This window comes from Raphanus sativus, chromosome 2, assembly GCF_000801105.2.
Source record: "Raphanus sativus cultivar WK10039 chromosome 2, ASM80110v3, whole genome shotgun sequence".
NCBI classification, from domain to species: domain Eukaryota; kingdom Viridiplantae; phylum Streptophyta; class Magnoliopsida; order Brassicales; family Brassicaceae; genus Raphanus; species Raphanus sativus.
The window spans coordinates 24,409,920-24,522,761 of record NC_079512.1 but is presented as its reverse complement, the minus strand read 5'-3'; the positions used below and the strand labels follow the sequence as shown (position 1 = coordinate 24,522,761).

General features: G+C 33.2%; 18 protein-coding genes, 1 long non-coding RNA gene and 2 pseudogenes across 25 annotated transcripts; 12 read left to right on the top strand and 9 right to left on the bottom strand.

Moving 5' to 3' along the window:
• Window positions 1–15,390: 15,390 nt before the first annotated feature.
• On the bottom strand, window positions 15,391–18,866 carry LOC130499206 (uncharacterized). 4 transcript variants are annotated; one of them, XR_008938085.1, is made up of 4 exons: window positions 18,516–18,866; window positions 18,221–18,411; window positions 18,034–18,079; window positions 16,340–16,493 (listed from the first exon to the last, which is right to left on the bottom strand). It is a non-coding gene; the product is annotated as an uncharacterized LOC130499206 (long non-coding RNA). The 4 variants fall into 4 exon arrangements; XR_008938089.1 differs by lacking the exons at window positions 16,340–16,493; window positions 18,034–18,079 and adding an exon at window positions 15,391–15,685 and having other exon boundaries at window positions 18,516–18,847; XR_008938090.1 differs by lacking the exons at window positions 16,340–16,493; window positions 18,034–18,079 and adding an exon at window positions 16,154–16,302 and having other exon boundaries at window positions 18,516–18,847.
• A 5,170-nt stretch (window positions 18,867–24,036) lies between these two features.
• On the top strand, window positions 24,037–27,052 carry LOC108840942 (cytokinin hydroxylase). The gene is given in 4 exon segments (XM_056995675.1): window positions 24,037–24,367; window positions 24,595–24,824; window positions 25,251–25,877; window positions 26,448–27,052. Coding segments are annotated over 4 exon segments (1,590 nt in total). The 5' UTR covers window positions 24,037–24,060; the 3' UTR covers window positions 26,874–27,052.
• A 738-nt stretch (window positions 27,053–27,790) lies between these two features.
• LOC108843356 (uncharacterized) lies at window positions 27,791–30,999 on the top strand. The gene is made up of 10 exons (XM_018616538.2): window positions 27,791–28,156; window positions 28,229–28,312; window positions 28,399–28,491; window positions 28,605–28,855; window positions 28,933–29,021; window positions 29,099–29,202; window positions 29,307–29,403; window positions 29,473–29,548; window positions 29,635–29,749; window positions 29,826–30,999. The coding sequence occupies exons 1-10, from the start codon at window positions 27,889–27,891 to the stop codon at window positions 30,845–30,847; spliced, it is 2,199 nt and encodes a 732-aa protein (XP_018472040.1). The 5' UTR covers window positions 27,791–27,888; the 3' UTR covers window positions 30,848–30,999.
• A 2,056-nt stretch (window positions 31,000–33,055) lies between these two features.
• On the top strand, window positions 33,056–34,279 carry LOC108839699 (uncharacterized). Its single transcript, XM_018612478.2, has one exon. The coding sequence runs from the start codon at window positions 33,246–33,248 to the stop codon at window positions 33,978–33,980; it is 735 nt and encodes a 244-aa protein (XP_018467980.2). The 5' UTR covers window positions 33,056–33,245; the 3' UTR covers window positions 33,981–34,279.
• Window positions 34,280–39,547: 5,268 nt separating this feature from the next.
• On the top strand, window positions 39,548–41,062 carry LOC108828298 (sec-independent protein translocase protein TATB, chloroplastic). Of its 2 annotated transcripts, none has more exons than XM_018601950.2 (6): window positions 39,548–39,895; window positions 39,972–40,096; window positions 40,227–40,286; window positions 40,355–40,520; window positions 40,645–40,782; window positions 40,850–41,062. In XM_018601950.2, the coding sequence occupies exons 1-6, from the start codon at window positions 39,712–39,714 to the stop codon at window positions 40,885–40,887; spliced, it is 711 nt and encodes a 236-aa protein (XP_018457452.1). In that variant the 5' UTR covers window positions 39,548–39,711; the 3' UTR covers window positions 40,888–41,062. The 2 variants fall into 2 exon arrangements, with proteins under 2 accessions (XP_018457452.1, XP_018457445.1); XM_018601943.2 differs by having other exon boundaries at window positions 39,550–39,895; window positions 39,972–40,100; window positions 40,231–40,286.
• Window positions 41,063–42,028: 966 nt separating this feature from the next.
• On the bottom strand, window positions 42,029–45,440 carry LOC108827848 (protein DETOXIFICATION 16). The gene is made up of 8 exons (XM_018601352.2): window positions 45,084–45,440; window positions 43,478–44,022; window positions 43,248–43,334; window positions 43,090–43,146; window positions 42,771–43,009; window positions 42,560–42,678; window positions 42,363–42,449; window positions 42,029–42,284 (listed from the first exon to the last, which is right to left on the bottom strand). Exons 1-8 carry the CDS (start codon window positions 45,324–45,326, stop codon window positions 42,201–42,203), a joined length of 1,461 nt encoding a protein of 486 aa, XP_018456854.1. The 5' UTR covers window positions 45,327–45,440; the 3' UTR covers window positions 42,029–42,200.
• A 10,336-nt stretch (window positions 45,441–55,776) lies between these two features.
• LOC130500332 (rRNA 2'-O-methyltransferase fibrillarin 2) lies at window positions 55,777–56,853 on the top strand. Its single transcript, XM_056995271.1, has 4 exons — window positions 55,777–55,872; window positions 55,959–56,135; window positions 56,353–56,421; window positions 56,536–56,853. Exons 2-4 carry the CDS (start codon window positions 56,016–56,018, stop codon window positions 56,716–56,718), a joined length of 372 nt encoding a protein of 123 aa, XP_056851251.1. The 5' UTR covers window positions 55,777–55,872; window positions 55,959–56,015; the 3' UTR covers window positions 56,719–56,853.
• Window positions 56,854–57,385: 532 nt separating this feature from the next.
• LOC108842214 (proline--tRNA ligase, chloroplastic/mitochondrial) lies at window positions 57,386–60,445 on the top strand. The gene is made up of 10 exons (XM_018615056.2): window positions 57,386–57,755; window positions 57,825–57,881; window positions 58,285–58,395; window positions 58,476–58,562; window positions 58,652–58,765; window positions 58,873–59,079; window positions 59,264–59,401; window positions 59,487–59,648; window positions 59,725–59,924; window positions 60,003–60,445. Exons 1-10 carry the CDS (start codon window positions 57,438–57,440, stop codon window positions 60,226–60,228), a joined length of 1,620 nt encoding a protein of 539 aa, XP_018470558.2. The 5' UTR covers window positions 57,386–57,437; the 3' UTR covers window positions 60,229–60,445.
• On the bottom strand, window positions 60,406–62,527 carry LOC108843424 (uncharacterized). The gene is made up of 6 exons (XM_018616614.2): window positions 62,166–62,527; window positions 61,764–61,990; window positions 61,563–61,673; window positions 61,324–61,482; window positions 60,961–61,202; window positions 60,406–60,874 (listed from the first exon to the last, which is right to left on the bottom strand). Exons 1-6 carry the CDS (start codon window positions 62,438–62,440, stop codon window positions 60,551–60,553), a joined length of 1,338 nt encoding a protein of 445 aa, XP_018472116.1. The 5' UTR covers window positions 62,441–62,527; the 3' UTR covers window positions 60,406–60,550.
• Window positions 62,528–62,792: 265 nt separating this feature from the next.
• Window positions 62,793–64,388, top strand: LOC108842219 (uncharacterized). Of its 3 annotated transcripts, none has more exons than XM_057004418.1 (5): window positions 62,793–62,892; window positions 63,397–63,447; window positions 63,558–63,634; window positions 63,715–63,841; window positions 63,974–64,388. In XM_057004418.1, exons 2-5 carry the CDS (start codon window positions 63,445–63,447, stop codon window positions 64,241–64,243), a joined length of 477 nt encoding a protein of 158 aa, XP_056860398.1. In that variant the 5' UTR covers window positions 62,793–62,892; window positions 63,397–63,444; the 3' UTR covers window positions 64,244–64,388. The 3 variants fall into 3 exon arrangements, with proteins under 3 accessions (XP_056860398.1, XP_018470565.2, XP_018470567.2); XM_018615063.2 differs by lacking the exon at window positions 62,793–62,892 and adding an exon at window positions 62,911–63,032; XM_018615065.2 differs by lacking the exons at window positions 62,793–62,892; window positions 63,397–63,447 and having other exon boundaries at window positions 63,620–63,634; window positions 63,963–64,388.
• Window positions 64,389–66,048: 1,660 nt separating this feature from the next.
• On the bottom strand, window positions 66,049–67,893 carry LOC108842217 (stress response protein NST1). The gene is made up of 2 exons (XM_018615060.2): window positions 67,714–67,893; window positions 66,049–67,292 (listed from the first exon to the last, which is right to left on the bottom strand). The coding sequence occupies exon 2, from the start codon at window positions 66,958–66,960 to the stop codon at window positions 66,205–66,207; it is 756 nt and encodes a 251-aa protein (XP_018470562.2). The 5' UTR covers window positions 66,961–67,292; window positions 67,714–67,893; the 3' UTR covers window positions 66,049–66,204.
• Window positions 67,894–68,862: 969 nt separating this feature from the next.
• Window positions 68,863–69,883, bottom strand: LOC108842218 (transcription factor MYB82-like). Its single transcript, XM_018615061.2, has 3 exons — window positions 69,679–69,883; window positions 69,445–69,574; window positions 68,863–69,373 (listed from the first exon to the last, which is right to left on the bottom strand). Exons 1-3 carry the CDS (start codon window positions 69,818–69,820, stop codon window positions 69,031–69,033), a joined length of 615 nt encoding a protein of 204 aa, XP_018470563.1. The 5' UTR covers window positions 69,821–69,883; the 3' UTR covers window positions 68,863–69,030.
• Window positions 69,884–71,239: 1,356 nt separating this feature from the next.
• On the bottom strand, window positions 71,240–73,043 carry LOC108826657 (40S ribosomal protein S10-3). Its single transcript, XM_057002710.1, has 6 exons — window positions 72,952–73,043; window positions 72,825–72,873; window positions 72,570–72,757; window positions 71,997–72,094; window positions 71,769–71,898; window positions 71,240–71,509 (listed from the first exon to the last, which is right to left on the bottom strand). The coding sequence occupies exons 1-6, from the start codon at window positions 72,952–72,954 to the stop codon at window positions 71,429–71,431; spliced, it is 549 nt and encodes a 182-aa protein (XP_056858690.1). The 5' UTR covers window positions 72,955–73,043; the 3' UTR covers window positions 71,240–71,428.
• Window positions 73,044–73,989: 946 nt separating this feature from the next.
• LOC108840378 (non-specific lipid-transfer protein 4) lies at window positions 73,990–74,776 on the bottom strand. Its single transcript, XM_018613211.2, has 2 exons — window positions 74,360–74,776; window positions 73,990–74,212 (listed from the first exon to the last, which is right to left on the bottom strand). Exons 1-2 carry the CDS (start codon window positions 74,686–74,688, stop codon window positions 74,203–74,205), a joined length of 339 nt encoding a protein of 112 aa, XP_018468713.1. The 5' UTR covers window positions 74,689–74,776; the 3' UTR covers window positions 73,990–74,202.
• A 6,686-nt stretch (window positions 74,777–81,462) lies between these two features.
• LOC108840994 (heavy metal-associated isoprenylated plant protein 12) lies at window positions 81,463–82,463 on the top strand. The gene is made up of 3 exons (XM_018613788.2): window positions 81,463–81,502; window positions 81,678–81,753; window positions 81,896–82,463. The coding sequence occupies exons 1-3, from the start codon at window positions 81,497–81,499 to the stop codon at window positions 82,135–82,137; spliced, it is 324 nt and encodes a 107-aa protein (XP_018469290.1). The 5' UTR covers window positions 81,463–81,496; the 3' UTR covers window positions 82,138–82,463.
• Window positions 82,464–84,900: 2,437 nt separating this feature from the next.
• LOC108838636 (non-functional pseudokinase ZED1-like) lies at window positions 84,901–85,861 on the bottom strand (annotated as a pseudogene).
• Window positions 85,862–88,727: 2,866 nt separating this feature from the next.
• Window positions 88,728–89,571, top strand: LOC108840991 (heavy metal-associated isoprenylated plant protein 13). The gene is made up of 3 exons (XM_018613783.2): window positions 88,728–88,837; window positions 88,988–89,063; window positions 89,139–89,571. The coding sequence occupies exons 1-3, from the start codon at window positions 88,826–88,828 to the stop codon at window positions 89,453–89,455; spliced, it is 405 nt and encodes a 134-aa protein (XP_018469285.1). The 5' UTR covers window positions 88,728–88,825; the 3' UTR covers window positions 89,456–89,571.
• Window positions 89,572–91,514: 1,943 nt separating this feature from the next.
• Window positions 91,515–92,372, top strand: LOC108840992 (heavy metal-associated isoprenylated plant protein 13). Its single transcript, XM_018613786.2, has 3 exons — window positions 91,515–91,651; window positions 91,799–91,874; window positions 91,951–92,372. The coding sequence occupies exons 1-3, from the start codon at window positions 91,640–91,642 to the stop codon at window positions 92,184–92,186; spliced, it is 324 nt and encodes a 107-aa protein (XP_018469288.1). The 5' UTR covers window positions 91,515–91,639; the 3' UTR covers window positions 92,187–92,372.
• A 5,296-nt stretch (window positions 92,373–97,668) lies between these two features.
• LOC130508644 (uncharacterized) lies at window positions 97,669–99,704 on the bottom strand. The gene is made up of 3 exons (XM_057004244.1): window positions 99,578–99,704; window positions 99,034–99,458; window positions 97,669–98,601 (listed from the first exon to the last, which is right to left on the bottom strand). The coding sequence occupies exons 1-3, from the start codon at window positions 99,702–99,704 to the stop codon at window positions 97,669–97,671; spliced, it is 1,485 nt and encodes a 494-aa protein (XP_056860224.1).
• Window positions 99,705–100,403: 699 nt separating this feature from the next.
• On the top strand, window positions 100,404–109,910 carry LOC130507915 (heavy metal-associated isoprenylated plant protein 13-like; annotated as a pseudogene).
• Window positions 100,424–101,198, top strand: LOC108840354 (heavy metal-associated isoprenylated plant protein 13). The gene is made up of 3 exons (XM_018613187.2): window positions 100,424–100,504; window positions 100,672–100,730; window positions 100,823–101,198. The coding sequence occupies exon 3, from the start codon at window positions 100,840–100,842 to the stop codon at window positions 101,113–101,115; it is 276 nt and encodes a 91-aa protein (XP_018468689.2). The 5' UTR covers window positions 100,424–100,504; window positions 100,672–100,730; window positions 100,823–100,839; the 3' UTR covers window positions 101,116–101,198.
• Window positions 109,911–112,842: the final 2,932 nt, after the last annotated feature.

The following is a 112,842-nucleotide window of genomic DNA, read 5'->3' as shown; positions in this document are numbered from 1 at the left end:
TCCAAGCTTGGCCAGTAGAGAATCATTGTAATCCTCAATGTTTTTGAAACCCAATCCTCCCACGTATTTTGGTTGAGCCATAGTACTCCACGCAACCCATGCTATCTTGTGAACATCCGGTGAACTGTCCCACCAGAATCTAGTCAAAATAGATTGAATCCTTTTGCACAAAGAGACAGGGATCTTGAAGCAGGACATGGAATATGTGGGGAGTGCCGTTAGCACAGACTGTAACATAACATGTTTCCCAGCGCCTGAGAGGAATCTTGTAGTCCACGATTGAGACCGTTGTCTAATCTTGTCAACCAGACCGGTGAAAACATCCTTCTTTCTTCTGCCAAAGGTTTCCGGTAGTCCTAGATACTTCCCCATACCTCCCTCTTTCGCGATGCCGAGTGTCTCCTTCACCCTTTCCTTAATACTTTCTGGGGTCTTCGATGAGAAGGTGATAGTGGACTTGCTTTGATTGATGCACTGTCCTGAGCTTTGTTCGTAGCGGCGCAATATCTCTCCCAGCTCTCGACAGTTTCTTTCATTAGTTTTGCAGAAGATCATTGTGTCATCAGCGAACAGAAGATGGTTCACATAAATACTTCTCTGCGACACTTGTAGTCCTAAGAGCCTGCCATTGTCCTGAGAGTTCTTGCATAGACCCGACAACACTTCGGTGCATAATATGAAGAGATAAGGTGAGAGTGGGTCGCCTTGCCTAAGACCTCTTGAGGGTACTGTCTGGCCTTGCGGAGCTCCATTAATCAGAAAGGAATAGGTGACCGAGGTAACACATTCCATGATCCAACCGATGCATACATCTCTGAAACCTAGCTTGCTGAGAACCTTTTCCAGAAATCCCCACTCGATACGGTCATACGCCTTGCTCATGTCCGTCTTGATGACCATTGAGCATCTCTTTACTGCTTCTGAATTCTTCAAGTAATGCAGAGTTTCATGTGTGATCAGGATGTTGTCAGTGATGGCTCTCCCCGGGACAAAGGCCGTCTGGTGCTTGGATATCAACAAGGGCAGGAACTGTTGTAGCCGATGGGTGAGAATCTTTGCTATGATCTTGTACCGGACTGTGCAAAGCGCTATCGGTCTATATTCCGCTGCTGTCTTTGGCGCTTCTGTCTTCGGGATCAGGCACACCTGCGTCTCATTGATTCGCGGTATCATTTTCCCCAAGTTGAAAAAGCTCCGAATTTCTCGGTAAATGTCTGTACCCAGTAGACTCCAGAAAGACTGGTAGAAACTAGCTGAGAAACCGTCTACTCCTGGTGCCTTATCTCCATTTATTGAGAAGAGGGCATTGCGGACTTCTGATAGATCAGGCAGTTTGCATAGGGCGTCATTCATCTCCTCTGTGACACCTAGGGTTGGGCAAATAATCCGAACCCGAAAAACCGAACCGAACCCGATCCGAAAAAGTAGCACCGAACCCGAACCGAAATTGATTAAATATCCGAACGGGTTCAAAATTTCGGTATTTAAAGAACCGAAACCGAACCCGATCCGAACCGAAGTATTTTGGGTACCCGAATGTATCCGAAATAAATTTATATACTTAAATATATACATTATTTTTATATATAATGTATATTAAAATATTAAAAATATATAAGATACCTTTAAGTTTTCCAAAATACTCGAAAAATATATGCAAATAGTCAAAAATAAATGTTTAAAATAGCTAAAGTATTCTGAAAATACCAAAAATAGTTAAATATCTATTGATTATTTATCCAAATATTCAAAGAAAACCAATTTATATGTTAAATTAAGGTATTTTGACATATATGTTATGAAAATTTATATGTAATATATTATCTTTCTTATAGATTTTGAAAATTTAAAGTATATAATGAATTTTGAAAATTTAAAAACATTTTAAATGGGTTATCCAAACCCGAACCGAACCCGCAAAGATCCGAACCGAACCCGAACCGAAATTTAGAAATATCCGAGTGGGGCTGAAATCTTTGACCACGAAAACCCGAAACCCGAATGGACTGAACCGAAACCCGAATGGGTACCCGAACGCCCAGTCCTAGTGACACCCTCTAGAATAGTTTCCTCCACTGTGGTGTAATCTGAGCCCCCATTTGTTGTGAACAGCTGTTGGTAAAAGTTCTCGAAAACTTTCCCAATCTCTTCTTCTTCATACTTCGGGGTTCCGTCAGCACTTTCTATGGTTGTGATGCAATTTCTCGCCTTCCTGACCTTGGTGACAGCGTGAAAGAATGCGCTATTCCTATCTCCTCCTTGTAACCAGAGTATACGACTTCTTTGGCGCCAAAGCGACTTTGTCTATTTTGCGGTTCTATGTTTGGGTTAGAGAGTGCATAAGACCCATACTTGATCGTTTAAAAAGTTTTTTTTATTAACTTAATTTTCTTTAAATTAATTCGTTTGAAAGAGAAAAAAACATGAGAAAATATCTAGCCGACTTCAAAAAAGAAATCTAAAATATATATAGTTTAAAGAGAAAATTTTTTCTTTTGAGAAAGTAATTTTTTTTTAAAAGAGAAAAATTAAGAAGGTACTGCAGGTTTGGAAATATATTAAGCATTCCAGTTTCAAAAGTATCACCTGCATTTATTTATCTACATGACTAAACAATGTGAATATCTAATTTCTATATAGAATAATCAAATTTGTGTGTCGTCGATAGACCAACTTCCAAAAAAATAGTCAGACCTTTAGATATCCTCAACTTATCAAAAAATAATAAATTTTAAAATTGTTTTATTGAATTTATTGTTTTGTTCGTTCCTGAAAACATGGGATAGGTTTTTGAATATGTAATTTTCTTAAAACTCATAAGTCATTTTTACTCAACATCCAAATTTGACATTGGTTATTAATTTTTAACTATTTCAATATTAATATTACTATTTTTATCATTATAGCAACTTGTTATTAAAAATGTGAAAATTTTATCGTATTCGTCTGTAAGCGATGCCAAATTCTTTGTCATGTATCACTTTATAATAATGAGATTTAAATTTATTGCGTATTGGTGCTTTCGAAGTTCGAACAGTTGAAAACTTCCATGTTCCATGTTCCATGTTCTATGCTCCCGACCTGTTCTTTATTGTATACATAGTCCTGCATGTTCCAATCTGGTTAGCAGTTTAGCAGTTTACTGAAGTCTCACAATAATTAATTTAGCGATCTTAACGTGTCATTTCATATTTAGCAAAAAAAAAAAACGTGTCATTTCATCTAAGGCTAGACAAATAACCAGATATCCAGGTTCTCAAAGATATTTTTGATCTTTTCGTTTTATACGGATCATCAATTTTATGATTAGATTTGCTATGAAGTCATTTGAATATTTTGTGTCTTCGTATCTGATAAAATAAATATTTTAACTGGTTGTTTGGTTTGATTTCTAGATGTAAATTTAAAAGTTTTTTAAATTTAAAATTTAGCGAAAATAACAAAATTAAAAATACCATCTCTTAAAACTAAAATAAATAAATAATGAATTAAGTGAATAAAACTATTATACAACTTATATAAGTAAAGAAGAATTATATGTGGCCAAAATTTGTCAACAAAAGTTATAAAATATCTTTAAGCTTGTATATATAGACAACAAATAACGATAAAACTTGTAAAGAACAATTAGGTTGAAAATGATCATCTTTTTTTTTGACATCTGAGAATGATCAAGAAGAATATTTAGCAAGCATGCAAACAATCAGATCTTAAAAATATCTTAAGTTAAATCTATCTAACCAATAGATTCAAAGGCTGAGTACTCACAAATAATGTTGAATAAACTTAAAAATATCTTAAGTTGAAGCATAATTAAGTTTAGAAAGAAGAAAAATCACAAGTAAACACAAGAGAAAAGGTATAAATTGCATAAAATCAAAGTTTCCAAAAGGTTTTAGGTTTATAGAACAAATAAAATAATGTTCTTGCAAATTAATGATAAGTTCTAACTAAACTAGAATTATGAAAACTCAAAAAAACTATGTTTAAGTAGTTTTAACGGTCATAGATCAACCATGATGTATGGCCGCTAGTTGCCTTCGACGATTCTTCAGGACATTTCTAGTGATCTAGGTAAAGGTTGCTAGCACAAACCAATGTGGCATTTTTCATCTTGTGGTCATGGTTAAGCCGCTACATGCAAACCACTATGCCCCCTAGTCAAATGTGATCTTCTAAGGGAGAAACGGACTCAGACCTAGAATATTTAAAGTCCAAATGAGTTTAGTCTGGAAATCTAAGTTTTTAAATTTTTGGCTATGTGCCTCTCTGTGGCCTTGTCCCCTTCATTTAGTTTAGTTAGTTTCTTGTTTTAATGTTTGTCTGAAAACTGTCTCCGGGAGATGTTTCTTACCTCGTCGGCTATATGGTTTCGGAAAGGTTGTACACCTTTGCCGGCTCTGTGTAATCTCTGGTTTAATCTAATATAAATCTATCGGATGACAAAAAAAAATATAAGCAATGTATCATGCGGTCCATACCATATGTGTAATTAACATATCGATGGTTACTCATCTTTAATCTTCAGTTCAGAATTTACACTCGTATAATCGAATTTTTTTTGCCTCTGTATAAAGGAAATCTTCAAAATATCTACCTTACGGTGGAAAAAGTGGTGATCATGATATTGCAATGCCTTGTCTTGAAACACAAGCGTTTAGAAGATATCTTACTTATTCCAGTATTGACGGTTGAAGACAATCAAGTTGAAAAAAGCACTAAATTTATGCTATTAAGACATTTGGCATTATCAAAGCAAGTCATTTTTCCTTTCTTTGTTTCCTTTAGCATTTCTATTGAAGATCAAAAAGCGCTTTATTTACTTGAGTTAGCTACGTAATTTTTTATGGGTTTTATTTACAAGGTGGTGGCACACTCCACAATATAAACCAATGGAGAGCTTTATAATCTTCCAAAAATAATTTTATTATATAAAATTTGATTTTTCAAAGTTATTATTAACATAATTATGACATATGGTAAATTTATATTTAAGATTGTATCCGGTGGCGGAGCCAGCCGAATCATTTAGACGGATCAATTTCCTTATAAGCATCTATATTACATGGGTCAATGAGTTAAAATGGTGATAGTATTTCAATTTGTTTTGTTCAAAATACATGTAAAAAATTTAAGTTCCTACAAAATCACATGGGTCAAGTGACCACTGTGCTAAAGCAGTGCCTCCGCCATTGATTGTGTCATGTGTTAATTTCGTATAAATAATATTTAAAATAACACGTGTTAAATTTTCTTGAAAAGAAAAATTATTTTCATATAGCTTTTACAATTTTCATTTTGGACTTAAAAAGAAAAAGAAAACTACTATTAATTTATATCTGTATGGAAATTGTTTTACTTACAATACATTGTTTTTCAAAAAGGAACAAAGAGAATTATAAAATAAAAATAGTAGTTTAATAATATTTAAAATGAATGATAATTTTTTAAAAATATTGTGACATGTGTTTAAAAAAGTTTTCATATAAATAATTATTTAATAGTAATTTAGCTACCTCTAATTGCATGATCAAAATGTTGATCCATGATGTTTTCTATCAATTAAACAACGAGAATGTTTTCAGTTCATTTGTACATTCATTTCTATATTTCTTCTAAAATTGAAAATTATATTATAAAGGTGAATTTGCTCTAACATATGATTCTGTAATAGAGTTCTTTAATAGTTAGAGTTAAATACAGAGATATGATATTTTGTTTAAATATAGAGATGAAAATATCATTCATTACTTTTTTCTTAAAATACAAAAACTGCATAATAGAGTCATATATTGGAGAAATTCACCTCTATAATATAATTTATCTATTTTATGATAAAGTATAGAGAAATGTATAGAATTATATTAGAGATATTTTAAAGATGAATAATCCATGCAAACCAAATATATAAATGAGAACAAGTGTACAAAAAAAATTCGGAGACCCTACAATAATAGCACAAACATTACTAAATTACCATGGAATATGTTTAAACAACAAAATAACATATCAAGTTAATAGAAACATGTTGTAAAAAAGTTAATACAAACATTAAACTAAGAGCTATAAAGTGTACAAAGTTGTCATCGACTCAATTGGCTTCATTTAACTTTCAAATTCTTTAGATTTCCCTCTTATTCGTATTTTTTAGATTGGATTCCATTTGAATTTTCACATATGCTTTTTTCTCTAATTCTATATATGAAGTTGTGATATTATTGAAATATAAGTACGAACCAAAACTTACGTGAAAATGATTTTTTTTCATAAAATAGTGTCACACAATATATGCAAAAGAATCATACAATTTCACTAAAAAGTTTATCATTTATTATATTTTTCATAAAACTAAAATGTTAATTAAAATCCATGCAACACACAGATCAATATCTAGTAACTAATAAATAGCCAAATTACGTAACAAGAAACATATATATGTATATTAAAGTTTCCAAATTATAAATGGAAATATTTAAGTTCAGATATAGCTGTTTGACGTTGTTGTGATTGGGCTCAGATAGGTGGGCAATTCTTCTGCAGTGGGCTGAGTGGTTACATCAAGCCCAAGGAGCTGTGACCGGAAAATCGAAATCCTGCAAAGCAATGTGTCCTGTTTTTAGTTTCATGAGTTATTGGTTGGTGTCAATCAATGACAAGTGAAAAGCAGGAGCTGGAAGAAGAAGAAGAAGGGTATTGCTGCAGAATATATAATCACCAGTGAGAGAGAATATAAGTAAGAGGTGTACACAATTGCAAAAAACACAGAGAAAATAAGATAGAGAGACGGTGAGAGAAAAGCTACATGAGAAGTGCGACTTGTTTTAATAAAAGGCTTGTTTATCTTTGGTTTTCTTCTTTGGGTTCTGTACGGTGAGTGACGGAGCTTCTTTTTGTTTTCTGCATTAAGGATATTTACCTTTTTGAGCTGGTGTAAGCTCACCGAGACTTACTGATATCACGTTGATTTTGGGAACTCGTATATCACTTACTGATATCACGGAGCTAGTGTTCTTAAATTTCTCCACATCATCAAACACAAATCTAACTCATCACAAAGAAATACAACACCTGCAATCTGAATCACATCAAAATCGAATACTAGAACATAAAACCGAAACTATTTATTATTATGTTTATTATAATTGATTTGCAATGTGCGTGTTTTAATTGTTTTTTTTGGATAACTGGGGTAGGTTTCCAAGATCCATAGAATCTGGTTGCCATTGCCATTCAAGGCGTCCATACAGGTGGCCAATTAGAACACTTCCAACAATAAGAACTCTAAAAAGTTTTTTAAACAAAAAATTAATGTTCTAAAAAAATATAATTAGATAATTAAAATTTTTGTAAAACTAAAATTCAACAAATCTATTGTTTACAAGTGTCATATTAAATTCTGATGAGGTTTTAAAAAGTCTAAATTATAATATTTTCTGCTCTCTCTTCTCTTTTTCTAAGAAATTCAGTAATTCATCTTAAAATCTTTTTAAAACTTTTTATCAGAGATGATTAAGAGCACCCCTCATGAAAGATTCTAGGAGAATTTTCAAAAATACCACTTTGAAGGTACCATTATTCATCTTTACCACCACTAAATACACATTTTCAAAAATACCTTATTTATTAAAATGTTAAAGACTCTTATATCTTTGTTTTTATATGCTTTTCAAAATTTTAATCCAAAATTCTAAATCCTAAACCCCCAATTCTAAACCCTAAACCCTAAATCTTCAACTCTAAACCCTAAACCCTAAACTATATACCCTAAATTCAATATCCTAAACCCTAAACCCTGAAACCTCAACTATAAACCCTAAATCCTCAACTCTAAACCCTAAACTTTATACCCTAAACCCTAAAACATCAAATCTAAACCCTAAAACATAAATCTAAACCCTAAATCCTAAACGTTCAAATCTAAACCCTTCATTAAAAGTAGTGGTAAAAGTGGTTAGTGTAAACATGAAAAGTGGTACTATGAAAATGGTATTTTTGGCAATTTCTCAAGATTCTAACTCTAAAATTCTCTATATGTATATATATATATATATATATATATATATATATATATATTTATATGAGAAATTACCAAAAATACCATTTTCATAGTACCACTTTTCATGTTTACACTAACCACTTTTACCACCACTTTCAATGAAGGGTTTAGATTTGAAGGTTTAAGATTTAGGGTTTAGATTTGATGTTTTAGGGTTTAGGGTATATAGTTTAGGGTTTAGAGTTGAAGATTTAAGGTTTATAATTGATGATTTAAGGTTTATAATTGAGGTTTTAGGGTTTAGGGTTTAGAGTATTGAATTTAGGGTATATAGTTTAGGCTTTAGGGTTTATTGTTGAGGATTTAGGGTTTAGGGTTTAGAGTTGGAGGTTTAGGATTTAGAGTTTATAATTAGAATTTTGAAAAGCATATAAAAACAAAAATATAAGAACCTTTAACCTTTTAATAAATAAGGTATTTTTGAAAATGTGTATTTAGTGGTGGTAAAGATGAATAGTGGTACCTTAAAAGTGGTATTTTTGAAAATTCCCCGATTTATATATGTATGTAATTATGAGTTCTAAATTTTACAGAAAATCTAATTCAAAGTATCTGAGTTTAGATATTTTGAATTGATTTTTCCGTACAGCTTAGGATCTCACAATTACATACACATGAATTAGATTTTCCGTAAAATTTAGAACTCACAATTATATACACATATATACATATACACATATCTGAGTTTATATATATATATATATATATATGCTTTTTTAGAACCTTAGAGTTAGAATCCTCCACTGGAAGTGCTATTATATTTTTTGAGAAAACTAATTTATACTGTATTATTAAAATATCTCCAATAGTGATATGTGTAGAGTATCTTAGAAATTAAAAAAAAAAGAAAAAAAAGAGACACTAGAAAAGTTCTAAAGAATTTAAATACTCTTTATAAACTTTATACACACATGTCAGCTTACCATTTTATTTAAATAACTAAATTTTATTAAATTATTAGTTTTGTTTTGATTGCTGCTTCCCTTTAGAACTCCAATCGTTGAAGTTGCTCTTAGTGTTTCTATATAAAGTATTAAACAAATTTAAGATAAATAACTTGTTTCTATAAAATAATGTAAATTTGGCTGAATAGGATTTATGTAATTTTTAGTCTTTGATAACGCTTGTTTTAGTACATCGTAAGAAGGGATGCCAGCAAATGAATTGTTGCGTCGGCACTGATGATTTAAGTTTGCCAACACAAACGAGTATAACATGTTGCTTAATTCATGAAAGTGACCTATGATAGACACAAGGATTTTAGGATACTGGGAATTGGTGGTGACAAATGATTGTTTGTCCATTTTTAATGTGGAGACAAATGATTTCCTGTTTGCTATGTATTAAATTGTGAAGTCTAAATTTTTTTGTGACGCTGTAGAATCGCACGTCGGGTTCACACCAAATCCAAAATTGCCAATATATATGTAATTAACATCATTAAGGGTTGTACTTTCTTTTGGCTAAAGATAAAGTTTTACTTAAAGACTTATTTTAGGTTTCAGAATCTTTTTATAAAAAGGACTTATTTTAGTTAAGTAACGCCAAACTGGTTTGTTTGTCGAAAACTACAACATACAAAATTACATTAATTTAGTTAAACATGACTGGTTTTCAATATGCATTTTTTTGAAATCGAGAGAGTATAAGATATCATAAAATACATACAATAAAAGTTTTAAATTAGTTAGCTTTATTTTACAGTATATAAAGTATATATCTTTTCCACTTTAAATAGAACAGTCACATGATTCTGTATTTGATAACTATGCAGAGCCAGCCTCGAAAATTTATAACTGTTGCATATTAGATATTAATAGATATGTTAGCATTTCTGATAAAAATCATACCCCTAAAAAAAAATCATACCCTTAAAATATTTAAAATAAAAGTGGCTCCAACTTTATGTTTACCAGCTTTAATTAGAACCGGCTCTACAATCATATTGAATAAAATATTTTTGATGTATTATTATAATAACTATTTTATTTTATTTTATTTTATTTATTTTATTTTATTTTATTTTATTTTATTTTATTTTATTTTATTTTATTTTATTTTATTTTATTTTATTTTATTTTATTTTATTTTATTTTATTTTATTTTATTTTATTTTATTTTATTTTATTTATTTTATTTTATTTTATTTTATTTTATTTTATTTTATTTTATTTTATTTTATTTTATTTTATTTTATTTTATTTTATTTTATTTTATTTTATTGTATTTTATTGTATTTTATTTTATTTTATTTTATTTTATTTTATTTTATTTTATTTTATTTTATTTTTATTTTATTTTATTTTATTTTATTTTATTTTATTTTATTTTTTATTTTATTTTATTTTATGTATCCTAACTTAATTAGGATATTGTTTAAAGTTTATGGTTTTGTGATTTTCTGCCAACTAAGCCAAAATTTTTATTTTGTGATATGATATCCTAAAAAACTTCTAAAAAAATAATTGAAACATATAGTATATTTGTCAAAAATATATAGTTGTAGTTATTAGTGTATTTTAGTGTATCTATGAAAAATTCAACGGGTGTTGTGTTTGTGTAACGGATTATCTATATATTATTAAAAGAGAAGTATCTATTAAAAATACTCTTTAGTTTTCAAAATTATTTATACTTCCATATCACAAGAACTAAATTAAATTTTCTTTTTTAATGCTTGTTTTTCAGCTACATTAATATATTTACTTTAAATAAATTTGAGTTAAGTGTAATTAAATCAACTTAAAAATACACCAATATTAACAAACTACTGAAATAACCTAAACTATGAAAAAAAAAGTTTGCTTCCATGTTTTTGGTCTTATAATACGTATACATTACCATATATAAACAAAATTAATGCTTATTACTATAATTTACTAATAAAGTATTTTGCATAAATATTAGGCAGCATTTGCTTATGTTTTAACCTTCCTATTATAAACTTTTTGGAATATTATCATCAATTTGTTTTATAAAAAAACAACATTTCAGCAATATCTGCTTCATATTTTGAATATAAAATTAACTTTATTCCCATGATTTTTGTTAAAATAACTGGGTCAAATTATATATCATCCAATTAAATTTATAGAATATTTGTAACTCATTTTTAGTTTTACCTAAACGTATAGTATACTAATAATATATTTCAATCATATAATTAAATATGAAAAATGTCAATATAAATTTGATCTAACATAGTATATTAATATATGTACATTTAATCTTTTTGTATAGTTACATAACTGTTCCAATGCACATCTAACAAAAATATATAATACATAATGCACATCCAATCTTTTTAGTATAGTTACAAAACATATAATATACATAAATCATTAAATAAATATCTGTGCAATTGTACGGATCAAACTCTAGTTTGTGTTATACTACATCTGATTCATTAGCCCTTAAGAAACTTAGTTTTTTATACTCCATACAATAAAAAGTACGCGTGTTACGGTTAAAGAATTTCTAAAATACTATGTGCCCACCTGTAATATTAGAAAATAGCTTAGTGAATATGATTGATATAAATATGATGTTTTGGGAAATGTCAAATATGATGGCCGAGTTTGAACTTTAGAGTGTTTGTTTAAAAGAGATTTTATAAATAGATAGAGCCTAGAATCTAAAAGAAACACAATAAATATAGAAAGTCAAAACTAAGGTTGTGATTGGTAACTTTACTGAATGACGTAAGTATTTTACCAATCATAAAAAAATTCGGAATAAAAGAAAATGCGAAAACGCAAGTTTACGTTTTGTGGATAAAATATGAAAAAAAAATCATTATGTGAAAAAGTGTGTGTTTACTTGATTATTGACAAAATCAACATTAAAAGTGTTATTACATTATATAATAATATTATTTTAAATTTTAAATAAATAGCAATGAATTTTGTAATGATGAACAGTTATATTGTAAATAAAAACATACTATGATTGTTTTATAATATTATAAAATGTCAACTTATTATTAAAAATGTATTGAGAAACAAGCTAAATATTTGTAATACAAAATACATATTTTAAATAGATTTTAGTTATTTCAAATATTGTAGTCATTAGTTTAATTATAATATTTTTTTTTCATTTAATAAAGTGTTTAGTCAATTTTGTATGTGTTCCACCATTCCGCAATTTTTTTAAAAAATTCTAGTTTAATTAGTTTTTCCATAACTTAGTTATTTTTTCCACGATTCCGTGATTAAACCATGTTTACTAGAACTTAAATTTGTTACGATATTATAACGGAATTTATGTAAAGAACTGCGACGTGTTATTGAGTTATATGGCTTGCTTACTTTAATGGTCTAATTTAATCTCGATGTTTAGATTGATATTGCCGTTAGCTCAGTGTGATCAATCTACGCGGTTCAATCTTATATCTTATGAAAGTGATGCATGGGATTGAAGGCATGTTGACCATAAACATAGACAAGCCTAAAGAAACCAAACAAACAACTACTTGTGGTTCCGTTCACATGATACTTCTGTGGTTGAATCTGCATAAAATGACCATTTATGTAACATTATTGTCGCTGATTGAAATTGATTGCTAGCCAATTACTTCTGTCAAACGGTGTTCTAAATTTATTACTCCCCTCTATATAATTTTAAGTGGTGTTTAGGAATTTTAATTTTGTTTCATAAAATGTGATGTTTTCACAGTTCTAGATAAAATTTAATTTCATTTGAAATTTATGACTAATTACAAAATATTGCATCTCTTTTTTATTGGTTGAATTAGTTATATTTTGTATTACCAAAATAAATTGCATAAAAATATAGTTTTAAAAATTTTGTGCAAGAACTTTAAACACCTCTTAAAATAATATAGATGAAGTATAATTTATGCAGCTTTACACGATTTTTATAGTTTATATATTTGAAAAATTGGTACTAGTATATGTATATTATCAAATAATTAATTAGGGAATATCGTTGACAAAAAAAATAATTAAGGAATATCAAAAGTTTTTTTGATATTGGGCAAGTATATATACAGACACAAATGAAATAATAGAAAACAAAATTTTGAGATCGAACATTACCCGGAAACTTCAGTTAGATTTTTTTGAAACATGCATTTTTATATTAATAAATACAACAAAAAGTTCCTCGGAAGGAATCTTTTGTTTGTGATTTTAGCTTCAAAGATACAAGAATTTTTTTGGTCCCATCTAAACGCATATAAAAGCATATTTGATATTGGTCAAGTAATACAATATAAATATTTATAGACAAACGGAATTTATCAGTTGACAAAAAGGAATTCATCAGTTGAACCAAGTAAAGAGAAAAAAAATCTGTTTCCTCGGTAGAAAAAAGGTTGTTCAAAGAGTAAAACAAGATAAAAATGTTTCCTCACTTTACAATGATCTCTGCATCCCGAAAATGGCTGATTAAGAGTCAAAAGACTGAGCTGCTACTCAAGAGTTTTCTCGTAAAGTTGAATACAGAAACTGCATTTTTTTTAAGATATAGAAACAATTTCAGTGTTATAATTTTTTCTTTAGGGGCGAGGACGAGACACTATCTATTGCTAAACAACTTATTTTAAAGATATCTCAAAAAAGTTCAATAATTAAGATTTTTGGATACGGAGGAAACTCCTCAAATTAAGACTTCTTGCCGGAAAATTCATCAAATTATAGTGAAAGATTGTTTATTTGTTTTTCTTTTGATTCAACAAGGGAAATATGGCCTCATATCCATTGTAGGATTTATATTGATTGTATACCCATAATAAAGAAAGTGCTATGATATTTGTGTATTAATGGCTGTATTAGCCTTGACAAGCACACATTTAGGTGTGACCAATTTTTTTTCTTTTTCTTTTCTTCTTACAAAAATGTTTTCTCCATCAACTTTTAATTACTTTAAATTTCTATTAAAACAATTATTGAATTTTGTATTTTACATAATAAAAACATAGATTTTTTTCTAAACTTAATATTTTTTGAAACTTTCAAAACAAACATATTTTGAAACTTTCAAAACAAACAAACTTTCAAAAGAAACATAAGTCATATGTTACATACTATTTTGAATTACAGTAAAATACGATACATTTTTTTTCTTTTCTTTTGCAATTTGTATTTCTTATTATGCCTCCTGATTCTTCTTACTCGCTATTTGATCTGTTACACTGTTTTGATCTCCAACAACGTCGTCACTCATCATCTCTCTCTAAGAAAATTTTAGAAAATTTCATATATACAAAGTTTATGGATGTGTCGAGTATTCCATACCATAACATGTATAGCATAGTCACATAATGGATAAGAGTTTGGGTTTAGGTTTTAGGATTAGAGTTTGGATTTAGGGTATATAATTTGGGTATATGGTTTGGATTTAAAGTTTGGATTTAGGGTTTAGGGTATATTGTTTGGGTTTAGGGTTTAGGGTATATGGTTTCAAACCAAACATATATTTTGAAACTTTCAAAACAAACATGCGTCATATGTTTCATACTATTTTAAATTACAGTATAGTACAATACATTTCTTTTTCTTTTCTTTTGGAATTTGTATCTTTTTTCTGCCTCCTGATTATCCTTACTCATTACTTGATCATTTACACTATTTTGTTCTCCAACACCGTCGCCACTCATCATTTCTCTCTAAGGAAATTTTAGAGAATTTTATATATACAAAGTTTGTGGATGTGTCGAGTATTCTATAACATGTATAGCATAGTCACGTAATAGATAAGAGTTTGAGTTTAGGGTTTAGGAATAGGGTTTGGGTTTAGGGTATATAGTTTGGGTATATGGTTTGGGTTTAGGTTTGGGTTAAGGGTATATGGTTTGGGTATATAGTTTGGGTTTAGGTTTGGGTTTAGGTTTGGGTTTAGGGTATATTGTTTGGGTTTGGTTTGGGTTTAAGGTGTAGGGTATATTGTTTAGATTTAGGGTATATGATTTGAGTATATGGTTTGGGTTTAGGGTATATAGTTTGGGTTTAGGGTTTGTGTTTAGGGTTTGGGTTTAGGGTATATTGTTTTGGTTTGGTTTGGGTTTAGGGTTTAGAGTATATGGTTTGGGTTTATGATATATAGTTTGGGTATATAGTTCAAGTTTAGGGTATAGTGTATTCTCTACAAACCTTTTATCTTTTTCAACTTCTTTATTTTCTTCATACTCTTCATGATAGTTGTTGTTATAAATAATTTTGCTGTACTATATATTGGAAAAATATAGTATAGTATGATATCGATCATTATATTAATTATTTCTCACGCGCAGAAAAGGAGAGCGTTGTCTAGTTTGGTACCAAATAGACACAGTTTTTCATGTATGGCTATATTCTTCATATATGGTGCTGTTATGAATATTAAGTAAAATCACCCATTCAACAACTAGTTAATCATTTATCCCCTGATGGATATAATTAACCAGTGAGACTGACACAAATTAACTTGTTCGAATTAGGAAGAACGCGAAAGTTTCAGGATGATAAGTCATACTAGAACCCGGACGAGTTAGTCCAGTGGTACCCCGAGGCTTCGGCTGAGGGAACGCGGGTTCGAACTCGGGCGGGAAGGCGTGTCCAGGGCCTTAACCGGTACAGACGCAGGCTGGCGCCGGACCTAGGTGGTGGGTCCCGAATGGGCCAACACCTGGTTAAAAAGAAAAAAAAAAAAGATAAGTCATACTGGAACTGTTTAGGAGCTACTAAACTATCATAGCTATGTTTTTTTTTTTGAGAAAAACTATCATAGCTATGTTACCACAACAAATGGCTGGTGATTACTTTTTATGGAAACAGAATGCTTTAAATTCTCTTTGAAGCGAACTTGAGGTCACATATTGTTCCCTTGCTCACTAACACAAGATATGGAATATGTTCTACTCAGGGATATAGACGTCGAAGATCATTGTGGACTAGACTATCACGGTTCGACATATCACATCTATATCACAAATGCGAAGAAGTTTTAAGCTCATATGACATGTTTGCCATGTTTTAAAATTTGATTGTATCAATCTAGACTTTTATTCTTAGCAAAAAAAAAAATCTAGACTTCTATAACGATTTTGTTTGTTGATATAAACTTTACATTTTAAGAAAAACCAAAAACAAAAAGGCCGTTTAAAGAGGACCTTCTTTCGCATTGTCATAACTTGTGTTCTTCTCACAAGTCGTTACTGCTTTACGCGTGCGATTAAAAAAACTATTCGCAGTTCATACCGAAAACGTTTGACCATTGCTCTCTACGAGCTCCCGCAACTTGAACTATTATTAAGAAGAGTATATTATATCAATAACTTGCATAACTAATATTTATTGTACAACTATTTAAACGCACATGCGTGTTAGAAAAAAAACCATAAAACGCACATGTGCCACTCTTAAAACAAAACTGAAACTCCAAAAAATGGAAAAGGACAAAAGACGAAGCTGTCTTCTGCTGATAAAGAGACTACCTGTCCACCAAGCCAAATATATCAATGTTACGTGGTTTAGAATAACAAATTGTACACTGACGTGGGGATCCCTATTGATTCTTTTTTTTCTTTCTATACAGCCTTATTTTGAGCTACCCAGTTGAGGCTTAAGGGTTTTCACATTGAACTGTTAGGGCATTTTAAGACTTTTGTCACTATTATAATTATCAACTAGATTCTGACCCGCCCTTTGAGAGGGCGGGTATATTTTTTGTTTTAATTTTTTTGAGAAATTTAATTTTTATATTTGTGTTATTTTCTTAATCATATTTGTGTTTAATATTAATTTAATTTAGTAAATTTTTGGTAAATATATTAAATATGTCAAGTTGTATAACTATATATTGGTGTCATATGCATATAAGAGATTATTTTAATAATTTATTTTTAAAGTTTGCAACATATTATATTTTTTTAGTAGTTTCCTAACATAATTAGTTAAGAATGTTTCGTACCCAAAGAATCCGATTCGGAATCGACTCGAAAATCAAAGTCTCGTGCTCTGTTAGACTTGACATATATACTCGAACGGTTCTTAAAAGTGTTATATCCAAAAACCAATATTAAATCTAACCCGCACCGAAAACCGTTTTTTTTTTGAAAAATGTCTTAAAAAAATAATTTTAATATATTTTGTTATATATATTTACAAATGGGTTGATATGTTCTTCACTAACTTCAAGTAAAATCACATTTAGTAAATATTTTTTTTTTAATAACCTATTTAAAATCCGTTAAATAAATTCTTATCATTTCACCATTAGAGTAACAATTAAGCAAATAACACTATGTATGGATGGGTTGTGAGGTCACATATTGACTATAACTGGTCTCTTCATAAGTATATATTTTTATAAATAATAATTCCATAATAATATTAACTTAAATAGTTTTAGTAATCTTAAATTTACTTCCAAAAATATACTTTGTAGATCATAAATTTAAATTCCGTAGACATATATACTCGAACGGTTCTTAAAAGTGTTATATCCAAAAACCAATATTAAATCTAACCCGCACCGAAAACCGTTTTTTTTTTGAAAAATGTCTTAAAAAAATAATTTTAATATATTTTGTTAAATATATTTACAAATGGGTTGATATGTTCTTCACTAACTTCAAGTAAAATCACATTTAGTAAATAATTTTTTTAATAACCTATTTAAAACCCGTTAAACTAAATTCTTATCATTTTCACCATTAGAGTAACAATTAAGCAAATAACACTATGTATGGATGGGTTGTGAGGTCACATATTGACTATAACTGGTCTCTTCATAAGTATATATTTTTATAAATAATAATTCCATAATAATATTAACTTAAATAGTTTTAGTAATCTTAAATTTACTTCCAAAAATATACTTTGTAGATCATAAATTTAAATTCCGTATATTTATGTACCAAATATGAGTTCGATATTTTTTATTTGTTGCCTTATACATAGCCTATAAAATAGGAGTTTATAAGCGGCTGTAGAAGGTGGTTTCGTTTTTTTTAAAAGAAGGTGGTTACTTACGTTTAATGGCTTTTTTCTACAATATCTATGGCTTGTTCCACAACATCTATATACAACAGAAACACATATTAATGAATAATCACAAAAATGTAATACAAACACGTCTTTAAGAACTTACCAATCAGAAAAAAATTGTTTAGAATTCCATTCAATATAGTTTAAAGCTGCAGTAAATCCATAAACATACCATATTACTGAATTTATATGGAGTAATGGAGGTGAACTTCATAAACCCCATTTTATAACGTGAGTGGTAGGTTAGTATCCACCAGCTGCTGCACTTAGTGGAAATAATTCTCTGTTTTTCCAATCACCCACATGGAAGTCCCTGCCCAAACTAAGCAAGTAGTTTTTTGCATGATGCATGATTTTTTGATCCTTTGCAATGATGAAAAACAGAGTTAATAAGTCAATAATGGTAAGGTACAAAAACGCCATAAATATTGTATATTACATACGTAAAGCAGCTCAAAATCGTTTACCTTCTTGTCAGAGAAAATGAGTTCCAATGTCTCACCAAATTGTTCACTGAATTGTTATCTGGTGTGAACAACTTTCACTGCGATCCACCATTCAGTTTTGTAAAGCTTGATATCGGACATGTATATGATAACTTTGGTGTAGCATTTATTTTGTTTGCTTAAGTTGTGTGCTTTAGTTTAGATTGAATGTGTCGCTTAGATAGTATATATAGCAAAATAAATAGGTTTAAAGAGGATACATGGATATTAAAGATTTTCGTTTAAAGATATTTATAAAGATATGCCTTGCGAACCGAGTTTTGGTATAATTAGGAGTATATTCTCTTTGGATTCGTTATGAAAAATTGAAATGATAATTTTGAAACTGAAAAAAAGAGAAATATATCTGCTAAGATATTATTTACTTTTTTGGTATATGCAAATATGCTCTTTTAGTTTGTTATAAATGTGATTTGGGATATGGATATTCTAAAACGGTTACACAATTTTTTTTTAGTAGCCAAAATTTAAAATATTGTTAATCATATTTGGTTAATATTGTTAGGGAGAAAAATCAGCAATTTTCATTTTAAAATCAGTAATATATATATATATATATATTTAGAATAAATATGCTATGAACTGTAGTACACAATTATCATCTTTGATTACTATTAATGTTCATCAACGGTTTTCAATTTCTTATGAATTTATTGAATTTTTTAAATAGAATTACCTCGGAACCGTAATAAAACTTTAGAGTTACGGGTTGGATTATAAAATGTCACTGTATTTGATAGTATAGATTAAAATGTATATATGAATGCGTGAAATTTAATGGACATAAAAATCTACGTGAAGAAATAATATGTCTGTGAAAAATAATTAGATGATCGTCAAAAGCACTGAACTTGTTCGATTGGGAAAAACATGTATTAATAGTTATTTTTTTGAAGATTTTACATATATATCAAGAACGATTAATGAGAAAATAATTGATTAAATATAAATGGCAGTGTCATGTAATTATTGCATTTAAACAAAGGCAACGATTTCTCAAAAAATAAAAGCAGCGATTTTAGTAAAAGAATAAAAATATTAAATAAAAACAATAGCCTAAAATTAACTCAGTGGCACATGATGGTAAATACTTGTGAAACAGGAGGTCACCTCAAAAAAGGGTCTTCTGTTTTAATAGTATTGATAGGTAGCGAAAGTTATCGATTTCACATATTTGGTCATAAGAGTGGAGGATTTTTACATGTACAGTCTCATTTGATTGTGATATTCTACTTCGTTAACCGGCATATTAAATATCGGTTAAACATAAATTGTCCTTTTTAAATTTAACTAGATCAATTTATGATCCACGTTTTGTTAAATGGAGAAATGTATTTGGTGGAACACAGTAAATATAAGATGTTTTTTTTTGTTTCTTAGTATCATAAATTGTGAACTATACAACATTACAGAAGCATAACCATTACTAAGATAATTTACTGATATATCGTTCTAATTTTTCTAACTCCATAAAAGAAAAATAGATTGTGTAGTTTCAAGCGGCACCGAATTTTTTCTTTTGAAATGCGATTACTGCTTTTTATGATTAATGTATAAATTTTATCAACACGCTAAAATATAGCTGCCATAATTTATATTACCTATAGACATGATGACTTTCACCTAGATAGTTAACAGGTTAGTGTAAAGTGTAATATGATGTTTTTCACCCAAAGGAGCTTAGGTTACTGAATTTTTTTTATGGTGATAATAATCCAGAGCATTAATAATAGTTTGAAATTATGAATACTTTGATCACAAAAGATTAATTTAAAGGTAAATATCATTTTCATATAAAAGATATTAGCTTGTTATTAATTAATTTTGTTAAAATGAAAAGATATTGTGTCCCTACAAATCTCAATTTATACTATATTTTTACTGTGGTTGTCTAATCTTTATGCGAATTAAACAAAATTTAAAAACAATGAAAAACAAAACATAAAACACTAAAGTGAGAAAATATAATGATTAAACGAGCAAAACATGTTGTGAAAAGCTAGTTTTGTCTAATAACATAAATAAAGTAGCTAGTTCGTGTTTTATCCTTTTATTTAATAAAATCCAAAAACGTAATAACATGTGCACAAAAAAATCCAAAAACATTGGGCACTAAAGTGATATATAAAATGTGTGATTAACCTAATTATTTTTCTATCCTTTGTTTTCTTTGGTCAACTAAGTAATGTGTCCGGTTAAATAGAAAACAACTAATTTTCTGCTGACAAACAAAAAGAACAGGTAAACTATATTTATATTTCCATTTAAGGATTAAATACATCTAAACATTCACATCTCTTTCAGTTATTGAAAAAAGAAGCCGGAAAGTAAGACAACAAACAAAAGGAATGGAAAATTGGCAAAACAGACTAAAATGAAAATATATTTGTCTTTTTATATCTCTGCATTAATTGGTCATTATTAAAAATTATATATAAATCAGAAAATATGAAAAAGCAATATCATCATGAGAATATTTTACCTTTTTATATACAAAAATTGAAATCTAAAAACAATTTGGATATATTGATCTAAATTTTGTTAAAATGTATATTATAACATTTGTTACAAGGATGAAATAAACGTTTAAACTTATCTTATATACATTTTATAAGATAATTCGTAATTTAAAATCTTCTCTATGATCTATCCAAATATATAATATATATCTCGTAGTTAAAGCCAAAGGTTTTTGTTATTTATAAAATACAATATATATCATAGGTTTTTGACTTCATTTTGAAAATATAGAAAACGTTAACATGTATTCTATTTTTTATCCTATTATATATCCTAGATAAAACAACGAGTTCTTACCTGTATGCTATGTTCTAAACATGGTGGAATTTAAATTCTAACATTTTCTCTATGTTCTTTCCTTTTAGAATATATATTCTAACATTTTGTCTTTTTCTATTCCTTTAGAATATATATTTTATATTTTCGTATATTCTATATGTTTTAAAATCTGAGAAAATCGAGAAATTTTTTTTTAACAAGTTTTATTTAAACTTATCTTGTTTTTGATGTTGAGTTACATTGAATTATGGTGAAGTGCTTTTTGGTGACGGCGCGGTGGTTCGGGTACCATTGGGGTGGGGTCTTGACGTGGAGGGATCGTTTGCCCTAGATCTGGAACTTCGATGGTTTTTATCTATTGGCTTGCATGGTGGACGAAGCTCGAGACCGTGGGATGTTAGAGGCGAGTGGGTTGCGGGGTTTCGGTTTCAGTCAAGCCAAGCTCCTGTTAGGAACCGGCGATGCCGTCCAAATCTGGTGGTCTTCCTAACCTTTCTGTGTTTTCTTTCTTTCTTTTCAGGTTTCCATTTCTCGATAGTGCTATGCTTTCGCGTCTGGTGGTGCTTTGGCGCTCCTTTGCTTTTCCCGTCACCTTCCCGACTTAAGTAGCTCCATCTTCCGGTGTGTTTTTCTTCGGTGTCCAAAATTAAGGCGGTAAACCGCAGTCGACGTGGCGCCTCTTCAAAGGAAAGTTCCGGCGGATTACATTCGGTGACGGCTGGTCACCTCTTTTGCTTTTCGCTGTCAGTTAGGGTTTTTTGTCTCTTCTGGTTTTAGTTAGCTGATTTTTGTGTTTGGCTGATTCTATTTTCATTTTTTCGGGTTGCATTGTATGTTTGAAAAAACCAGAAAATTTAATATGAAAGCCATTACAAAAAACATTGAATTATGTTAAATTCAACATTTTTTCTGATTGAGCGGTAGTCTTCCTTTGTTCTTGTTCTATATCTCTTTTTCATCAGATCAGGTTTATATCTAAACATAGATATGAACGGTTTCATGATTTATTTTCTTTGTGAAGAGAGAGATTACGAAAAGATGGAGGAAATAGAAGATGCAGATTCTTAGTTTTTTAGTTTTTAACAGATTTTTTTAAAAGAACAGAAATATTATTAATATATTTGAGGTTATTAAAGTTATTTTATTTTTTAATGATAGGGTTAGTTTCGTATTTATAAAAACAAAACATATTGGGATGAAAACAAAGGGAGAGAAAAATCATTTTTCAATATGGTCCAAGGAACAACGCGCGTCCACCCAACGCGCCCCCAAAATTTTTCTCTCGAAACCTAATCTTCTCGATCCAAATCGCCGATCTCCCCTAGCCTCTCCGGCGCCATCTGGTGCTGCGAGAGGGCCATAGAATCTCCCGCTGTATCCATCTCCACCTCTTCCCTTCGTTGACCTCCACCCAATTTGCCTCTTTGCTCGACGTCTCTGGATCCGTTGGATTTATCCTCCGGATAGTCGGATATCTGAGGGCGGCCCTTGTGTCTCCTGTTAGTCGCCGGTTGCGCTCGAAGTTGGGTCAACTTTGAGATCCAAGACGGTCGGGACACCAGGCGAGTCGCTACCGTCGCCGTTCCAGCCTCTACATCTCGCTCTAGTCGGCTCCTCTATCAAGTCTCTCCAAGGGTCCCCATAGAGCTTCTCCTCTCTTTGAGTGAAAGGTGGCTATGAGGTAAGCCATCGAGGACCTCTTTCTCTAGTTCGAAAGACTCAACCATGGCGGTCTCTGGTTCAAGTGTGGTAACTCCTTCTTGCTACCGATGTGGTTCACTGAGGTCTTGAGGACAACCTTAGTCACTATGTCACCTGCTTTAAGGTGGAGCTTTCTTCTACCATGAGCCGCATGCTTTGAATGAGTTTAATCGCTTCTTCTATGCGTCAATTCCACCCTCCTAAGCTCCGGTTCTAGCTTCTGTGTGTCTTGGAGTCGATGATGTACCCACCATTGTGTCGCGCAGCCGAATAGGGAGCCAAATCGACCGCGCCTGCGCTTGACCGCAATGTGTGCTTCAATGTAAACGGCGTCAAATTCGGGTCTACACCTTAGCTAACACCGAGAAAGCTTGAGTTTTGTTGGCCAGCGTCCTCCTCCAGCGGAGCTCTGGGATGGGAGCCTGCCGTCACCGTCGATGCCTGTTAGGAGCCACCTCGGTGAGACCTGACTAAACACTTCTTATGGCTTTACTCTCGTAGTCTCTGGTTGCTCCTTTGATTTGAGAAGTGCTTGAGATTTGCAGTAACATATTATCAAACTTTCATTGTTATCAATGACATTTACAATTTAGCTAAAAAAAAAATATGGTCCAATTAACCATTTTTTCAAAAAGAAACTACACACAACAATACAACATATTAAAAGAGAGAGGAAAAAGACAGGAAGGCTAGATGCCGATTATGTTTGACCAAAAAATGGTAAAGAAACGTTATGTAACAACATTAAATAAGACACCAACAATACAATATATTAAAAGAGAGAGAGGAGAGTTTCGTTGGTCCAAGTCTGACATTCTTCTACGTCCGACCAAGAAAACATGTATAAATACCTCATTTTGTTGATCCCTATGTTTCACCTGCAAACATTTTGAGTACAATATTGCACCAAAACGCATAAAAACAGTCTTCAAGATAATACACTTTTTTATATATCTTCACGATAAATACACCATACCCATATATCTATTATTCATACATATTCGAGATGGATCTGTTTCTTGACGTGTCTCCTTTTTGGTACATGTTCTCCAATGTTTTCATCGTAGTTCTTAGCCTTATGTTCTTGAAGCTCTTTCCGCGTTGCTGGATATTGCCCGTTCGAGCTCAAAAGAAGCTTGGAGAAAACGGATTCTCTGGTCCACCTCCTAGTTTTCCATTAGGAAACCTTAATGACATGAAGAAGCTTAAACCGGCCTTGGTATTGGCGGCGAAGAGTAAATCGTCCACCATAATCAACCATGACATACATTCCATCGCGCTTCCACATTTCGCTCTCTGGCAACAACAATACGGTAAATAATATAATAACTCTCATTTCTCATATTTAAGTTGCGGACATTTGGACCGTAATTGTTTTTAGAATTAATATCAGTCTTCGATATAACTCTGACGGTTTAACATTTTCGTCTTAAGCCAGTATCTGAAACAACATTTCTATAATCAGATTAGTACGTCACTTTTCGATAACAGTATGTAAATATTAACATAGATTATTGGTTGTGTTATATATTTAACGCAGGGAAAGTGTTTGTGTACTGGCTAGGCATAGAGCCGTTCGTGTACGTGGCGGATCCTGAATTCCTGAGTGTTATGTCGAAAGGTGTATTGGGGAAGAGTTGGGGAAAACCAAATGTTTTCAAGAAAGACAGAGAGCCAATGTTTGGTACCGGTTTGGTTATGGTCGAAGGCGATGACTGGACCCGTCATCGCCATATCATCACTCCTGCATTTTCCCATGTTAATCTGAAGGTATGTTTGAGCATGATTAATGAGAGTTCATAGAAGTTAGATTCTTAGCGTAATTTAAAAATTAGTTTTTAACTTTAACAATGAAAAAAATTAAGAAGCGGTTCTTAAATTACGCTAAGAACTTCACTTCTAAAAACTCTCATTAATCATAGTCTTAGAAATTAAACTAGTTTTCAAATCATTTACATTGGTAAGAGTCCAAAAGACAGAAAAGTTAATAAGGTGACTAATCTAGTTCAACAATTTAGACTTCGTAGTCCTTTCCTAAAAAGCATGAGCCACCGTTTTCCATGACAAATTCCATAGTCTTTATGGTCTTGAAAAGACTAGATCATGCAATTAAGATTCGTTCAGATTAATTAAATCTTCGTACTATAATATTTCTCCTTTTTCTCATTACTTTAATTGATCGTCTTAAAATTATAGGCTATGAAAAGTATGATGGTGGAATCAACCACCAACATGTTGGACCGATGGGCCATGCAAATAAAGTCAGGCAATCCCGAATTCGACATGGAGAACGAGATCATAGGAACAGCAGGTGAGATTATTGCAAAGACAAGCTTCGGAGTCAAGGGAGAAAATGGAACTCAAGTCCTCAAAAACCTAAGAGCCATGCAATTTGCCCTCTTCAACTCGAATCGCTACGTAGGGGTACCCTTTAGCAACATTTTGGCTTACAAGCAAAACCTTAAGGCTAGCAAGTTAGGTGAAGAGATCGATGGTCTTCTTTTGTCGATTATAAACGAGCGAAAGAGATCTGTGGTGGAAGGAGACGACCACCACGATCTTCTCGGAATGTTGCTTAAGGCCGATAAAGGGAAGTTTACGGCGCCGGAGCTTGTAGACGAATGCAAAACTTTCTTTTTCGCTGGCCATGAGACGACTGCTTTAGCGCTGACGTGGACGTTCATGCTTCTTGCGATGCATCCCGAATGGCAAGACACGCTAAGAGACGAGATAAGACAAGTCATCGGAGACTCCGAGATCGAGTACAACAAACTTGCCGGATTAAAGAAGGTACGTTACCAAACATAGCATACAACAGTCCACGTGGTTAATTATCTATGCATGATATCCACTATATCATATCTATAGTTTAACGCGTTCACATAGTGTGCAATTTGGCACGTTTCACTATTTAATGCACGATAAGAATACTATGTAGCAGATAAAATAAGCCTAAGGTTTCGCAAAAAATACTAATAGATTTTAATTTTAATTAGTATACATCTGATCAATGTGGTCAAGGTCAAGGGTCACAAAGAAATTGAAATAGTGACTTTTTTTTGGATCAATTGAAATAGTGACTATATAGGCGCGTCGCCTCCCTATATCAAAAATGAGTCAACGACTGCGTTGACCAATTATAGACGTGCCACCTCAGCTCTGTACTGAAAAATCCTAAGCCACATCATGACAGTATCAATCCATATTAATGAGTATCCAATTTGTTTGTATCCATGACTAAAACGTGTGACACGCGCATCACTATTTGAATTTCATTAAATCACGTTTTTGATCTTAACTGAATCACTTATCCTAGTTTATGCTACATAAACGAATAAAACTTGCATCATATGAAAAGAAAAACTAATAAAACTTCCATATCATTTTATGCAGATGAGTTGGGTAATGAACGAGGTTCTCCGTCTATATCCGCCGGCGCCAAACGCACAACGGCAAGCCCGGAAAGACATTGAAGTGAACGGCCGGGTGATTCCAAACGGTACTAACATATGGATTGATGTGGTGGCGATGCACCACGACGCAGAGTTGTGGGGAGACGACGTCAACAAGTTTAAGCCGGAGAGATTCGACGGTGACTTGCATGGTGGTTGTAAGAATAAGATGGGTTTTATGCCCTTTGGTTTCGGAGGGAGAATGTGTATTGGTCGGAACTTGACTACAATGGAGTACAAGATTGTCTTGTCGTTGGTTTTGTCCCGGTTTGAGATCTCAGTTTCACCCGGTTATCGCCATTCGCCCAAGTATATGCTCTCTCTTAGACCCGGTTACGGTTTGCCTCTAATCGTACGACCACTTTAAAACCGTTAACGCACAAATTTCATAGAGTTCTTTTTTGTCGTATTCACATGTGTATTTTTATAAAAATGTGTATTCTTATTAATATTTCGTGCGTCGGAATTCTTTTTTCTGGATATATGTTCCGTTCGTTATTTCTACTGTAATTTCACTACTACATGAAATAAGCTCTTAATTATTAGTATGAGAAAATTTGTGTACTAAAATCTAGAAGTCCTCTCTTATCTAGTTTTTGTGTGTACTTTGACGAAGACTTCAGATATGTTATTCAGGGTTGGATCTGAGACTTCAGAGACCTGAAACATTCTTTAAAAAATGTATACAATCTTGCTTTTAACAATTTGAAAACCTTTATCAATATAAAATCTCTCCAAAAATTTTGGAGATCAAGACCAATGTTTTATCCGGTTATCTCTAGATCCGGCCCTATGGTATCCGCCAGTCATGGAGAACAAAACACCTGAAATTTAGTTAATTCCTTCAAGATAATCGAATTAGCTATTTGTAACGCTTCTTCCTTAGAGCGGTTCAGAGCGACTTTGGGTCCTTGGGCATATTTTTTTCCATAAAAAATTCGATAACAAACAAATATTTTCGAGAAAAAGTGAATATAAGTTTGTATAAAATTATTATATATGAGATTTTTATTATAACAATAGATATAGAAACATATATATATATATATATAAAATTAGTTTAGAATAGGGTAATTTAAGTTGAACTAATATACTATCAAAAATGTAAAATGGTGAAAATTCGGGCTATAGCCCAATCATCTGTAGTGCCCATTGGACTTTTCATTTAAAAATGAAATCAAAGTTGACAAGAAAAAGAAAATTAATAAAGGATAACAAACTGGAAGTAGTAGAGAATACAAGGACTATATCCATAATAATTATACTAAAGACTCGTATCACTTTTCTTCCTGTCTCGTTAACGAAGCGAAGCATCGAACCAAAAGCAAAAAAAAAAAAGAAAAAAAATGTAAAATCGTCATCAGTTCATTTCATACTCTCGAATGATGGCATCATCAACAACTACGATGGCGGCGACATGGACGCCAAGCTCTCTCCAGCTCAGGATTGCCCTCAACAACTACACGAGGAGCTTCGGAGCTGCTCCGGCGAGAGCGAAGATGACGAAGCTCAGTCGCGGCGGTCTCAGGGTGTCATGCGCTGCACGGAAGAAGAATGCTGCAGAATCGGATCGTAGTTTTCGCGGGTGGGCTGATGATGATTCGGGAGACGGTGAGATGACTCGCGGTGGTGGCGATTGGTATAATAAAGGTACCGACTTTGTTTCTGCTTTGATTAAAGGTTTTGCCTTTACTTTCCCTAATGATTGTTTTTTTTGTTTAGGAAGAGTGGTGTGTGGAGTGGGTGGGATGGTTCTGTTCGTTGGGCTAGCTTTCGCGGCTCTATCCTTGAAGCGAAACGTTTTAAGTATACATGCAACTATAAACCTTCTTCATTCTTTTAGTATCTTCTTGTTACAATTGTTTGTTTGATGAAGAAACAAAACTTGTTAGGACCAAAAGTAGAAGTGATGGTTTCTGAGAGCTCAAGTGATCACGAGAGAGGTAATGTGATGGACCGAGATGACAAGGAGGGTTATAATAAAGGTATGGACATGCTCTAATGTTTGATTAGATTGTGCTTTCATTATCTTCTTAGCTTTCTCGTCATTGTGCTTGCATTTTTTTAAGGTTCCCTTTTTTTATGGATGCTAGTGTAGGTTCACCAGTTTCATCTCGGGATGAGATAGATGTGGAGTCAAAACCCGTGTCTACAAGCAAAGCTAAGAGATACACATCACAGGAAGAGTTTGATGGATTAGATACAGACGAGGAAAAGAAACAACCCCGCTGTTATACAGGAATACCTGCTCCTTGTACGGTTCCACTAGTAAACCCCTTGAGTCCTATCTTTCCAACAGTTGTGGACCCTGTTCAAACTCAAATGTTTGCAGCTTTACAAGCTTTAAAGGTACCTTCTTCTTTTGACCTTTTAAAATATTGTGAACTTTCTGATGTTTGTTAAGAACTGATATTACAATTTTGTAGGTTATTGAATCTGATGCTCGGCCTTATGATTTATGTACACGCCGTGAATTTGCTCGTTGGTTGGTTTCTGCAAGCAATGTTCTATCCAGGTAGGTTAACTAAATCTAATTATTCTCTCTCTCCTTGAAGCCTAACTTTTTGTGAAAAACACCTTCATGGGTTACAGGAACTCAGCATCGAAAGTGTATCGTGCTATGTACATAGAGAATGTTACTGAACTTGCATTTGATGATATCACACCTGAAGATCCTGATTTTCCATTCATTCAAGGTGATCCATGGAACTTACTTTTTTATTATTATAATAACATTGATGATGCTTGTAAGGTGTTATGGATTAATCTTATTTTCTTCATTTTCAATTGGATAGTATAGGTTTGGCAGAGGCAGGTATTATCTCAAGCAAACTCTCTAACCACAACACGCCTTCTGCTGTGACTGAGAGCAGTCCCTTTAAGTTCTCACCAGAAAGGTAGATATGCTACTGGTTTCATTCAAGCATATCCACTCATCTCATTTCTCTTTTTTTCTCCTTTTACAGTCCTCTTTCACGTCAGGATCTTTTGAGCTGGAAGATGGCTTTGGAATTTCGACAGCTCCCAGAAGCTGATAGCAAGGTCCTTTCTCTATTCATTTGCCACATTTTACTCACTGGAGAGTCCTATAAACCTTACACAACTCACTTCACTTCTTTTTATTTCAGAAGTTGTACCAACTTTCTGGCTTTCTTGACATTGATAAAATAAACCCAGAAGCATGGCCTGCCCTTATAGCCGACTTATCTGCTGGAGAAAATGGAATAACAGCACTTGCCTTCGGTGAGTTAGATTCTTATAAGTAAAAAAATCATACAAGTTCAGTTTTTGAAAAAAAGGCGTGTGTTCTTCCTCTTAGGGCGTACCAGATTGTTTCAGCCGTGTAAAGCAGTTACAAAAGCCCAAACAGCTGTGTCTCTTGCAACTGGTGAAGAAGCTTGCGAAGCTGTTAGCGAGGAGCTAGCTCGTATCCAAGCAGAGGCTATGGCTGAAAACGTGGTCTCCGCACACAACGCGGTGGTTGCTCAGGTGGAGAAGGATATCAACGCTAGCTTTGAGAAAGAGCTTTTAAGAGAAAAAGAAATGGTAGACGCGGTGGCGAAACTGGCTGAAGAAGCGAAGACGGAGCTGGCTAGGCTTAGAGCTGAGAACGAAGAGGAGACACTTGCGTTGGAGAGAGAACGCACGTCGATCGAAACAGAGATGGAGTCTCTCGCGAGGTTACGAAACGAGCTCGAGGAACAGCTCCAGAGCCTTGTGGATAACAAGACAGCGATGTCGTTTGAGAAGGAGAGGTTTGAAAGACTTCAAAAGCAAGTGGAGGATGAGAACCAAGAGATACTGCGGTTGCAGAACGAGCTTGAAGCTGAGAGGAACGCTCTATCCGTAGCCAGGAACTGGGCAGAGGATGAAGCGAGAAGAGCAACAGAGCAAGCAAAAGTGCTGGAAGAAGCTAGAGGACGTTGGGAGAAGTATGGCTTGAAAGTGATTGTTGACAGAGACCTCCACGAACAGACAAGAACAACCGAGTCTGCGTGGTTGAACGCGGGGAAGCAATTTTCCGTCGAAGGGACCGTGGACAGAGGTGAAAACGTGGTTGCTAAGCTCAAGAAGATGGCGCAAGATGTAAGAGACAAATCTAGAGATGTTATCTACTCGATCATAGAGAAGATAAGTCTTTTGATATCAGATTTGAGAAAACAAGTTCATGGGATGAGCAACAAAGCCGAAGAAGTGAAAATGAAAACCAAGTCAAGAGCTGAAGAGTTGAGGAAACAAACGAGCTTGAAGATTGGTGAGATCAGAGATGTCTCTGTGATGAGAGCTAAGGAGGCAGTGGAAGAGTTTAAGGATAAAGTATGGAAACTCAAGTCAAAGTAGGTTGAGTTTGTTTAACGGCGTGATCGTACCGCCGTGCCATTTGATAAAGTATATTTGTTTCATCATGTATTTGATGAGATACAGATATTCAAAATATATGAAAACAATAATGTTACTTTTAGATTTGATTAGAAGATCTCATTTTGGACTCATATCTTTAGGATTATAACAACAACATCCCAACGAAAAAGTACATGAGCCAAATTCATAATGCATGTCTTCACAAATTCTATTGCAAATTTTGTCCCCTCCCCCTACAGTGCAATGTCCTTCTTTTAGAGAGCATATTATTTTCGGGCGATTTTGTCTTTGACCTGTACATATAATATAGATAATTTATTAAACCAATATGTACATATATTATAATGGAAACATAATTATATTCAATATTAAAGAAAATAACACAAGTACCTAGACCATCAGCAGTTGTACGAGAAAGAACAAAAGATATGATAAAGATGATACTCCCTCTGTTTCATAATAAGTGTCACTTTAAGTTCATTTCTTGTTACACAAAGAGTGTTACTTTACAATTCCAATGTAAATTATACTAACTTTCAGTTGAAAATTAATTGCAAACTGCATTGATTTTATAAATAATTATATTTATCTAAAATACTATTGGTCAAAGAGGTATAATTAATTACAACTTACATATATTTCAACAACTTTTTTAATCTGTGTGAAAAATGTCACAACGACACTCTTTAAGAAACGGGAGGAGTAGTAACTAAAGGTTTCATGGGGATGCCCATTTTATAATTTTATTTTATAAAGAAACTTTGTTAAGAGTTATATATATAGTAGCTCAAGCATATGTATACAGTATCTTTTGGTCAAAGATGAAAATGGCAGTTATCAATTTATTTCTTTATAGATTTATAGTCAAAATAAGAATACACAGAATAATTGTCTTACTTGATTATTTTCTAAAATCTTATAAATGATATTTATCTTCTAAACATAGTCAAATATGTAATTTAAGAAAAAAAAGACAAAAAACAAATTTGAAATTTGTCCTCCTATCTTTAATTTTGAAATGGAGTTTGAAAACTGTAAGAGTTATTATTAAAATTATTGATAAATATTAGGTATATTAAAATTTACACAAGATAGTAAGACCAAATAAAAACATAAGCCATTTTTGCATCAAAAGAGTTATTTTATTATTCTAACTCGAAATAGTCTGCTAATCTAAATTGGAATAGAAGAAGTAACAAAATCTAAATGTCTATAAAAAATTTGTGTAATCTTGGCTAAAGAATTTACTATTCGGTTTTGGGATATGTGTAATCATGAAGTCCTGAAATATTCTTTATAGAGATGCTATTTTCGTCAATTCGATTGATAAGTTTAGCCATGTTTTCGGATCTTGAACCAGCGAGATGATATACTTGCAGTATGTCCTAAAGTACTGACATCTTGAGTATCGAAGCATATCTAATTTTGGTTAACTTATTAATAAATATAATTTAGCTAACATAGTATTACAGTTTTGGTCTTTAATATTAGCAAAAACATTTAATTTTAAAATATTTATAAAAAATTGAAAGAGATTAGTATATTGTCAAGAAAAAAGTGATGTAAAATAACAAAATATATAACCAATATACTAGGTTTAATATTCGGGTACACTGTCAAAGTAAGATAATTTGTACATGTTATGTTAATGATCAAAAATGAAATAAACGTGGCTATAAGTGATAAATTCATGTAAGAAAATATTAAAATAAAGACTTATGATCATTAAGATAACATGCACAAATTATATTTTGTGGCCCTAGAAATATCAAATATATGTGTGGCCTAAAGCTTAAGCTTTACATGTCTTATTATGGCTAGGATGGATCTTATTATTGAATTTATTGTCTTTTAAAAATATAAAAGAATGTTTAGTGCAATATTTATTAATCACAATATAATATTGCATTTTATTCCATTGAATTCATTGTCTTTTAAAAAAATTGTATCGAAATTTAATAACTAAAATATTTGTGATTTGATTCAATTTTATGTGTATTATATAGTTATTAGTTGTTTTCTTTTTCAAAATAATGGACATCCAGATTTTGAAATTCAAAATGAAATAAATTGAATCAAAACTTAGGCATGGGCATAAAATTCGAAATTAGAACCGAATAACCCGATCAGAACTTACGGATGTATTTTATCCACCCCTAGCTTAAGCAACATCACAAAAACACTTTTTCAGTGAATCCTCAATATCTCTAAACCTCTTCCATTCAAAGCTTCTTTCATCCGCCACGTGTCCGCTCTTGATTCACTCTTTTCTATCTCTCCTCTCCACCCAAATTTTTTCTCATCACGATATCCCGAGGAAAACAAAAAAGCATCTTCTCTCAGTCTCAGAGAAAATATTATTACAGAACTCAAAACCATGTCTGGAGGTGTTGGTCCGACTTACAACGACATCGCCTCACCCAAAGAAAAAGAACATCATCACGCCACCACCGGAGAAACCTCAACAAAATCCGCCAGACTCTTCTCGTTCCAACAACTAATCATCCTCGCAGTAATCCTCGTCCTCTCCGCAACTGGTCTCGTCGCAACCGAAGATTTCTTATTCACACTCCTCACCTTCATCTACTTCTTCTTCTTCCCCTCCAAACTAATCTTCCCTCCCCACAAGAATCCAAACCGCGACGCTCCTCTCACGAGCCCCGCGAACAAGATCTTCCGTCTCTACGTAGCTTCCGCGGGGATCGCGGGGCTCTTGATCCCCGTCTGCTACATCTTCCAAGGCTTCCTAGAGGACGATAGACGCGGTGTGAGCGCCGCTGCGCCGCACGTGTTCCTTTTGGCGAGTCAGGTTCTCATGGAGGGAGTAGCCGCCACGTGCGGCTTCTCTGCCCCGGCTAAGATCCTCGTGCCGGTCGTTTACAACGCTAGGAGGATCCTAACGCTCGTGGAGTGGATTGTGAACGAGTTCTCGAGGGAGACTCCGGAGTATGGTGGTGGGAAGGGGACGGTTTCTGTGCGGCGGATGTACGCCGGGAAAGTTTTGGCGGCGGTGAACTTGGGGATTTGGTCGTTTAATCTCTTTGGTGTTCTGATCCCGGTTTATCTACCGAGAGCTTTCGAGAGGTATTACGGTTTCAGCAAAGAGGTTTGATTCCGGTTTAGATCAATCATAGCGTTTGTAGCGTTATCATTTTCGGTTTAATTTGTCCGGTTCAATGTCTTTGGTTATCTCCTGAGAGCTTTCAGAAAAAAAGTACAGTATTACGGCTCCAGCATGGAGTTAATTAGAACCCGGTTTAGATCTTGGCAGCTTTTTGTTGTCTTTTTGTTTAATCAGTCCGGTTCGTTAATAATCGTGATCTGGATGTGTTTCTTTCCTCTTTTTATCGTATATTGATGCTAATTCAGTTTATGTATTTTATGTTATTAATGGAGTTTCATTTAACATCAGCTAGACGCCAAAAAAGGTTGATCAGCTATAAAGAACAAAAGTGTGATAATGTAGAATTGCATACCAAAACCTTTAGCCTAGTTTAGACCAATGATTAATACATTCACCATCTCATTTCAAACATTTCTGGTAAAATATTTATTTGATACTGTAAACAAAATAGAATATTATGTCACAACTCATTATCAGTGATATCAATGTAACATTATACGTAGGAGCTGTAACAAGAATATTCCGAAGTTCCTAACTACATCAGTACAGAAGTTGCTCTTACGACAACTGCAAACCAAATCTAAACTTATTTATTCGTGTGTACTTTAGTTAAAAGCCATTCTCATTACCTTTTTCACCATCTCACCGTGTCATGTTATTGTCTTTTTTCCTTCATGGTTTGTTATTGTCTTGGTAACGAATAAGATGTATTATTGTTTACCTTTTCTATAAAATAATTTTTTTTGATTTCTAATACTATTTTTCATTTCAGTATTTCAATTTATCCAATAAATTAGATGAATTCAAATCTATAAATTTTGATCAATATGTTATATTGTATAATTAAGTCTATTTTTCCTTCCTAAACTAAAAATACAATTTTTTAAAATAATGATTTTTAAAAATTAATAAATTATCATATTTTGATATTATTAAGAAAATATTTACATATGCTTTTCCATTAAAATTTTGATTTTTTTATTAGATTGAATGATTAATAGATTTGGCGATAACATTGTATAGATAAAAACACTAATTTGGTTATTGTGTTTAAATTTTGGATGTAATTTTTGTTAATGTATGAAACAAAAAAGTTTAATATGCATTTTAAGTGAGTAAAAAATAATTTTGTACGTAATTATATATATGATCTTAAAGTATGTATAACACTAATATAAATATTTTAAATAAAATGAAAGAAGTAAACTTGTAATATAAGATTATGTGTACATATGTTCGGATATCTATTCGGTTCGGGTATCACCCATTTGGATTTGGATATTCAATCTCTGCTAAATCAATATATGTTTGGATATTTTGCTATTTCAGTTCGGATTTTTCAGATAGGATTTGGGTAAGGGTTCAGTATTGGATAAAATGCACATGCCTATCATCTACTATATATTTAGATATTCTAAAAGTTTTGAAAACGTATAAGTACCAGATATTGTAACAAAATAAATTTTGAAAATTTTAACTATTGGCGATATCATTGTTTTAAATATTCTTACTATCAACTAAAAAATTGGAAATATTTTTTGAAAAAATATTCTTATTTATCCAATAATAGTTCTGATAATTTTTATTTTCGGGGTATGTAAATACTTGCACTATATGTCTAAGAGAATTTTTTTTATAGTGAAACTATATTCCTACAAGATTTTATTTACTAATTACGACTGTGAAATAATATTATACTAATACCCTAAATTGTAAATGTCCTAATCACTATATACATATATATGAGTTATATTCTGGTTCACCAAGATTAGGAAGAAATTTTAGGTTCACCAAACATTAGTATTTTGTTATTCTTTATTTAGAATTTAAAAATAATAATAAAATTTTGTCAAGTTATATAATTCTTTTAAAATTAAAAGGTAAACATAAAAAAAATTGTAGTAGTTGTAAAAAAAGAATTTTTAAAATAAATTTTTAACGCCATCACTAAAAACTAAACCGTAAATACTAAACACTAAACCCTAAAATCTTGGGTAAATGCGAAACCCTTTGATATATCCTAAATTATAAACACTAAACAATAAATCAGATTTTAAATTAAGTAATTAGACATATATATGTATATATATATATATATATATATAACTATAGCTATAAAATTAATTTTACAAAACTTTATATCATTTGTTAGAATAAAAATAATATGATAATAAAATTATACTTCAAAATAATATTAAAATATAATGAAAACTAATTTATTTAGATAGATCATTAAGTTTATTTATTATTAAAATTAGTAAGTGAGCATAAAATATGACTAAATTTAAAATTATGGAGAGCATGACAAATCAGCAAATTTACTTCTTAAATAATAGTATATATTGTTTTTCATTATCTATGTAACATATTTATTAATAAAATTATATAAAAACTAATGTTTTACAAATATTATTATTATTATGAAAATAAATATAAATTATGTTTACATATCAACTTTAATAAAATCATATAAAAATATAAGTAAAAATTAAGAAAATATAAGTAAAATTTAAGAAAATATAAGTAAAAATTATTTAAAACTGAAGTAAAATATTATTTTTAAATGTGAAATTTTGTATTAACGATTGATTTTAGTAAATTATGATTGATTTTGGTGAAAAATTGGGTGATAATATTAACAAATATTGCTATACAATTAATTTTATAATATCTTTAGTAACTATTAATTGAGTTGAATTAGCTAAAAACTTAGTGTGATATTTTGTTGTTAAAAATTTGCTTAACACATCTAAACATGTTTGACCGGCACTGGCAAAAGGGTTATCCTACTTGCACTAAGACTGTAATCATTTTTACTTGTCTTTGGGTCCAAATATTTTTCTGTTGCGTTCAGTGATTTATTTTGTTTCTTTTGATTATCCAGGTAAGCCCAAAATAATGCATCGTGATATCAAGGCGGCGAATATTCTCGTTGACGATACCTTTGAGGCAAAGGTACGTACTCTGAAAACTTGTAGAGAATTCTACAAAGGACTATATATCATAATGTTGAGAATTGTTCATCAGGTAGCAGATTTTGGGCTCACCCGGTCTGCTGTCTGCTGTGGACGCTGATTCTCATGTTTCTATTCGCGTTATGGGAACATTCGAGTACGTGCTCTTACTACATTTAACCTTGCAAACCATAAACATCTATTGACTTATGATTTTTTATTATATTTCTTTGTTGCAGGTACTTGGTTCCTGATTATGCTACTTCTGGCAAACTCAGTGATAAGTCCTACTGTGTTAGAAACAGTTGTTACTTGTCCACTTCCATGAGTCATTTGTCCTGTTTGCAGAGAAAGCCAATGTCTCTTATCCAACAAGTCATAAGTCGAATGTTTTCTTTTCAGAGAGGATTGTGTCATGCGTATTGTGGCTAGGTGGATAGCTTATGCATATACATGCGGTTATTTTAATAAAACACAGTAGTTTTATAACATTCCTAAATCCGACTAATTAAAATAAATGTTATTTTAATAAAGTTATCTTTTAGTATTACCAAAAAAAATTGATGGTTCATCATGTACTCTTCTTCTCAATATGATGATGTAAATGATGCATATATTTTAATGTTAGATGAATATATTTTACAGTTTTCTTTTTTTTTTCTTTTTTTAATTTTACAGTTTTCCGATGTATAAATATGATGATGTAAATGATGGAGCAGTGTTTATTTGGTGAAAGACTACACAAAATCGAAAAAAATAAATCTTAAAAAATAAATGAGTGATGTTTGATACACAAAGCAGTCCCTGTGACCAAATTCTTATTTGATTACTTTTTTACATTCAAAAATAGTGGTAGATGAAACTGCTAAACCATGACAACAGCATATTATTATATTTGTAAATTCTTCTTGAGATATATTCAAACGTCGGTTGCTGAGAAAAAAAAAATTTGCCAGCAACAGAAATATTTGTATTATAAATTTTGTCACATAATTGTATTTTATAGATTAGTTATCATGTACTTTGGTATGTCATATTAACATACATACATTCCAGTTAGCAAAAAAAACATGCAGACATTCCTTCTGATCATTAGGACCAAAACAAATAACTAAACATTCTGACAAATAACTAGCAAGGGCTTTGAACAAGTCTAACACGTACCAATGAATCAATGAACCCCACAAACCCAACAATTACATACCTACAACATACAATTGACCGTGAATTAAGTTGAAGCTCAGACGACCAATAACCTTCCAATCGTCTAACGCATTGAATGCCAGTCTCTTCTATTACTCTCTCCAAATTCTCCCTAAAACAAAATTGTCTTCAAACCTCCACGGGTTATTAAAAACTCTAGCCACATCACCTGTTAGAAACTCTAGGGCCACTAATCACTAAAATGCATACCGCATTATTTTAATACATATATTCATGATAAACATGTCATAACTTTTGTAATTGTAAGATAAAATCATCAAGAACTTCTTTTATATAAAGATAAACCCCAACGAAATTCCTACCACGCCAAAAACCCACTTTAATTTTTGAAATTAACAGCCCATACGCCTTACAACTACTAAGGCTCAATATCCACTCGATTGTCCCATACTTAAGAATTTTAACGCCAACTTCCACGATATGTCTATTAACTAATCCCAACGTACGATGCAAACAGAAGCACAAAATGACAAACATCCAAATAAATCATTTCAATAAGCTTAACAGTCTCCTAATGGCAATGTTACATTAGCATTTCAAGGGTATATAATAACAAACACACACTATTATACTCCAATCCACATTTATCATCTTGAAACTAATGTTGAAATTGAATACAATCCAGTCACTGGAAAACTGGCAAATATTTCACATGTAGTGCAGACGGATAAGATAAATATAATCTATGATAACAATAATAAAACGTAAAATTTAAATCACCTTAAATTTAGGTAAGCTAAAAATTTTGAAATACCTTATTGATAATATATTTATGTGTTTTTCGGTTACTAACCCACCCGTAAGACGGACCAAACCTTAGTATATTATAAAATAACTCAGTCTCAGATTACTTTTTTCATATCTTTTATTAGACAACTCCAATATATTTTAAAAAATCCTAGAACAATATATTTTTGCTTTAGAAAAGAAGGTTAACACAGTCATTTCTCTAATTTTATTGCTTTAGCTTTAAAAATTACATAAAACATCATTATTATGGTTGTAGATAGAAACTAAATCACTTGATATAGTCGAACCATTCACCTAACTGTTTCAAATAATTAATAATCTAATAAAATAGATGAAATTCAAATCTAATTTTTTAATCAATATGTAATATCGTAAAAAAATATATCTAACTTTTTTTTTAGAAACAATAAGTTTATAAATTAATAGTTACATAGTTTTGATATTTCATAGTTTTTCTTTAATCAAAACTTTAATTGAAAAGAACAGTGGTGAAATCAACTAAAGTCCGAGTAAACTAACCAAGGCCCATGAATAACTTATTATCCGTCCGTCTCTACAGCCCATTTCCTTGCAAAATGAAAAAAGATTAGAGAAACAAGACTTGTGTGTTTGCGACTTTCTCGTTCAGATATTCCCATAGGATAATTGAGATTTCCATTTTATCCTTTTTTTTTCTCCAAGCTAATGGACATGGATTGGTCCTGATGAAGGTGAGGGAGTGAGTTATGTCTTAAGATTCTTCGAAGCTAACACAGACAAAAACTGTAATAATAAAAATTTCGAAGCTGCCCATGGCCATGGCCTCTCAGATTATAGCATCTTCTTCACCAACGATTACAAAGTCTCACCTTCTCGCTTCTTACAAAACTTCGAAACCTTATCTCTCTTCATGTTTGGGTTCTTCTTCTCGTTTCTCTCCTTACATTGGTCTAAAGCATATGGGCATCTCAATCTCGCCGAAATATTCAAACCCAGGTCTCGAATTTCTCTATATCATCACAAAGTCGATTTCTTTTTTTTTTTGTGATAATATGTTCGGTTTGTTGTGCAGAGAAGAAGAGAAGATGTAGTAAGGGCATGGTGATTCGTGCGTCTCTGTTTGGCGTTGGAGCACCTGAGGCTTTGGTAATTGGAGTTGTTGCTTTGCTCGTCTTTGGTCCTAAAGGCCTTGCAGAGGTTGGTTAGTAGTAAATTATTGAATTACTCTTTTAAGTTTATACTTTTACTTATTGGAGTATAGGTAAAGCTCTAGATATAGAGAGGTTTTGGCTTTAATCGAGCTTGAATGGGGCTATGATCCGTGCAGGTAGCTCGAACTCTTGGGAAAACACTGCGTACGTTTCAGCCCACTATTAGAGAGCTACAGGTTTGTTTTTTTTTTTTTTTAATTTATTTATTTTCTGTATTGGCTTACATTGGCTTTTTGTTCTGAAGGATGTTTCAAGAGATTTCAAAAGCACCCTTGAGCGTGAGATTGGACTCGATGAAATCTCAACTCCAAATGTATACAACCAGAACAGAATGAACACTGGTACTCCTCCACCACCACCAACACCAGTTCCTCGCACTGAAGATCCCGTGACTGCTGCAAGTGACCCGAGTGAGTGGTCTATGTCTAGTTTTGAAATGTTAAATAAGCAGTTTGATTTGTTTAGATACAAGGTGTTTTCATGAGTGGAATCTAGTTTAAGCTAAGCTGATTTTCCTTGAAAATAAATAAGCAGATGATGTTCAATCACCAAAAGCTTACACAACCGAGGATTACCTCAAGATTACAGAAGAGCAGCTCAAAGCTTTGTCTCCAGGTGAAGCCGGCGATCAAGAAAAGCTACAAACATCTACCGAAGAAAGCCAACCCAAAGGTAAATGAATGAAACAGCAAATCATCTCATTTCTTTAAAAAACCCCATCTAAATCGGTTTGCTGCAGGTACATCAACGGCCACATCCCCTCCAAGACAAGATTGAAAACACCAAAAACTGACTTCAGGATGGATATTTTTTGATCTGCCAAAAGAAATGAAGCTATTAGCTCTCTCTCAGGACATTTTTCTCAAACCATTATGTGCAATCTTTAATATGGATTCAGAAATTGACTCATTTGTGTATTTATTTTCCCATTAGTTGTCTTCTTAGTGATAAATGACGTAGCACAGAGATGTCTTTCGCCCGTGTGGAATCGACTAAATCTCAACTCTCTACCAAAAGAAAAAAAAGAAGAAGAAGCATAACACCGCATCATTAAGTAGAACGAACTACACTTACCCTATTCAAGGCAAGTCACTTGTTACATATTATACTTACCATCTTGAAGGTTCAAGTGACACGAATAAGCCTGTCGCATGACATATGCTTCAAATCCTGGCTTGTCACGCCTAGCTCTTCTTCAGATCCAACAGAGTCTTCTTGAGGGTTGTTTTGCAATTGTCCTCGATTCTGAGCTAGTTTGGTGCGGGCTCTGGGTAGAAAAATATAATGCTGGTTGGGTTCACTTTGGTTAAACTTGCGCAATCGAACCATGGCTCTAATAGAGCATCTCGTCCGTGCATCGTAGCTTAGGATCCGGTTCTAAGAGCATCTTCAACCCCAATCTATAATTTACTGCAAAATGGAATAGAAATGAAATGAATAACTAACAAAAAAAATTATTACTCTATTTATAAAATAATCATCTTTTTGTTTGTTTATTGTTTAATTTCCCATTTCATTTTACAATAAATTAAGGAGTGGGGTTGGAGATGTTCTAAGTCTCTATCAGTTAGCGTTTGTAAGTTTCTTAGTTCAATCACAAGCATTTGAAAGTCTTTGTTTCTTCTCAAGATAGTCTTTAGAAGTTGGTTTGTGTATGTGCCAAAACGTAGATTCAGATTGTGACCATTTTCAAGTTTTTTGTGTGTTTACTGAAGGGTGTTGTAGATTAAATAGTGACCAAATTAGGATGTTGATATGACGAAAGCACAGTTTAAAGTGCTCTAATGAATCATAGGAATAGCAAAAGTCTAGGTTTAGACCGAAAGTACCCAATAGAAAAGCAATTACACTTTTACTCCCTAAAACTTCTTATGAAATGAAACCAAATATTTAAATGTGACGTAATAATACAATAATATGAAAATTATAAAAGTTTACTTTATAAAATCAAAAGCTTACAATATTGAACATATAAGTGACAAACATCGACTTGTTATATTCAAAGAAAGCATTTATTCTTTTATTTAAGTTATTCAAAATGTATAATTATCAATCTCCACATATATAATTATAAGGTTTCTCATTAACTCTCATAAGACAACAGTTGACTCGTTATCGGTTGAAGCATCCTTCACACCTGAAGAAGACTGGACTCTTTTGATAGCTTTCTTGGCCTATCCATTAAATTATCAAATATCAATTATATGGATGAAAACACTAAAAAGGGAACAAGAAAGCTTTTTTTTGGTTACCTCTTCATCCCAATTTGTAAAGATGGTGACGAGTGAAAGACATATAACTTGAACAACCATTGCGCATACGATTCCAAGCCAAAGCCCCTTCAAGTCAAATATGATTAGTACACATTTTGTTTGTTTAGAGTTAAAATTAATTGGTTAACTTGGAGAAAAAAAAATCTGAAATATGAGTGTATTAAATTTAATTTTACCCGACCACCAACGTGAAAGTGAAAACCAAGTAACAAGCCCGAAGGCAATCCAACCAAATAATATGATGCAAGATTCACAAATGCTCCTATCTTCTGCAGCCCACATCCTCTAGCAACCCCTATTGAACCGGTAAAAATATCAACAAACATAATTAGTGATAACCAGACTTAACCAAGTGCCTTTACTTGAGCCCAAAGAAATAAAACAAACCTGAAAGAACACATTGAATACTGTCAATAAAATTTCCTAAGGCGAGAATCGGCATCATGGAGGCTATGTAGGTGACTACTTCTGGTTCACTACTGTAAGCCATTCCCCATAGATTCCTTATCAGTATTAAAATCAATCCAATCACTATGCTTTCTGCAATTGCGATGCAAATGACCACATGCACTGCAAGCTTAGCCACTCTTGGATTTCCTGCTCCTAGCTCATTTGATACCCTAGTGCTGCAAGGATAAAAAGGGAAATTCAATATGGTTTGTATAATATGTTTGATGTTTACATGATTTGGTTTATATATGTTTACCTTGCAGCGCCACTAAGACCAAACGGGATCATCCAAACTATTCCTGATGTGTTAACGCTGCACATAAATACATTATTCTTACTCTCACGCCAAATTTTAATTAAACACTCTTAAATTAGGAAGATAAGTATATATTGTTTTATATATTTTGTTCCTACCAGATTGAGAGAACAGAAGTTTCAATGACTGAGTTTGGAAGAAGGCCTGATACGAGAACAACAAGCTCATAGGACCACATCTCCAAGCTGCACTCAAACAACATTAGAAATAAATAAGATTTGCTAATTAAGAGATCCCCCGTGTAATTGAATCATTAATTTCTATATATATATATATATATATATTGATACCGCATCTCTTTTTATTTACTTTTGAGTTTTTTACTTACCAGACCATAAGTGCAGAAGGAATAGCTAGTTTCATAAAAGGGAAGATGTCGCGTAGAGCCTCCATAGAGAAACCGGTCCAAGTCAGTGAGCAAGAAGGCGATAGCTTGACGTAAGAGAACAGGAGAAGGGCATTAAGCCAATACGAGATAGAGTTAGCCACAGCAGCTCCTTTAAACCCTAAACTCGAGTTCAAAACCAAGACCCAACAAAGGAGGACGTGAAGACAAGTGGTGATTCCAGAGCAGAAGACCACAGGAAACACATTGTTCTGTGCCTGTAGAAACCTGTTTAAGCATTGAAGTAGACCGTAGGCGAAGATGCTTGGGATCATGAATGTTGCATAGGAGCCAGAGAGTGAAGCAATGGATTTGTCTTGCCCGAAGAAGACAAGGAAGTGCTCTGTGTTATACCAGATGATGGAGAGAGGAACAGAGAGTAGTGTAAGAACAAACATTGCTCTTTGCATTTGTATCCCTAACATTCCGTACTTCTTCGCTCCGTACGATTGGCCACAAAGTGTATCTAACGCACTTGCTGTTCCCATCTGTTCATGAATAAATGGAGAAAGGTCAATTTAGTATAGTTTCTTGCTTTACAAGTAAGCAGTCAACGCAATTTGTTAACTCTATATATCTACGCTGTGTATTTAAAATTTGGATCAGTGGACATCATTCACTGTTCCATTGATGGTCGTTTTATCTAAGAAAAAAAAAAAAACTTCAGATCTAAGAGCACCTCCGTAAATAATATGAAGTGGAGGTTCTCACAAAATGATTAGTTGTTAATTAAAGCAAAAATGATTGGTTGGGTTTTAATACCCATCAAATAAGGTTTCAAAAACTCTCTTTTGGATTTTATTAGATGGATATTAGAAACTCATCAATCACTTTTGCTTTATTAGCAACTGATCATTTTTTTAGAACTTCTTTCTCGTATCATCATGGAGGTGCTCTAAGACCATCTCCAATATATTTTGCTATTTTCACCTCTAAAATAGGGGAACTCTATAATAGAGGTGAAATATGCTCTAATGTATTTCTCTAAAATAGCAATCTCTAAAATATAGAGTAAAAAATAGAGGAATGCTATTTTTTCCTCTATAAATAGAGAGAAAAATAAAAATCTCTATTATAGAGGAAGAAATAGAAGTGGGTTGGAGCAATTTCACTTCTAAATGCTATTATAGAGGTGAAAATAGCAATGGGTTAGAGATGCAATCATTTAAGAATATTTTTTTTTCTTGGCGTTTTCGCTTTTTCCATAAAATGACAAATATTTTGTTTTAGCAAAAGAAAAGACAAATATTTTTGCTATTATTAAATTTCAATTGAGTGGCAGAAAAGATGTCCTCGCGTTTTATATTCAAACAAGGTTGCTTGGTTAGTCCACTAAAGGTAAATATTATACTATTATATTTTCTTGGAAGTCAATATCTCCATTTACCTAATCAAGGTTCTAATTTCGACCTTTATTCCTGATTTCCTTGTAAAGATTTTAAGAAACTAAGTTACATTCTTTAGCAAGAAATCAATATGAGAAAAAAAAATCAATATGAGATATATGTATGATAAATAATAGAGAGTGAAAAAAGTGAGGAAAACTGACGAGGAAGCTGAAACCGGTGACGGAGGCGAAAGAGGTGGCTAAGGAGGCGGTTGAAAGAGGAAGAGAGCCAAGATGGCCGACGAACATGACGGAGATGACTTGTAGACAATACTGAAGAAGACTCACGCCCATTAGTGGACCCGATAGCCATATCTGCTTCTTCACTTCTTCCTTCACACTACTTTTCTTTTCTTGATCTTTCAGAAGAGGCAATAACAATGCATCCTCTCCTTTTTCCCTCATTTTTATTTATGCAGAGAATAGCAAATGATACGGACCAGTAGCAACTCTCTTTCCTAGTTTTACTTTTAAGGGATTGTCCATGTGCGACGTGTGGGGATTAGTATTTTTGTAGCTGTTAACATTAAATAGGTAAGCTGTAATATCGCGTTACACCGGACAGGTAGAATAGTGATACATTATTAAATACTCTCCACGTGCGATGCGTGGTGATTAGTTAGTTATGTATAGGTCCACTGTACTATTCAATCAGAGAAGGACATGCAGCATAGTGATACAAATGTAATCACCATGTCAACACTAAATTTTTCGACTATATTTTAATTTATTATCTGGTTTACTAATTTAATATTATTACATAAATTTAACTTTTAATCATGTATTGTTGTACCATTAAAATGTTACTTACATTTTAGAATAACTTAATTACTTCATTAAAAAATTTTTTGAACTCAACATATATGTAAAAATATAAAGCGTAATAAATGCCATATGTTTAATCACATGCGATTACTCAGACATTAAATATTAAAACTAATATTATTACATTATTTATCTTACTTTTGTGTCATTCTATTTCTGTTAAAAAAAAATAGTAGTCATCATATCATGCATTTAGTAACAAACATCTATTTTTGTGTCTATGTTATCATTCATTTTTGAAAAACAAAAGTAAACAACATAAAAATAGTATCAGTGTAATCAAAAATTTAGTTGAATTTATAATATATTTTATGATAAAATATCACATATATAAAATATTGAAACAGATTAAAGTTGATGTTTTTATTATTCATCATCCAGTGAGTTTAGTCAAAATATGTAAATTGTGTTAGACCAATGCAAATCTACAAACACAAAGTATTAGTTTATTTTATTGTGAAAAACATGTAAAGCAAACATGCATAGACTAATGTAAACTGAATAAGTTAAAAGATTAATTAATTTTAATTTTATAAGAGTAGAAAATATGACTTAACCAATATTTTAATTTCAGAATTTATTGGATTCAGATTTTATTAATTATATCCCATTAAGAAAACGCATGATAAATTATTATGATTAATATTTTAATTTGATTAAACATTTTCAAATAAAATATGATTGGATGAATTGATGTTCTTGTAATTATATTCTTCGGTGTGGGGTTTTAAAGCATGTAAAATATTGTTCACAGTTGCAAAACCATGTTTAAATGATAATTTACTAATTTTGAATGAATGTTGGACAAATAAAAACTATTTTTTAATGTAAAAAGGTTAAAAACAAACATAGACCAATGCAAAATCCTTTATATATTAATTAAGGAGCATTATAACATTTAAGTGTAGTCACGTGTCATCACTAAAATGATTTTTAGAATTTTCAGAAAATATGTTGGTCCATCTGATTATATATTATTTATTTTATTAAATGAATCAAAAAAATAATTAAAAGTGTACAATTACTATTTTTCATTTTTTTTCTTAATCAAAAAAATAATTAAAAGTGTACAATTACTAAAAATAATTAAAAGCTAAAGAATCTTTAAATATGGCTAATATATATATATATATATGACAGTTAATGATTTTAATAACAAATATTTGCTAATAATTTGTGTCTCCTCAGCATTATTTACTAAAATTTAGATTTTTTCGTATATGTTATATTTGAATTTAAAAATGACTGTAAATTACTAAAACTGTTAAAACTTTTTTGTTCAAAATTATGATTAATGATTTACATTTGTATTATAACAAGATATACATAAATGTTTTAATTTCAAAATTTGTAATGAGTTTTCAAGAAAATTTATAAATTATAAACTTATTACAGATCTCACATTGAAAATTTCGTTATCAATGATTTAAAAATTTGTTATATAAAGATACCAATGATCATAAAAAGTATGATTATGAAATCTCATTTAATAGATGACCATATTAAAATATACTATATATTTAGTATCAGTTAAATTGAATTATACCAAACTAGATAAATGTGATTATTTAGATTTACTTACCATCAAACGATAGTTAATAAACTACCGTGATTTATTTTATTTATGTGTTTACACCAATTTAATTATATATTTAATAATTAATGTTTCTTAATTATTCAATATATATGTTATTTGTTATTACACAATATAAAAGAACGTAAAATAAGTAATACTATGAAATAATTTATATATACAATGTTCATCTCGCACAAGATGCGGACATATATTTGTTAACTATTATTAAAATTTAATAATACAAAAATGTATAGTAAATTTTATAATCACCAAATATAATTGTTTTTATAAATTCATCGTGATGCGGGCAGGGCCGGCCCTGAGATTTTGGGGGCCTGTTGCGCTGTCTATGTAAAAAAAAATTTGGGGGTCTGAAAATTTTTTTTGGGGACTTATGTTTATGTAATTTTCTTAAGAAAATTTCGGGGACCTGTTGCAAATGTTTCATGACGCATTGCTCAGGGCCGGCCCTGGGCGCGGGTTATCACATACTAGTTTAGTAAACATACAACTACATTTTGCATTTATAAATGGGAAATTACTTACAATAACACACATCTTTTAGGTAATGACTAGAATGACATACCAAAAAAGAAAAACATAAAAAAGGTGAGTTAAAGTCCAAAATACCCTAATTTTAAATGAATTAAATCAATTTTAAAAATAAACATTCCTAAACAATTTTAAATATATAAGAAAATGTAACAAATCTTAAAAACAGTCATTCATAAGCTACGATGAAAAAAAATTGGAACCTCTTTCTCCCGACCCTGAATAGCTTGTTTTCTAAATTCTTCAGTCTCTTTCGTTTTTACTCAATCTCCCGGTCCAGACTCCCCCAGACTCGTGATCTTCTTATCACCCTTCTCTGCAACTAAAAGCTTCCATTCACAAGGGTAGCAAACTTGAATCCGACGAACCCTAAATCCCTTTTCTGAAATTCTGGGTTATGTTGATAACGAGTACAACATGACAGAGGACACATTGTATACCAGTAAACAAGTGAGACAAATAAATTGTCTACAAATAAATTGTCTAACTAAAAGCAAGAAACACGTGAGTCAAACTGTATAACCAGAAACAAGAAACAAAGAAACAAAAGGTGACGGAAGAAACCTTACAATTGACAGATATTCTCAATTTTTGCTGAGGGTGTGTCAAGAGTAAGATTCTTCAAACTCTTCCTGCTGAACATGTAACTCAGTTCAATGTTAACATGTCCTCTATCTAATCTGTAATCCGTAAACCATTTTTATCAAATCTTCGAAGCTTGGGTTGTCATCAACTAGAATTACTTTGGTTCCTCTTATGTTATCAACGTGAAATATCCACCTTCCGTTCTCAAATAGCCACTGACCGCAAACTGTTTTAAGACCTTTCATCAATTTTTTTCTTGGGATTAACGTGAAATCCAGTTGTTGGTAAAGAAGAAAAAGTGACTTGGAGAAGATGTTACGGCTAAACCTAGGAGTTAATGATCGATTTTTTTGGGCTTAATTCGTCCTTACTTAATCAGAAATTTTAATCTTACTATGTTCAATTAGTAAACCGGAATCTGGTTTATGTAAAAAAAATCTGTCACTACATAGAACTCAAAGTCTGCCATTTCGTACATAAAAGTATGCCATGTCGTACATTACCTTATAAGTTTGCTATAAAGAATACTATTCGAAAACTTTGCCATAGATAAAGTAAGATAATATAAGTTTGCCATCTCGATTATTAAAAAAATCTGCCAAAATATAAAAAGTATGTGAGAAAAATCATAGATCCAAAAAGAAATCTTTCACATATTAAGAATCTGCTATCATAGGACTAATAGTCTACTAAAAAAGTCTTCCGGGTTGAACAAATCTGCTAACTTAAATATGTCTATTGTAATGTATGGCAGAGTTTTCATAAAAGTCTATAACAATATTAAGTCTGCCGAGATAAATCAGCCGGAGAAAATTAATTTGCCAGAAATTAATAAATCTGTTATCATGTATAGCAGGTTTTTAACGGTATATTTTTTATAAATTTCGAAAATAATTATTATTTTTTGATAAAATTTTAATGACATTTTTGGTAAATATATTTTTTGTTAACAAAGGAAATGAGGGCAATTCGGGTAAAAAAACAATTTTGTAAATAAATAAAAATAAGTGTTAATCTAGTAATAAAAACAAAGATTAGTGTTATTATAGTAATCTTCCCTACTTTATAAATATTAAAGACTATAGGCGATATATCGATGCCCAAATTAGTGGCCCAGACATAATCAACACACATTAATTATACGACTAGGCACGTGTGTGTGGAAGAATGGATGAAGGGAATTCACGTGTCCAATTGAGAACCTTCAGAGTTCTCCCCGTTACCACTAGTGGTGTTGTCGTGAGTTAAAAATTCTGCCGTACACGAACCCAAAAATAATTCGTCCAACAGAATTCAACTATAAAAAAATTCGGACAACCCCTAAACAATTAGGATAACTTGAAAGTAGAAAAAAGGATTACTCATATCTAAAGAGTTCGTAAAATTCTACTTGTACCTAGGTTTCAAAGGTAGTTTCATCACATACATGAATTTGACATTTTCGTTTCTATATACACCAACTTTCAAATTTTTATTGTAGACCAACGTTGATCCACAATCCGTGAGTCAACAGTTAATTGTAACTGTAGCAAACACGATGTCGATATGATTTTCTTAGAAAACGGGTCGTCTTCTTCAGTCCTCCACAACTCCTATGTGTTCTCCAGATCCAGGTGATTCTTGAGCCTTTCGAGCTTGGGCATGTCTATGTTGTCGGTGGTTACCGTATGCCAAAGAAACAAAAGCTGCAGCTACAGAGAATGATATATATATATACACTGATAAAACTTGTTGAAGATTTGATGTAGCGTACATCGTGTTTCCTTTTGCGATTAGGTTTCTATTTCCTTTTTCTAGTTGGCTTTGTTTTCCTTTTCTTAAATAAGTTTAGTTTCCTTTTCTATGTTGGCTTTAGGACTCTGTGTCCCTATATATAGTGATCTCTTGGTTTGTGAGAGACACAACTTTTGAATATTGATTTTTATAAACTAGAGCTTTGGTTTTAAACTAACTCTTGAATCCTTACTTCTGAGTATTCTTTGAAGAATTCAACAGACTTAAGAAGGCTTAGCTAACGGGTATTCTTAGAATTCAACGTTACCTTCGCATTATCGGTTACTAACGGCACTTCCGCTCCGTCAATTGGTATCAGAGACTTGGAACTTCGATTCTTATCGATTGTTTCGATCTTGCGATGGCTCCCCGACCAGGCAAGGAACCAGCCAACGAGTGGACACACTTTCAACAGTTCTTGGAAAATTTTCAAGAACACTTCCATGATGAAATCCGCAGGACCTTGGCTGATTCGATTCAAGCTGGCGTTCAAGCAGGAATTCAAGCCGCGTTAGCAGCGAATGCAGCAAACGCACCCCTCCCACCCCCACCTCAACGTCAACACCGTAACAACAACCCCATCTTCGACGAACTTGAGGGCGACGATCTAGAAAATCCTTTTGGAGCTCAAAATCGTAACCCACATCATCATCAACAACACCACGGCAACAATGATTTTCGTTGGACTTCGGGTATTAAGATTGATCTTCCAGAGTTTAATGGAGGCTCCCAACCAGAGGACCTACTTGATTGGTTTGTGGCCGTCGAAGAATTCATTGAATCAAAGACGTTCCAGAACAGAAGAAAGTACCTCTTGTCACGACACGTTTTCGTGGTCATGCAGCTTCGTGGTGGAGTCAGCTTAAACTGTCACGAACACGACGAGGCAAAGAAAAGATCACGTCATGGGAGAAATTAAAGAAGCATATGCGCAAGACATTCATCCCTTACAACTTTGAGCGTCTTCTGTTTCAGAAATTTCATAACATTAGACAAGGATCACGCTCCGTCGAGGATTATGCTAATGAATTCTACCTAATGTTGACAAGGGTTGATATTCATGATTCTGAAGATCAGTTAGTAGCTCGTTTTATAGCCGGGCTGCGACCTCAACTACAGACTATGCTTCATCAGTTTGATCCATGCTCGGTTTCTGAAGCTCGCCAACGGGCCTTGCTTGTCGAGCAACAGTCACGACCCAACTCTAACCAATGGTCAGGAAGTTCTCGACCCCGCAACACTGCCTCCGCTGATGACAACAAATCATCATCTTCTCAGACAGCGACAACTTCAGGCTCTAAAAATGCAACCCGTACAGACGAAGCATTGGAGGCGCGACCTTCCCGACCTATGCTCTCAGGTGTTACTCTTGTGGAGAACGTGGCCATATTCAGACAGCCTGTCCTACTCATGGGCGTAGAGGCTTACTTGCTGCTGATAAGGAACTAGTAGGAGACCATATCTATGATAGCGACGAGGAACAAGATGATGATGTTGAAGAAGACCGAGTCGCCGGTGATACAGGACCTTGCCTCATGATACGCAGGAACTGTTTTGCGCCAAAAACAAATGAAGCTTGGCAACGTACATCGTTATTTACCTCTACTTGTACGATCAAGGGAAAAGTGTGCCGCTTTGTCATTGATTCGGGATGTTCATCAAACGTCGTCTCTGAAGAAGCTGTCCGCAAACTTGCCCTCAAACCCGAGGCTCACCCTCACCCTTACCGACTACTTTGGATGCAAACCGGGGCTGAGGTATACGTATCTCAACGCGCTCTGGTTTCCCTCTCGATCGGTGCATTTTATAAAGATGATATATATTGTGACATCGCCACCATGGATGTATCTCACCTTATTCTCGGTCGCCCATGGCAATATGACCGTGAAGTTTTACATAATGGTAAGACGAATACACATTCGTTTATGTTTCAGGGGCGTAAAATTACTCTCCTTCCGTCACCGGAACCTCCTACTACGATCACGACTCCGCCGGTGTCATCTAAACAGAACTTGATGATCATCTCTAAGTCCCAATTCGAAAGAGAACTGCAAGAAGAAAGGCCGTTATTTGCTTTGGTCTCCGTCACTCCGACTCCTACGCAAATACCGCCTTGTCCGCCTGAATTTGCTTCCATTCTCACCGAGTTTGAAGACCTGTTTCCGGAAGAGTTACCAGCATGATTACCTCCGCTCCGAGATATTCAACATCAGATCGACCTTGTGCCCAATGCAGTTTTGCCTAACCGAGCGCATTATCGTATGAGTCCAGCGGAGCATGAAGAACTCCGACGACAAGTTGAGGATCTACTAACTAAGGGGTATGTTCGTGAAAGCCTGAGCCCTTGTGCGGTTCCAGCACTCCTCATTCCCAAGAAAGATCGATCATGGCGCATGTGTGTTGACAGCCGAGCTGTAAACAAGATTACCACACGTTATCGGTTTCCCATACCACGCCTAGATGATCTTTTAGATCAAATCGGAAAGGCTTCTGTGTTCACAAAATTGGATCTTAAGAGCGGTTACCACCAGATTCGTATTCGTCCTGGAGACGAATGGAAAACCGCTTTTAAAACTCGTAAAGGTCTGTTTGAATGGTTAGTAATGCCGTTTGGTTTATCAAATGCACCCAGCACGTTTATGAGGGTCATGAACCAGGCTCTTCGACCTTTTATAGGCCGTTTCGTCGTCGTATATTTTGACGATATCTTGATTTTTAGCACCACGATGGAGGAGCATCTCTCTCATCTCCGCGACGTGTTACTGGCGCTGCGAAAAGAACAATTGTTCGTGGCAAGGCAAAAGTGTGAGTTCGGTGCGACAGAAGTTCTCTTCCTCGGTTATGTTATCTCCTCAAGCGGCCTTCGTGTTGATCCACGTAAGGTTGAAGCAGTGTTATCTTGGCCTACACCGACTTCAATCTCGGAAGTTCGAAGCTTTCATGGCTTGGCATCTTTCTACAGGCGTTTCGTTCACAATTTTAGTGCCATTATGTCACCAATTACGGATTGCATGAAGAGTGGTTCGTTTCTTTGGACAGAGGAGGCAGCCCGCGCATTCACACTTATCAAGGATAGGCTTACGTCGGCTCCCATCTTGGTCCTTCCAGACTTTGATGCACCTTTTGAGCTCCATTGCGATGCTTCCAAATTAGGTATTGGTGCAGTCTTAAGTCAGCAGGGTCGTCCCGTAGCGTACTACAGTGAAAAACTGGCTGGAGCTCGCAGTCGTTACAGCGTCTACGATATAGAGTTCTACGCAATCGTCCAAGCCATCAAGCATTGGCGCCATTATCTGGCCCACAAGGAATTTATTCTGTTTACAGATCATGTGGCCTTAAAATATTTGGGAACACAAGATAAAATCTCTTCCCGACATGCCTCTTGGACAGCTTATTTGCAGCAGTTCACTTTCGTTATCAAACATCAGTCGGGCAAACTGAATAAAGTAGCTGATGCATTAAGTCGCAGACATGCTTTGGTGTCTACTCTCCGTGTCTCCGTCCTCGGTTTTGAATGCTTCGCGGAGCTTTACCACACGGATCTGTTCTTCTCTCCGATCCTTCGCGACATTAAGCAAGGTGTGAGGTCTGATTATTCTCTAATCGATGGATTCATTTTTCAGGGCAATCGTTTGTGTGTTCCCGACTGTAGTTGGCGGCTGCAAATTGTCAAGGAGCTACATGGCGAAGGTCACATTGGAAGGGATCGGACACTTAAGCTCGTTACTGATTCATACTTTTGGCCTACACTACGTCGCGATGTGGAACGGTTCGTCCTACGCTGCACGACTTGTCAAAAAGGGAAAGGTCATGCTTCTAATGCCGGGTTGTACCTGCCATTACCGATCCCGACGCAGCCTTGGACTGATATTAGCATGGACTTCATTCTTGGTCTTCCGCGTACTCAGCGTGGTCATGATTCTATTTTTGTCGTCGTCGACAGATTTTCCAAGATGGCGCATTTTATTCCTTGTAAGAAGACAACGGACGCTTTGCAGGTTGCTCAACTTTTCTTTCAAGAAATTTATCGTCTCCACGGTCTTCCCTTATCTATTGTGTTTGATAGAGATTCAAGGTTCATTGGACACTTCTGGCGTTCTCTTTGGAAACAGCTAAAGACAAGTTTGAATATGAGTTCTGCGTACCATCCTCAGACCGATGGACAGACCGAAGTCACCAATCGTAGCTTGGGCAATATGTTAAGATGCTTAGTTGGTGATAATCTCCGGTCTTGGGATTCTCTTCTGTGTCAAGCGGAGTTCGCCCACAATCACGCTAATAACCGGAGTTTGGGTTTTAGTCCTTTTAAAGTCGTCTATGGCGTTGTTCCTCGAGGTCCTCTGGCTCTGTCCGTGCTGCCTCGTCCTGATGAATTCCATGGTCGTGCGGTGGAGCTGATTGATGAACTTACCCATATTCACGCTCAAGCTCAGGATAATTTGCAGGGCACAGCTATTAAATACAAACGCGCAGTAGATAAGCGTCGCAGAGAGGTGCATTTCGAAGTTGGTGATAATGTTTGGGCGGTGCTTATTAAGGAACGGTTTCCGGTGGGTCAGTACAACAAGTTAAAACCTAGGAAGATCGGTCCAGTCGAAGTCATTGAAAAGATCAGTCCGAATGCGTATAGATTGGCTCTCCCGCCTCATATTCGCACTGCTGACGTCTTCAACGTCAAGCATCTCTTCAAGTTTGAACCTGATGACGTCATTTTGTCCGGATTCGTGGACGAATCTTCCGTACCGGGGGAGACCTGATGTAGCGTACATCGTGTTTCCTTTTACGATTAGGTTTCTATTTCCTTTTTCTAGTTGGCTTTGTTTTCCTTTTCTTAAATAAGTTTAGTTTCCTTTTCTATGTTGGCTTTAGGACTTTGTGTCCCTATATATAGTGATCTCTTGGTTTGTGAGAGACACAACTTTTGAATATTGATTTTTATAAACTAGAGCTTTGGTTTTAAACTAACTCTTGAATCCTTACTTCTGGGTATTCTTTGAAGAATTCAACAGACTTAAGAAGGCTTAGCTAACGGGTATTTTTAGAATTCAACGTTACCTTCGCATTATCGGTTACTAACGGCACTTCCGCTCCGTCAAGATTATAATTGTTGATAAAAAAAGCACTTGCAAAATAAAACTTAGAACACACGTAACTCTAGAGCGAATTTCTCTGCCTTTTTTTGGCTTTTTTCATTTATATAAGAAGCAAATTGAAACTAGTAGTTCCTACAAACAAGGAAGCAAAGTTTAAGCATGGAATTGAGGAAAACGTGAAATAAAACGTGAGACATGAATTGCTTGATCCTAAAGTTTAGGAAGCAAAACCACGTCTTGATTATCTGCTGAAACAAAGAAAATAACAACTAAAATATTGAGTCAATCAATCCATGGACTTTGAGTTTGGTTTGTTCACTCGATCGGTTTTGATTGCCGGTATAGCACTGAACCATTTGGTGACTCATCATATACTTTGTTGCGTGTGGAGCAGTGTGACCAGACTGTAGCGGATTTCTTTGGTTTGGCTCTTGTATTAAGCTAAAGACTTTGGTTCTTGGAATTGTAGAAACCTGGCGCTAAAGTTCTTTACATTGGGGCTGCCTCTGGAACCTCTGTCTCTCATGTTTCTGATATTGTTGGACCTGTAAGTGAACCCTAAACCCTAACCTTTGATTTATTTTTCTTTGTAATTTGCTTATATTTTGTTTAATGATTGGTGGTGGTACGTAGGAGGGATGTGTTTATGCCGTTGAGTTTTCTCCAAGAAGTGGAAGAGACTTGGTGCACATGGCACAGAAGAGACGTAATGTGGTTCCAATCATTGAAGATGCTAGACATCCTGCTAAATACAGAATGCTTGTGAGCATGGTTGATGTCATATTTGCTGATGTTGCTCAACCAGATCAGGTTTGGATTTACCTTATATTATATTGTACCGTATCATCACCATATTGCATTGAATAATACTATTGTATGCCTGCATAGAAAAGTTATTTACATTTAAAATCAGCAAACTCCATGTTTTTGATGCTACTTTGAGTCTTTTTATAAGCAATTAATTTTCTTGTAGTAAGTTATTTTTTTCAAGATTCATGTCTGTATGAGAATATGTATACTTATGCAGGCTCGGATAGTAGGTCTCAATGCATCTTTCTTTCTCAAAGCTGGAGGTCACTATATGATCTCAATAAAGGTCAGTAACAAAAAATCTTCAACCACTGATTTAAATCAAGTCACATTCTCTTTTAGTTTTGTTACATTGTTTGTTTTAATATTAAGAGTTGTTTTTTTTCTTCTCCTTTTTCAGGCGAATTGTATAGACGCAACAATGCCAGCAGAAATAGTATTTTCAAACGAAGTGAAGAAGCTGCAAGCGGACGAGTTGAAACCAGCAGAGCAACTAACTCTAGAGCCTTTTGAGCGTGACCATGCTTGTGTTGTTGGTGGATATCGCATGCCTAAAAAGCAGAAAGCTGTTACTGCTGCTTAATTAGCCAATCAATCTCGTTACTTATAGTTTTTAATTTACATCTGATTTCGAGAAGTTTTGCAAGAAACTTAAATTTGCATTTTTTTTAAATAAATGTTAAATTATATTCATCAAAAAACTTTAGAATACATCAAGTGCAACATTGTTCAAAAAAAAAAACTGATTTCTAATGTAATAAACCACCCACATTAATTGGTTAAGACCTATAGAATGAGTCATCTACTTTCTTCTAGATTTGTAAGCTCAAGAATATTGAGTACAAGGAAGCATGAAGATTACAATCCTGAAATTATGATGTGGTTGCGAAGATGGATGAGAGTCATGAGACTGAAATGTGATTAGGTTAGCGGTAAGACAAACCGAAAAGTTGATTTAGAGGTTAGGTTCTTGGTGAGTGAGTGCTTGGGAGTGAAACAATTGTTGATGTAATAAGAGATCTTAGATAATTAGGAATCTGATTGAACAATTAAGAACATAAAAAACCTAATATCTAAAGCAAATGGAAAATTAAGGTTTTCTTCACAGAAGACTTCTTATGAACTTAATTGGGCTTATAGATTCATTTGTTGAGACAAATGGGCTTTATAGATTCATACGAAGCTTAATGGGCTTATCTATGGGCATGAAAAGAAGCTTTCTTAGTCATCATCATCTCAAAGAGAAGAGAAGAAGAAGACTTTTAACCTCTTCTGAGCAACAATCTCTTCTTCTGAGATAAAATGGTGGCTTCTCTCAGACTCCCTTCTCTCACCTCCCTCCTCTTTCCCGCCACCACTCGTTACCCAGCAGCTCTCCGCCGAAGAGTATTATGTCCACGGAACCGACCCGCTTCTGGATTCGCGACGGCTCCGAGCGGCACTGCTGCTTCGCCGGAGGTTCATCGGCTGAGGTCGGACCAAGCCGTAACGCCTCGGTCGCAGGACTTCAACGCTTGGTATCTGGATGTCATCGCTAGCGCAGAGCTCGCTGACTACGGTCCGGTCCGTGGCACGATGGTGATTCGTCCCTACGGTTACGCCATCTGGGAAGCGATTCAGGTTTGAGTCTTCCTTTAGCTTTTGAAGTTTTGATTGGATTTGTGTGAAACGTTTTGTTGTGGTTTGCAGGACTACTTGAATGTGAAATTCAAAGAGACTGGCCATAGCAACATGTACTTCCCACAGGTACTGTTGGTAGTTGAAACATAATTACATTTAACTCAGAATTTACAACAGAGTTAATACAAGATAGATGAAACCAAACGTGTTCTTTGATTAATTACAGTTTTGAAGTAGAACATTAGATGAAGCTGGTTTGTTTTGTTTCGTTTCGTTAGTTCAGACATAGAGTTAGTGTAAGAGAGACAGATGAAACACGTGTTCTTGGTTATTTACAGATTATGCGTTGAAGTTTGCTTCTTGGTGATTGTATTCTTCGAGACATTTTTGGTGGCCTTTTAGTTCATATAAGACAGAGTTTCATATATCTGTTCATAAAGAAGGAAACTTTACTATAATGAAGTAAAAAAAAGCATCGATGTTATTGACATTCTTATTGCTTTCAGTGATAGTTTGGCCTTTTGTGCAGTTTATACCATACTCGTTTATTGAGAAAGAAGCTTCACACGTTGAGGGATTTAGTCCCGAACTAGCCCTTGTCACTGTTGGTGGAGGACATGAACTTGAAGAGAAGCTTGTGGTAAGATTTTCTCTGGCATTCCCTGCTTAGAGTTTTTGTCATTACCTTTCTCTGATTGTTGAGGGTTGTGGTTGTGGCAGGTTCGGCCTACCAGTGAAACCATTGTGAATCACATGTTCACCCAGTGGATTCACAGCTATCGTGATCTTCCTCTCATGATCAATCAGGTGTGCTCAGAAATCCCAAAATTGTAATATTATTCTTCCTACTGATTGTTTTTATCGCTCCTGGTTAATTTCATCGTCCTGTGGTTTAGTGGGCCAATGTCACTAGATGGGAGATGCGGACAAAACCATTTATTAGGACTCTTGAATTTTTGTGGCAAGAGGGTCACACTGCTCATGCCACTCCTGAGGAGGCAGAAAAAGAGGTTTGTTCTCCACTTTGTTGTGGCCAACTTATAGAGTCTTTTTTTTTTTCTTTTCTTTGTGTGTGTGTGGTACCCTTTTGTGAAGAATGTTTAGTGCTGTATTGCAGGCAAAACAGATGATCGAGATCTACACCAGATTTGCTTATGAGCAAACTTCCATACCTGTAATTGCAGGTCGAAAATCAAAGCTAGAGACCTTTGCTGGTGCTGATACAACCTACACTATTGAGGCTATGATGGGAGATCGGAAGGCTTTGCAGGCTGGTACCAGCCACAACTTAGGGCAAAACTTTTCTCGTGCTTTTGGAACTCAGGTTAGTACAGAACGATTATTGTACAAGTATTGTCATGCTCGTGCTGACTTTTGAATTTCTTAGGAGTTTAGCTCTCTCTCTCTCTTCTTTTTATTATATGATGAAAGCATTGTTTCTTAGTGGTGAATGATTCATCTATGCTTTTTTCAAATTCATGTTGAAAATAATGTTAAATGCATGCCAGTTCCAAGATGAGAATGGGGAAAGGCAACATGTGTGGCAGACATCATGGGCAGTCAGTACACGTTTTGTCGGTGGCATCATCATGACTCATGGAGATGACACTGGTCTTATGCTTCCTCCCAAGATAGCTCCAATACAGGTTTGATTATCTCTTCTATTTATTGTGGGATTCCTTAAGTACTTCCAATGCGAACAACATTATCGTCTCTCTTCTTCCTTGGTAGGTAGTGATCGTACCTATTTGGAAAAAAGACACTGAGAAAACAGAAGTTCTCAGTGCTGCATCATCAGTGAAGGAAGTTCTTCAAACTGCTGGGGTCAGAGTTAAACTTGATGACACAACCGAACGAACCGCAGGGTGGAAGTTCAATTTCTGGGAAATGAAGGTTCGCTACTCTCTTAGGTGAAAGATAACAATCAGCTCTGATAGTTTTCATTCGTTTTAATAACTTGGTTTTGCAGGGAGTCCCTATAAGGATTGAGATTGGTCCACGCGATGTATCCAGCAACTGTGTTGTTGTCTCGAGGAGGGACATACCAGGAAAGGCAGGAAAAGTATTTGGAATATCAATGGAGCCATCAACGTTAGTAGCATACGTGAAAGAGAAGTTAGATGAGATCCAATCATCACTTCTTGAGAAGGCAATATCATTCAGGGATAGGTACATGTTTTTATTTGTTATCTTTCTCCTGTATACCAGACTCTTCCTCCCCACAGCTTTTTGGATGTGATTGTGCAGTAACATAGTGGATGTGAACTCATACGAGGAGCTCAAAGCTGCGATTGCTTCAGGGAAATGGGCAAGAGGTCCATGGTCAGCCAGTGACTCAGATGAGCAAAGGGTAAAGGAGGAAACAGGTGCGACCATTCGGTGTTTTCCATTTGAACAGACTCTAGGAAGCAAAACATGTCTGATGACTGGTAATCCAGCAGAGGAAGTTGCTATCTTTGCCAAGTCTTACTAAAGACTTGTTCCTCATTTCTTACACACATTCCCAAATTATATCCAAAGATTTTGTTTCCGTGGCTGTCGGAGTGGAGTGATTGTTGTCGGATCCTTGGACACCTCTCTCGTTATTTCTGGTGCATTTGCCCCCAATAACATCCTTATATGTTTAATTTTGTAAAGGAGAAATATTGAATGATATAATTTCAAATGACAAATTCTTTTTATTGCACCAACTGGTCGAACTCTTTCGTCTTCAGCTCAGCTCTCTTGTTTCATTAACGAGATAACGAAAGATAGAGAGAGAGAGTCCAATCCATAATCTAGTCATATTACCATATTTACATGAACTGGAGGACTTTCACTCCAAACCCAATCCCTATGAAAGTTGCAATGGAGATACCGAATATGCCAGCCAGAATCCCAGGAACGATCAACGAGTTCCACCCCTTTGCAGTCGCCATACCAGCTGCAGTTGTGGGTCCTCCAACATTAGCATTCGATGCCAAAAGCAGCAACCTTAGCTCGACGTTGAGCAGCTTCCCTACTCCCAATATCACAGCAAGATGTGTCCCAATCTGGATCAATGCAAACAAGAATATGCTCGGCGCCGTGTTTATCACACTCCATATGTTTCCGCTCGCACCTATCACAGTGAAGAACACCTGAAAGAAAAGCAATTTTAATATCTTTCTTTTAACAAAGATTGCATTTGTGCTTCAAAAATGATCTGTGCAAAACTCTCACGCACCTGCATAAGAATTAGAGCCATGGCTTCTCCAGATGGAGCAAGACGGCCAAACTGGGAGGGAAAGACAGTTGCTAAAACGACAACCACCGCGGTTATCGCTGGCAAGCTACCACCGGAAATCCCGAAATGCTTGGTTAGCAAAGCCCCTGCCTTGCATATAGCTAATGACACAGCGATTCCAGTAGCTATCAGTAGCACAGGGATTTTGTTATCAGTTTCAGAACCTTTGCTCGTCTCTGCATCTGCACATACATGGGAGAGCAACATCTAAGTTAAAAAATTCAGAAAACTGAATCTATCCACAGAACCACATGGCAATGATCGGTTCTTCTAAAAACCCGGACATCCATCACCAAGGCTTACCACTAGCTGGTGGAGGTGAAGTTTCAGCGGGGATTTTGGAGCCTATAGCGAACAATGTCGTGAAATAAACAGCGCAAATAACATTATCAGCAGCGAGTCCAGCAGCTAACACTGATGGAGAAACTCCGAGAGCATTGGCTATAGCAACATAGTTGACGGCTGGACAAAAACAAGAATCAAAAATGCAGACTTAAAAGCCACTCTAAGAGGACAAAATCAGTATCTTAAAGTGAAATTACCTCCACCGATATGCCTCCCCATGAGAGCAGCTGCAATCTTCCAACTATCGGGACCAAGTGCTCTCATCGGCACTAGATAGTAAGCCAGAGCTGTACCCACTGTTGTCGCAACTGTAATGGAATAACCAAATAGTAAATGATCAAGCTTTCTGATAACAGAGCCCATGAAGGGAGACCATGAAGAAACTGGTTTTCTCTCACCTGAACCAATGACGAAAGCCAAGAGAAGCTTTCCAGTGGACTGAACCACACGGCGCAAGTCAGCTCTGAAGAGCAAGAGAGGAACAGCTAACGGGAGCAGGAAGTTCAAGACGACAGCAAAAGCAGGAGCATTTGAAGAGATGACGCCGAGATTACTAGCGGCAAGCCCGATCAGCGTGCTCACCAACGCACCACTCACCGCACTTCCCACCTTCGTCTTCTCCGACCTGTAAACATTCCAAGAATATCACACCAGTTGTGAAAGTATTCTCTGTTATTGATTCTGTTACAATCAGTTAGTATCGGTTTATAGTTATACCGGAAACAATCAATAACCGAAATAAACCGACTCTAACCATTAATTGATCTCAAACATCGTTTACCGGAAAGAGAAAGGCGTACCAGAGACCGAAAGCACCGGTGGCGAAGAGCGCAGTCCAGGTTCCCCATTCGTCGTCACCGGAGATGAGAGGCGTGTTCAGCTGCGATCTCACTCTCACCGATCGGATCGGAGACGATACGTCGTCGCTGCCGTTACGAGAGAAGCTAAGCCGCGGCGAAGAGACTGGTTTAGAGGAGAGTTCAGGGAGATCACGGCGTGAGACAATGTACGATCGCCGGCGAAACGACGGCGAAGAGAGCAGTGTCGCGTTGAGGAACGGCAAGCTCGTCGACATATCGCGTCTGTGCGTCTGCTTCACGATGGAAAGTTAAGTGACGATTGAAAGAGAGAGAGAGAAAGGTAATAAAAGTGGACTTGTTGACTCCATAGTCCATACATAGTGCGTCAACTTTTCTCTCTCATCGGAATATCATACCTACCAGAACCGACGATCACAATTTATTTTAATTTAAAACCAGTAAACCAAAATTGAACCAAACCCAAAACTATGTATCCCAACTCAGCCAATTGGTCCAATTCGGTTTAGCTAGAAATCTGAATCCGATTTCTTTTCAAAAAAAAAACATGAATGTGATAAACATTTTGGAGAAAATATCCAGAATCACCGGTTCGGTTTCCTTGTGAACCGGTGGTTAATACAGCCAAAAAATAAAACATTCTGGTGGTGTCCTAGTCTAAGCCATCTTTGGGAGTTTAGAGTCTTCGCGATCGAGCTTGAGCTCCCCCGTAAGTTACTTGCTTCCCTGGAGATTGTCTTTTTTTTTTTGATCAACCCCTGGAGATTGTCTAAATAGTTCTGATCTATAATTTCCGGAGATTTGAACTTTCTGTGTGTTTCTCTCTCTAATGAGTTTTGCTATGTGTCGGTATGTAATCCAAGTAGTCGTGTGATCGAGGAGGGTTTTCTCTCTTAATTTTGAATATTGTATTGATTACTTTGCAATTAGGGTTCTGTCTCTAATAGTTACTCTAGTTCCTCGCTCTTAGAACGGACAATAAATCTTGCTCCCTTGACCTAAAGGTTTCTCCTTTTTGGTGCTTACGAAGCCTCTGTTTTCGGACAATGCAGAGAGTTGTAACTGTGTATTGCTTTTCTGTTGAGGCTTTTGTTGACCAATAGTATGATTGTTGTGTTGGCCTTTGAGAATTGTTCTCATCTGTGTTGCACTATTGAAATCTTGAAAGGGAACTTGTTTTTTACATAAAAGAAGTCTTGTTGCTTATTTTCAGGTGGATACATATAATACATTTTTAATATCTTGAGCTTCCTGCAATTAAATGGTGACTACACTATCCTTTTATATCAGTTCATATATCATCAGTTATTTCCTTCTTATGTTGCCCTTTGTGCCATCTTCTAAGTTCTAACTAGTTTTTTACATTTGCTTCAGGACACCAATGGGTTTGTAGTAGATGAAAAGAGCGAGAGCAGATTATATGTTGGAAACTTGGATCTTAGAATAAATGAGTAAGGCAAAAAAGAATCAGTTTATTGTTATGGCTTTCCATAGTTCAAAATTTTTTTGTTTCATCTTCTCTTGTTGATAGGGCTGCGGTGATAAAGATGTTTTCTCCATATGGGAAGATCATATCAGAAGACTTCCTCTGGCACACACGCGGTCCGAAGAAAGGAGAGCCACGCGGCTATGCTTTCATTCAATACAGCTCTAAAGAGGTAAACCAATAATCTCTCTTTCCTGGTCTTTTTGAAGTTCCCGCTTAGATGAGATTGTTTCTTAGGTAATGGAACTCTGATTTTGAGATTGAGCAAATCTCCTGATTTCTACAATCTAAAGTGAGTACACAGGAAGCTGAATTGGCTAGGGAGAAGATGCATGGGAGATTAGCTTGTGGTAGGCCCTTGGTGGTTCGTTTAGCTAGTGAGAAGCTTCTAGAAGATACATCTCATCATCATCATCCCAAGAGATTGTTACCCGAAGCAAACAGAACGAGGTCTGCAAGTGGAAGCAGCTCAGGACAAATGAGCCGAGATGAAAGAGTAGCTGCCATTAAGAACAAACTCAAAGCTTTGGAGGAAGATGAGAAACCACGAGATCCCAAGAAACTGAAGATATAAAGATCCGTTTGAAAACACATACAAACTTTATGTAAAAGAGAGTTGAAATGTTTTTTTTTCTTTCTTCCGAAGTTAAACCAAATTAAATTGGAGGAATGGTATCCGGTTTTCGTACCAATTACTAAATTTACTAAATTACTGGAAACTGGATCTAAACCGCCTCCTCCTCTCTTAAACAGTATGACGAACACTCGCATGGGCCCTACTGATCCGCTGGCACACTACCTCAAAGACTCGATTCGAGCACTCTAGTGCTTTTGAGGTTCGGTAGCTCAGCTGCTTTGCTTGTTTTGTGTTTCTACTCTCTACTCTGCTTCGTTTAAGATGAAATTTAAAACTACCAAACTCTGTATATAAACTTTTCACATTTTAACAATATTTTTTGGCTTGATATCTTTTTTATAAATTTTCAAAACATACCAAAATATTATCTAATGGTAGTATCTTTCAAGCATATAGTACATATGATTAGGTTAATTCATCTTGAACCCATATTTTTTATTTTGAATATGACAACAACATGCATCAGTAGTACACAACCCATAGAAATAATCATGGTTTTTACAAAATATGGTGCATGCTCTGTATCCCCCACGGTCACATGTTTCTGTTCCATTGAAGCATTGAACATCCATCTGATCTGCTCCACAATTTATTTATCAATAAAATTTATTAAATCGAAATATGAATGTTTATCAAAAAAGATGAATCGTGTTCATAACTATCAAATAAGGTACAAGAATAAATCAGTACCTGGAATAATATCGGCTGTCGTACGAGAATGCGCACAATATATGATGAAGAAGAATGTAAAAACAAATGCAACTAAAGTTTTCACAGTGATATTCATTTTATAGTATTTTCTCAACTTTCATATGGATTCTTCTTTGTTTAGTCTATATATATACTAATACAAATATGCATTAGTCATTTTCGGTCAAAGATGAAAACGATATATTTCCTTATAGTTTTATAGTGAATAAGTTAATAGAATGATTTCTTACCTAATTTACGTTTGAATTGGTGAGACAGTATTTATTTCAAAAATAGTTAAATATTTTTTTTCTTTTGGTCTAAATGTTAAAAAATATATTTAGCTTAAACTTTAATATTATCTGAAAAGTTGAATGGTTATAACTTGAAAAGGATTAGTTGTTCATCTCTCCACTCCAAAAAACGTTGTTCAAAAGTTTTCCGATTTTACAAAAATGTTGCTCTTGTTTAATATTAAGTGAAGATATATATATATATATACTATTATATTATTTTGTTTGTATAAGTTTTAGGAGGTTTTCTTACACCATAGAGTATAATCCTCTGGCTTATCATTTTTTTATTTTTATTTTTAGATTTTGATTCTATTTAACTATAAAATGTTGTACTAAAAAGTACCTTTGTAAACAAATGAAATTGCAATTAGCTACAAGCAACTGAAGAATAAGAGCTACAACCAACTATAGTAGAGAGGAAGGAGGAATTAACAACACTACAAGAGACGTCCCAAAGAAAAAGTTGAGTAAGTTGGCAAGGAGCTCAGAAAATCCATCCATCTCTCAAAAGAATGTTTATCATATTTAGTTTCTTCAAACTGGTAATGCCTACCAGGATGCAACTGGAAATCACAGAAGATAGAGTTGCTGCTGAAAAAGCTTAAGAATTCTAAAAGCTTGACAAAGTGAAAGAATAGGTTTACCAAAAAAAAAAGTGAAAGAAGAGATGATGGTTGCCAAGCATAAGGTAAAATGTTTCGTTGTTTCATTCTATGTAACTCCTAAGAACTCCTGCAGTAGTGAATGTTCATGAAATGCATGAAATAATCATTTAGATTCTAATAAAAAAATAATACGCTTTATGTTGTTTTTCAAAGTCTTTCAATCATTTTGGAAGTGAAGGATGGGAGGTGATAAATACAAATTCATATATAGAACTAATACTAATTCTCTGGGACTATGGTGCTACAGTTATCGCCTGATCATCCCATTGAAGACAAGTGCGTCCACCCGAGCATTTTCAGAAATTTGCAGTGACGACACACCTTGAGCAGCAATCAAATCAGCCGATATTCCCATGTTACTGTTGTCCCACCCCCTTGCAAAAAGCTCATATGAGACTGACCAGTCACAGTCCCTTACTCTGCTTCTGTGAACCGCAGGGCTCGAGCAGCGTTCATGAGGAAAGAAGCCGTTTCTTCCTCCGCCTGTAAAAAGATTGAGTTTGGCAGTACAATCCCACGGCGGCTTGAAACCCGTTTCTTGGTTTGGCATGGTCCGACACGAATCATCACAGTCCTCCTCCTCGCCAAGTAAGACATGCAGAGCAGCAGCTTCCGCAATAGCAGCACCTTCCTCATCCAATCTTATTTGCTCCTCTAGCTTTTTAAGCTTCTTCTTCTCAAGCTCGGCCCTGATAGCTGCAGAAGCAGCAATGAGACGAATCTTTTTCTTCTCCGCTTGTTTGATACGCTCCAGCTCGTCTTTCTCCTTCTTCTTATTAGCCAAGCTGTCTTCATCTTCTTCAGCTTCTTGCAGTCCTTCTTTCCTCCTTTGCTTCTTCTTCTCAAGCTCAGCCCTGATCGCTAGAGACTTAGTAAGAGCTTTCTCAAGACGTATCTTTTTCTTCCCGGCTTGTTTGATTCTCTCCGCTTCATCTCTCCCTTGCTTCTTATTCCCTTTTCCAGCAATCGGCTGACGCAGTGAGCTACTGTTATCATCCATCATGACTACTAACTAAAACAACACTCTGTTGGTCTAGTTTTAGGACACACTTCAACGAATAAAAAAAAAACTAAAACGTCTAAAATCTTAGAAAAAAAACGTGAACTTGCTTCTTCTTTGCTTTTGCTTGTGAAGAAAACAGAACAAAACTCAAATGAGTAACTAACTACACCCACTCAGGTACGTAGGTATACCTAATTTTACGGACGACACAATCCCAAACAGAGACAACAGGGGATAACAGAAGAGAGACGCTGTAGGAGTTTGCAGACTTATTATCCTTTGAAACAACTCGTTGTTGTAATATCAAACATCCCTTAGCTTGTCCCATTTTTCTACAAAAAAAAAAAAGAGGACAAGAATTATTACTTGGAATTAGATTTTGAGTCTGAGCAAAGTAAAAATCCTAATCCAACACATTCTGATTCCTTTAACCTAAATCGACCTAGAAATCTGAAGCTCTCGATCGAACAGTGAAACCCTAATCATGAAAGCTAATAATACCGAACTGCACAAACCCTTTGTAACTATGTAGTAAGAGTTAGTCAAAATCACATGAGCCCCCAATTGTTAGATCTATTCATCATAAAAATTTAATAACTGGATTCAATCAAGTGCCTTTATGGCAATAAGAATCACACTGTTGTAAATTTTTAGCCAATCAAAAGGATTACAATAGCGCTTCCAAATGGAATTGATCTATGACTATGAGAAACAAAAAAATTGAAGATTGAACGGAAGTGATCGGATCCTAACCTTCTGAGTAAAATGGCATAGAAGCAGAATCACTGAAAGAACTCCCGAGATTTATCGGATGATGACGAGAGAGAAGACCAAACGTGGACGCAAAGCTTCTGTTTCGATCCAGAGAGAGAGGTAAGAGAGAAGAAGAAAAGACACGAAACGCGAATTCTATATGCAGAGAGAGAGAGAGAGGAGTTTCGCGCAACGAACGCTATTAAAATAGGAGACGGAGTACAAGAGATTATATCCAATAAAAATACGACACGTGGTGGACTTTGAGGCAGTTGTAGAATAATAAATGATAAAAACCTTTTTGTGATTTGGAAGTTTTACGATTGTGAGTTTGGGACTTGGGCGGTGCTAACCTCGTCTAACCTCCTTATAAGATTATAGAGGCTGAGATTAGATAGTTTAGCTCATGTTCAATGCCATTCTTAACAAGTATTTGTTCTTTTAAACAGAGCATCTCCCGCGAACAATCTGAATGGGACGACAATCTGAATGTCAATAGCATGCGTGATAGTTTGTTGACCTACTCCTTTTCTACAATTTTGACCTTGGTTACTGCCATAACTTTTGTGCTGTGCGTCTCCAGTTAGTTAGTTTATAAGAATGATGGACACTTATATTATGGCTTTCGCTTTGAATTTTTCTACGGTATATATGGTTTTAACTGTCAAATGTTTTATGGTTGTTAGGGAATGAGTGAATATCTGTCTCCTATCTTCTTCGTGATGCAGATGAATCAGAACCCTTTTGGTGTTTTTGCGGCATTGATGGAACGAACGCCTTGGACCCAACTTTAACCGTGACCAGAATTGGATGCATACTCAGCTCTTTGCACTCCTCAAAAGGTTTCTCGACAGCACCTTTACATTTTTTTATTTATTCCTTTCAAATCAGCATTCAGCATCAATTTTTAATTACTTTTAAGCAGAATGACTGCTTGAATTACTTATTCTGTTTTCGCTGGATCCTTCCTGATACAGTTTACTTCCTCTGGACGATGATGTTTTTGTAAGTATTACAGCTTTTCCTTTTCCTTCAGGACATGTTACCAAAACTACGAGCAGTTATTAATTCAATGGACATATGTTTTCTTCACTTGATAACTCTGGAGTCGAAAAAAATAGTTAGCCTAGGGACATGTATAATGATGAATTGTACTGGAGTTGATGATGATAAGATAGGAACAGGATCCAGAATGAATCAGGGCTTATTACACAATTTCATGATCAATTCTTGCTTAGACTAATTGTATAATATGATCCGCAAAGTCTATGCAAGAATTTATCGCTCAGAGATAGAATCAGGAAAGTACTAAAGGCTTTAAAGCAGAGGAAAGCAATCGGTGAAGGCAAAAGATGGGTCAAACGAAAGAGTGTCTGATGGGTAATGAGAAGCGAGAGGCAGTGGAGAGTCTATGCGAGCGAAGAAGTTGGTCTCCTCCATCCAGGTAGTGGTAGTAGTGCCCTCTTCTCCGTCTCCTCCTCCATGGATTCCTCTCACTTCTGCAGACATAACTGGCTTGTCGACCCATGGAGTGGTGGCTTCCACTGATTCAGTCGCGTTCTGTTTCCTGCCATTGGTTTTCTTGTTCAAATGGGTGTTCCAGTAGTTCTTGACTTCGTTGTCAGTCCTACCCGGTAGACGACCGGCTATCAACGACCATCTGGTGGTGGTAGAAAAAAAAAAGAAGTTAATCTTTGAGAGAGTGGTAAAAAAGAAAGATGAAATAAATACCGGTTGCCGAGAAGCTTATGCATGCGGATGATGAGGTCTTGTTCTTGAGGAGACATGCCTCCTCTTTTGATGTTTGGTCTTAGGTAGTTCTTCCATCTCAACCGACAGCTTTTGCCTCCTCTCTTCAATCCTGAAAACACACAAGAAAACATATTCATAAATCTTCCCAAAAAAACTCCCAACACTATGATTCTTCTCGAGTAAAATGAAATAAAATTTGGGTCGGGTTCAGACCGGAGTTACGAGAGATGTCTCCCCAGTTTCCTTCTCCATGAGTCTCGATATAGCTTCTAAGTATCATATCTTCTTCAGGTTTCCACAACCCTCTTTTCACCACGTGAGACTTCCTTTCTTCTTCTTCCCTTTTTTTCTCCATCCTTTCCTTCTTCTCTCCGCCCCTCCACAGTTTGAAAGTGAGGTGTTGTTTGGTTTGCTATAAGATGCGCATAACGTGCGCGAGTTTCCAGCTTTAACTCAAACATGTGGGGACTTATCTACTAAAATTATTGAAATAAAGACTACTTTACAAACAGTGAAACTACTGTAAATTCGTGCAAACTATAGCTGTAAAAGCTCTGCTTCTTTTGTTTTTATCCCTCAGTATTGTTACAAAAGGCAAACATATTAACCAAGGCAGATCAGAGGTTTGAGATTGCCATCAACCTCGATACCTTCGCAGCTCCATTACCACCAGTTAGTCTCTTTCTTCAATCATACACTGATATTTTATTCCTTCCTCTAAATTCAGACCTATTTGTGGCCATAATAGAAGTCATTCCACATGTTCAAAATCGCTTGATTAGCCCTTTTTTAATTTCTAACACACTTGTAGTTTGTTTTGCTCAAAATGGCTGTACATATAAATGGATTTTATGAAATGGATAAAATATTCGGCAATTTTGATAAAATAAACCCTCAACTATATAGATACATCCATATTTAAACTTTCAACTATGTTTATAGTTAAATAATTCCTTAACTAAGATATGTCACTAAATTTGACCCTCCGTTGTTAAAAACGTTAAAGATGTTAAAATCCGAACAGTTTTTTTTTTCTTTAGACCATTTAAATGAAAGAAAACAAAATGATATTTCTATTTAGTATAGAAACAACCAAGTTTTAATTTAAAACTACACACAGTTGACATAGGCACAATAATAAACAGGGTTTTAAAATAAAAAAATAAGATACCATAGACTCTAAAATCTTACAAAGTTTGTAGATATGTCTCAGCTTCTTCTTTTGATAAAACAATGTTACTGTTTTAGCCAGTACGTGATAATGCTCTGTTTTATTTTTTTGAAGTATAATATGCTACTCTGTTTTCCATTTTGATAAAGGGAAATTTAAACAGCAATGGAGTATAAACTTATCTTAAAGTGTATGTTTGGAGATCTATTTTTTTCTGGATTTAAATTAATTTTCTGGGTTCAAGTTAGGTTCACTAAACTTTGTTTCATGGTTAATATAATTTCAGAGGGAAAAAAAAAAGTTAGATTCACTAAAACATCCTTTTTAGAGTTGGAGATTTGTTTTCATGAGTTAATTATCGTGACAAAGATAGCAGTTACACACCTCAAACTGCTTCTGAAAAAACTTTTGTTGTTTTGTGTAGAGAATTTTGACATACGTTGTTTTCACACAAAAAAGTACTTTCTTATTGTTTGACAGAAACTATTGAGGATCAAACGTTTTGAGGATCAAAATTACAGAAAAGCTAGTGCTAAACTTGGCACAAGTAAAGAGGATCAAAGCTGCAGAAAAGCTAGTGTCAAACTTAGCACAAGGAACAAATCTTTGGTAAGAAGACTAAGTATAGATACTAAACAACGTTTACTCGTAACAAGGTTTCTCGTGTCTGCTACAGCGAACGAACTGAACTCAAGATAAGACAATAAAAAACTCCAGAAGTTGAATAACAGAAAGCAAAACTTAAAGCTGAAAATGAACTCCTCCATGTGTAACTAAGAACCATTTCTTTTTTCAAGGGAGACCTGAACCAGATGGTGCAGCCGAGCTGTAACCTCCAGCACCTCGGCCAAAACCAGGCCTACCACCACTTCCCTGCAAAGCGAGAAAAAAAAACCCCACAATCGAATGTTAAAACAATGGTAACCAAACAAAGAGAGGGCAAGATGAAAACATAAGCTAAACAGTAAGCTTTAAATATCGGATTTTGCATGGTCATTGTAACTAAAAATAATCAATAGGATTAGATACTGAAAGGCTAATGGTTTTAGCAGGGTCAGGAGGTCGATTCTTAAAACATCTAATTACCAGGAAGCAAATACAAAAGCAAAGGGAGCTGAATTTGAGAATATACTTGGAAAGATGGCTGGTAATCAGCTGGAGCACCACCCTTTTCTCCTTCACCACCACCACGAGGAGCTCCACGGTACCCATCACGGTCCCCACCATACCTGGGACGATCTCCTCCTTCAAACCTAGGTCCTCTATAAAAACACACGCCACGTCATCAAACCAAATAAACAAGCTTTTGTCCCATACAAAACAACGAACACAGAGAGAGAGAGAGAGTTAACTAACTAACCTAGGGCGATCACCAGGTGGGCCACCACCAAAAGGACGACCAATAGGCTTAGCCGACTTCTTCAACGTAGCAGGAACCACATCAGACGGGAGGTTAAGGTATCCTGATTATGGTTATGATATGATAATAGTAGCTTACTTATTTATCATCTCCTCTTAAATCTTTCCTCCAACCCCTTCTTGAACACTGATCAAATAGTACAAAAGAAAGTACTATATAATATAACCAACAATTATGGAGGGCTATCTGTTGTACTATTAATAAGATTTTAATATTTCGGTGCTTCATAAACCATATTGACACCAAAATAAATATCAGAACAATGCTTAAATTTCTAGCCATGAAAACTCAAAAATCAAATAGACTAATTGAACCCCCATTAGTATGTCACCATTTAAATATCGACAACTCACACATAGTTTTGGTTGGATCTAAGTAGTACAATATTACTAGAAATCAAAGATGTAATTGTGTTTCAAAGAAACTTAGACCTGCATACCGAACCGAACCGAGTCAAACCAAACCGAACCGAGTCAAAACCGAATCAAACTAGCTAGTTATGGTTTATTTCAGGTAAGTCCTCAAGAACTCAATCCCTTCGTTGGTGAGAAACCAGTAGTAATGCATCCACGCGAATGTCTCCCTTACATACTCCTTGGACTTGAAAGACTGCATCAGCTTGATCACTTGCAGGTTTGGCACTGACTCGATCAACGGGTGCTTCGCGAGGTTGAAGTCTTTCTTCGCGAACAGCACTCCTTCTGCAAAACCAAATTTGTGATCAACCAACAAAGGTGTCGTGTTGTGATTAAGCTAAAAAGGACGAACCTTTGAAAAGGTACTTGCAGATTTCTCTGCGGTTTTCCTCTGACATAATCTGAAAGCATTAGGAAGACGAAAATGGTTAGAATTTCACAAGGTTGATAGATCAAACGGAGAAGCTCATGTGTTTTACCATTTTTGTTTCGGTGGGAGTGAAGAAGAGCTAGCTAGGGTTTTTTCTGAATCTGAGGAGACAGATGAGTTTATTACGGTTTTTTGGGCTTATTATGGGCTATTAATTTATGATACATGGGCCTCCAGTATATTCTTATGCGCTCACTAGAGGAGATCAATAAAATAACTAGGGTGGGTATTTCGGCTCGGTTCGGGTTTGATTTAGTTAATTCGGTCCTAGAATTTTTCCAGTTGAAGTAAACCATAATTAGTTTGGTTTGGATCAGTTTCGGTTCGATTTGGTTTGTGTTACGGTTCGGTTTAATCGGATTTTCTTAGTTTAATTTTTTTATTTTGAAACATCAACGCATGGTCATAAAATTATCGTATTGGTGTCAATAAAAAATAAATTATTTGAACTCAATCCAATATATAACTAAATCAATATGTTTTGTGTGTTCAAACGTAAAACTAAATATTAAACTGTAATCTATTTATTTAGATTATTATATTTAAACCTAACATAAATATTATAAACAATAGGAGTAGCATTTCGGTTATTTTATGGATTCAGTTTCAGTTCTGTTCGATTTGGTTAATTTGGTTTTAGGATTTTTCAACTGAAATAAACCATAACTAGCTAGTTTGATTCGGTTTTGACTCGGTTCGGTTCGGTTGGTTTGGTTTGACTCGGTTCGGTTCGGTATGCAGGTCTAAGTTTCTTTGAAACACAATTACATCTTTGATTTCTAGTAATATTGTACTACTTAGATCCAACAAAAACTATGTGTGAGTTGTCGATATTTAAATGGTGACATACTAATGGGAGTTCAATTAGTCTATTTGATTTTTGAGTTTTCATGGCTAGAAATTTAAGCATTATTCTGGTATTTATTTTGGTGTCAATATGGTTTATGAAGCACCGAAATATTAAAATCTTATTAATAGTACAACAGATAGCCCTCCACAATTGTTGGTTATATTATATAGTACTTTCTTTTGTACTATTTGATCAGTGTTCAAGAAGGGGTTGGAGGAAAGATTTAAGAGGAGATGATAAATAAGTAAGCTACTATTATCATATCATAACCATAATCAGGATACAATACAGAGCAAAAGACTACAAAATAACATGACGAACTTTCCAACAACGAAATAAAAACAAGACAAAGCAGGGTATGCTGAGGTCAGCGTACATAGACCCCTTTTTATTTTACTTATGCTAGACCAAGCACTCTTAATCCTCAGGATGATGTTATGAGTTCTCACTTCACTTGACGCTGCAACAATACAAACGACCACGAGAGTAAGTGTAATTCATTATAAATAACTAAATCACAGTCTCCTGCTAGATCGAGTATTAATCACGTAAAAGAACACAAAATAATCTGAATTTGGACTTAACAAAAGGATAATAAGAAGCTTACGTGTCGCAGTTAGTGCTCATGGAGATGGGATAGGGAATGCTAACACCGCACTTTCCAGGAAGGCTAGAGGCTAGACTTGGGTTGATGCTCCTTGCAGCGGCCTTTAGACATTTGCATGCTTGTTGGCGGTCCGGTGTGGTTTGAGCCATACCATTCAGCTTTTTGACTCCCGCACAGCATGGAGGCGGCACCACCCCACCTTTGGATAGGTAGCCGGCACATGGAACCAAGCTACTTGCCACTGTGCCACATGAGATTGCTGCATCTACTGATGCAACTATGCACACCGTCAAAACAAGGCATGTGAAGAACCTCAAAGCGAAAGCCATTCTCTTTTGTAATAAGAAAATAGGGAAATTTAGTTTACTTTTCTGTGTTTAAGCTTGTGTTTTGCTGTTGGATATGAGAAAAGTTGGAGTCGATGATAGAGCTTATATAGGAATTTTAGATGAGAAAAAGGATGATAACTCGAATTTGTTAGATTGTTAGTAGTTGGATTTGCATTTACTTTATTAAGTCCTTCTAGTTTTTTCTAATAACGAAAATAATATGTTTCTTTAAACAACAGTATCACAATATTTAGTATGTACATATATTTTTTTGTGAATTTATTAAGTTTACAAATTTGTTTTGTTGTTTTGAGATAGATTATGTATGAGCGGCATAACAAGATTTAGTAATAACATTTTTTTTTCTGTTTATGCAGTCTAACATGTTTAACATTGTGAAATTTTATTTACCTTTTTTGGCCAACAACGACTATATTATCTTAACAAAGTTCCTAACATTCACAAAATTAAAAGGAGGATGTTTTTGCAGAATAGTATATCTATTAATTAAGAAATGGGAACATTCGTAAAATATGGTATCTTTACTACATAATACTCCCTCTATTTACAATTGTAAGCAGTTTTGGCTAAAAATACTAATATTAAGAAAATAATTATTTATTAAAAATATCATTTAATATATAACTTCAACCAATTATAAAATAATCAACATAACTTAATTTGTCAAACACTATTCAATAAACATAAAGTTGCATTTAAATGTTAAAACTATTTATATTATGAAGCAATTTTTTGCTAAAACTACTTATAATAAAAATGAAAAGAGTAGAAAATAATGATTTCGTTTTGCATATAATTAAGAGTTATTCTTGGGTTCACCCCCTAGGGTGAACTTTTAGGTTCACCAACCAATAGGATTTAGTTATTTCAAATTTGACATCATTTAAAAAAGGAAACAAAATATTTTCAAATTATATTACGTTTTAAAAATAAAAAATAAAGTAAAAATAAATAAAATAATACTAAGAATGCAAAAAATAAATATTTTTTCAAAAAATAAATTAATACCACAAAAAAACACTAATCTCTAAATGTTAAACCCTAAATCTTTTAGTAAACCTTTGGATATATTATAAAACTTTGATTTAAAAAAACTATTTATAACACAATCAACAAAAAAACTATACTCTAAATCATTATCCTAAACCCTAAACACTTGGGTAAACCTTAAACCCTTGGATAAACCCGAAATTCTTGGATAAATCTTAAAATTTAAGATTTATCCAAAAGTCTAAGATTTAATGTTTGTTGGGAGTGTTAAAAATATTTTTTGAAAATATTTTTTTTAGATTAAAAAGTTTTTTTTGTGATTAGTATAATTTTTATTTAATTTTTATTTTAAAAGTATATTATAATTCGATAATATTTTGTTTCATTTTTTAAAAAATATTGAATCTTAAATGACACAATCCTATTGGTTGGTGAACCTAGAGATTCACTTTAGGGAGTGAACCCAAGAATAAGTCTATAATTAATAATTGATCAATCAGCTATTGGAGGTTCGTACTGTGCGAATTAAATTTGAATACCGTCTAATTAAACTCAATGTGTAACAAACGGACACGCGTATCCAACATTAAACATCAGAGCTCTCCCAACTATCACATTCTCCAATTCCATTGGACCACCTTCTTGTTTTGCCATTAATTAACTAAGGAAAAATCTAACTCTGTTTTTTTTTTTGTAAACCAAAAGGGTTAAACCCGGGTCAATGATGACACAAGCCTAACCCCCGGGTAGAGGTACAGCCCACGGATAGACCCTCTCCTGGGCATTCAAATGAGTCGAAAGCAATAACTCATATCCGTGTGGCCGGTGGGGTTTGAACCATATCACATTCTCCAATTCCATTGGACCACCTTCTTGTTTTGCCATTAATTAACTAAGGAAAAATCTAACTCTGTTTAGTAAAAAAAAACTAACTTTGTCGACTAGGATTATTTTGGGTGGCTATAGTTTGGTGTTGCGTTAGTAATTAATTGTGAATGTGAAAATAATGAAATTATCTCAACCATATCAGTGAAGATAGCCACTGTTGAAGACACAAGATAGTAGAAAAAACAAAGAAAAATATCCATACATCGCAGATGAGTAAAACCAGGACTTTTTATTTTACTTAATTAAAGATTCCTTCAACTCTCAAGAAGACAAACAGTATAGTTTACCGGCTGACAATACTTGCGCAATCTTCTGACGTTGATTCTTTTTAAAACAAAAATCCAAAATGCTCGCTGAGAAACAATCTTGAAGATGTAATTTCTTGTTCGTGACATATTACAATAGGTATTTCACGTCTGTGCAAGAAGTTGAGTTGTGAAGTCGCTTACATAGAATTTGTGATTGCTTGTGTAAGTAGAATTTGGAAACAGAAAGAGAATATGTGACCGAAAACAAATGGATGTTTTTCTTTAAACAAAAGGATTTACTTGGAGAAGAAGTTTGTCTTTACAAAAATTGAAATTTGTTTAAACGGAAAAGAAAGTTTGTCAAATTATATTTGGAAGAACTTAAAGAACAAATTTAAAATTAATATATAAAAGAGACATATTTTAAGAAAAAGGTAGAACTCAGAACATAAAGTGCGAAAGAGAATTTCATTGTGAGTTTTCATGTGTGTGCTTGTAGGTGTTGATGTAGTGTTTGATGGAATGTGCCGTTGTTCAGAGCTTGTGTTGATCAAGCATGTTGGTGTTGACGTTGTGTATATGGTGGAGTTGTCCGTTGTGTTGTGATGATTAAGCATGGCGTGAATTAATGTTGACATGCTCGTTCGTATAATTAATTGGCATGCATTTGTGTTGACTTACTCAATATACTAGGCGAAGTACTTGGTGACATAGGTTTGGAGGATTGGAGTCTAGACTAAAGAGGAGTTCAGCTTAGGGTTAGGTTATCCTAATAAAGTTTGAACTCTTGAAAAGTTTTGTTCAAGATAGTTTGTTTTAAAGAGTATAAACAGAGCCGTATATTAAATAGAACGGTGATTCAAGAGGATTGTGCTTGTATTATGCATATTTGAATTGGATATACTTTGCTTTCTTGTTTTAGTGGATTAGAAATCTAGACGAGATGTTGCATGTATATCGACATTTCTCTTTTAAGGCAAAGAGCGTAGAGCATTATCTTGTAAGAAAGAAAACTCAAAGGAAAGCTAACACCCGTCTAGGAGATTTGGTCTCCATCAGTGGCTATTACATGCTTAAACAAAAGCTCAAAAAGGTAGACAAAAGGCGAACGGAATTTTAACTAAAGATAAATACACTGTACACAAACATCCTTAATCCAAAGGCGTACATGTAAAACAAGAACTCAACCGCTCAGTGTGAGCTTCATCTTCTTCATATGTACAAACAAAACCCCACAACACAATCTATGTAATCTGTAACCATTGTGGGCCTCACTCACCTGAGACACTTCATCATAGTTCTCCCCTTCTAATAGCTTCAAGTAGAGACTAGATTTTGACCCGCCCTTAAGAGGGCGGGTTTATTCTTGTTTTAAATTTAATTTTTGATATTTATTTTTTCTTTCTAATTTTTTTTGTAATCATACATGTGTATAAATTTTAAATAAAATATATTTTACTAAATAATATCAATTTAAAAGTTGATCCAGTATACGCACGATTAAGGTAGGGTTGCGGCTTGAACTCGCCCCGCTGACCTGCGAACCCGCGGATTTTAAATTTTGTTTTAGTTAAAAAATATCGCACAATCCGCAAACAAATAATTTTGTACCCGCACCCACTCCATTTAATTTTGTGGTTATCTGCGAGTTATATATATATATATATATATTTTTTTAAAAACATACTTTAGTTTAATTGTTATAAATATATATATATATAATAAAATATTTATACATTATTTAAATTTTAAATTATTATTTTTAAATCCTGTATTTTTAAAAATATTTACTTTTAAATTTTTGTTTTTTAAAATACTTTGCGGTCGACGGGTAGCCGCGATCCAAAATCCCCCAACCCACACTCACCCGCATAAAATACTGATAACTCGTACCCGCAATTCGATTTTTCAAATAGTTGGACCAAACTTATGATAACTTCTTAAAAAGACATATATATTTTTGTTTTATATTTTCAAGAAATATAATATTTATAAAATTCAAGTTATAACCAGCAACAAACAACAAATTGTCGTCCATTCAACAAACTGCCACTTATTAGTTTGGACTCTTTTGAAAAAAGTTGTGTAACTGTTTTTTGACCAGTTAGTTGTTATCTGCATATTCCTAAAAATAGTAGTTTTTTCGACCAGTTAATTGTTGGCGTGTTTTTTTAAAATAAGGTTAAAGGTTAAGGAACTATATTTATATGGGCATATAAACGGTTATATATTCTTGTTTTTAGTTGGACTAAACTAACATCAAGATATGTTCTAAATTTAATAGTATTGATTATAAGTTTATATTTTGATTTATTTTAGATTAAAGTTACTTTAATGATAATTTAAGATATGTACAAAATAGTATACTACTCCGACAATAAACTATTTTTATCAGTATAAAGTTTTTATTTATTTGATAATATATTTAAAATCATTTAATTGTCATGAGCCTTCAATTCATGAGAATAATTTTGTTTCATTTTGGACTTCGTTCACGGTTTCACATTTGCAAAAATTCTTTAAATTTGTTTGGTTGATGGGTTTCACAATTGTTTTTAGTATTTTTATATATGTATATAATTTTTATTGAGGGTAAATACATAAAAGTTTAACATTGGACTTATGGTTATAGCCGGCTTTAGATGACCCAACACATCGGGTTCAAGTAACTACTGTCCTTATTTTATCTTTTTTTTGATTTTCGTTTAATGAATAAAAAATTGCAGTTTTGTCTCCATCTTCAACCTGAAGAAGAAGTAGAAAACACAAATCCATGGCAGCTAGACAAAAATTTATGGTTCGATGGTTCTAACATCTCAACTTTTATTGGATTTAAGAAAAAAAGTGATAGCTCCAATCTTAATCATCAGATTTAGAGGAAAAAATCAAAATTATTTGAAGTTAAGACCTTTCCGATTTTTGATGAGATTTAACCAAATCTGCAGCGACAGAGCTCCGCCAACCGTCGGCGATTTAGCAGTCTCCAGGACGTGTTTTAGAACAGAAACAGAAGCAGTTTAGAAGTTTTGAGTGATATAACTTCCCAGATGACGTGATTTTTCTATTTTTTTTTAATTTAGAATTGGTTTAGCAGTTATACTAATATGTAAATATAAACAGTTACAATAGGTTTTGTATTTTTTTAAATTGGACATAACTTAATATCAATTGGACATGTTGAAGAATTAATAGAATAAATATCAGGTGGTTTCTTACTTAAGGTTTTACTCACTCCACCGTGATCAGTTTCTGCCTCAGACCATTCTTATTGGTCATCCCCTGAGACATCCCTTAAGGGAGGAGGGGACCACTAAACACTAGGACCAAGAAGAGAAAAGGGAAAAAAACCCCTAATTAAAGGATGGTCCTTAGTTACAACCGACCAAAAAAAAGGAAAAAAAAAAACAAAGCCAAGGGACATGAGACACAATCCCACCAATAATGATGCTCTCAGAGCTAATATCATCAGACGAGAGAAGCCGTCTCTGTGGTGTCATATAAGGTCTAGAAATTAAAATAAAATAATCACTAAATTCTAAATCCAAAGATGTTATATATATTTGTTTGAGTTTAGTAAATGCTATTTTATAAAAATTTCTCTTAATATACTAATCTTTATATATGAAATAAGACTATAAATCAGTTATTTTCTCACATCAATACGCGACCTCGTAGACAAACTGAACTACAAATGCCAGACTGTTAGCGATTACATTAGTAATAGCGATTTGTTTTATTAGTTATGTCTCAAAAGTTGAATCCGACAATCTTTTTTTCAACGCTACACTACGAAACGAAATAGGGTTGATGTTTGCATTGCATGGAAATTAGGAAGTCGAAATTTTAATTCTTGGTTCACAATTATTCCTACACTTGACGACTTATTGCTATTTATTCATAGTCGTTGGACACTCAGGACGACTTGTCCATTATGATTCATTCAACTCTAACCTCGCTTTCTTGGTCCAATTTTTAGCTGGGCTTAAGTCTCCACCAAAAGAAAGATATGCTACAATTAATTAAAAAACCTTTGACCAAAAAAATAAATTAAAAACCTAATTTAATTTCAATAATATCTTTTGGATAATTTAATATTTTTTATATTGTTTCAATTTTGTTAAGAGTATATCATTTTTATAATTCGTGGTTTTGAAGAAAAAAAACATTACAAATAAAATTTGTTTCTTTATTTTAAAATATGAAAACGGGTAATTTAAACACCAAAACTATATTTAAAACTTTTAGCAATTATTGGATATATGCATGGAGAATACAGAAAAAGCTTATAAGATATTTATAACTTGATTTTCTTCATTCTCCACGTGACAAGGAAAAACGGTGAGTTTAATTATTTTATCTTTTTGTCTTTTACTAGATCATTTCGTTTCCTCTATGGTTGAAAATCGACTTCGAAAAGCTTTTTAATTATTTTTGGTGAATGAAAACTTATTATTGAGAAAGAAAAAAATATGTTACAAAAAAAATATTTTTGTCTTTACATCATGACTGGTTCCAATTATTTTCCGTTTTTATAGAAAATAAATAAATATGGTCCCGTACTTGCATGCAATGCAATGCAAGTCCTTATATAAGAAGGAACTTTCAAAGCTTATTAACAATCCACGACATGCTTAATTTCTCAATCATTAGTTGAAGAAAAAATGCAGGTTCGATTCTTTATCATTTGTTAGCATATTGTTTCTCAATTGGAAGTTTCTAAAATATATATATATATATATATATTGGTTTTCAAATGGCTTTTTGCTTTTATAAATTAGCAATAGATGAAACGTCATTTACTATCCTAATCAAGTGCTGATTATGTATGATTCTACATGATAGAAAGCTGTACTGAAATTGGATGTTTGCTGTGAAAGAACCAAACAAAAAGCTATGTCAACAGTCTGTTGTCTATCAGGTACACGATGCAAGAACACTCAGCAATGATTAATTTAATATAAATACTTTTTTACTATTTTTTATAAAATATATTTTATAGCTTAAACCTCAGGATTCTATCATGTAACTGATTAAGTCATAACTATATTTTGATTTGTAAGGAGTCCAGTCGGTAGACGTTAAGGAAGGTAAACTAACTGTGGTCGGAGAGATTGATGCCTTTATGATTGTGAAGAAACTGCAGAAGATATGTTATACCGAGATAATCACGGTTGGGCCGGCTAAAGAACCCGAGAAGAAGCCTGAGCCGAAACCTGATCCGAAACCCCAAGAAGTAATTTGTCACTATATCCCCACATGTTTTCCACCTTACTATCATAATTTCAACGGATGTGACCACTAAAATCCCCATGGTTGCGTAATCTCATAAAAAGAAAAAAAAAGATTGGACCAAGTCGGTACCCAATTCTACCCTTATAGTCATTTGTCATCAGTTTCTTTGTACTCAATGGTTTTGCTATGTTGTTGCTGTAATGCTCTAAAATTTAAATATAGTTTGTAAAAGTGCAACATCCCACTTCATGGTATATGAAGGTGTACGTGGAAAAGTTTTTAAAAATTGATTTGTCTACTTATACATCAAAATACTTTTATTTTCAGTTATTAGTCTTGATAGAACTTCAAAGTTAGGTGTATTTCAACATGAATATTATACTGGATGGTGAACTATTGGGAAATGGTCTTTTAATAATGCGTAAGTGAGGCCAAACACATAGAAAGAATAATCTTCCGAGCCTTTTAAATAATGTACCGGCTCTCAGATGAAGATGAAACCCCCAGACCGAAAGAAGAATCGTGGAACCCACTAACCGTAGTCGAGGCATTACAACAATATTGTTTGAAAAGAAAAATCAGATATTAAAAGTAATATTTTCAAACATTGTTATTTCTGCATGATAACAAAAAATCTACTGAGCCTCTTAAAATAACGTACCAGTAATCCGATGAAAACGAAAAAAGAAAGTTTCAGGGAACCCACTAATCGTGGCAGCCAGACTTTACGACAATATTATTTGACAGAAAAGAAGATCGGATATTAGTTCTCAAAAAAATATCAGATATTAAAAACCATATCTTCAAACACCAAAAATCTTTTTACGAAATAAAATCGTAATGCCTTGATCTAAACATGAATCTCAAAAATCGAATAAGTTTGATTTTTAAAATTTACTTGAAAATTTGTGGATATAAATGAAGGGTATGATTGTTATCGTTTCCAATTAGCACAGCTCGCTTTTGAGAAATAACAATGTTTGTGTACCGGTAAATGATAACAAAACAATCTTAACCAGCGGGGTTAGCCTAGTGGTATTTGAGAGAGCTTCGGCTTCAATACGGTCACGGGTTCGATTCCCACTGGCCACACGGCCTAGTGGTATTTGAGAGAGTTTCGGCCTCAATACAATCTACTGAGCCTCTTAAAATAATGTACCAGTAATCCGACGAAGACAAAAAAAAAGAAAGTTTCAGGGAACCCACTAACCGTGGCAGCCAGACTTTACGACAATATTATTTGAAAGAAAAGAAGATCGGATATTAGTTCTTAAAAAAATATCAGATATTAAAAACCATATCTTCAAACACCAAAAATCTTTTTACGAAATAAAATTGTAATGCCTTGATTTAAACATGAATCTCAAAAATCGAATAAGTTTGATTTTTAAAATTTACTTGAAAATTTGTGGATATAAATGAAAGGTATGATTGTTATCGTTTCCAATTAGCACAACTCGCTTTTGAGAAATAACAATGTTTGTGTACCGGTAAATGATAACAAAACAATATTAACCAGTGGGGTTAGCCTAGTGGTATTTGAGAGAGCTTCGGCCTCAATACGGTCCCGTGTTCGATTCCCATTGACCACATGGATATGGGCCCATTGCTTTCGGCTCATTTGAATGCCTACGAGAGGATCTATCTGTGGATTATACCTCCACCCGGGGATTAGACTTGTGTCATTATTGACATGATCTATCTGTAGATTATACCTCCACCCATAGATTAGACTTGTGTCATTATTGATTCGGGTTTAACCGTTGTAGTTCAAAAAAAAAAACAATCTTTTGAGCCTCTCCAGTCGTCGGATGAAGATAAAACTCACAGATAAATTTTTGCGGAAATCACTAACTGTGGCAGTCAAAATCACAGACCGAAAGAAACCACTAACCGTGGCAGCCAAGGCATTACGATAATACTGTTTGAAAAAAGAAAACCAGATATTAAAAATCCTATTTTCTAACACCAAAAATCTTTTTACGATATAAAACCATAGACCTCGATTGGGAAGGGCCGTAGAAGCTGTAAACATACACAATCCCTTTGTCATATCTTTCTTCAATCTGCTCTTTTGTATAACGACAAATCTTTTGCTCGTTTTCTGATCGAAGGACCAGCTGAATCTTACACTCATACTCTGCTCCCCTAGAACAACATCACTACAGCTTGGTTTAATATATAACATAAGGTGTCATTTAGTTCATCGCATCATAAAATATAAAGGACATTCAAATTGGTTTCTAAGCATTAAACCCCCAGTGGAAGCACTGTAGTTTAGTGGTTAAGGTTTAAAGGTTTCTACACCCAGGTCTGGAGTTCAAACCCCAGGCTATGCAATTTTTTGCAGATAAATCCAGGTTTCAAGTCCCGGAGAGAGTGGTTCATTAAACAATTATGCAGATTAGGGAAGAAAAGTTTACAAGAGATCTACAACATGGTGCAAGTTAATCTGGTCAGACGTGGATCTTCATAGGACGGCTCAGGTGATGCAGTTAGGCGTAGATCTCATAAGGCAGATAGTAGTGTCGGTTGTTGAATCGTCTATATAATCTTTCTCATATCATAATTGTAATATCATAATGAATCAGCGTTAAAAAAAAAGCATTAAACCCCCTATGTCCATCAATTCAAATACCGAAAGCCCAATCTAAATATAACACTCGTTATTTGCGCCAAACCGAAATAACAATACTTAATCCATAAATCCCGCAATTGGTTTCCATCTCCAACGTGTATATCTCTCAAGTATGATAGTGCAAGCATATACACAAAACAACAAAAAACAGAAGATCTTTAAAAACAGTCATATGAACATCTGTTCCTCCCTGGGAGTCTGAGTTCCATACTTCAGATTCAAAAGGAAATGAGTTCTCATTTGAAGAACATAAGATATCTAGCTGATTTCAGATATGTTTCGCTATCTTCTTAAGTTCTTTTGCAACGTCTATCATGTGAAGCTCGTTTTCTCCTTGTCTAAATCGTACACATCTTAAAGCAAGCTCAATGAATGCTTCCATTTGCGGTATTAGATGCTCAGGGATGTCTCCGTTTCTCACTTTCCAACATCGACGGGTCTATCAGTCCAGTCAAGAGACCTCGATCCACCAACTTGCCAACATAGACAGGCGTACAGGAAGATAAACATCAACTTCCGAAGTATATTCAGAATTCCCTGTAAAAAGCATTAGCATGATGATCCCAAGGCTATAGATGTCAACATTCTCCGTTACTAAACCTGTATTGAGGTAATCTGGCTCGATATAGCTTGATGTTCTGCAAACCATTTCATTTACACTCGATTCTACTTCTGGAATCAGTTTTACTGAGACTGATCCTCAACCTTAAACTCCAAGGAAATGGTCTGGTGGGTCCATCCCTTGCACGTTTTATACAGTTTAGAGCTCCATTTTCCGGGTATTCACACACGAGAATGGGATGTTGGAACTCTAGACAGCAGCCCAGGATCTTGAGAACATTCTTATGGCTACTCATCAAAGATGAGACAGTGATGTCACGATACAAGTTGTCAGCTTCAAAAAGGGTACAGTCTTGGTATGTCTTGATCATTACGAGTCTGTTTTCAATCATGCCTCTGTACCACACGAATCTGTCTTCGGAGACTATATAGTGCCAGTCGAAGTGGTTTGTGTGGCTTGAATAATTTGGTGGGAAGAAAACGTACGGATGGGATTGTATATACCTCCTGAAGATGCAATGAGTTCCTCCAACAACAAGCTTCCATTCTTCTAGAAATGCTCCTCTATCTTCTTCCTCTTGAACAAACACAACATCTCTAAACACAGAATATGAGATTGGTAAGAAATGGATCGCAAGAAAAAAAAAAGAGAGACGAACAGGCCAAGTCAACTTTGGTCGGCTGTGGTTCGGTATGACATTTTTATCAAGTCAACGGAATATACTCTTTGATTTTGTCGCACGATTTCTAGTTAGGCCTTGTTAGCACTAAGAGGCCTACATATAAATTTGGTTCTAATAACTAATGGTCAGATTTTTTTCTCTTCTGCATTTTCTAAACCACATTTATTTAGGCTTAGGATGGTGATAATGGATTAAATAGTGTGAGAGACAGACATATTAGAAACTATGATACGGTTCACGTGTGGTTTATGTGAGAGAAATACATATTATGAAACAACTTTAAAACTGTCACATTCTAATTTGAACCTAGAATGAGTTTATTCACGTGTGGTTTATTCACCATAATAGCATAATATATCGAGCGTTTGATATTCAAAAACCCTCAAAGCTACACATACATGCATTTTAAACATTAATTATTTTTTGAACTAGCACTTTAAAAATTTTAAGTGATATTTTTATCATAACAAACCTCCAAAGAGGTTTATTTGTTCTTTAGATAACAAGTACTATTCATTTTCTAGGTTAAAATGACAACGTGACAGTTTTTTTGAAGTTGATAAATAAATAATAAAAATACATTAAAATTTTGAAAAACTGGAATAAACTCAACAATTTAAAAATTCAAAAATTGAAATTTAAACATAAAAACAAAATAAAATATTTTTTAAAATATAAAAAAATGATAAAATATATTACAAATTTCAAAATTTTATTTTTAAATTTATAAATCTAAAATCATTTTGAAATCTAAAAATTCTAAAAGTTCAAAAATAAATCTAAAATTAAAATTTCGAACTTAGAATTGAAATTATTAAATGACAATCATCAAATGACAATATATTTTCATGTAATGATTGTGATTAGCCCTGCGATTTCGTTTTTCCAAAACCGAACCGTCGGTTTTCGGTTAACCGAAATTTTGAAAATAAATTCTGAAATTAACCGAATTAAATTTTGTTGCAGTTTGGTTATCGGTTATTTTGGGTTTTCAATTATACTTCCGAAAATAACCGATCTTTTGGTTTTCAATTAATTTTGGTTTAATTTTCTTTTTAAAAATCGAATATTTTTGGCTAAACTCGGTATTTGGTTAAATTCAGATATTTTCGATTTTCCTGCTAATTTTGGTTCGGTTTTCGGTTATTTTTGGATATTTTCGTTTTTTTTAAATCGAAAACCGGACCAAAAACAAAATTATTTTTTAAAATCCTACCGAATTAAACCGAATTGAAAACTGTAACCGAACCAAAAACCAAAAAATGTGGTTCGGATCGGTTCGGCCCATTCGGGTCGGATAAAGACCGCATGCCTAATTGTGATGTTTGTTGACGGTTTCTGAAAAAAAAAAATTTGATGGTGGCGAGTTTTGATATTGTCATAAGTAATGTTCACTGTCACTGGAGGAAACTTTAAAGCATAATCACGATGAGGATGAGGATCATGGAGATGGGATCTTGTGAAGATGTTTCATCTGTCTTTCTTTTTTTTGGTTTTTTTATTTTTTTTTGTTAACTGTGAAGATCTGGCAATCGAAGTCAACTGCCTAATTTCAAGAGATCTGTAGCATCTATGTATTCTTTCAATTCTCTCTAAGACTCAACTCTCAGTTGTGCCAAGGAAATAAGGCAGTAAGTTCCTTAATGTAAAAGTTGCAGAATTCCTCAGTAAGCCCATATATAATCCTCAGTGTCTCATTTGGTTCTATCGAGACATTTTACTCTTGTCCAGTACATTTGTTGATCCCTTGGAAATACTTTGTTTTTCGTGTTCAAAAAAAAACTTTGTTTTTCAATCAACAACCTGCAATTCCAACTTATTTTCTTATTAACTAAACAATGTTTTAATAAAATTCACGGTCTATATTATAGGTTCATCCGTTGGAGATTCCACCATTTCTTATATGTGGCAATCTGAGATTTCCAGTGCTTTGTTAAGAAACTTTAATTCATAAACGACTATATTTTTTAAATGAACCTTTTCAGTCTATAGCTTATGTGAGAATTCTGGTTTCAAATCAAGCTAGTCAGCTACTCCGAGTATGACATCGCTCAATTAAATGACCAGAATAATTCAACACAGCCAAATAAACACAACAATTTTCTATATCAATGACTAGGCGGAAACAAAATGTTTCAATAGTCTAACATGATATAAAAAGAGCCATCCTTTGCTAATAATGAACTCACCTGTATTAGTTCCAATTCTGGGTCCTTTCAATGTGTCAAACAATTTTCTTTTGTGTTACTTAAAACATAACAAAATCATTCATTAGAAAAATACCAGATTTTAAATATAAAGTTATATTTAAAAATTATACAGAGTAAACATGAAACAAGAATCTAAATATATATTTTTTTAGATATGTGTTTTTCTTTCAGATCTATGTTTTCTTAGGATTAAAAAGCAACTTAAGGACAAACAAATGAAAACCCAACATCTTTATAATCTATAAAAGGAAACCGTTTTGACTTCAGTCCCAGTTAGATTTCACTTCAGTGTTCGTTTTGATATATGTGTCTTACGTGACGGAATATGTCAACGGGGTCAAAAATCACCGTTGTCCAAGTCGTTAACGCGGCCTAATAATGAGCAAGTGACACATCTTCCTGTTGTTTTCGTCGTTGCCTCGTTCACTCTTTTTGTTGTCCTTTGCAGTGCTTTTATTATTAAAAATAGAAAGAAAAAAAAAGTCTTTTTGTGGGTCATATATTAAATTCCACGCATATTCCTTTGTAATCTCTATATATAATAGATACCTTTGGACTTGCTATTGTCATCAAGAAGCTTTCAACATCTCAACTTACATCTCTTCTCATTCTCTCTTTAAAAATATATCGGAGATTTCTGAAGCTATTCAATAGTTTTCTTGAGCTATGACGTCCCAGGTACACCCTTTCTTTCATATATATATTGGCTCTTGAAATAATTAAAATATAATGTACTAATGTTTTACTGATCGCTATATATAGAAACTGATCAACTATACTTATATTTTTTACAATTTGCAAAACTGATCTCTGGTTTCAATTTGACAGAAATCTGTGTTGCAATTGAGTGTTCACGAGGAAAGAATCAGGAAGAAAGTGTGGGCGACCGTTTCTAAATTTTCAGGTATTTTTTATAAACTTCAACATTTAAAATATGATCATTTGTTTTAATAAGTTGGCAAATTGTTAAAAAATGTAGGGGTTACATCGATAGCAATGGATGATAAAACCGGGAAAATGACGGTAGTTGGTGAAGTTGATGTACCCGTTATCGTGAAGAAGCTAAGGAAAATATGTAATGCAGAACTCGTTACGGTTGAAGTTGTTAAACCACCTGAGAAAAAGCCTGAACCGGAGAAACCGATTCCAGCTAAACCCGCCGAAATTGTTGCCTTTCCAGTTACACAGTTTAGCCACCCGTACCAATATCAATATTCATATGCAAATTCTTACTATCAACCATACGATAATTACAGAGTTGTGGTGGAGGAACCAAATACTTGTGTGGTTATGTAATTTTCTAGTTCTCTTTCAATAAATTCAGTTTTGGTTGATGTTAATAAAAATCAATTTTGGTCAATGGAACATTTATTTAATTCAATTTCTATGAAATACTTAATTTTTAGTTGTGATATTGAGTTTATTTATAATAAAAATACAATTTCTGTATGATAAAAATGTAATGCACGATATATGTCAATTTAAGTCTCACATTAAAAGTTAGACAAAGAAAAAAGAAACTCTAATATATAAATAAATGTCAGTGGACTTACCTCTTAAGCTTAAAGTGAACAATATCATAATATAAAGTTAAACACTGTTTTTACAATCCCAACAATTGGTATCAGAACGGTTTGACAAAGAAAGGCCAAACTATCCTTCAAAATATGAATGATAACCATCGAATTAGGTGAAAGTTCAGTTGTGGGAGGATCATCTTCAATTCGTTGGAAGGAAGGATACAAGATGAATATGGTATTTAGTTTTGAGGGAAAGAACGAGAGATGTCAATTTAATTCTCAAATTGAAAGTTAGACAAAAAAAATCTAATATATAAAGAGATGTCCAACTCTAAGTACGAGAACTTATAGAAATGAAACCAAAAACAAACTCATGCAAACTTACCTCTTAAGTTCAAAGTGGACAATATCATATTAATCGGATAATAAAGAGTTAAATATGGACTTGGACGATCCTAACAATGCATACGCTTTTCTTAAATTTTTTTGTACTTTTAATCATCTAGTAATAATTTTATCGGGGAAGGCAATTCAGCATTATTGCAGGATAATAGAAGATGTGCATTTCTTTCAAGAGGATGGTCCCAAGCCAGGTTTGAAGAATACTCAGCATAACGTGACATACACTCTTTACGTTGAGATTCACCGTTCACGCATGGTAAGGAATGAACGACCAATGAGTGAAGGTAGCTAGACCTTACAAGAGATCGCACAATGAATAACAACGATCAATGAAACAAGGATGACACTTCAATGAATCTTTTCTCAGACACGGTTTAAGAGGAACACTTCAAAGTTGGTCGAATTGCTTAGTAAGCCCATATTTAGACCTTATTTTCTCATTTCGTTCTATCCACTCACTTATTCTTATCCGCTGCATTTGTTGATCAATTTGCAATGCTTTTTCAACCATTAACCACAATTCCAGCTTAATTTTATTAATTGGATTTCACATTGGCAGATTACCAAACAAACAATACTGATGAATAGTTTAACATGAGAGTGTTACTTGGAAAACATTTAAATAACTTTAAATAACTGTGTTACTTGAAAAAAATATAAATTTAATCATTAAAAATAAAATAATTTTAAGAAAGTACTATGAAATAAGATTAAATAAATTATAATTTTTAACACCATGACTATAACACTTATGAAGTGAAAATAACTATATCCGAATGAACAATCAATGAAATACAGTTTAATATAAAATATTCTAGTTATGTTAATTAGTGAATACGTCAAATTGTTTTCTGATGGATAGTGATATACAACTCTACAATCTTGAAATCGTATTTTCAGAATTAATAAATCCTTCAACTTTGTTGACAAACTTAGCCATGTTTCTGGTTCTATGTTTCTAATGATTGAAAGGCAACCTAAGAACAAACAAAATAAAATCCAAGCCAAGCCTCTGTAACTTCAATCCCAAGTTGATTTCTGTTTCAATTTCAGTTTTCGTTTTGATGTATTTGTGGTACAACTTATCCTAGAACAGGCGCTAAAGAACTTATCTTCACAAGTTCTTACGTGACCGAATAGGTCAACAGAATAAAAAATTCAACGTTGTCCAAGTCCTTTACGCTGCCTAATAACGAGCAAGTGACACTTCTTCCTGTTGCTTTCGTCGTTGCATCGTTACATATTCAACCAAATCCAAAAATACTAGTAGAAGTTAATAAGTTGACTCTTTCTTTTCAAAAAAAAAAGTTAATAAGTTGACTCGTTTACTCTTTTTTGTGGTCCTTCACAATGCTTTTATTTTTTAGATATGAAAAAAAAACTTCTCGTGGGTCATATATTAAATTCCACGAATATTCCTATGTAATTTCTATATAATAGATACCTTTGGAATTGCAATTGTCATCAAGATTCCAACATCTCAAGTTACATCTCTTCTCATTCTGTTTTTAAAAATATATCGGAAATTTCTGAAGCTTATCAATAGTTCTCTTGAGCTATGACCGCCCAGGTACACCCTTCCTTTCATATATATTCGCTCTTGAAATAATTAAAATATAACTTACTAATGTTTTATTGATCGCTATATATAGAAACTGATCAACTATAGTTATATTCTTACAATTTGCAAAACTGATCTTTGGTTTCAATTTGACAGAAATTTGTGTTGCAATTGAGTGTTCACGAGGAAAGAATAAGGAAGAAAGTGTGGGCGACCGTGTCTAAATTTTCAGGTATTTTTTTTATAAACTTCAACATTTAAAATATGATCATTAGTTTTAATAAGTTGGCGAATTGTTAAAAATGTAGGGGTTACATCAATAGCAATGGATGATAAAACCGGGAAAATGACGGTAGTTGGTGAAGTTGATGTACCGATTATTGTGAAGAAGCTAAGGAAAATATGTAATGCAGAGCTCGTTACGGTTGAAGTTGTTAAACCACCTGAGGAGAAACCGACTCCAGCTAAACCCGCCCAAATTGTTGCCTTTAGCTACCCGTACCAATATCAATATTCCTATGCAAATTCTTACTATCAACCATAAGACAATTACAGAGTTTTTTTTTGAGAAAAGATAATTACAGAGTTGTGGTGGAGAAACCAAATACTTGTGTGGTTATGTAATTTTCTAGTTCTCTTTCAATAAATTCAGTTTTGGTTGATGTAAAAAAAATATCTGTTTTGGTCTATGGAACGCTTAATTCAATTTCTATGAAATACTTTAATTTTATTTGTGATATAGATTTCTTGTTTGAGTTTATTTATAATAAAAAACAATTTCTGTATGATAAAAATGTTATGCATACGCTTTTTTTTTGTACTTTTAGTCATCTAGTAATCATTTTGTCGAGGAAAGCAATTCGACATTAGTTCAGGACAATAGAACATGCGCATTTCTTTCAAGAGGATGGTCACAAGTCAGGTTTGAAGAATACTCAGCATATCGTGACATACACTCTTTACATGGTAAGGAACAAAAGACCGATAAGTGAAGGTAGCTAGACCTTACAAGAGATTTTACAATGAATATAACAATCAATGAGGCTCAACAGAAATAGTCCCTTGACGCTCTCACCATAGATACCACTACAGCCTGCAAGACAAGAGGAATCGACTAAACTGATCATATATGTAATTAACCAGTGGTTCTCAGAGTAAGAGTCAGGCATGTAACAAACAACGCTGTTGAATCAAGGATCCGGCAATCAGGTTTAGGAATCTTTAATCAAAGGAAAAATGATCGCTGGCTACGTGAAGTATTAGCCATCACATGGCTAGCCATGCAAACTAAACTAATATATACCTAGCTACATGAAGTATATGTTATGCATGACAACATCCTTCAACTTAATGATATTATGTAATTAACATCACAAGTTTATTTTCATTCATCCAAAAATTGATGTAGGTGATAGAGACCGTTTAAATATCTCGTTTCATCAATTAAAATATTATCAACTTGACCGTAATTTATGTAAAATTAGATTTTAAACCGCTTTTTAAAAGCGTAAGAATTTTTTTAACAAAATTTAATTTACAAAATAAATATTTTTAATATTATTTGATAAGTAATATTTTAGAATTTTTATTTTAGTGTATTTGAAAAGTATATAATTATATTATTTATATTATGTAAATTTGAAAGTCATATAAAATATTATATATTTATTTTTTAATTATAAAACTTATTTAACGTCAAACTGACATTTTATTTGCTTAAAACTTATTTGATGTCTAACTTAAACCAAATATTATCTTGTGTATATAGTTATTAATAATACACTTTTAAGAATAAATGTAATCTAATAATACAAATATAATATTACAGTTTTACTAAGTTTAAGTGAATGAAATTTTTGTTTATGAAAATATAAATAAAATAATTCACTAATTTAATTACTTTTGTATTAAAAATAAAATTTTAGAGTCAATACATAAATAGACATCAAATAAGTTTTATAATAAAACAATTATCAGATAAGTATATATCACATAATTAATCAAATGAATTACAGAACTATATTAAATTTTAATAATAAAATAGATTAAAATAATTTAAAAATAATCTTATATAACTTTCAAATTTAATAGGAACAAAATAATATAACTATATAGTTTTCAAATTCACTAAAATAAAAAGGTAAAACACTACTAATCAAAAAATATTAAGACATATTGATTTTGTAAATTAAATTTTGTTAAAAATATTCTTATGCTTTTAAAATGTGGTTTTAAATCTAATTTTAAATAAATTACGGTCATATTGGTTATATTTTAATTGATAAGATGTGGTATTTAAACGGTCTTTATCATCCACATTAGTTTTGGGATGAATGAAATTAAACTCGTGATGTTAACTACATAACATCATTAAGTTAATGGATGTTGTCATGCATAACATATATTTAGTGTAGCTAGGTATACATTAGTTTACTTTGCATGGTTAGCCATGTGATGGCCAATACTTTATGTAATGTAGCCAACAATCATTTTTCCTTAATCAAACTATATGCAGTGTTTAGGGGTCAAAGGTTTAGTTTATTGAAGTGTTTAAGCTAAATGCTGAAAGGAAAGAAATACAAAGAGAATGAACGCGTTGTCGGAATGATTAACTCGTAGTCAATAACTATTTTTCTCTCTCCGCATTCTTTCTCTATGTTCATGTGTCTTTCTCATTGGATACTCTCCTGTTTATACATCCTTGATTCTCTTTCTTCTATCCTGTAGTGTCGGGGTGAAGGGGGCGGTTTGGCTGTCATCATTACGCTATTGCTTGTGTAGATTTGAGGTGGTTGATGTTTGGCTACGATCGGTGGTTGATGCAGCCTATGGTCTAGGCTACTGTTTCCCATTGTCCTTCGCTTGCGTACGCCAAAGGCTCATTGATTGGGCTGAGTCAATCTCTTTTTCAATGGGCCTTTGTTTTTATTGCAAACCCAACTCGCGAATCGGGTCGAAGTCCCATCCTCAAACAAACGCTTGCTTTTGTCCATGCCGTTATCGATGAAAAGCATTAGTATCTCTCATTATAATAGACACATGAAGAGATAGCTGAGATTTTTATGGAGATGGACAAACCGAGGCGTTACAACACGTTAACAATAGGCTTGTACAGTGATAAGAGAAGTGAGAGCTTTATTTAAAACATAACATAACCGTATTGCTCACACAAGAACCTTCAGTCTCTTGGCGTGTAACAATAACATCGACATGAAGTGATGAAAACGGCAACTCAAAATCTGCAGCAAACCAACCTGAAGTCTCATTGTTCCCATTGATAGAAAATAGTCCACTTTTCTGCTGAACTTGTATTTCAATCGGCCTACGAAACTACTCTCACTAATGAAGTGGTCAAAGAAGTGGCAGCTGTATGAAAGGTGTCTGTCACCTCAAGTACAACTCTGAAGATGAGTACAAAATCCTGAGACTGTCCCTCGATTTTCAGAAGAACCCCGAGGATGAAGAAAAACTGGCTTCACTTTCATCCCTGTTGTAGTGTTTGACGCCACTTGTAAGCATATGACCACTTGCGCCTGTGAATACATTTCATAATCTTCCAAGACACACACAAGATGAGACTTCCATGGGTGAATATGTGAGAAAAAAAAAATAGAGACCTTCATAAGTGGTAACACAACACTTTCCTTCTGATATTGACGGTGGAAAATTGACTGAGAATAAAACACCACATAATCACTTGAACATGTGATCACAATCACGTTAGACATGTTAACATCTAATTCCAGCACCATCACGATTTGCTTGAGACCAAAGATAAAGTGGTCCAGTTTCCACAGTATCTTTATGTATGAGCAGTCTTACTCGACGCTGAGAAAAGAGAAGACTTCGAGTGCGTAAATAATTTGTAGACGACGCTACAGACGGTTGACACCCATTTCTTCCCTCACAAGTTATTTGAGCTACTGCTTTAGACCTATTGTGAAAAAGATGCATGGAGTTATGAATCGTAAAGTACTTCCACATATGGCCACGTGACAGTAGTCACATGATTGTGCTACTTGCACCACGTAAATCCACCATATATTTCTTATTTGCGTCAAAAGCTTCCACGGTCAGGTACTACTGAATGGGATTTACGAGAGACACGTCCCCGTCAGAGACTTTAAGATCGACGAGAAGATGACAAAATCAAGAACTCCAAAATCGACTTTACATCAGTCAGCGTTAGACAACGAGAATATATTGTGTCTTCTTGTCCAAGATCACAAGTCAGGAACTCCATTATTGAGCTGCAAACATTGGTGTATATATCCTTTTGATTTTTCATGTAACTAGACATAAACATCTTGGCTTGTTATTCCACCTTGATTCCATGTAGAGAGCTATATAGATCTCATTTTTGAGAAACAAATTGTTGGCGTATACCTGATCTTGTGGCTCGCCAATGTTCTCGACCCTGATTTGCAGAGTCAATTTCAACGTAAACTCGACTACGACTTCTCGTATCCAGATATGCATTGTTGTCCATCATGTCAAATTTGCTAATCGCCTGACCATGGTCTGTAGATTTAAGGATGATGACATCCACCTCTACAATTCCAATAAAACGGGCTTCGTTTTCCTCATTAAGGATGTTGAAGTTGGATGATACAGTTAATATGTATTTGAGAAGATGATGAAATAGTAATTCTGGAATCACATTCATAAAAAGCTAAACCAACTCTCAAAGTGTGAAGAGTTTAGCAGAAGAACCACTCTAGAATAACAAAGGGATTTTCCTAGAAAGTTCACATGAAAATCTTAGTAACCATACTCTGTTATATACTCTCATCTGATATCTCCTGATGAGGTGGTTTTAGTGTCTCCATTCCCTGTATCAGTAGATATTTATCAACAACATCATTGACATGATTGACATCATCATAAACATCAAGTATTGGGTCTCCATAGATTTATTTGAGATGAACGAAGTCTTATCCGGTGTTTCAAAAAAAAAAACGAAGTCTTATCCAACCTCGTTGTCGATGATCCTCATAGTCATAGATGTTGAAAACGGCTTTGCGGTAAATCCTCACGACTCAACTCAGCCCAGTGATCTACTGATTCGTTGCTCTGTTATCCGTCAAGAATTTATAATTGTCCCATGCCATGATTCTTTTAGAAAGAAAAAAAACTGGACAAGAACATGATTTCTCTGATACCAAACTGGCGCATCTTCAAGCTAGATAGTCTTGGAGTTCGGTTGATTCCAAAAGGAATAATATGCATTCGACAAGAATTCCATGATTTTTGATTCTGAAGAATAACCGCTCAGACGAGGATTCTTGATAAAATCCACGTTCTATAATATAGGTTCATCCGTAGGAGATTCCATCATTTCTTATGTGGCAATCTGAGATTTCCAGTGCTTTGTTAAGAAACTTTAATTCATAAACGACTATATTTTTTAAATGAACATTTTCAGTCTATAGCTTATCTGAGAATTCTGGTTCCAAATCAAGCTAGTCAGCAACTCCGAGCATGACATCGCCCAATTAAATGACCAGAATAATTCAACACAGCCAAATAAACACAAAAACTTTATATATCAATGACTAGGTGGAAACTAAATATTTTAATAGTATACATTATATAAAAAGAGCCATCCTTTGCTAATAATGTACTCACCTGAATTAGTTCCAGTTTTGGGTCCTTGCAATGGGTCTCAAACAAACATTTTCTTTTAAATGATTGTGTTACTTAAAACATAACAAAAAAATAGTTTTTTAGATCAATGTTTTTCTTTCAGATCTATGTTTTCTTAGGATTAAAAAGCAACTTAAGGACAAACAAATGAAAATCCAACATCTTTATAATCTATAAAAGGGAACCGTTTTGACTTCAGTCCCAGTTGGATTTCACTTCGGTGTTCGTTTTTGATATTTGTCTTACAACTGAACTTCTTTTTTTTTTTTGAATATATGTTAAATTTATTCAAAAAGAAAATAACATTTTTACAACTAGTGCATCAGTTTTTCTTTAAAAAATATTATGGAACTTCTATGTAAAATATAGAAAATCGTGTGTCATCTTGTGGCAAACCACAGAGATAGTCCTGCTGCCAGTTTGAAGTTTCCCTGTTGGCGAAACGCTAAGCACCGATCTTGAACTTGTCGATCCACCATTCTCGCAAGTGTTGCTGCTGTATCAGGTGTAGCCCCATGTCTCCTGTCATTCCTTTCTTTCCACAGTGAATATATTGTGGCTTGGATGGTGTACCTTGTAAGGAAAGTCTCAAGTAGACCTCGACTGGTGTCCATACTCAGGTCCATTAATTCTGACCATCTTGTAGTGAAATTTGCCTGCAACAGACCAGACGTTAAGAGTGACCAGACCTCCAATGAGTAGGCGCATTCAAAAAATAGATGATCCCGAGTTTCCAAGGGGTCATGGCAGAGAGCACATGCTGGATTCACGCTAGCGTTCCAAGCAAGCATTCTGTTTCCTGTCGACAGCCTATTGTGTACTGCAATCCAATGTAAGAAAGCATACTTCGGAGTACAGTGTTGGAACCATATCGCTTTCCACCATGCGACTGGTTGCTCATGTTTCCGAGTTAATTTCCAGGTCAACTTCGTGACAAAAACAGGTTTGAACTTATCACTGCCATGTTTCCAAAGGGACTGATCCTGCATCAGCGTCATCTTCTCCCTTTGCATCGCAATAAGTGTTTCAAGCTCATTAAAAATATCAAGTCGATGCCGTCGCCTTCTTGTGTTAGTCATAACCTTGTGAACCGTGGAGTTTACTGGAATGTCCATATCAATACATCCTCGGGGCCCGAAGAGATCGTGTAGTCTACCCATAGGCGACCAGGAATCGAACCAGAACGAGGTTCCAGTGCCGTCTCCAACATTCATCCTTTGCAGATCCTTCGCCTTATCACGATATTTTAGTATTTTTCTCCACATCCAAGAACCAGTCGTGGTTGCATCAGGTAGAGACCAGAAGTTACCTCGCTTTATCAGATAAGTTTGAATTCACTTGGTCCAGAGAGAGGGCAGACCAGACACAATACGCCAAACCAGCTTCAAGCAACAAACATTATTCACTTCTTTCAAAGATCAAAGTCCTAGCCCTCCTTCACTTTTTTCTCGAGTCACTATTTCCCATGAGATTTTGGCCTTCCGAGAACTCAGAACAGGACCTGACCACAAAAACGCTGAGCAGATACTATTTATCTCCTTTATGCACTCTCCTGGTAACAAGAAACCAGCCATCCAAAAATTGACAATACTTAGCAACACAGATTTTATAAGTTGCAGTCGCCCTGCCATTGAGATAAATCTATTTGTCCAGAGACTAATGCGATTTCGTATTTTTTCAATCAAGACATTGTAATCTGACTTCCCCATTCGCTTAGATAGCAGTGATAGTCCCAGGTATCTCACCGGCAGCTTCCCTGAAGCAAAATATTTTTCCATACTTATCTTCAGTCCAGAGACTTTTCCAAAGTAATTGAAAACATCAACAATGCTTTCTACTGATCGAACTCTTCCATCTGTAAAGACCATAATGTCATCCGCAAAGCTTAAGTGAGTGAGCCCGAGATTCTTACACTTCGGGTGATATCCTAGTTGGCGATCTGCAGCAGCTTTGTCCAGCAACTTTGACAAAACATTCATACAAATAACAAACAGATACGGAGATAATGCACATCCTTGCCGTAGACCCCTCTCACTTTGAAAGTATCCAGCTAACTCCCCATTCACTTGGACAGAAAACGAAGGAGTTGTGATACAGAGAGAAATCCAGTGAATCAACTTTGCCGGGAAATCCATTGCTTCCAATGTTTTAAGCAGAAAGCTCCACTGAACTGAATCAAAAGTTTTAGAGATATCTATTTTTAAAGCACATCTAGAAGAAATTTCATCCTTGTGTGATAATCTTTGACAAGTTCTGTGGCGAGAAGGAGATTCTCAATGAGTAACCTACCTTTCACAAAGGCAGACTGATTTAGAGCAATAAACTCTGGGAGTGTAACCTTAAGCCTATTAGCAATTATCTTCGAGATGACTTTGTAGATGACATTACAGCAAGAGATTGGCCGATAATCTTTCATCTCTTTAGCACTGTTTTCTTTGGTATTAGGACTAGAATTGTAGAGTTAATTCCTATAGGTAGAAATCTTTTCACTAAGAAAGATTGCACCGAGATGATGAACTCTGACCCTATGATTGGCCATGCTGATTTAAAAAATTCCACAGTGTAGCCGTCTGGTCCAGGTGACTTGTCATTAGGCATACCAAATAAGACCTTCTGTATCTCCTCTGCTGTTACCTCTTTCAGTAGTTCTGTCTGCTTAGCTTCAGAGCACCTATATGGTAATAGCGTTCGCAGATTACTCGTCTCAAACTCTAAAGAACTTGTTTGTCAAGCAAAGTTCATTTTTTTTTTTGATAAAATCAAGCAAAGTTCTTACGTGACCGAATATGTCAACGGGGTCAAAAATCAACGTTGTCCAAGTCGTTAACGCGGCCTAATAATGAGCAAGTGACACATCTTCCTGTTGTTTTCGTCGTTGCCTCGTTACATATAACTCCAAAAACATACCTAGTAAAAGTTAAAAAAGTTGACTCGTTCACTCTTTTTGTTGTCCTTTGCAGTGCTTGTGTTATTAATAATAGAAAGAAAGAAAAAGGCCTTTTTTTGGCTTCAAAGAAAAAGAACTTTCGTGGGTCATATATTAAATTCCACGCATATTCCTTTGTAATCTCTATAAATAATAGATACCTTTGGACTTGCTATTGTCATCAAGAAGCTTTCAACATCCCAAGTTACATCTCTTCTCATTCTCTCTTCAAAAATATATCGGAAATTTCTGAAGTTTTTCAATAATTTTCTTGAGCTATGACGGCCCAGGTACACTCTTTCTTTCATATATATATATATATATATATATATATTCGCTCTTGAAATAATTAAAATATAAACTTACTAATGTTTTATTGATCGCTATATAGAAACTGATCAACTATACTTATATTTTTTACAATTTGTAAAACTGATCTCTCGTTTCAATTTGACAGAAATTTGCAACAGGAAAGAATCAGGAAGAAAGTGTGGGCGACCGTTTCTAAATTTTCAGGTATTTTTTTATAAACTTCAACATTTAAAATATGATCACTAATTTTAATAAGTTGGCGAAATTAACATTTTTCATGATTGTTAAAAATGTAGGGGTTACATCGATAGCAATGGATGACAAAACCGGAAAAATGACGGTAGTTGGTGAAGTTGATGTACCGGTTATCGTAAAGAAGCTAAGGAAGATATGTAATGCAGAGCTTGTTACGGTTGAAGTTGTTAAACCATCTGAGAAAAAGCCTGAACCGGAGAAACCGACTCCAGCTATTGTTACACAGTTTAGCTACCCGTACCAATATCATTATTCTTATGCAAATTCTTACTATCAACCATACGATAATTACAGAGTTGTGGTGGAGGAACCAAATACTTGTGTGGTTATGTGATATTCTAGTTCTCTTTCAATAAATTCAGTTTTGGTTGATGTAAAAAAAAAATCAATTTTGGTCTATGAACACTTAATTCAATTTCTATGAAATACTTAACTTTTAGTTGTGATATAAGATTTCTTGTTTGAGTTTATTTATAATAAAATTCAATTTCTGTATGATAAAAATGTAATGCATACGTTTTCTTAATTTTTTTGTACTTTTAATCATCTAGTAATCATTTTATCAAGGAAGCCACTTCGACATTACTGCAGGACAATAGAAGATGTGCATTTCTTTCAAGAGGATGGTCACAAGTCAGGTTTGAAGAATACTCAGGATATTCGTGACATACACTCTTTACGTTGAGATTCACCGTTCACGCATGGTAAGGAATGAACGACCAGTAAGTGAAGGTAGCTAGACCTTCCAAGAGATCTCACAATGAATAACAACAATCAAAGAAACAACGATGACACTTCATTAAATACTTTCTCAGACACGGTTTAAGAGGAACACTTCAAAGTTGGTCGAATCGCTTAGTAAGCCAATATTTAGACCCTTCGTGACAAAAAAGACCTTATTTTCTCATTTCGTTCTATCCACTCGCTTATTCTCATCCGCTGCATTTGTTGATCAATTGGCAATGCTTTTTTCAACCAGCAACCACAATTCCAGCTTAATTTTATTATTTGGATTTCACATTGGCAGTTTACTAAACAAACAAGGAAAATTTGCCAAAACAGAAAAAAAAAACAGCATGATTGTCCTTTTAATATAATATCATCTTTGAGTTATCTTTTTAGTATAATAGTTTTTCATAATTTTAAAATTAACCATTGATTAATAAACTAAACAAACTAAAAACAATTTAAAAATTTAATTGAATTTTAAAAAAGTTTAATAAAAAAGAAAAACTGGTTTAAAAATTTTTCAAATTTAAAATTTTTATTTTCTATTAAAATTTTTAATAAAACTAAAAAGTTTTAAACTTTTTAAAAAACTAAAAATTTGTAAAACATTTTTTATAAAGTTTATTTCCTATTTTTATTAAAAATATTTATAAAGTTTATTTTTACTTTTATTAAAGCATTCTTAAAAACGTTTTACAAAGTTTTTTTATTAAAAACGTTTTACAAAGTTTTATTTTTTTTACAAATGTTTTAAAAATGTTGAAATTAAGAAGTTTAATAAAAAGGAAAAAAATATTTTAAAAGAAGTTTAATAAAAGGGAAAAAAACTTTTTTTATATATATTTTGAGAATGCAAATTGACTAAATAATATTTTAGGAAGCTATAATATTTTCAGAATATTTTATTAATTGAATTTTCCTTAATTTTTGAAAAAGTAGATTTTCTTATCCGTAGAAGGCACAATGGCACATTCTACACTGTGTAGAACCATGACAAAAATCTCGAATGCAATTTCTACCTCATGTAGACGTTCGAGAAGTGTCTAGATTTCGCATTCCGTAAATTTTAGAATACTTCATAAAAGTAGAAACATCATTCGACAGAAAAGTAGAATGTGCATAATGAAAAAAAAAAAAATCTTCCATGTTATAAATATTTATACACTTGGATTATATAAAGGTTTAGAATGTGGGTTTTTGGATTGCAAAAAAAAAAATGTCAAGAGATGAATCTTTCATCCCGAAAATTAAAGAAATTTAAAAGAAGTCCAAAATCTGTAAATATGTATATTTTCATAATAATGTGTATTTTTCTGAAAAGTGATAACTTATAAGAGGTTGTAAAAATATGTATTTTCATTTTTAAAAATACATAGATTTTTAATAGGTTGTCAATATATGTCTAAAAGATGTATATTTTCATCCTAAAATTGTGTAGATTTTTTAAAAATTGTCTTTTCTTTCATTTTTTCTATCTATTTTATATACACTTTTAAAACTATTAAAAATTATCTAAAAATATTTAGGTACTTTGGTTGGTTGAGTAATATAATTAGTAATAATTTTTTATATATATAATATCTTGTTTTTGTGGAGTTTTTCGTCTATTTCAGTTTTATTTATTCGAGTTTGTGATAAAAATATTTGTGTCTATTTCAACAATATTATTTATTAGTAGATAAATATCCAAACTAAGAAAAATATTTCTATAAATGTGTATTTTTTATTTATGCATGAATTTAATATATGTATTATTTATTTAGTGAATATTTTATTACATGGAAAATGATTATTTAAAATTTAATTGAATCCTTATAACCACTTAAATTCATCTATGTAACAAATTAAGTGAACTACTGCAATTGTCTAAAAGAACAGTTGCAACTGATTAACCAACGCAATTTTTGGTGATAAAACACTGTAATCACTAATGAAAGATCATTGTAATATATGAACCATTATAATATGCGTGTGATGAACCATTATAATTGTTGGTGATTCTAACATTTCATGAAGAACTACCGCAACTTTTGGTACATTGCAATAGCTATCCTTGCGATATTTGACACTCAACCATTGTAACACTTATTCTCCTATATTAGAAGTTGTAGATGATGACGAATCACAACTTAAAAAACAACAATGAAGATTAGAAAATTACAAGAATCACAATAGACTAGAAAAGAGAGAGATGTGCTATTCAAAATCATCAAAGTTATTTAGATCATACATATAAACATGGAAAACTACATTAGTTTTCAATAGGTTGTCAACATGTGTAAAAGTGTGTTTTCATTTTAGAAATTGCATAAATTCTTTAGAAATTGTCTTTTTCATTCATTTTCATATATAATTTTATATAACTTTTAAAGAGTTTTAAGATTGTATAAATTCTTTAGCAACGTCTGTATATCTTCAGGAATTGTCTCTTACTATTAGAGAAAAAAATTAAAATGGCTTCAAATTTTGATAATTATATATCGATTAAGTAGAGTAAGTATGAAAAATATGATTTATCGTTTTTTCCTATATTATTGTTAAAAGATTATTGGAAATGTCTAAGAGTGTGTATTTTGATCTTCAAAATTGCATAAATTTTAATAAATGTTATTTTGTTATTTACTTATTTTATTTATTATATCAAATAATTTTCCACAACTGTACACTTTTAAATATAACTTTTAATAATTGGATTTCACAAAAATGTCTCTTATTATCTTAATTTTTTTTATTGTTTTAAGAAGTTGTCAAAAATGTTTAATAATTTGTTTTCATAATGATGTTATCATTCTGGAAATTGCATAAATTTTTAAAAGGATGTCAAAATATCTAAGAATGTATTTTTGGATCCTAAAAAGTGCATATGTATATAACGAGTTGTCCTTTATTTCATTTCAAATATATTTAAAGAATCTTCTTTTTTGTCACAAAAGAATCTTTTAAAATATCTAAAATATTCAGTTAATTTAGTTTGTCAAATTCAGATTCTTTTGGTCTATGTTGGTTTTGTTTATTTGTAATTTCAAAATAACTTACGTAAACCAGTAATATATATATATATATAATTGGTATTGATGTTTTGTATTTTAATTAAAATGTAAAATCATAAATAAATTGAAATTTTTAGTAGTATCTGTAAATGGATATATTTATATTGTGACACATAAACTTCTTCAGAAAAAAGTAAAGCAATTTTATACAAACATATATTACAAAATGCAGTATATTTATTTTTATAAAATGAGTTATCACCAAGTTTTAATAGTATAAATAGATATATTCCAATTTTGGATCCTTACTTAGGGTCTAAAACAGACATTATATTTATTAACTAGGAGTTTTCCTGCGTTATGCGCAAAATTAATAATTTTAAATATAATATTTTATTTTATTTTAAAATATATAATTCATATTTTAACATTACTATTTACATATTTTAATTTCGACGGTTTAAAAAAAAATTATAAACTTACTTTTGTAGTCTTATTTCTCTTGATTTGGTTTAACTATTTCAATTTGACTTTATTTAAATTTTAATAAAGTTAAGTTACATTTTATAAAAAATATTTTTAAGTATATTATATTATATTTAATGATAACTTATTTTTAGTTATATATATAGTTTAAAATATATGCATATATATAAATATAAAATCTAATAATTTTGAGATTTTGTCTGTCTTGGTTAAAATATGTTAAACTTAAAAATCTATTTATTAATTAACCTGATGAAAAGAGAAAATTAGATAAACATTTAATCATTTAACTATCAAAAAAATTGATTAGTGCTATTTTAGTTTTGTATTTGTTGAGGCCCATTTACAATTAATTATGGTACGTGTATACATAAATAGTATATATAAGTTAATGAAAAAAAAATATTTTGAATCTTATTTAGTTTGTTTTCATTATGTGATATATATATATATATATATATATATATATATATATATATTACTTTAATATTGATATTTGAGTTATTAATAAATTATTAGTTTGATCAAATAAGTATTTATATGGAAATTTATATTAATGATGATATATTAATTATTAGCCATTACTATATTAAAAATTCTTACCAAAAAATATAAATCTTTATAAGGAAATTATACATTTCAAAAAATAGTTTGACGCCATGTTATTTTTTTAAGAGCCATATCATCTATTTTCGTGCCATGTCATCTTTATCTAGTGAAAATGAATGTGGTGACGATATATGTCAAAATCACTTCTCAAATATAGTTTTTTTCGCTGAATTGTATTATTAAGCCTTCAAGACAAAGAGTTCTAAACAATGAGAACCAACAAAACAACATAGAAAATGGATACATCAATAGAGATCCAAAATAAAGTAACACATCTATTTTGCGTATGGATGACTAAAGATTTTTCATATAAAAACTTCATATTTGCTTCTGGAAGAAATGAATCTCAAAGAAGATAATCTTCATACTAATCTAAAAGCATCACGATTCAGAGTGAGTCGAAAACGATTGTCAGTCTCTTTTTATTACTCCAGTAGGAGCCACCGAAATAAAACAACTCTCTGTTTTGCTCTATTAGCAGAGTCAAAGAAATTACCATTCCATATAACTTCGTGATGTCTTTCGAAGTAACCATAGTTTGCAGCAAAAACTTCATCACCATCGAATGAAGAACCATCAAACGATTGAAACCGGTAAGACCTGTTGCCACCATCTGCAGTAGATTTGTCAATTATTTTTTCTAAACAGTTCAACTGAACCAAAAGTTTTGTCTTTCCAAACCAATTGAAAGAAACATACAAAAGAACAATAAAAAACTTTGTTAGATTCAAAATAAATTGGCAATAAAATAGCGACTGGAAACAAAACAGATACAAGAAAGAGATGCAAAACGAATTAAACAAGATGATGTCGAAGCTGGAGAAGCCTCTGATCATCGACTTGAAACTATGAAAAATTTCTCTTTTTCTCTCTTGACGATCTCAAATATAGTCTAAGGGAGGAGGTTATGTTTCTACAAAAACATTAATTTAATCATTTAAAGAAATAACAGTCTGTTTTTCTAAGAGTCATTTACACTATAGGACAGTTTCTGAGTTTTTATTACAAAATAGAACACTTATTGCTCTTAAGGCAGTTTATCGTGACTACAAAGCTAACTAAACTTATCCTTCTAACAAAATGGATCCCAAAAGTTTGATCTTATTTTCTCTCTCTCTCTCTTTAATGGTTGATATATATTGATCCTAATTTCATCTTCAACTTTTTCTTCTTCTTCTTTTTTTCTCTTTAATGGAAGATCTGTAGTGACCATAGTTTTATCCTTAATTTTTTTATCATCTTTCATTAACGGCCAGACCCTTTTTCATTGAACGAGCTTTGTGTGATTGCTCGACGGCGAGCTCCTAAAATCACCACTCTGCTGCCTCATTTGTCATCGAAGAAGAAGAATCACCTCCGTCGTGTTCATATCTACCGTCGTCGCCGTCTAGAATCCTTGTGGTTCTTCCTCTCCGTCATAGAGTGGAAGCTTGGAAACAACAATGTCAAGATTCTATTTTTTTGCAGATTTGGTCCTTCAAGTTTCTTTTTTTTTTCATTTTGGACTTCAAACTTTCAGATTTGCAGAAATGACCTTTGATTCCTGTCCCCAAACTTAGTAATGTGCATTTTAACCTTTGTTATATGAAAATAAGCACAACTTGTTTTTTCATGGGCTATAATTCATTTATTGTGTACATTGTTGTAACGATATATGTGTACATTATAACTTTTGAAGCCATTTGATATATACACTACCGCATACACAAATGCTTTATCATCTACATGTCCAGTGTTGTACACATGTACACTAACATATTTGTTGTACACATGTACGTCCAGTGTTGTACACATGTACACAACCATATATTTTTTTACACATGTACGTCATCAACCAAACATGTAAACATGTGCACTAATTTTCTCTTTGTAAGTGTAAGGATAAAAAAGTGTGATTTACATTAATGGAATGAGTTCTCATTTTTGAGTGAATGTTTGTTTAGATCATCATACCATAAACATTGATATTATATGTGTACATTGGTCTACCATATTTTTTGTACACATATGTGTACATAGATAATATATAAGAATGTATATATGTACACAACAACGATTGTACACATGTACACACATGTTACATATATTTGTCCATTTCATTTGATAGGGTCTAAAATGCAATGTGTGTACATGTGTACAATCGTTTGTCAAATGAAATAGACAAATATATGTAACATGTGTGTACATGTGTACAATCGTTGTTGTGTACACATGTACATACTTATATATTATTTATGTACACATATGTTTGAAATATGTATACAATAATATGGGATATATAATATTAATCTAGTTATGGAATGATGTTGTTGAACACATAATGGCGTTCTAATCTGGGATGTAGCAGCGGCTTCCATTTATATTCCACCGGAAACACATAAGGAGACTGAGATAACCACAAAGACCTCTAAAAGTACCGTGGAAGAGAGGTTGAGGACAACAACGTTGAAGATTCTCATCGGACTTGAAATATTGCAAAAGAGAAGATCTGTGTAGAGGAAAGGAGACAGAGTACGGCGACGCGAGAAGACATTAATGTCATGATTGTACCTCGAATCTATCACACTATTGACACCGTTGTATACATGATTATACTATTATCAGAGATATACCTTGACATATCTCAAAAGATAGAGTAAATAATAAAGATGTTGATTATAAACATATTTTCTGGAAAAAAGTTCTGAAGAAAACAATAATCATTATACAAAAAAATAAAAAACTTAAGAGGAAAAAAGGAAGAAGAAGATGGTATGTGGGACCCATTTTATTTTGTCTGTTATAAGATTTGTGATTAAATCCCGTAGAAATCAAATATCAATTAGTTACAACTTTATTTGGTTAGGTTATAACTAGAAAGTGGGTTTCGTTAAAAAAAACTATCTTAATAGCACAAACTGTTTTAAGATGTAAAATAAACTCAGAAACTGTTCTAGAAGGTAATTCTTTCTTTTTCTAAAGCATACAATAATCTAAGTAGTATGTTTTCTTGATTTATGTTTTCTTATGATTAGAAAGCAAACTATGGACACACAAATCAAAATCCAACATCTTTGAAATTTATAAGAGAGAACTTTTGTGAATTTAATCTCAGAATTGAGTTCGATTTCAGTTTTCGTCTTGAAGTGATATCTATACAACATTTCCAAGAACATAAGCTAGAGAACTTGCTTGACAAGTTCTTAACGTGACCAAAGTGTCAAGAAGGTCATAAACTAACGTCTTCCCGGTCGTATACGCTACGCTATGAGTAGTGACACTTCGTCGCTTCTTCTGTTCGATTTCGGCGTTATCTTGTGTCGTTGATTTTAATTTTCAAACAGTTCCTGAAATAATAAGAAATTCATAGATATTGACTCGTTCACTCTTTTTGTGGTCGTTACAATGCTTTTGTTACATTGACGTAGATAGGAAATATATTAACTTCCTCGTAAATTCCTATGAAATTTCTATATAATAGATATCTTTTAGGACTTGCAATTGTCATCAACAAGCTTCAACATCTCAAATCAGCTCTCCACTCTTCCCCTCTCTTTAAAAAATATATCAGAAGTTTCTGAAGCTTTTCTATAGTTTTCTTGAGCCATGCCCGCGCAGGTACACCCTTTCTTTCATACATATTCCATCTCGAAATAGTTATATATTTAATATACTAATGGTTAGATAATCATTATATATAGATACTAAACATATATATTTATGTTCTAAAAATCTAAAAATACGCAACTAGCCATACTGATCTCAGTTTTCAAATGACAGAAATCTGTGTTGCAATTGAGTTTTCATGAGGAAAGAATCAGGAAGAAAGTGTTGGCAACCGTTTCTCGGTTTTCAGGTATCTTATTATAAACTTCAAAACTTACAATATAGATGACAAAACGGGATTTTTCATGTTCTGTTACTTATTATATACTTCTAATAAGTTGCCAAAATTAACATTTTTCATGTTCTGTTACATTTTTAGGGGTCACTTCGATAGCAATAGATGACAAAACCGGGAAAATGACAGTAATTGGAGAAGTTGATGTACCGAGAATCGTGAAGAAGCTAAGGAAGATATGTGAAGCCGATATCGTTACCGTTGAAGTTGTTAAACCACCGGAGAAAAAGCCTGATGAACCGAAGAAACCAGAAGAGCCTGTTGCATATCCGATTAGCTACCTGTACCCATACCATTCTTACTATCCATACTGTATTTGTAATTGTGGTGGATCAATTAAATAATACTTGTGCAGTCATGTAATTTTCCTAGATCCCTTTCGGATAATACTAGTTATGTAACATTATTTTTGATGGAAACTATATTTTTGAGTTACTGGTGTATACATTTCCCGTAAGATCTTATTTTGAAAGGAAAAAAAAAACGATTAATGTAAGGATAAATTTATGCTGTTTACACTTCGTTACCTTCTAAATTTAATCATCAAGTAATCACTTTTCTCGAGGTTTCATTCACGTAGACTTTTTTTCTTTCAGTTTCAAGTAATCCTTACTTATAAAGTTATAATCATATTCACTACAAAAGTACCATCTATTACTAAATCAAATATGTTGCTAGGGTCTGAATCCATTTTAATACGGATGCATATTCCATATTTATATATTTTGTTTGCTTTCAAATTATTTTTATAATTAAAAGTAAAGATTAGGTCTCAAGCCCATAAATTTTAGTATTCAAGAAATATGATTGAAAAAGCATTATGTATCAAAAGATGTTTGAATTTGGGATACAAGAAAATCAACATGTTTACATTATCATTTAGGCCATGTTGTTTTAAGTAATATTTTTGGATTGTACAAAAAAAACGTAAGCATTTGTAAACTATTAGCGAATGAGATAATTAAGCAATGGAGATGAGATTGAGAGAGTCAAGATCGAAAGTCTTCTTACATTTTAAAAAAAAAGTCCTCGTACACAAAAAAAATGGGAAAATTGCCAACACGGAACAAAAATTCAGCATGGTTGTCTCTATAGTGTAAAACCATCATTTAGTTGTCTTTTTAGTATAAATTTTTTCATAATCCCAAAACTAACCCTTGATTAATCTAATTAAACACATTAAGCTAATAATTTTTTTTAAATAATAATTAAAACGTTTTAAAATGGAAAATAAAAATAATTTTTTTAATAAAAATAAACTTTGTAAAACTTAATAAAAATAAAAAAAAGTAATTTACAATTTTTTTTAAAATAAAAAACGTTAAATCAACCTAATAAAAAACAGTTAACAAAGCTGTATTTTTTATAAAAAGTTTAAAATGTTTGTAAACTTTTTAATTTTATCAAAATTTTTAATAAAAAAAAATTAATGTATTTTTATAAAGTTTGTTTAAACTTTTCATTAAATTTTTTTTGTAAAGTTTTATTTTATTTTTATAAAGTTTACAAATTTTATATAGTTTGTTTAAAGTTTTTATTAAACACATTAAACTAAAATAATTTAAAAATAATAATTAAAAACGTTTTAAAAAGGGAAAATAAAATAAAACTTTTAAAATTTTATTTAATAAAAATAAACTTTGTAAAAATAAAAATAATTTACAATTTTTTAATAAAAAGGTTAAATAAACTTATTAAAAACATTTTACAAATTTTTATTTTTATAAAAAATTTAAAACGTTTTTAATAAAATTGTAATTAAATAAAATTTTAAAATTTATAAAAATAAAAATAAAACATACAAAAAAATTTAATAAAAACTTTAAACTAACTTTATAAAAAACATTTTACAAAGTTTTATTTTTATAAAAAGTTTAAAACGTTTGTAACCATTTTAATTTTATCAAACTTTTTAATAAAAATATAAATTTAAAAATGTTTTTAATAAAAATAAAATTTGTAAACTTTATAAAAATATTAATAAACTTTACAAAAAATTACACCTAATTTCAAAATATCACATGTTGTATAGATATGTATCATAGAGAACAATAGTTTGTGAAAAAATCAAAAGAAAAACTATGGAAAAACCATAGATTAATGAATAAAACAAGGGAGAATCATTTTTTAAAATATTTTGACAAGCAAAATCGAAAATAACACGTTTTAAGAAGTTAGAATATTTTTAGAAGATTTTTAGAATATTTCTTTAACTGAAATTTTCATTAATTTTCGCAAAAATCAGGTAATCTTATCCGTAGAAGGCGCCTTTTAAAAGTTTAGAACATTGAAAAAGATCCAGAACACGCTTTCTACTTTTAGTAGACGGAAGAGTACATTTTAGAAAACACATTCCGCGAAATTTAGAATACTTAATAAAAGTAGAAGATGCTTCCAGACGAAAAGTAGATAGCTTTAGGATTAGTAAAATGCGCATTCTACTTTTTTAGAAAATTAGTAAATAGTAGAATGTATGTTCTAAAAATAGTAGATGAACGTGTTTGTTTTAGAAATCGCTTTCTACTATACCATTTTCTGTAGAAGGCACATTCTACCTTTATTAGAATATATTTTCAAATTTTTATTTATCAACTTTTTCAAAAAAAAACAAAATACCAGCATGTGTATATAAGTGTTTTATTAATTTTTTATATTTTTAATATTTTTTTGATTCACAAAAGTATTTATTTTATTAGTTTTCAGAAATACAAATGGTAAAAAAGAGAAAAATTGGACAAAAAATGATTTATACCAAAAGGACAACACCTTTGTTTTTTTGTTCTCTATTGGCAATTTTCCCAAAAAAAATTACTTAAAGAAAATGAAAAGGTCTACATTGACTGGGGGCTTCCACACGTGGAGAAAGGCTTACCAGGATTTTTCGTTTTTTAACTCGAAGATGGCAGAATATTATAGTCTTAGAAAATTTTAAATTTAGGCTTAAACAATACTATTTCAACGTATAAACTTATATGAAATTCCTTTTTATAACTATATATGTATAAAACATTAAAAGCCTAACTCGTGTAATCGAAACGGCTACGCGTGCGATCACCATTTACGGATGCAATTGGTTACGTTTAAAAATGTTTCTAACGTTTTTAAAAGATTTGTACGACTGATACATCGGTTAGAAATTAGTGCATTTATAAGATATTTATGACAGATTAACTACAAAATGCAGTAACTGTAAATAGTAAATTAACAATATTTACATTTTATATAACTATAAAATACTAAAACTGTAATATTATAATAAATATAAAATATATTTATAAAATTATTATAGAAAATATTTTTTTTTTGTTTTCAAGTTTTATAATATAAATTAAAATATAATGTATATATTTTAATATTTCTATTATTT

What these genes read in the sequence shown, in the direction of transcription:
- LOC108843356 (XM_018616538.2), top strand. Translation starts at nt 27,889, where the DNA reads ATGATGGCATCATCAACAACTACGATGGCGGCGACATGGACGCCAAGC. An exon ending in GCAAGCAATGTTCTATCCAG is followed by an intron (nt 29,022 to 29,098) that starts GTAGGTTAACTA and finishes CATGGGTTACAG; the next exon opens with GAACTCAGCATCGAAAGTGT. An exon ending in TTTAAGTTCTCACCAGAAAG is followed by an intron (nt 29,404 to 29,472) that starts GTAGATATGCTA and finishes CTCCTTTTACAG; the next exon opens with TCCTCTTTCACGTCAGGATC.
- LOC108839699 (XM_018612478.2), top strand. Translation starts at nt 33,246, where the DNA reads ATGTCTGGAGGTGTTGGTCCGACTTACAACGACATCGCCTCACCCAAA.
- LOC108828298 (XM_018601950.2), top strand. Translation starts at nt 39,712, where the DNA reads ATGGCCATGGCCTCTCAGATTATAGCATCTTCTTCACCAACGATTACA. An exon ending in GTCCTAAAGGCCTTGCAGAG is followed by an intron (nt 40,097 to 40,226) that starts GTTGGTTAGTAG and finishes TGATCCGTGCAG; the next exon opens with GTAGCTCGAACTCTTGGGAA. An exon ending in CCACTATTAGAGAGCTACAG is followed by an intron (nt 40,287 to 40,354) that starts GTTTGTTTTTTT and finishes TTTGTTCTGAAG; the next exon opens with GATGTTTCAAGAGATTTCAA.
- LOC108827848 (XM_018601352.2), bottom strand. Translation starts at nt 45,326, where the DNA reads ATGAGGGAAAAAGGAGAGGATGCATTGTTATTGCCTCTTCTGAAAGAT. An exon ending in TCACCGGTTTCAGCTTCCTC is followed by an intron (nt 44,023 to 45,083) that starts GTCAGTTTTCCT and finishes ATTCATGAACAG; the next exon opens with ATGGGAACAGCAAGTGCGTT. An exon ending in ACTTCTGTTCTCTCAATCTG is followed by an intron (nt 43,147 to 43,247) that starts GTAGGAACAAAA and finishes ATTTATGTGCAG; the next exon opens with CGTTAACACATCAGGAATAG.
- LOC130500332 (XM_056995271.1), top strand. Translation starts at nt 56,016, where the DNA reads ATGGCACAGAAGAGACGTAATGTGGTTCCAATCATTGAAGATGCTAGA. An exon ending in ATGTTGCTCAACCAGATCAG is followed by an intron (nt 56,136 to 56,352) that starts GTTTGGATTTAC and finishes ATACTTATGCAG; the next exon opens with GCTCGGATAGTAGGTCTCAA. An exon ending in ACTATATGATCTCAATAAAG is followed by an intron (nt 56,422 to 56,535) that starts GTCAGTAACAAA and finishes CTCCTTTTTCAG; the next exon opens with GCGAATTGTATAGACGCAAC.
- LOC108842214 (XM_018615056.2), top strand. Translation starts at nt 57,438, where the DNA reads ATGGTGGCTTCTCTCAGACTCCCTTCTCTCACCTCCCTCCTCTTTCCC. An exon ending in CCAAGATAGCTCCAATACAG is followed by an intron (nt 59,402 to 59,486) that starts GTTTGATTATCT and finishes CTTCCTTGGTAG; the next exon opens with GTAGTGATCGTACCTATTTG. An exon ending in GCAATATCATTCAGGGATAG is followed by an intron (nt 59,925 to 60,002) that starts GTACATGTTTTT and finishes GTGATTGTGCAG; the next exon opens with TAACATAGTGGATGTGAACT.
- LOC108843424 (XM_018616614.2), bottom strand. Translation starts at nt 62,440, where the DNA reads ATGTCGACGAGCTTGCCGTTCCTCAACGCGACACTGCTCTCTTCGCCG. An exon ending in ACCGGTGCTTTCGGTCTCTG is followed by an intron (nt 61,991 to 62,165) that starts GTACGCCTTTCT and finishes GAATGTTTACAG; the next exon opens with GTCGGAGAAGACGAAGGTGG. An exon ending in GGGGAGGCATATCGGTGGAG is followed by an intron (nt 61,483 to 61,562) that starts GTAATTTCACTT and finishes GTTTTTGTCCAG; the next exon opens with CCGTCAACTATGTTGCTATA.
- LOC108842219 (XM_057004418.1), top strand. An exon ending in TTGGATCTTAGAATAAATGA is followed by an intron (nt 63,635 to 63,714) that starts GTAAGGCAAAAA and finishes TCTTGTTGATAG; the next exon opens with GGCTGCGGTGATAAAGATGT. An exon ending in TTCAATACAGCTCTAAAGAG is followed by an intron (nt 63,842 to 63,973) that starts GTAAACCAATAA and finishes GTGAGTACACAG; the next exon opens with GAAGCTGAATTGGCTAGGGA.
- LOC108842217 (XM_018615060.2), bottom strand. Translation starts at nt 66,960, where the DNA reads ATGATGGATGATAACAGTAGCTCACTGCGTCAGCCGATTGCTGGAAAA.
- LOC108842218 (XM_018615061.2), bottom strand. Translation starts at nt 69,820, where the DNA reads ATGGAGAAAAAAAGGGAAGAAGAAGAAAGGAAGTCTCACGTGGTGAAA. An exon ending in AGACATCTCTCGTAACTCCG is followed by an intron (nt 69,575 to 69,678) that starts GTCTGAACCCGA and finishes GTGTGTTTTCAG; the next exon opens with GATTGAAGAGAGGAGGCAAA. An exon ending in CATAAGCTTCTCGGCAACCG is followed by an intron (nt 69,374 to 69,444) that starts GTATTTATTTCA and finishes TACCACCACCAG; the next exon opens with ATGGTCGTTGATAGCCGGTC.
- LOC108826657 (XM_057002710.1), bottom strand. An exon ending in CTGCAAGTACCTTTTCAAAG is followed by an intron (nt 72,758 to 72,824) that starts GTTCGTCCTTTT and finishes TTGGTTTTGCAG; the next exon opens with AAGGAGTGCTGTTCGCGAAG. An exon ending in TTGAGTTCTTGAGGACTTAC is followed by an intron (nt 72,095 to 72,569) that starts CTGAAATAAACC and finishes TAATCAGGATAC; the next exon opens with CTTAACCTCCCGTCTGATGT.
- LOC108840378 (XM_018613211.2), bottom strand. Translation starts at nt 74,688, where the DNA reads ATGGCTTTCGCTTTGAGGTTCTTCACATGCCTTGTTTTGACGGTGTGC.
- LOC108840994 (XM_018613788.2), top strand. An exon ending in AACAGTCTGTTGTCTATCAG is followed by an intron (nt 81,754 to 81,895) that starts GTACACGATGCA and finishes TTGATTTGTAAG; the next exon opens with GAGTCCAGTCGGTAGACGTT.
- LOC108840991 (XM_018613783.2), top strand. An exon ending in GACCGTTTCTAAATTTTCAG is followed by an intron (nt 89,064 to 89,138) that starts GTATTTTTTATA and finishes TAAAAAATGTAG; the next exon opens with GGGTTACATCGATAGCAATG.
- LOC108840992 (XM_018613786.2), top strand. An exon ending in GACCGTGTCTAAATTTTCAG is followed by an intron (nt 91,875 to 91,950) that starts GTATTTTTTTTA and finishes TTAAAAATGTAG; the next exon opens with GGGTTACATCAATAGCAATG.
- LOC130508644 (XM_057004244.1), bottom strand. Translation starts at nt 99,704, where the DNA reads ATGAAAGATTATCGGCCAATCTCTTGCTGTAATGTCATCTACAAAGTC. An exon ending in TCAGTCTGCCTTTGTGAAAG is followed by an intron (nt 99,459 to 99,577) that starts GTAGGTTACTCA and finishes CTTTTGATTCAG; the next exon opens with TTCAGTGGAGCTTTCTGCTT. An exon ending in TTGCTTCAGGGAAGCTGCCG is followed by an intron (nt 98,602 to 99,033) that starts GTGAGATACCTG and finishes TATCTGATAAAG; the next exon opens with CGAGGTAACTTCTGGTCTCT.
- LOC108840354 (XM_018613187.2), top strand. Translation starts at nt 100,840, where the DNA reads ATGGATGACAAAACCGGAAAAATGACGGTAGTTGGTGAAGTTGATGTA.